The 106,092-nt window shown below is 44.1% G+C and overlaps 1 protein-coding gene across 2 annotated transcripts; it reads right to left on the reverse strand.

Moving 5' to 3' along the window:
* Positions 1-449: 449 nt before the first annotated feature.
* Positions 450-85,549, reverse strand: si:dkey-22o22.2 (neural-cadherin). 2 transcript variants are annotated; one of them, XM_058053294.1, is made up of 34 exons: positions 84,416-85,549; positions 41,302-41,490; positions 39,770-39,995; positions 37,854-38,058; positions 34,221-34,332; positions 33,407-33,656; positions 33,011-33,153; positions 31,136-31,308; positions 30,887-31,055; positions 30,648-30,818; positions 27,393-27,565; positions 24,901-25,068; positions 23,374-23,623; positions 21,790-21,917; positions 21,522-21,708; positions 21,303-21,446; positions 17,154-17,437; positions 14,026-14,655; positions 12,966-13,962; positions 12,351-12,444; positions 8,790-8,974; positions 8,360-8,595; positions 7,466-7,743; positions 7,174-7,388; positions 6,059-6,186; positions 4,990-5,117; positions 4,745-4,856; positions 3,990-4,170; positions 3,743-3,909; positions 3,379-3,643; positions 3,121-3,301; positions 2,761-3,011; positions 1,919-2,076; positions 450-1,841 (listed from the first exon to the last, which is right to left on the reverse strand). In XM_058053294.1, the coding sequence occupies exons 1-34, from the start codon at positions 85,323-85,325 to the stop codon at positions 1,269-1,271; spliced, it is 8,661 nt and encodes a 2,886-aa protein (XP_057909277.1). In that variant the 5' UTR covers positions 85,326-85,549; the 3' UTR covers positions 450-1,268. The 2 variants fall into 2 exon arrangements, with proteins under 2 accessions (XP_057909277.1, XP_057909279.1); XM_058053296.1 differs by lacking the exons at positions 450-1,841; positions 1,919-2,076; positions 3,121-3,301 and having other exon boundaries at positions 2,844-3,011.
* Positions 85,550-106,092: the final 20,543 nt, after the last annotated feature.

Genomic DNA, 106,092 nt, shown 5'->3' on the forward strand with positions numbered 1-106,092 from the left:
CGCAAACTGTCCACAAGGTGGCACTGTGGCTACAGCTTTATTAGCATCTTGATAAACTTGACGTAATAAAATAGCATTTTAAAGACCCCAAGTGCTACAGACTCGGTAAAATGATCAGCGATTTAGTTTAGTTAGATTTAGTTAAAATAATCACATTATGATAAACAAAAAATGTCTCTAGAGCACCACTCCAGAGTGTACCCCGCCTCTCGCCCAAAGACAGCTGGAATAGGCTCCAGCATATTATAGGATAAGGGGTATAGAAAATGGATGGAATGATGCTGTCTAAAGTACTGCATAGAGTTTAAAACAGGCTTTAAATAGCCCTTTTTGAAGAGGAATGTGGTGGAATGGTACAAGACAATGGTGCAGACAGTGCCAAGGGCCACGGGACACCCAGCCAACAAAGACGTCCAGTGCACCAAAACAAAATGAGGGGGTTGCATCAGGAAGGGCATCCAATGTGAATACAAAGCCAAATAAAACATGTAATGGACTCTGTGGAAGAAAGAAAATAAATCTGTGATATCAACAAAGTTGCAGTATGTGCATGTGATTTTCGGGGAAAAGCCATTTTTATTCAAATTCATATACAAAAGTTAGATCCCGTGTCAGGTTGTTAAAAAATATTCATATTTACATCATATCATACAACTGGAGACTTTCTGAAGTGAAAAAAACACACAAAACAATGATGAACGTTCTTTCAAATAGGTGCATAGCTTGGAGTCAAAAAAAAAAAAAAACAATCTTGAGAACCGGAACAATAAAATAAAGGTACGAACGTAATGATTTCAATGTCAATCACATGCTTCTGCAGGTGCTGGACATTGAACACGTCCCTGCCCTCACCACTAGAGGAGCACAGCAACGTGTGCCGTGGCAAGAAGGTTGTGTGAAAAGCATGGAGGAGACACCAGGAGATGATGTTGACGTTCATGTGTTGTTTGAGTCTGAGCAGTTCATCTCCTTGGCAAATACTCAAGCTAAGAATAATTCAATTGTTCTGTCTTGCTAACGTGGCGCCTGTGTGGTCGGCGGAGGAACCAAACCAACAAGTCACCGCACGTTGGCTTTTAAGTACATTCTTAAGGCAGCAGCGTAGAAACCTTCTGGTAGGTTCCAGCAAAGTGAGGCTTCACATTTGTGTTTCTTTTATTATTTGTGGAATAAAAAAATGACGCCATGATGAGGAGGTGTTGCTCGCCAATTCGAAAAATTGTCTTTTCTTACTGGACCAACACACCTGGGTGGCAGTGTGGCACCCCCTAGTGGTGTTGATGATGGCCGCTGGTGTGCATGTAAGCCAGCGCCTCGTCGTACGTCAGTGCCAGCTGGGGGCGGTCGTACATCTCGCTCAGCGTCTTGAATTTGGGCCCCCAGCGTGACAGCCTCTCATACGGCGTCCCTCCTCCGACGTCGTCCTCGCCGGGATGGTGCGACTCCAGCGAGCCCAGTGAGCTGAGGCTTCCTGCCGGCGTGCCTGAGCCCTCTACGCACCACACGTGGAAAACGTCCGGCGGGAGGGCGTCGCTGTCGTTGTCCGCCTCCCAGAGGATGCGCGCCACGTAGCTCTTAAAGTCCACGTGGGTGTGCGGCGTAGACTCGCTAGACTCCGCCTCCTTGCTGCCGTGCTGCTGCTGCGTGTGGTAGTGATGATGATGATGATGGTGATGCGGGATACTGAGGTAGGGGGCGCCGGAGCTGCAGGAGGAGCTGGACGGGTGCACCTCCTCCTGCGAGCCCGGCGAAGACTTGATGAGTGGCGCCGTGGTGCATGACGACGACTGTGACAGGCTGGAACACAGCGGACGCTTCAGCTCCGTGATGTCGTAGACATTCTGGAAGGAAAGGTCAAAGGTCAAAGCGGACATCATGTGATCGATGGGTGCACGTGATCAGCGCACATGGGCGTCACCTGGTCTTGCTCGCCACCTCCCTCCTCGTTGTAGTTGAGGATGTTCTCTCGGATGTCCTCCCAGCTCTCGTGTTCAGCTGGGATGTGGTAAACGCCTCGCTTCCGGAACTGGTTATGGCTGCCTTTCTGGTTCCACACCGTCACTGCCACCAGCACGGCTGCACGCACACACACACACACACACAAAGGACAAACAAGCATGGCTGTGTTAATCGCCGCTGGGACACGTTTGATTTCCTTCCTGAAGCGGCGGCTCATTAAAGACGCTCCGTGGAGCCATTTTGCAGCGGCTGACTCAGCACTTTGACACACATTACTTCCCTGAACACAAACAACGGACACAAAGTGCTGCTCTGTCAATAAAACAACAACGACTGGACAGTAAAAACATGAAATATTCATACGGATGCTTAAGGAGAGTTACGTCATTCAGGTGAGAAGCAATGATGGGAAATGAAGTCGTGTCATTTATCAGATCTTACATGGACGTGACAACACACACACACACACACACACACACACACACACAGCAGTGTAATCGGTCGGCCATGTTGTGCTCTGTGATGTTTGTCAATGCAAGATTGGAGCTAATGGACATCGTATTGATCCGTGACGCGGGACAAAAGGTCTTTTGAGGTGATCGCTGATGTAATTGTGTGTGTGTGTGTTCGATTAAATAATTGCATGAAGGCCACAAGGCATCTGTTGGATTATTGGAATTTCCAGAAGACGACAGCGCTTACTAAGCATCCAATCAGCTTACTCCGATGTCATCGCCATACTGCTCACTGTCACTAGGGGGCGTATGTGCATGAGTGCATGAGTGGCGCTGATGGACTCACCAAAGAAGACCAGCAGACACATGCTGATGGCCAGGATGGAGCTGGGGCTGAGGGTGGCCAAACGGTGACCTCTGACCTGGCCCAGCTCGCAGCGCCGACCCCTGAACCCCTCCAGACAGCGGCACCGGTAGCTGTCCGGCGAGAATGCCTGGCAGACGCCGCCGTTACGACAAGAGGCCGGACCGCAGGGCGACGGCACGCAGCGCTGCTCGCCCGACTCGTCCGTCAACGTCACCTGACCGCCGGGGCACCTGCGGGACGAGATGATGAGTGAGCAGCGCACTTGAAGAGTGTAGGGGCGTGTCTCTTATGATGAAATGTACATTGTGGCGTTAGAGTGACATCATTGTGTGTGTTGACCTGCACTGGTGTTTCCTCCACAGGTCGACGCATCGCAGAGGGCTTCGGCAGGGCTGCGCTCGGCAGGCGTTGCTGAGGCAGCCCTGAGTGACGCCCCGCCTCTCCAGCACGGTTACAAGGTCACCGTTTTGGCCATCCAGAGGGAGCGCCCGCCCGTTAAAGCGGATGTCCCGCATGCAACCTGGGGGTGGCGATGTTGGGTTTCAACCTGGCTCTTCCATCATGAGGGGCTTCAGTGTGATGGACATGGCTACTCACCCTGAAAGTCCGTGTCGTCTGCATCGTTGGGTCCGTTGCCCACCGTGATGCTGGCCGGGTCCACCACCAGCTCTCTGTGACTCCCCAGGCCCACCTGGACCTCCCTCGAGCCCCCGCCTTTCTCCAGCCGCAGGGAGAAGAGGTTGTCATGTCGTTGAAGGCTGACAAGGACCCACTGACCGATGTCCACACGCTGACTTGGGAGTCTCGCCGTGTGGGCGCCGTCGCCGAGATTGACCCGAGCTGCTAGGTGGCCGTCTGCGATCTGGAGGATGACAGCATCAGTTTCACTTTCCGTATTTGAACACACTTCTTATGTTCATATTTGTGTGTTTGTGTGTGTGTGTGGGGGGTGGGGGGTCACCTCCAGCACAATGTACTCGCTGGCCTCCCGGGACATCACGGAGAGCAAGGTACCCGAGGTGGAGCGGGTACGCAGGAGCAGCTGGATGTTGGTGCGGCGGTTGTTGCTGCCTCCTCGAAGGTGGAACCTCAGCACACTGTTTGAGTCCAAAGAGAACTCTGGAACCACTGAACGGACATGTGGCTTTAGTCAGGAGGCGGACAGCGTTATGGACTCGAAGTTCAAGACCATACACGCGCACACAAACCTGTGTCACACTTGTGTCCGCTGTATCCGGGGTGACATTCACAACTGAAGGCCCCCCAGTCGGCCAGGCAGGATGCGTGGACGCCGCAGGATGGGCCCGCTGCCGTCACACACACGCCGTCTGTCATCTTGCACCCCGGGGTGCTGTTCACGCTCTCGCCGGGTGACGCCAGGTCGTACACCTGAGAGTGAGGACACACAGATAATGATAATGGTTTAATATGAATTGAACATGCATCAGGTTACAATGGAATACATCACATTAATCAATTCATATGTCTAAAACGTATACACATACGTGTATATATGTGTGTATACACATACGTGTATATATGTGTGGACGTGTATATATGTGTGTATATGTATACGTATATGTGTCTATACACATACATGTATATATATGTGTGCATACACATACGTGTATATATGCGTATACGTGTATATATGTGTGTATACACATATGTGTATATATATGTGTGTATACACATACGTGTATATATGTGTATACGTGTATATATGTGTATACGTGTATATATATGTGTGTATACACATATGTGTATATATGTGTATACATGTATATACGTGTGTATACACATACATGTATATATGTGTGTATACACATACGTGTATATATGTGTGTATACACATACGTGTATATATGTGTGTATACACATACGTGTATATATGTGTGTATACACATACATGTATATACAGCAACAAAGCTCATCATCTTGTGTCAAATGGCGTCTTACTAACCTGACTGTCCACCACCAGGTTGCGGATGCAGCCGGAGAAATTTTGATAATGTCGCAGAGGAGAACCCTCCTTCATGCCGCCCAGCTGAAGAGGCTGATAGACGTTTAGATACCTTAGGAGGAGATAGAAGAAGAAGCTAAAGTGTTGCAATATCACATTGTTCCTTTTGAGGCAGCAGTGAGCCAACAGCGCTAAGTCAACCGCGTGTGACCTTATATCGCGTTGACAGCATTATGTTCCTATACCTCTCGTTCCCGGGGGTCTGTCCTGCAACTCTGCAGCTAGACTCGTCTGGTTCTGGAACATCTCCGCTGATGCCCTCCGGCTCGGTCACCGGCGCCCCCAAACACTGATCCAGGACCAGCTGCACAGCCTGGACACACACATTTGTGACTTATCCCATAAGGCATAAGTGCTCAGAGCTGCTTCAGCTTTTAGAAGGTGGTTTGCTGATGTTCTACCCTCCAATTCAAAGCATTCATTCATTTTCTACCGCTTTTTCCTCACGAGGGTCGCGGAGGGTGCTGGAGCCTATCCCAGCTGTCTTCGGGCATAAGGCGGGGTACACCCTGGACTGGTCGCCAGCCAATCACAGGGCACATATAGACAAACAACCATTCACACTCACATTCATACCTATGGACAATTTGGAGTCGCCAATTAACCTAGCATGTTTTTGGAATGTGGGAGGAAACCGGAGTACCCGGAGAAAACCCACGCATGCACGGGGAGAACATGCAAACTCCACACAGAGATGCCCGAGGGTGGAATTGAACCCTGGTCTCCTAGCTGTGAGGTCTGTGCGCTAACCCCTAGACCACCGCAATTCAAAGCAGAAACATCTAAAATAGTCAACATCGCATCATTCATTCATATTCTACCGCTTATCCTCACGGGAGTCGCAGGCGTTGCTGGAGCCTATCCCAGCTGTCTTCAGGCGAGAGGCGGGGTACACCCTGGACTGGTGGCCAGCCAATCACAGGGCACATATAGACAAACAACCATTCACACTCACATTCATACCTATGGACAATTTGGAGTCACCAATTAACCTAGCATGTTTTTGGAATGTGGGAGGAAACCGGAGTACCCGGAGAAAACCCACGCATGCACGGGGAGAACATGCAAACTCCACACAGAGATGGCCGAGGGTGGAATTGAACCCTGGTCTCCTAGCTGTGAGGTCTGCGTGCTAACCACTCGACCGCCGTGCAGCCTAACATTGCATCATTTGTGTCTTAATTAAATAAAAAATATATCCCAAAAGTGCCTCATTGGTAAAATAAGACCAATAAAGAAGTGAATTCACCTGACCTTGCCATCGCTGATGACATCAAGGCGATGCCAGCGGCGGTCGGCGACGTTGGACATAGGTGGCAGCTGCAGGGTCAATGTTCCAGAGCCATGGTTCACGTTCAGAACTGGAATGCCGTTCTTCAACTCTGGATGGAAAGATGCAGTTTGTTGCTTTCATTGGCCACTAGGGGACAATCATAAGTGTAACACTGATGGAGGAGCATGAGGCTGTCATATGGACGGAAGAGTTAGGAGACGTTCCAGATCAAGGAAGTGTGCTGTGTCTCCATACTTTTGTCCGTGGAGAAAAGAACTTCTTGGTAGAACTTTGCATGTACAGTACTTTGTGTGCTAATGGCTGTGCTAACAGTCCTTTTCGCTGCGGTAGCTGATAAATCCCAGGAAAAAGTGCATTAATGGTCAATTCTTGGGTGCAAACGTGCTTCCTTCAACATCCTCTCATCCGCCGTGCGTGTCGGATGCGGCGTTGTGTGCGTGGCCTCTGCCAATGCCATCGAACACATTAATGACAAAAGCTGGGTCGTGATCAATGATGCAGCCATCTTTGATTTTCCCCTCACTGGAACAACGCTACAGCAGTCGGCAGGCTCGATAATGATGTAACTTTAATGCCATGAGATTATGCAAGACGTGTCTGAAAGGCCACAGGCGGGCTAATCCTATAACGCCACATTAGGACCACCGGGAGCTGACATTAACGTCCCGTGATGCTCTTTGTCTGCTGACAGGCTGCATTGATTCGCTCGGATTGTCGGAGGGAACAAGAGGATCAGCATGTTGGTTCCTGGCATTTCAAACACAAATCAAAACTTTTAAGTAACTTCACCATGGAACGACGAGCCGTGTTTCCCAGGACTGTAATCTATGTGTGGCAATTGTGGGTTGGACACAGCGGACACAACTGCTTTCATGTCTCAGTCACCAAAAGTCTCTTCATTGGATTTGAGTTTTTTTTGTTGAAAAAAAGTATTAAGCGGCGTCTGTTTACTCGCTAAGTATTTCGATAATGTAGCTAAGTTGGCAAAACTTATACTGTGCCTCCTGCTATGTCTTCTTATTCTTTCTCTCTTTTACAAACCATGAAACAGGAAGTCAGGCGTTTCCAGACTCACCAATGGCAATGAAGTCGTCTGGCTCTCCGGGCTGAGCAAGGCCGAGTGGACCGTCGTAGAGAAGCAGCCCGTCAGGGGACTCTGTGAGGAACTCCAGCGATATATGGCTCTGGAAGCACGACATGATGGGAGGGAACCATGCGTAGCCCCGCCCACCAAAGCTGCGTTTGGTCTGCTGGCACTCGGGCCCGTCGAACATTGGAGGACACTTACAGCTGTCAGGTGGATATCAGCTTTAAGTGTTTATGCACGGGATCACTATTTAGCTAGCAAAACTAGCAGTTCCATCTACCTGTATCCCAGTGGCCCGTCCTGGCACGTGCCCCCGTTGAGGCAGGGGTTGGTCGAGTAGGCGGAGCAAGCTAGGTGGGTCGCCTCTCGACCCCGACAGCCACAACGCGCTGTCGCTCTGGCCGAGAGGGAAACCAGAGAGACGTTACCCGAGCTGAGAGGCTTTGGGTTCTGACCGAACGACACTTCAGTGGTGCAGCCGCCGGCGTGACTGCAGTCCGTGTGGGGACAGTTGTCAACGCCCACCTGGGAAATGGACACACCCAACACGGCTTCCAGCTGGAGGGGGAGAGAGATAAACATTCATGTTGCGTTAAAGCCAAACACTTGAATTAATCCTTTGACCATGAGCTCATCCTAAGAGACGTGCTTACTTCATTCTGGCAATACGCTGCCCCCTGTTGGCTTGGAGTTTGAAAAAAAAATGACCAACTGGCACGTTGGATTCATCATTAAAGTCTATTAAAAGCTAACATTTAAGAAGTGTTCTGTTTACTGCATTTATTTTGTACAGCATATTTGTGTATATGTACTATGTATGTACTATATCTATGCATACTGTATGCATATGAGGTTGCATGTCAGTGTAACTCTCACTTCTGTACATTGAGTTGGGGTCAAGCAAGCAGCTGCTTTCAGGCCTTTGAAGGCTTTTAAAGTATTCATGTCCATGTACTGCATATGTGGTTGTCACAAGAACATGCACTTACTGGCCTCACTTACACTTGACTTTGTGTGTGCAAGGGTTAAATGCTTTACATTATTGTGCTAAGTGCTACTAAAGTACATCTTTAAACCTTTGTGTTCATGTCTTCTACTTAAATCATGTGACTTTTAGCATGATATCTCCAGTATGTAAAAGCGCTTCTGTCGTTCTTATGAACGTTGTTCTCACCTTGGCTTTATTGGCGGCCACGTAGCCGTGCAGCCTCTCGGTCTTGTAGTACGGTGAGCCGTGAGCTGCGAGCCACACATCAAGCTCCTTTTCCTGCTCTCGGCTGGCGTCGCCCACGGAGAAGACGTACACGTTCTCCGGTGCCGTGTCCAGGAGTTGTGCCAGCGTCCGACTCAAACGGGAAAAGAGACTCTCTTCTCCTCCTGCAGAGGTGAAGAAGTCCTCCAGCGTCACGTCTGCCAGAGGAGAGAGATAAGACACATTCCTTACCCATCATGCTTGGCTGTCAGCTGCTGGTGATGAAGACCGAGTCAGCCGACTGACATCAAGTCAAGGCCCCTTGGGCACTTCGGGATGTGTCAATGCCTCTTCATGTTACCATGGCAACAACGGAGAGAGAACTTCTCTGGTTGTGCTGTCATCGACTTACTGCGAAGACGGATGGAGGCGGCGTTGTCCAAAGCGTCCTGCGGCAGCTCCACGATGTCCACCTGTGCCGTGGACGTGACATCCGGCCAGGTGGGGTCCGACACACGCACCTGGAGGTGGAATGAGCCGGGCGGTGCCCCCTCCCTGATGCTGAGCTGACCCGAGCTCTGATTGAGACCGAACAATCTGCGAAGGAATAATGAGCACATGTAAATGTTTGATTAACTGCAGCTCAGCTGAGCATCAAGGTAAAGCAAAGACAATGTTAGAGGATTTAAAACTACAGTATATTAATATTAACTGCAATTTCTCTAGGGTTGCGGGTATGCTGGAGCCTATCCCAGCTGATAGTCGAACCATACAGTAGATGCATCAAGGCTGGATGGATTCTATCCCCCCACAGAGGCCAGGCCACTTGTTGCTAGCCAGAATTCATAGGGCTTCACCAAAGGCCAATAAGTCACAAAATGGAACATTGTTTTTCGTTATGTCTCGGGTTTCATACAGCCAAACATTCATTCATTTTTTTACCGCTTATCCTCACAAGGGTTGCTGGAGTCTATCCCAGCTGTCGTTGGGCGAGAGGCGGCGTACACCCTGGACTGGTGGCCAGCCAATCACAGGGCACATATAGACAAACAACCATTCACACTCACATTCATACCTATGGACAATATGGAGTCGCCAATTAACCTAGCATGTTTTTGGAATGTGGGAAGAAACCGGAGTACCCGGAGAAAACCCACACGAGGAGAACATGCAAACTCCACACAGAGACGACCGAGGGTGGAATTGAACTCGGGTCTCCTAGCTGTGAGACCTGCACGCTAACCACTCGACCGCCGTGCAGCCCGACGGCCAAACAGTGCGACTCAAAAAATAGTCTAGTGTCCAGACTAAGCATCTACGCATTGGTGACTCAGTCTTTGTGAAGAATGGATAGCAGTTCCTTTAGTGTTCCCAGCCAGGGAATCCTTGAATCGTTTTTATGATGTGTGTGTGGGTGGTTTATGTGTTCATAGAATGCACACGGAACGATGAGCAACTTGTAACAGTCTCCTAATTCCTTCCTCCTTTCAAGCACCGTGCACTGCGCTGTTGAGGCATTCAAGTGCATATGAAACTATAATTATTCTCCATAAAATGTGTTTTGTGTTCATTTTTCTGGCTATCTGGTACGGTGTATTGCATTTACATGATTTCTTAGGAAACAAATGGATTCAGTCTGGTTTTTGTCGAACATTTTGGAACAAATGACAAAAACTAACACCGTCATCCCCTACCATGTTCGCACTTCAACTTTTAAGGCTTCACTAAAACTTTTTTCCCAAATATATTCATAAAAAAATAGTACAACTATTTCTTGCTGTTTTATGATGGAAGCCTATTGTTATTGATCATTTAAGCAATGTTTTTGGCTTCAATTAAGTATTTCCAAGCATAAAAATACAGAAATAAACTAAACACATATGTATATAAGACATTCAGAAGACACACTCTACTCACCCACTCAAAGGCCTGGGTACAAGATCATAACCACCAAACAAGTTGCAGTATTTTCACAGGTTAGTGTGTGTGTGTGTTTAAAAATGGCTTGTGTGTTTTTGGGTAATACGAGTGTAAGGTAACTATGGGGTGTTATTTCATGTAGTAAAGAGGTTTTCTATGATATGATTATGAATATATTCCATCCTCTTTCGTGGAAATTCACAAATCACGGTTGGGTCTGGAACTGATTATCAGCGATAAACGAGGGACAACTTTATATCTCCACCCTTGTTGAAGATGGTATGATCCTCTTCTGTACATTATAAACTAAACTTAGCTGGCTTCTGTCCAAAGCTAACAAACACATAATGAATGAGTTTATTTTAGCGACACAAATGTTTTTCTTCACAGTGCCTTGTCATCATCTCAGCTGCTAGGAAACCAGCAAGGACTTGGACGAGTTATGGCACTTTGCCCAGAAGTACTGTAGCTTTATGAAATATTAATTTGTCTGGGGTTTTTTTCCCTAAAATATACGATTATTGTGACAGTTATGGTGAGGCGAGTCAGCAGAGTGATGACGTTTGTGTCTGTGATGCTCATACATGTGTTCATGTACAGCATCTTATTAAAGGACTTTCCAGAGGGGATCTTTCACATGAAGATCAGAGCAGATGTGGTCCAACGCGGGTCCACAGAGGTGGGGGGGCGGGGGTTATATGATCTTGATGTGGAAAGCTTGGTGCTCACGCTCGGCTGCACTGGAGAGTCAACGTGGCCCGGATACAAACTTGGACGCGTGCCATCAGGCTCATGTAGCGTTAAACATCCGCACGCCGCCGCGCCCTTCAGAGCGCGCAGCAGATGGACTCATTAGCTGCGACTGAAACGTGGCCAAAATGTGTCCACGGTCGAACCACTGCTGCTACGCCTTCTCTGCATTTACACCTTTAAAGACTTACACATGCGGCGAAGTACGTTACCGATAGTCCAGTTGGAGGTTTAACTCCTGATGTGTCTTGTGTGTATAGGCGGGATCAGCTTCTGTATGTAAACAGTGACCTCACAGCGTGGTCCCATTTAAGTGACCATTCTTGAACTGTTTTATCCAGCTCAGCCCCTTTAGGTACCTTACCATTGTGTTTGGTACCCCATTAAAATGTGCCCCCAAGCGGTCTTGCTTGGACCTCTAATTGTGGTACCCTTCACAGTGTTTCTACACGCAACAAAAATAAAAACTAGCGGTGCTCTGATCAGGGTTTTATGCCCACATTCAACATTAGAGAAGCTCAAATGAAGTTCACCTGTAAAGATTATACAGTACTACATTTTAGGTTCATCCTGAAATGTATCTAAAATTTCCCTAACTTCCGTCTTTGCGTTCAGTTCATGAAAGATGGCAGCACAAACAAGTGTTGAGCATATAGTGAATGTATGAATGTCTATATTGTCAACAAGTGGTTATGATCTGCAGGGTGGATTTGTTGTTATTGTCCTTATAGCAGGTGATTGTGGCACAATCAAGCGCTCCTTTCAGTGCGTACACTTGAGGCCTCACCTGATTAAACAAAAGGAGCGCACCCTAGCAAGCACTTCGCCGGGAATATTCAATACATCTGCTTATAAAGTATTCATAGCTCAGATCTGTTTTTCCTGCGCTCGCCATCGCATGTTGCCGCGTCACCATGCCGCCATCTCTTTGTCACGACGCACCGCTGTGCTGAATCTCTGTGCGTCTAACTCTGGTTTAAATCTGTCACTTCCTCTTTTAGTTTGCCTTTTTTCTCCTCATTCAAGTCATGCTGCGCTTCACTTGTGACGAGAAAAACCTTTCTGCTCGCAAGCGTTTCATCCTCAAAACGCCTCACGCAAACTTCATTCATATAGCAAAACCTCAACAAATATGTAAACTAGGGGTGTCTAAAGTGCGGCCCGGGGAGCTATTTTTTCTTAAATTAACATTCTTCAGTTTTTCTGGATGTGGAAAAAGCTTGAACACCCCGGCATTCATAGGACGGTACTTTAGGTTACCCCTGCACAATGAAATCTAATTGTGCATATTCTCACATTGTACCTGGATGGTTTGCCTTCAAATCGGTATGTTTTCTCACTCCAGTCATCCAGGTCCGGGGACTGGACTTTACCCAGGACTGTTGTCGGGAGCATACCTGGTTGGAAAGAAAGAGTCAAAAACAACAGCTTCACTTTGGAAACACAATTAAGGTTCAAAGAGTGAAGGGGCGCTAAATAAAGAGTCACGTGGTCATAATCTGACAGCCTGGCAGGAAGTTGGAGCTGCTCACTGTCTGTTCTGTAATGTCTATTCTGCCTTTTAAAAACATCCTGTTTCTGCGATCAATCTTATTGCTCGATCATTGTGCGTTTTAGTGAGTTAATGTACGTTCATGTGGAAAAGCCCATCCAGTATGAATATCTAAGAGAAAACCTTAGTAATGGCAGTAAGTTACTGGGCCTGACAGCTGGTCTGAAACAATAAATAAGTCATGTGGACTGCAGCGAGACAGCGGAAGCACTCGACTGTGACAAAGACGTCTTATGAGCACAGAGATGGTGGCAGTGAGGGGTTACCCGTCAGAGAGTGCCCTGCCCAGATTGACTGGATATTGACAGCCACCATCTTAATCAAGGAGGCAAAGCAGTGGAGAACATTAGAGTCGATGGGACGCACCTTCATAACTGTAAACGAGGAAGTGGGTGTGTCCTGGAGAGTGCGGGTGATCGTTCCTGTCACCAATCACCACTGTCAGTGTGCTGGTGGAGCTCATCGCAGGAGATCCGCTGTCAATCATGAGAATGGGGAGGCGGTACTCCTTCTGGCGCTCGCGGTCAAACATGCGGAGAGCCGTGATGGCCGCACTCCCGTTACGGAAGTCGGTCAGATTAAAGTTGGAGGCGTCTGAGGTGAGCATGAGAAGACGTATGGAGAAGGGACCGCCGTTGGAGGAGGTGTCACGGTCAGTGGCGTGGAGGAGAAGCGAGGTGTCGTTCATGTGTACCGTCTGTGGGGCCGCCGTGTTCTCCCACACGACAGGCCTGTATGGGGCTTCGAACTCCGGCCCATTGTCATTGATGTCCAGTACCGTTACCATGACAATGGCGGTACCGGTCAGAGCCGGGCTCCCGGCGTCGGTGGCGAGGACCATTATCCTGTGCTGCGATATTTTCTCCCTGTCCAAAGGATGAGCCACCACAACCCAACCTGACTGGTCCACCAGGAACTGACTGTAAGGGTCCGACTCTTTGGCAATACTATAAGAAAAGCGGCCATTTTGTCCCGAGTCCAAATCTGTTGCTGTAACCTGAGCAACAATCGTCCCCACTGGAACATCCTCGGACATGGCCGGGGACTCGTAGAACTGAGGGAAGAAGACGGGGGCGTGGTCATTGGCGTCTTGGACCTGGATGAGACAGTTGGCCAGGCTGAAGAAGTCAGCGTCCTCGGCCTTCAGAGTCAGGTTGAAAGTCCTCTCCTGCGGCTTCTCAAAGTCCACCTTTTTCTTCAGCTTGATTAGGCCACGACGGTTCACCTTGTCCGTCTCCACAAAGAACTTCCTGTCTTCATCACCCCCAACGATGCTGAAAGTCACTACGGCATTCTCATCCTGGTCCCCATCGGTGGCGGACACGACAAGAACCTCGCTGTTGACCTCCAGGTCCTCAGTGACCTGACAAACACAGTAGGTATGGTCATCACCATGACAACGTTTGTTTGAGACAAGTAGACTCACCTGAGTGGTGTAGACCCTCTGAGAGAAAATGGGCGGGTGGTCATTGACGTCTGAAACCAAGATGGTGGCAGTCCCCGTCCCCGCCAACCCTCCTCCATCCCTGGCCTCCACTACCACCAGGTAGCGCTCCTCCACCTCCCGGTCCAGGGAGCGCAGAACCGTGTAAATGGTCCCCGTGGTGGCATTGATGGAGAACAGGTTGAGGTTGATCTCGTTACGAACGTTCTTGATGATGCTGTAGGTCAGCATTGCATTGGTGCCCTCATTGGGGTCGTCCAGATCCATGGCTCTCATCTCCATGACCAAGGTGTCAGCGGGGGAATTCTCTGGCACTTGGCCGACAAAACAGCCGTCGACTTCCAGTGCCGGGCACGGGAAAAAGGGTGCGTTGTCGTTGACATCACGGACCTCTAACAGCACGTCTGCAAACCCTGTGTGTCCCGCGCCTCCCTCATCTGTGGCCAGGACGAGGAATCTCCAAGCGGGACGCTCTTCCCGATCCAGGCGGCGCTGAGCGAAAACCCTTCCTGTGCGCTCATCGATGGTGAACTCGCTGCCGGCACCTTGTCCGTGGAGAGAGTAGCGGAGGGCGGTCTGGTCAGCGTCTTGGTCCGGATCGGTGGCTGAAACCTGTCAGGATAGGAAACACACTATCACTCCAGTCCTCCATGACCTTCACTGACGCTCTTCAAGATACTCGTCATGACTTCTTATTTCTGCTGAGCTGTCCTCTCTGTTCATGTACACTTCTGTCTACATTGTTTCATGAAGTAACATGAGTTTGGGAAAGCGATTTATACTACGTTGATACTGTGACCAAACGTCTTAAGGGGTGCTCTTCCTCTTCTCTTATCACAGTGCTTTTCATTAAGTAGAAATGTTGAGCCCAGCAGATAATGCACATGGAAGCGAGCTGTGCCACCACCCCCCCCCCCCGCCACTCGTTTGCATGCTTTTATCTCCCAGAGTGGCGCCCCGACTGTCACTGTATCCCACCATGCAATTAAAAGTTAATGTTTGCCACAAAAGAAAGGAAAATGACATTTTGAGCCTTTCGTCTCCATCTTGGGGTTGTTTACACAAACCTTTGATGTGATCCCCCCCTCCCTCTTGTGTGTGTTGCCTAGTGATGTGATGCAGGTAAACAATGCAGACGATACAGGTGAAGTGAAAACTATTCATTTCAAATAGGATTTTCCCATCTGTTGGCTAGTATGGATGGAGGGGAGGGGCCGGCCACCGGAACTATGGAGTGTGTTAGCGAAGGAGTGGGCGCACATCAAATCAATTCCAGCAGGCGAGCGGGAAGCGGGCCGGGCGGCGGACTGGGTGACACATCGGATTACTTCCCTGCCCTCTGTGGCGCACTTCCATCTTTATAATCTGATTGAGCTCGGCGGCACATTCACATTAGTGCTCGTTACGGCGGGGAGGTGTGACCAAAGGTGGGTGAACGGTGCAGGAGAAGGAGGTCGACTGACTTTGTGAGGAAACTTTTATGAGGACTTCTGCTTGACAGGATGTTTGTCAAATGATGCCACACATGTGATGTGTTACCATGCCGACATTGGATCCTAACTCTGGTGCTGCAGGGTGCAGCTGATATTATTAGTCTTGCATACAAGCTGACACATATTGTTCACATAAACAACATCTTCCACGGCTGAGGTGTTCTGAGGAGGTGAAATGTCCCGCTGTTGACATTTCAAGCAGTTTCATCAGAAATCATATCAGGTGTTATGGTTAGAACGTGTTTAGTGGAACAATTGGTCACTTGATCCAATGTGCACATGATCCATCTGCAGGGTCGCAGAGCGGCTAGATGCCATCCCAGAATGCAACCTTTACCTAACCAGCTTCTTTGTAGCCACTTTGACTGCCAGCAGTTAACATAAAGACTGGACTGTATTGAACACAGTAAATGTAGGGTGACCATATAGTGTAAGGCATTTAGAAGATGCATTCAATGACATTGTGACTATATGTAGTATTCCACATTGGTCACTAGTGTTTGGAGAGACACATACTCACCATACTTCAAAAACAGGCCTTTATTGCAAGTTTAAAACCCAATTAAACCTACTGTTGTGGCTGTAATCCACGTAAAGCTAAAAGTAAACTCTGACTTCCTTTCCACCCTCCGACTCAACTCCCCTAGCAGAAGAACAATTTTACAGCAACACACAAAAGCACAAGTCTTATTTAGGTCTCAAATGTGTTTTTTACTCTTACTATGTCTACTAAATACAAAGTAATACAAGTGTGAAGGTGACTATAGGGATGTTATTTCATGTCTAGAGGGCTCTGATAATAATAAATCTTGTATTTAGAAGGTGGCAAACAGGGTTTCTATGCTCTAACTATAAAAATGCTCAATTTATAAATAAGGAGTCCTACTTTGCAGAAATTTACTGACCCAAGTTCGATTCCACCCTCAGCCATCTCTGTGTGGAGTTTGCATGTTCTCCCCGTGCATGCGTGGGTTTTCTCCGGGTACTCCGGTTTCCTCCCACATTCCAAAAACATGCTAGGTTAATTGGTGACTCCAAATTGTCCATAGGTATGAATGGGAGTGTGAATGGTTGTTTGTCTATATGTGCCCTGTGATTGGCTGGCAACCAGTCCAGGGTGTACCCCGCCTCTCGCCTAAAGACAGCTGGGATAGGCTCCAGCACCCCCCACGACCCTTGTGAGGAAAAGTGGTAGAAAATGAATGAATGAATGAATGTCCTGTGATTTGCTGGCGACTAGTCCAGGGTGTACCCCGCCTCTTGCCTAAAGACAGCTGGGATAGGCTCCAGCACCCCGTGACACTTGTGAGGATAAGCGGTAGAAACTGAATGAATGGTCTGGGACCAATTAACTGCCATGAATGAGGCATTAGTGTATTTAAAGTACAGTATGTCTACTCTGTATGGATTGAAAATTGTTAGATTACAAAATATTATCGATAATCAAAGACACAAATTCCAAAGAAAGCACATTCAAAAGCCGGCACAAAAAAGATTTGCCTTTGACTGTCATAAGGTCACAAAGTCACATGCATCTTAGTGTCTGTGATGCTGGTTAATTTAATGACCCAATGAAAAACAATGAAAACCAGGACATGTTTAGTGCATCAATTGTACCTCCATGATGAAAACAGGAAGTTCCGTCAGCTCCTCTGTTACGACAGCGTGGTATTCCGTCTGACTGAAGACGGGCGCCTCGTCGTTGCGGTTGACAACCTGCACCACCACCAGTGTCTCGTTCTCCCACTTGCCGTCGGAGGCGACCAGCCGCAGCTCATAGCGCCGCTCCATCTCGTAGTCGAGCGGCTGGGCCACAAAGATGGTGCCCACCTCGGGTTCCACGTCAAAAGTGCCCATGGTGTTTCCCGCGGCAATCTGATAGCGTAGCTTGGCGTTGGCACCTGTGGGGAGGATAGACCACTTTGAGAGGTTGGGTCTAGACTTGGATGAAAAGTAACAATGAGGTACTGTCACTCTTCTAACCGGACACTGAATTAGGTACACACTTTGTAATATACACATCTATCTATAGTTTACATGGCATATCAATTCTTCCATGTGTGCATGTGACTTTAAATGTAAATGATCAGTCTCATGCATATCATAGCTATGGTCTTTAATATTATCTAAATAAACAAGACGACATGAGCATGTATGAAAAATTCAGCTTTGCCATAATCGTGCTCACTTTTGATGGATTCAAATCTGTTTCTCATAATTTGGTAATCCTAATCTTATTACTGGAAAGAATAAACCAGAAAAAAAAAATCAACAGAAGTCAAATGAGATCCTTCCATTTTTTCCTGGTGAAGCAGCAGAAATGTGTTCTGCACACTTAGCCTTGGTAAACATGCCCGTGTCGAAACATTCAAACACACACACACACACACACACACAGATGCATGATGGGAGCCCAGAGGCAGGTCCGTCTGGGTCGGGTTCGCACAACACTTACTGGCACCGAGGAGAATTTAACAGACTATCACCATCTGTGGAGACATGCAGGGCCTCCATCACCACACTGGATTGTGTGTGTGTGTGTGTGTGTGTAAAAGCAGAAGCTCACCGGCCCTTCACAGCCTTTGAACACGATGTGTCGTGACACTCTGCAAGTTGCTGAGTGTGTGTGTGTGTGTGTTGAAATGTGTGTAAGGGGAGTAGCTCCAGCGGTTCCTCGCCTGCAGCAGCCTCACTAATGATCAGCCAGGCCATATGGCAGTGCCCTCTTCTAACACACATAAACACACCCCTACACGCACACACACACAGATACACACACAAGGGGCTGATTTAATTTGTGGCCTAGCAGGAGGCTCTAAAATGAGATTAAGGTCAGAAGTGAGCTCCTTGTGAGGTAGACCTGAGGGGAAAGTTGTCCCTCAGCTGCGTCTGCAGGTCGACTCTCTAATGTCACCGCTGCTGAAAGTTTCATAGTATCATGATTAAAAAAAAATAGAGAAGGACTTTTCATGAAGCTTCATTACTTTTCATTTAATGAAACAGGTGACAGACACCAAATGTGGCGTTGATTACAGTCTAACCGCTACCAGCCCCATCCTCATACCCTGAGGTTGTACAATTTGGAATTTGACCAATCTGGGGAGAATACGGCGCTAACGTCTTCAGAACTTCCATTGCAAGACGTCAGCGTAGCTAAGTTCAGGAAGCACTAAAAGGTTAAGAAGAACATGGCGGTTATGTGACGTAAGATGACTCAAAATAAAAGCAGTAAGACTGGAGTATCACAATTAACAGTTTATGCTATTAACAGTTTCGCTTCTATTTACACTTGTATGACATTGAAGAATGTTCAAATATGATTTAAAACACTGCCTGTATTTCACTTTAGCCTGCAGTGTGTGTGTGTGTGTGTGTGAGAGCTCATCCATTGAGTGTATGTATCTGTGACTGTATCTATATGTGTGTTTATGAATGTGTTTATGTGTTTCAGTCTGTGTGTGTGTGTTTGTGCACTGAAGCTTCAGGCGACACAAACAGTCGACTCGGCAGAATTTTAAACAGCCTTTTGATCTCATTACCAGACGCACTTAGTTCGGCAAATTTTCCACTCGGGTGACAAAGAGCTGCGGAGCTTAATCAGCTTTAGAGAAGGGAGGAGTGGGGGGGTGGAGGGGAGGAGTGGGGGGGTTCATCCATGCTACACTCTGCCTTTTATTATCTCAACAAACTCTAAATCAAGATGAACATACAAAGTAAATATTACAAACAGCTCTTGGTATGACACAGTACACAATAATAACCATGTTGTTGAATTAACACCTCTCTGACAGTGTCAAATAAAAGTGAGCGTTATCCACTTGCATTGGGGCAAAATAATGGAGTTGGTGGAGATGGAGACATGGTGAAAAAATTACTTTGTGGCAGTTGGCGCCCACGTTTATTGTGCATTATAACCACCTTCAGGACAGAAGTGAAACAGCATTGTTCTGCACATAATGATTTTTTTAATGACCTGCCTCAGTAGGATATATTTAAATATTGTTGGACCTTGGCGCAATTCTTATTTGGTCTTTGTAAAGGTGCATCTTTTGATACAGTTCTTATCTCGGATTTATTGAGATTGTGTACCCTATGAAGACGCCAGAGAGTGAAGAAAAGTGTTTGCGTGTTTAGAGTGTGTTACTGCTTGGAGAGGCCCCTATTGATCATGAATATTGACACAAAGGCCGTACCAATATATCTCCTGATAGGCGGGGAATGAAAGTTGACGATGAAATTGTTTTACAATTAGATTTTTTGGGATAATGTTGAGTTTGTTGTACAGGATGCGGGGGTATGCTGGAGCTGACTTTGGCCGAGAGGTGGGGTACACCCTGGACTGGTGGCCAGCCAATCACAGGGCACATATAGACAAACAACCTTTCACACTCACATTCATACCAATTTGGAGACAATTTGGAGTTGCCAATTAACCTAGCATGTTTTTGGAATGGGGGAGGAAACCGGAGTACCTGGAGAAAACCCACACATGCACGGGGAGAACATGCAAACTTGAGATACCCAAGCGGAGATTCAAACCTAGGTCTTCCCGATCTCGTGACTGTGTGGCCAACAAGCTAACTACTCATCCAGCATGTGTGGAGGACAGGAAGTCAGAGCTTCAGATTTGAGGTTTAGCTTGTCGTGGGTTATGGCCCCAACAGCATCCCATGTTATTGTTATGATTATGCCAGTTCTGTTGATCACGTCTAGTACTTGTCTCACTGTACAATTACTGACACCTAGTGGCCATTGCAGAATAATACATTCACAAATTGTATGCCTTTTCTGCCTTGTTTTTGTATCATTAACCGGGAGTTTGTTCATTTATGCTTGACAATGTAATTGAAATGTTAATTTAGGCCAAGAATAAGTACAGTTTGCATATATGCATATGTGTTTTATTAATAAAGTGTGAGTGTGAATGGTTGTTTGTCTATATGTGCCCTGTGATTGGCTGGTGACCAGTCCAGGGTGTACCCCGCCTCTCGCCTGAAGACAGCTGGGATAGGCTCCAGCCCCCTCAGCGACCCTCGTGAGGAAAAAGCGGTAGAAAATGAATGAATGAATGAATGAATAAAGGCCGCATTCAACCACAAAACAGCAATCATTCATTCAAATTCATTCATTTTTGAAAACCGTTATAGAGTGAGGGCGCAATGTTTGAACTGTGATGTCTTGAGGAATGACTATTATATATATTATACATATTTTGGACAGTTGCTGATCTGATCTTTCCGCTGGTCTGTCCAAATGTGTGGTGTTGTGTTCACCTGTGTTTCTCATTTCGTACATCAAATGTCACTGTCTGACACTTGACGCTGTGAGTGAAAGTGAAAAGAAGACAAAAAAAGCGACGCTTGTTTTGTTTATTTGTCGCCTCCTGCCGCTCATTGGCAGAGAGCGGAGGAAGAAGAGAAGCGAGGGACAAACACAAAGAGGCAAACATCAAAACTATCGGGCTCAAGGGAGCGGTGACACACTCGCTAACGAGCAGCGACAACAACGTGGGGTGGGCACAAAAGCGGTGAAGGGCTGTGGGGGGGGTGACGGCTGCCGTGTGGTAACGTGTGTGTTAGAGAAAGTCGATAGAAACCAGAAAAATACTCAAAACTTGTTTATTAGTTAAATTTGAGCACCTATCCATAAAAAAGGTGCACAAAGATAAATGTTATTCTACTTTTATGAATATTGGCGAGCTGTTTTATGAATATTTTCAGCAATTGAGTCAAAATGAAATGTCCTACTGCGCTGTTAAGGACTGACCTTCATCTTCATCGTTGGCCGTGACGGTGATGAGCACGTAGCCCACCTCCTTGTCCTCCTCCACGCTCACCTCGTACACTGAGCGGGCGAACATCGGAGCATTGTCGTTGACGTCGGTGACGAAGATCCTGACGTAGGCCGTGTCTGAAGAGAGGACGCATTCATCGTCAAATATGCGACCTGCTTTGGACTGGTCCGTGTGGGTTCTGTGAGTGGTACCAGTGTTGGGCTGGCCCTGCTGTCCTGATCGTGCAGACTCTGACCCGTCGTGCGACTGCACTTCGATCAGGTAGGAGGCTTTCTGCTCGCGGTCGAAGGAAGCCCGGGTGGTGATGGCGCCGCTGCGTGAGTCGATGCTGAAGAGTTGCGAGTCGCCGCTCTCGTCCTTCAGGATAGTGTAGTGAACCTGGACAGGTGAGGGAAGACATGCTGGCAAGAAGAAGCAGCAAATGATAGTGATGATGAAGTTTCTCAGGGAGATTCTCACCATGCCGTGCAGGCCCGAGTCCAGGTCGATGGCCGATACCTGGGCCACGGACGTGCCGACCTCGGCTCCCTCTGGAACCGTGGCCTCGTACGTGGACGACAGGAAGAAAGGAACGTTGTCGTTCACGTCTGCGGAAAGGAGGTTTTATCATGAAAGTGTCACAATGACTCATGAAAAAACAACAAATAAATCTTTCAATCAGAATTCTTAGGTTTTTTTTTAATCCTGCAAAAAGCCTAAGGAATCCACAAAGCGACTCATCAGCTCAGCCAATTCCGTCCTCTGATGTTCTTTGTTGTTCAAAGCCGATCAAGCCTCTCCTCCACTCCCCCTCCATCCACCAGCGACAGATGCTGAGTGGCCCATGAGTCAGGGCCAGGAAGAGGCGGAATGGAGCCAACGCAGACCAACACAAATCCAAATTTCACTTCATGTCTGTTTTCGCCCTCATTATTTCCCAGCATTACATTACAGCTTGTTAGTTCAGCTTTCTGTTGTTTGACTGATGGATGATAGAAACGGTAACTATTTGCCAAAAACAACTAACAAGTTCTCAAAGAGTAAGAAGGGAAGCGCATGTAGCCTGGGTTAAACATTCAGACGCATTTCAAGTTGAAATATTTGCAGTTGTTTTGGCCCTAATGGAATTTGATGATATGATGTGTAGCTTCCTGATACACTTCCTTTCTTATAAGATGCTAGGCTGTTGGTGGAAAAAGCTGTTTGAAACGAACAGGGCAAGATTAAAATAATTAACATGGAAAACAAACAAATAATGAAACAAAATCAAATTTTACATTATATATTTTATATTCTCAGCCATCTCTGTGTGGAGTTTGCATGTTCTCCCCGTGCATGCGTAGGTTTTAGGTCTCAAATGTGTTTTTTACTCTTACTATGTCTACTAAAATGGGTAATACAAGTGTGAAGGTGACTATAGGGATGTTATTTCATGTCTAGAGGGCTCTGATAATATTAAATCCTGTATTTAGAAGGTGGTAAACAGGGTTTCTATGCTCTAACTATAAAAATACTCAATTTATAAATAAGGAGTCCTAATTTGCAGAAATGTACTGACCCAAGTTCGATTCCACCCTCAGCCATCTCTGTGTGGAGTTTGCATGTTCTCCCCGTGCATGCGTGGGTTTTCTCCGGGTACTCCGGTTTCCTCCCACATTCCAAAAACATGCTAGGTTAATTGGTGACTCCAAATTGTCCATAGGTATGAATGTGAGTGTGAATGGTTGTTTGTCTATATGTGCCCTGTGATTGGCTGGCAACCAGTCCAGGGTGTACCCTGCCTCATCCCAGAAGACAGCTGGGATAGGCTCCAGCACAACCCTCGTAAGGATAAGCGGTAGAAAATGAATGAATGAATGAATATTATATTTCGGCTGCACAGCAGTAGAGTGGTTAGCACGCAGGCCACACAGCTAGGAGACCCGAGTTTGATTCCACCCTCGGCCATCTCTGTGTGGAGTTCTCCCCACATTTAGGAAAAGATGAAGGAATTATTACACAAAGAGACTGACATTCATAGCAATAACGTCATTAAAAACTACAGCGTCAACATGGTGTCCTCACCTGTCACGTTGACGTAGACGGTGGTGAAGGAGGCTAGAGGCACGGCGGCGACGTTCTGCACTCGAACCCTGAGGGCGAAAAAACGCGTGGTCTCGTAGTCGAGGTTCTCCGCCACCAAGATGGAAGCTGAGCCGCCCGCCCGGTTGGGTTTGATGTAAAAGCGAACTGGCATATTGGTCTCGGGCACCTGGCCTTCCTCCAGGTTATAGGTGACCCTCGGGTCCCCCAGGGGGGACGTGGCCTTGACGGTCTGGGGAGGGTAAAGGAGGTAGTTAGTAGCAGTCATTTTTTTTCTAATTTAAGCTCCACGTACTACATCGTAAACACATATCAAGTATCAAGAGCTCCTCCTGGTTCGAACGCAACTTCTAGAGGTTGTTCATCTTCACAACGACACTGACAAAGTTCAGACACGCAGAGCGGGAGTGTTGCCATGGCGACGAGTGAATAAGATCCCCAGTGCTTGTCGCGTTTGAGTGTTACAGCCTGCAGATCGTTCCTTTTAAGGACATGAAGTGTTCACAAAGGAGAAAACTACACCAACGCTCAAAAGGGCAAACTTGTATTGGTGTTGCCACCAGATATTATTATTATTATATTATTATTATATACAACCACAGAAGCGCAAGAGCTGTTAGATAATCAACCGATCTAACACTTTATTATTGCATTGAAGCAGTCCACAGATAGTCCTTGTCTATTACATGACCCTCACAGAACCTCTCCAAAAAATGCTACCTTGGCCTGAGCCTAAAAAAAGCAATGTTTCCACTAAAGGTAGCATGTTTCCTGGCGGTGATGCAGGAGGACGCTGAGTGAGAAATGCTGTCAAAGCACTTAAAACATTGAAACACTCTCAGCCGGGCCATCAGCTGCGCCATCACGCCACTTACTACACACCGAACATGTGCACACAAGCTCCCATGATGGTGGCGAAAGAGGATGTGGCTGTGCAAGTATGGACATCTTGGGTGTTGGGACATCTCTTAAAAAGTGAATGAGGCAATGACTTGAGTCGTTCATTGTCCCTGAATCTTCATTCATCATCTTAGCACAGGGTTTTTTTTTACATTTTCGTGTTGTTGTAATATTATAACCTGGTGGATGAGTGGTTAGCATGTTGCGTGAGTCGGTTTTGTCCAGGTACTCCAGTTTCCTCCCACATTCCAAAAACATGCTAGGTTAATTGGTGACTCCAAATTGTCCATAGGTATGAATGTAAGTGTGAATGGTTGTTTGTCCTGTGGGTGTCCCAGTACTTGTTAAAAAGTTTTAATATAATCTTATTCTCACCACATATGAAGTAAAAAAAACTGACAGCACGTGCCCGCCTCTGCCTCGTTAGCGATGTAATTAACAGCCTGCTAAATTTAAAACTACTGTTCCTCCACCGTGTGATGAGCATAGCGGGGTAGACGCAGCCATGGAACTCATTAGTATGAACAGGTGTAATGAAGAGGCCACTGACTGCAACGACAACGCGAGTGGACCCACAGGAGCGAGAGGTGTGTGTTCCTGTCGGCTCACCACAATTTTGGCATCTCTCATGGTGTTCTCCGGCACTGTGACCCAGTACTCGGACTGCTGCCACTGCGGGGGCTGGTTGTGGACGTTAGTGATGATGACGGTGAGTTCCACAGAGGTGCTGCGGTTGCCGCCGTCCGACGCCACAATCTGCTGGTTGATTTTGGACGTCTGCGAGGAGGAGACACATACAACATCACAGCAGAAAATGAATGAATGAATGAAAAATGCTAATACTAATTCAATATATCTAAAAAAAACAGTCTAGTTCTTCCCCTATTTGGTGTGAGCCTAATTCTTCTCTGTAATGTTCTAATAGTAGCCATGTTTAATTTTATTGTTCGACTATGCCGTAGGCCACTTAACAACGAGCTGCGGGCCGAAATTTTGAACCGCTGATGTAGCATGTACTCATATGTAATGAAGTGGTCTGTGAGTGAAGGTTAAAAGGGTGGGCGAAGACATGTGAATTGCTAAATTTGGAAATGAGGCGTCCTTAAAAATAATACAGGTTCAAATATAAAAACGTGTATTTGAAGGACTCTTTATTCTATCTTTATCTTTGTGGGAGCTGTCAATGGTGGTCCTCACTAGAGTAATTCTTGAAAGCAGGGGTGTCCAAACCTTTACAGAGAGGGACAAAATTAAAGATGCTAAGATATTTGAACATTTTAGCTTTGTGTTATTGGTGACAAAGCAAATTAATGTAATTTCTAATCATATAGCTCAGTGATTTTCAACCACTGTGCTGCGGCACACCACTTTGCCGCGAGGAATTATCCAATATTTAAATTAACATTTATTAATCATTTTCTTGGGCTGCACGGCGGAGAGTGGTTAGTGCGCAGGCCACACAGCTAGGAGACCCGAGTTCGATTCCACCCTCGGCCATCTCTTTGTGGAGTTTGCATGTTCTCCCCGTGCATGCGTGGGTTTTCTACGGATACTCCGGTTTCCTCCCACATTCCAAAAACATGCTAGGTTAATTGGTGACTCCAATTTGTCCATAGGTATGAATGTGAGTGTGAATGGTTGTTTGTCTATATGTGCCCTGTGATAGGCTGGCGGCCAGTCCAGGGTGTACCCCGCTTCCGACCCAAAGACAGCTGGGATAGGCTCCAGCATGCCCGTGACCCTCGTGATGTGGTGAAGTGGTAAAAAATTAATGAATGAATGTTTCTCAAAATATATTAATAAATCATCACTGTTTTGTAGTTGCCTACAGCATATTACTAATAACAAATGTTAAATTGATGAGATAACAGCCATTGCAGGAAGTACTGTATAGAAACCAGAAGCAAAAAAGCACCAAAAACAAGCACTCTCCCAATGCGAACGTGTGAGTCTATCTTATGTCTTAGGTGTCGTATTTTTTTTAAGATCTCACGTAACGTGAGATTAAAACGTGACAAGATGTCTCGAAGGCACTATGCTGAGTAATCACATAATAACTTAATTTGATAATTTTGCCGGCCTCAATACATTGCCATGTGCATGTGTGTATATTTTGATAGTTTCCCGCCTCCAAACAGGCAAGAGGAGAGTTCACTTTGTGCAGCACCTTGGCATGTTTGCACCATAGAACAATGGTATGAACGGAGTGAGTCAGTCATACAGTAGCTTGCCTTGATGGGTAGAGGCAGGGCCGGTAGCATACACACAGAGTGCAGAAGAGTGTAAATTATATGAGTAGATTGCAACATATTGTCATGTATGGTTTATATTTTTTTTCATTGTACTTTTTCAAAATAGTAAAGTTAAAATATAATTGTTTTTCATTCTCGTATATCCAATTGCGTTTATCGTCAACTGAGTCTCTCATGACACCCCTAATGTCTACTCATTCATTCATTCATTTTCTACCGCTTTTTCCTCACGAGGGTCGCGGGGGTGCTGGAGCCTATCCCAGCTGTCTTTGGGCGAGAGGCGGGGTACACCCTGGACTGGTGGCCAGCCAATCACAGGGCACATATAGACAAACAACCATTCACACTCACATTCATACCTATGGACAATTTGGAGTGGCCAATTAACCCACGCATGCACGGGGAGTACATGCAAACTCCACACAGGGATGGCCAAGGGTGGAATTGAACCCTGGTCTCCTAGCTGTGAGGTCTGCGCGCTAACCACTAGACCGCCATGTTGCCCTAATGTCTACTATATTGTGTAATAAAAGCTTGAAAGGTAGGATTGTAGGGGTGTTATTTCATGTTGAAAGCTGAAATACTGCTAAAATCATATTTAGAAGATCATATGTAGGTTTTCTCTGCTCTAACTATGAAAATATAAAGATGACTGTATGCCGAGGGACAATAAAACAAAAGCTGCGAGGTGAAAATATGCCCCCGGGATGCAATTTGGAGACTTTAAATGAACTGAAAGTATGTCTTCATTCTGCAAGTTCATTTGAAAGACGCTTACATATATTGCAAAAAAAAAACGCAGACTAATCACTCCAGGACTCAGAGACTATCACAAATGCTTCATCCTACCTGCGAAATGGGCTGGTTGACGTAGATCCATCCTGTGCTGGGGTTGATATGCAGGTAAGACGGTTTCTGTTTGGATAGTGAGTAGGTGATGGCCGCGTTGCTGCCCTGGTCGTCATCGTGCGCCGCTGCTCGCAGGAAACTCGTCCCCACCGGTGTGTCCTCTCGAAGGAAGTCTGAGTGAGGTGATGACAATTCACATGGGTTACAATCAGGGGTGTTGATCTACATTTACCAGAGACAAGATCACAAAGTACAGATTGCAAACTGTGGCTGTATTAAATATTTGATGTGACCGAGGACAACATGGCTTTGTTGTCCTCTCAGCAGATATGTTAATAGCGCCCAGCGCAGCATTGTGTCACCTCACTTTGCTGTTTCCACGTCTCGGTCTGCAAAGTCAACAGATGCCATTTTCACTTTTATGGAAAACAAGCCCAGTTCCTGCTGACTGGGCCGTGTGTCATTGCTGATCACGCTACAAAAACATGCATCGGAGGCGAGAGAAGAGGAGGATGTTTGACTTCCTGATGCTGCGTTTCAAGCATCATGTCAGAGATAATGTCGTTTTTTTGGAGGGGGGGGGGGTGGTTTACGACTCGTGTCATGTTCTGCTGAGGCAGCCTAAAACTCCCATGATGCACCCTCTACAAAGATGATGGCCGGCAGAGGATGGTTAGTAAAAACATTTGTATCATTTGGTGTTTTGGATTTTTAATGTAACCATGATGGATCCCAACATTCATGCAACATGATTCAGGTACAGACAAACCTCGGTTTTTGGACGTCAAAAAATTTCACCCAAAATTTCACCCAATGCTGGTCAGAACAAAGTACCTGTACTGCATCATTCTGCACAATAGAGTGCCCAAACTATTTCAGTTTGCCTCTTCGCTCCTTGCCGTATTCAATAATGGCAGGAGTGATGTTAAATGTTCATTTATCCATTTAAGTTTGTATCCATTTGTAATTACGTCACGCTGATTTCTGCATGTAAAATTACAACTATTCTCTATTAAATGTATTTCTAATATAATATAATTGACATATATTATTTTGGGAATGGATTAATGGGATTTACATTATTTCCCACGGGAAAATTTGTTTCGGCTTTCACAGTTCTGCAGCGTTCTGGTCGGTTTATGGTGTGGAGGAAAGTAGTTCTAGCTAGTTGTTGGGGATACCTGAGGAAAGTATTTTGCTCCAGTCGTATCACGATGCGCTGCTGCGTATATGTTTCACAGTTGTTTATATGTGCGGATGACGACTGAGAACAAGAGTGGTATTCCCCCACCTCCAAAAAATGCTGGAGCCTATTCCAGCTGTCTTCGGGCGAAGGTACATGGGGTAGGCGGGGTACACCCTGGACTGGTCGCCAGCCAATCACAGGGCACATATAGACAAACAACCATTCACACTCACATTCATACCTATGGACAATTTGGAGTCACCAATTAACCTAGCATGTTTTTGGAATGTGGGCGGAAACCAGATTACCCGGAGAAAACCAATGCACGCACGGGGAGAACATGCAAACTCCACACAGAGATGGCCGAGGATGGAATTGAACCCTGGTCTCCTAGCTGTGAGGTCTGCATGCTAACCACTCGACCGCCGTGCAGTCCAACATTGCATCATTTGTGTCTTAATTAAATAAAAAATATAGAGAGATGCCCGGGCAGGGAATCGAACCAGGATCTCCTAGATGAAGTAAAAAAAAACCTTTTTAAATAACACTACAGACTACTACAGACAAGCATGTGCTTCAGATATGATTAGAATTTACATGTGTATATCAGTCATAATGTATGGTGATGAATGCTGGAATAAGACACTAAATGAATTCATGTCCCAGAAAGATTTCAATCTGGTTGTTAAATAGTTAATGAGGCACTCTCCTAATCTGACGAGGACGACTTGTGACGCGACGCTTATCAAAACACTTATTTGCACACATCATAAACAAACAGGCACTTGCGGGAGCCGCCGGCAAATATTTCATCAGCCTTAAGAGCTTCCCTGGATGACGAGGATGCGGAATGACGACTAGCAGCCGACTGACAAACTTCACCTGATCCCACCAGCACCCGACAGAAGGTTTGGCGGGCGGGAAGAGGGCGCGACGGTTGAAGGGAGGATGAAACTCTAAAAAGCCGAGTGCATCGCTGTCTGGTATCACACAAAGCAAATCTGAGGGAGGACAAGCTGAGCGACAGCTGAGAACATTCCCGAGTGTGAGCGCAGTTGATGAATATTAATGAGCAACAGCTGCGCTCGTAAGAACATGGAGCCCAAGAGGTGGGCCACCGGTACCAGTTAGCTCAAGTAAAGACTATGGCTGTGTCTCACATGGAATACTTACTTTAGTATACTTCAATATGTACACTATGTATATTGCCTCCATAGTTCCCGAGTGTTGTGATGTCCCAAATCCATTACTGTCATTGCACGCTTACCACAATGACAATCACAATATTTCTCTTTTTCTCTCCTTTCTCGTCGTGAATTGCAACCACTCCAGATCCAGACTACTGCACATGAACCGCGTTGAGTAAAGCATCCGAGTACGGACAGTGCACTGGTTTTTGTCGTACTTCTCAGTGTGAAGGAAAACTTATTATGCACAACAGAGTTTCAAAGCATTTCACGTGTTGATAAGTGGAGATAATGACCATTTGTTGAATTTGCAGCATAAAGTGGTCATATTTACTGAAAGCAAAAGCTATTTCAATCACTAACATTTTTACATGTTAACATCTATCCCTTTGATATAAGCTTCACAATTCTGTATGGATTTCTTGGCAAGATGTCAGAATAGCCTCCCTTGTGATCTGCCTCCCATCCTCATAGATTTTTCCTCAGCGATGCTCCACAGGTTCTCAATTGGGTTGAGGTCGGGGGAAAACAAAGGGGGGGCAAACCATCAGTTTCTCTCCTTTTATGCCCATAACAGCCAATAACAGAGAGGTCTTTGCATTTGCATTATGAAATGTTGCATGAAGGTAATGTTGCTACAAAAGGTATGGTTCTTCTGATTGTACCTTGGAAGAAAGTGAAAACTCTACATGCTTTACTGAGGTCATTTTCACACATGAAGGGCCTACCAGCTCTCCTCCAATTATTCCAATCCAAAACCGAATCGTTCGCACCAATAGCAAGTGTACAAGTTAAAATACAGCTTCATCACAATTGTAGCAGTGCCAGGAGCAGAAATAGTGAAGTAGTTAATGCTAAGGCTAACAATTAGCGAACTCTTACACTGGTAGCGGCTGTTCTCAAACTTGGGGTCATTGTCGTTCTGGTCGGCGATGAGGATTGTAATCTGACAGATGCCAATGAGCGGCTCCTCGGCTTGATCTGTAGCTGTCACCGACAGCGTGAACTCCCTCTGGCGTTCACGATCAAAGCTCACCGTGGAAGTGATGACACCTGCCAGACGACGCCATGAAAGACACGTCAGCGTCAGACAGATACCTGAAGTGAACTGTAGAACCTACCTGTGTCTGGATCAATGTCAAAACCAGACAACATTGCGTCTCTGTGCATGATGCCATATTTGACTTCTCCATTCACCCCCATGTCGGCATCATGGGCCTGGACCTTCAGCACAAATGTTCCCGGTGGCTGGTTCTCCAAGACCGCGGCGTTCAGACTGTAGTTCTGACACTGTGACGACAAATAAACAAAAACATCACATCTTTAAGTCGCTAAGCTGAAAGGAACCTTTGTGTTCCAAACTGGATCACCTCCTGGAAAACGGGCTTGTTGTTGTTGATGTCGTTGATCCCTACAATGACCTGAGCAGAGCTGCTGAGCGGGTAAGGACCACCAGACGCATTATCGTCGGTGGCGGTGATGGTGAGAACGTACTGAGGACCCCTCAGTCTGGGAGGAGGACTCCGACGTAGCTTAATGATGCCTAAAAGCAAACAAAAACACACTTGATAAAGCAGAAACTAAACAAAAGATGTTCTACAGACCGTCTAGATTCTAGGTTTCACAACACAACAGTGGATTTCTGGTTGTTGAACTGGTGCAAACAGTCCTATTGGAGTCCCATAACAAGTTCCATGGGGCTGTCCACTGGTCAGTCAGGATTTACTGATCTAAAGTAAACTAGAACGCTTGGTGGGAGGCTCAGCAGAAAGAGAAACAAACATGGCTGCCTTGCAGCAAGCTACAAGCTGACAAACAAGGCTACATGCTAACCTTACTATGTCTATTGCTACAGTGCTTTTTTTCCCATCTAGTCTCTTTAATAGGCTTCTTGTTCCGAGGTTATAATTTTAATATCCGAAATATGTGATCTGTGAGTCATAAATGACAAATGCACCCCATTAGATTTGTTATGCTGCTTCTTCTACTCCTGCTTCCTGTCAACCTAGCATAATGTGTAAAGTTTGAAGACAGCCTCGTGTGGTCAACGAAGGCACTGCAGTTATGACAACTTGGAGCGTGGGAGGTTTGTCACATTAATACAAGTGGTGTGTGTGTGTCTGAAAACAAATGTCATGTTTGCACGTACGGCATGAACACAACAGAGCCAAGCAGCACACAAACAAACAAAGTAACACATAAGCAGCTTTGCGAACAACATGAATGGAGGCTGCGAGGGAGCCGGCGTGTCTACATGAAAATACTTCCCAACACTTTGAAGTGACAAAGCTCAACATCCCAGTAAGCCAAAGGCCATCTGCCATGTGTGTGTGTGTGACAATAAAAGACTCTTATTCCATTTATATGCACACGTTTATCGCTTTGGAGGCGTGTGTGTGTGTGTGTGTGCAGTAAAGAGTGGAGTGCATGCTGGGTGATAAGGTGACAAACACACACACACACACACACACAAGATAAACACCACAGCTGAATATCAATAAATAATTATGTGTATATTCATGTTTTATATTCATGCACGCTTGTGTGTGTTGGGGGGCTGTTTGTTAATGCACCCCTGCTTTGTCCCCAAATACTGGTTACCATGGCAACAACCCTCATGTTGCATGTTGTTATGCTAATGCATGCTAACAAACAACATGGATTGTGCCCTACCCAGGGAGAAGGGACATTTTTTGTATTTCTCATTAAAAATTATAACTACGTGTTTACTAACGATGTGCACAAATAATCACATGAAGCAGTTTTTTAACAAATGACAAAATCACTATTTAATGTGGGCGTGGCTTAGAGAGGGAGGGAGTCACTTTTAATTTGTCACATTCACAAATTTGTTCAGCGGCCAAGTGGATTTAATATCAGAAAATTATAATGGTATTAATTTTACAAATGTATATTGCACTTATTTCCAATTTTGCGCATTTGGGTTTCTTTTTTTAGTTTTAATAATTATAATAATAATTTTTCATGAAAAATTATCCATTGACTCATATTAGACACTTTGAAATAGAAAACACCTCATAACTTCATCATAATTAAAGCAAGAGATATTATTTTTGTCCCAGGCTGACATCTGAAGTACTCTTACAAACAAAAAAAATTGAAAACTATCCGAATAAAACAGGGGCCTGTATTCTGTGCACAAAAAAATCCAGGGCCTAGTGTTATATAATTATAATGACTAATTATACAATCATAATTACTTTATTACATCATGTCTCTCTCACCCTTCTGGTTGTCCAGCAGGAAGTTGCTGTCCTCGTTGCCCCCGGTGATGGCGTAAGACACAGCATCCCCGTCGGGGTCGTTGGCGTGGACGATGGCGACCAGCGTGTCGGGCCCAGCGTCCTCGCTGAGGAAGGTCTTATAACTGCAAAGAAGTTAGAACTCGAGTTCAAGTGTGGATGCACACAGGTGGTGCAAAAAAGGTGCAAAGGTGGAAAAAAACAACAGGCAGGGGCGTGAAAAAGAAAAAAAATGTGTGGAGAAAGAAGAAGAAAAAGTAAAAAGAAGGTGCGAGATACAGATGAGAGCAGATGGAGGCGGGTTAAAAAAAGAATAATGAGAGCGGCCGGGTGAGAGACAAGGGACAAGCCACAGAAGAGAGTAAAAGTTGCTCGTACATGCTCTGTGAGAAAATGGGCGACTCGTCGTTGCTGTTGGCCACCCGGATGCGCACAGAGGCGGTGCCCGTGCGGGGCGGAGTCCCCGCATCCACGCCGACCACCAAGAACTCGTAGACATGATTGGGCCGCTCGTAGTCCAGGCGGCGGGCGGGGCTGACCACGCCCCCTGAAGTGATGTCAAAGTCGCTGCTGTGGACGAAGTAGGAGAGCTCCGAGTTGACGCCGGAGTCACAGTCCCGCGCCAGAACTGGGGAAGGAAGAGGATGAATGAGGAAGAGGCATTAAAGTGTAATGAGATTAAAAAAAAAGATGCACAGGGAAAAGAACAGACTTCATTATTTAATAACACCGTGTACACAGTGATTAGTCACTGGTATATCTGATGGTTAAATGTGTTATACTAGATCGATCCAGTGGATCCGGTTCTGGCTAGAATGGCATCCTGAGCGGATGTGACGCTGTGGCGTCACATTTTGCTTCCTGGAGAATGCCGCCCTGGGTAATTGCCCATATGGCTCCTAGCTAGAACCGCTACTGGGTCAATCCAAAATGTAAATAGAGCTCAAACCTAATAAAGTGGAACCTCAATTATAAGTACAATTATTGCCAAAACTATGTCTTGGTCTGAGTGTCCCTAAAAGTCAGTCGACACGCACAGTTGGGACACTATAGACAGATTCCACCCAGGCACTCCTTTGATAATCTTCATGATGAGAATGTGTGTGGTTTATCTGAACAACTCGTACTGTACACTATATGTCTCTTTCCTAAGCACAGTGTGATGTATGCTAATGGTTGAAAGTAAACTGACCTTGCAGCAGTGATGTTCCGGGTGCAACATTCTCAGGAATGTTGTCTCTGGTGTAGATGGAGTGAAGGAACTCAGGAGTGCAGTCGTTCTCATCTGTTATGTAGACAACAACCTGTAGGAATTTGCAGTATTTGAGTAATCCTTGTTATATATTTTTTTCAAAGACCTGATTTGTTTTGTGTATTTCATGACACTCACATATTTCCTTTGCATAACTTTAGTCAAATTCAGAAAGATTTGCAAGTGCTTTATTCATAGCCGATATACTTCATATGTGAGCGCAAACAAAATGAAGACAAGTGTGATTTCATTTCCAACCAGTAAACGTCTCTCTTAAACCTGCAAATCCTGACCCTCTCCGACGTTCTGACCCATTTCCCCCACTGTCCCGAGCCACTGGAGCTCAAACCATATGCCATTTTCCATTCCTATAATTTAACTGGAGAGGCTGCGCACCACCTGAGCACTGATTTTCTAGCCCTGAGCCTTGGACACGCTAAATGTCGGGTAATAGCGGCGAGGCGATGGAGGGAGGAGGTTTGGGATGCGCGACTGCTTTGGCAAATTGTTCCGCGATTTCAGGAGGAAGCTGCATAAAACTCGATTATTTTATATTTTGACCCAGCGGTTAAATATGTGAGTGCAATACGGACAAGGTGTTTCCTATTAAACAGATGTATTATTCATGTTGTTCGTGTGTCTTGTCGCAGTGTTACCCATACATTCATTTATTTATTTGTGGCAGCCCGCCACAAATCGACTTGGCACCTCATCAGGGTTGTGGCTGTGCTGGAGCCTATCCCAGCTGTCTTTGGACCAAAAGCGGGGCACACCCTGGACTGGTCGGCACAGGGCACATATAGACAAACAACCATTCCCACTCACATTCATACGTATGGACAATTTGGAGTCACCAATTAACCTAGCATGTTTTTGGAATGTGGGAGGAAACCGGAGTACCCGGAGAAAACCCACGCATGCACGGGGAGAACATGCAAACTCCACACAGAGATGGCTGAGGGTGGAATCGAACTCTGGTCAGTACAAATCTGCAAAAAGACTCCTTATTTATAAATTGAGTATTTTTATAGTTAGAGCATAGAAACCCTGTTTACCACCTTCTAAATACAGGATTTAATATTATCAGAGCCCTCTAGACATGAAATAACATCCCTATAGTCACCTTCACACTTGTATTACCCATTTTAGTAGACATAGTAAGAGTAAAAAACACATTTGAGACCTAAAACCCACGTATGCACGGGGAGAACATGCAAACTCCACACAGAGATGGCTGAGAATATAAAATATATAATATAAAATTAGATTTTGTTTCATTATTTGTTTGTTTTTTCATGTTAATTATTTTAATCTTGCCCTGTTTGTTTCAAACAGCTTTTTCCACCAACAGCCTAGCATCTTATAAGAAAGGAAGCTACACATCATTTAATCAAATTCCATTAGGGCCAAAACAACTGCAAATATGGACCATTTGGAGTCGCCAATTAACCTACCATGTTTTTGGAATGTGAGAGGAAACCGGGAGTACCCGGAGAAAACATGCAAACTCCACACAGAGATGTCCAAGCGGAGAATCAAACCCAGGTCTGTCCGATCTCCTGACTGTGTGGCCTACATGCTAACCACTCGGCCCCCATGCGGCTCTGCATAATCATTTAATACCAAATTGATACAACTTGAAATACACACAACTAGTCATAAAGACTCATTTTCATGAGAACACTCTTAACGCACCAAATAATCATCAAAGTTACTTATTTGTTCACATGACAAACATAGAGCAATTAACAACTTCATGCTCTATCTCCTTTCTGATCTTTTTAATTGTGAGCATCAGACACTAATTGTCATTAATTGTCATTTCTATTCACATGTATGACACAGAAAATTGACCGTTAGAAATTGTGTTCACAATTAAGCTCCTGGATGACATTTCTTCTAAATGTCCTTTCATGCTAAACGCAACAGACCCTGCAGATGCTTCCGTGAGGTTTCATGGTAACACATATGTGACACACGCTTATAGACACACGGACACACAGGGGCCCTTGTAGTGGATTCACCAGCCAATCTAATTGAGTAGCTGTGGCGTTTGGGGACTTGGTAGTTTATTAGTTATTCTAATGCTGTTAGCAAGATTTGGACAGCAAGAAGAGGTGCTAATGGACTCCTCCAGGTGTGTTAATGTAAAGAGCTGCAGCCATGAAATCTCCAGAGCTTCTTCCATGAGGAGTCAAAACCCTGCAAATAGCACTCCAATGTGTGCGTGGATGTGTGCGTGGATGCCATGGCGTCTGATCATTGAGCTAGTGAATGCAGCTTTGATGTGATGACTTTTCATCTGACGGACGGAAATGAGGTCAGCGGTAGCGCGTGCGTGGTGGCGTGCAGCGACTTGCATCACGGCGTCTGATTCAACAGCTGATCTTTTGCTCATTTGAAGGCTGAAGAGGATTCATTGGGTAGGGCAGTGGTAAACAAAATGCTAATTCACCTGCTTTTTAAACAAGTAAACAGTAAAAACACCATTCATGCTTTGCCAAAATATAACAGCCGTAGCGTAAAATTCTACTTTTACTAATACCAAATTATTAACTGTTTGTCTGGGATACAATACACGTCATTGTGAAGTGTATGTATACCATCCATCCATCCATCCATCTTCTATGCCGCTTATCCTCACTAGGGTCGCAAGTAAGCTGGAAAAAACCTATCCCAGCTGTCTTCGGGCAAGAGGTGGGGTACACCCTGGACTGGTAGCCAGCCAATCACAGAGCACATATAGACAAACAACCATTCACACTCACATTCATACCTATGGACAATTTGGAGTCACCAATTAACCTAGCATGTTTTTGGAATGTGGGAGGAAACCGGAGTACCTGGAGGAAACCCACGCACGCACGAGGAGAACATGCAAACTCCACACAGAGATGCCAAGCGGAGAATCAAACCCAGGTCTTCCCGATCTTCTGACGTATGTATATAATTTTAACACCAAATATAGCTCTATTTTTCCGAATAAAAGAGTAACAGTAGCTTGTAGCATGTTTGTATTGGCCTGCAGCACATTGTAAAAAACAATTAAACATGAAAACAACAGCAAAAATGTTAAAATTACCAAAAAGGCGTAAAAAATAAGAAATGTTGACAGATTCATGATAACACCTATCATACCAAGATTATTATTATTATTTTGCCTGTTAACAAAATGAAATGTTTCTCTAAGGTGGAAGAGGTTTTGACACACCTGCAATAACGGGTTGAAAAACTGCCTTTCAAGTAGCATCAATCATATGTGGGCATTATGACCTTTGTAAAGGCTGCAGTGTTTCCGATAGATTCAATTATTCATGGCGGCCTGCCACAAATACATTTGGACCGCCACAAAGAGATTATAAACACTCATGTAGTTTCTTATTTTAACTAGTAGACGGCATCGCAACGCTGCTTATTAACACACCTTACGCACCCTATATGCCAGTGAGTAAGAAGACGTAGCACAAGGGATTAGTGTTGCTCACAGTGTCCATAAAAATTACAAGCACATTCGTCATGGCTTCTTATGCAAACTAGACCGTAAAGTGACGTTTGTGTGCGTTGGCTGTGTACCTCGGTCACTCCGCTGAGGCCGGTGTCCGGTTCGGAGGCTCGGACCTGAAGAGTGTGCACATTGTGTCCGCTCTCGTAGTCAACAGCACGAGTGAGGCTGAGCGCTCCGCTCTCTTGATTGATGCTGAACAGATTCCCGGGATTCACCAGCAACATGTAGGCCAACGTCTTCTTCTGGAAGGAGACGGCCTGCACTGTTCCCACACTGCACACACACACACAAGTAGAAGATGCCGTCAGGATGAGTTCCAGACACACTGAAGTCACAAGTGTGTCAACGTAAGGACAGGATTAGCATTAAGACCATCATAATTGTTTATTACTTGAATTTTCACTTCACTGTCGTCAATGTGTGTGCGTGAGTGCATGTGTCCTCTCACTTTGACACAAACATCAATAACATTCCACTGCCTCTGATGCTGAGCGTGCAAATGACATCCCATCATATACATTACGTGTGTATTGCACATTTCCATGTCCAGCTCGTTGGCTTGACTTGTCATGTGATACATGAAAAGATGAGCGCTATGGAGGAAAACAAAAGAGGAGAGGAAGAAGAGAGTGATGGATGGAGGGAGGAGGATGGTGGATGGAGGGGGAGGGGGGGATGAAGGGGAGGACCCAGATGTAAGAGTGTGGCCCGAGGCTGAGAGTTTGAAAGTGTGGCAAATTCAAATATTTATTAAAAGCGAGGTCTGGATAAACATGAAGGGATGTGTGTGTGTGGATGTGTGTGTGTGTCCCTCTGGGCTTCTGGCGCAAAGCACATTGTGTTAATAATATCCGAGTGTCCATGCCACCCTGTGAGCAGTGCGTCTGCGGGCATGTGTGTGTGTGTGTTTTGAGTGCATCTATTAAGTCTATTTGATGTGTGGCATGTCCTCTAATCAGGTTGTGTGAGTGTTTTTTTTAAGAATTTCAGTCTCAACATAGACACACAACATCACAACATGTCAGCAGTGATGACTTCAACGCAAATACCTCTTAAAGCCTAGACTTACGAGAAGAAGATATAAAAGGTTTGGACACCCCTGATCATTTTCAATATTCATTCATTCATTCATCCATTTTGTACCGCTTATCCTCACAAGGGTCACGGGGGTGCTGGAGCCTATCCCAGCTGTCTTCGGACCCTGGACTGGTCGCCAGCCAATCACAGGGAACATATAGACAAACAACCATTCACACTCACATTCATACCTATGGACAATTTGGAGTCACCAATTAACCTAGCATGTTTTTGGAATGTGGGAGGAAACTGGAGTACCCGGAGAAAACCCACGTATGCATGGGGAGAACATGCGAACTCCACACAGAGATGGCCCAAGGTGGGATTGAACTCGGGTCTCAAGTCTCTGTGCGCTAACCACTCGACCGCCGTGCAGCCCCCATTTTCATATGTTCCTTTATAAATCACTGATTGTTTGGATTAGCAATTTCAGTTAAATATATCATATAGCAGACAAACACACTGATGTATGAGAAGTGAAATGAAGTTAGCATTTGCTAAACACTGCTAAATACTTTTCAATTAGCTCTCCAAAGACTTGTTATCAATTCCTAAAGTTAGGAAGCACTTTGGGCGTGTGACCAATCACAGTGGAGTGGGCGTACCCAGAGGTGGGCTGTGGGTGGAATAAATTACAATAGACAGTTTTGGCGGGAAGCACAAATCCACGGAAATACAGCAGGAATGGGTGCAGATTCTGGAAGATCTAAAATGTTTTCTTTGTGGGTTATTGTGTGTAGCTGCTCTATTGGAGTCCACAACTCAATACAAAGGGTCAAAAAAACGAGCATGGTAATGAGCAGGTAAGACACAAATGCATTGAACTGAACTGCAAATGTTGTGTATCGTTGCACCCCGAATTAACATAGCTTCAAGGTAAAATAATACAAAAGTCAGTTCGACTCACGGTTGGCCGACAGCCATGTTCTCCGCCACGTTCAGGCTGTACGAGGTGTTGGTGAACTGTGGCGGCCGATAGCCAGCCAGGATGGACACGGCGGCCGGCGGTCCTTTACGACCGTCAGCGTCCATCGCCTGCACTCGCAGCTGGTACTCCTTGCTGGGGGTAAGAGGTCGCCCCGTGGTTCTTATGTCGCCAGAACGACGGTCAATCTCAAAGCAGTCCTCCCCGCCTGAGAGGGAGGAATTCCAGGTCATTCTCAGTCATTTGTAGTAACAAGTACCCGGAAGTGTTTGCATTAGTAAATACAACAAATGCTACATTTTGCCATACCTTCAAAATTATTATGTTATGTTCGATAGTTTAATGAAAAACTAATGAAAAAATACAGTCCAAAGTGCATCTGGGATGTACTGCGGTTGTTGTCTACCAATTACAGTCAATTTTTACATTGAATTTTACATCCAGAGCTTTCGGAAAGAGTTGGCTGGATGGTTGGAAGGGGGGAAAAAGGCTGCAGAGTGATGATGATGATGATGATGAAGAGGTGGAGGAGAATGCCCAGCTGTTGACCAGAGGCTTCAACTGGTCACAGCTGCATCCCACCTGTCAATCATCTCCTCCTGCACCGCTGATGCTTCTCATTGGGATGCACTTATGATGAAGCTCGTTGCTTCTCATCTTCTCTATGATGTTTAGGATGATCTCTAGGATACATTAGACTGTGTGCTTGGTAAAGGGGTGCCTGGTCAAACATGTATGTGATGTAATTCCTCAAAGTGGCAGTTAATCTCACTAACTACGCATGCAAACATCTCCAACATTGGCAAGATATTTAAAAGCATTTTTAAAAGTCAATTAGTGGATTATTTGCGTGTACATGTTGTCACATTACGCCACGGGGATGTTAACGCATTAAAAAAATGAACTCTTAAAATATCTCTCCTTCCTCCTCCTCCTCCTCCTTCCTCCTCTTCCCTTCTACATAAAAAATATAATAATAAAAGAAATCCACAGCCACTGGCGCCCAAACGCCCCCACCCTCCCGCTTGCCGCCTCTCCAGAGACGCTCCTATTATTCCCGAATCTGGGAGCTCTCTTGGCCCCGGGGAGCGTTTAGCGGCACAGCTCCTTGCCGTTTACCAGCGTTCTTGCTGCCGCTTGACACTAATTGAAATTCAACAAGTCAAATTTTATTTATAAAATCTATGCTTTGAGCCAAGCGGGTTTGTCATAGTGCAAGAAATGCACATGGCAGGTAATACATATACATATACTAAATGTACATCTTATATGCATGCTTTGTGTGCAGGCCTTCCATTGTTATGTATGTGAGGGATAAAAATAACTTCACGTGAACCTGAACACAGGAGCAAATTTACATGATAATAATGATAATAATATATCTGAATGTAAAACATTGATTTACCGTAATGCTAAAGTCAGTATTTACATATAAAGTATGTTTTGTATGTTTGTATCCTAAATGCAAACAAAACACATGCTGGTTATTTCATGTTGGAGATCATCATCAATACCGTCCAATAACAGGAACTGCAGCTGCCCGAGGCTTCCGTCACGTTGCCGTGCCGACAGGCGGTACACCACAGAACCGGGCGCAGCATCCGGACCCACGGCGGCCAGGTAGGGGCAGGGAAACATGGTCCACTGGAGGTCAGCCTGACTGAGCGTGCTCAGAGTCAACCTGCACAGGTACCACTCATCACCTGCAGGAGACAAGATTGACATGATAAAGCACTAAAAACACAGCTATACATTCGTACCTTGTTTATCATGGATAATTAGTTCCAGACCCAAATTTCTGCAAAGTAGGATGCATGGCGGAGGAGTGGTTAGCATGCAGGCCACACAGTTAGGAGACCCAAATTTAATTCCAACCTCGGCCATCTCTGTGTGGAGTTTGCATGTTCTCCCTGTGCATGCGTGGGTTTTCTCCAGTTCCTCCCACATTCCAAAAACAGGCAACTCCAAATTGTCCATAGGTATGAATGTGAGTGTGAATGGTTGTTTGTCTATATGTGCCTTATGATTGGCTGGCAACCAGTCCAGGGTGTACCCCGCCTCTCGCCTGAAGGCAGCTGGGATAGGCTCCAGCACCCCCGTGACCCTCGTGACAATAAGCGGTAGAAAATGAATGACTGAATGAATCAATTTCATAGCTGGAGCATATAAAACCTGTTTATCACCTTCTAAATCCTCTTTTTGCCATTGGCATGTTGTTAAGGCTGGTGATGCCCCAAGATGCAGAGATGAGACCAGTAATAGAGATCCAGCACTTGACAGGCATAAAGCTGAAATAATGCACATTCAATGCACCAGCAACTCAAAGACGCCAAGGCTGAACTAAATAATAAAAATGAAATGAGATGCAGGTGCGGGAAAGCAATAGCGAATGTAAAGTCTACGGAACAGAAGAGGAAGTAAATACAGAGTAAGAGCATTGAACCGGAATTAATGCATAACAAGGGAAAATAAACAGACTGTCACGCAGACAATTACCCATGGGTGTGACAATTACAGCCCTCTAGACATGAAATAACACCCCTCTAGTCACCTTTACACTCGCATAACCCAATATAGTACACATAATAATAAAAAATAAGCCATCTTAGACATAAATAAGATAAGATAGACCCACACATTAGCACTGACTGTGTATTTCCTGGTGGCTATTGTCTCATCAATGTAAGCTTACTGATGCCTGGGGACCAGTATAGAATACCACGCTACTGCCAATGTTTGTGGTGAAGGAAGGGCTGATGTTTAACGCTCACAGTTCTAACGGAATATGTGTATGCTTTTGTCATTTTTAAAGTTTGATGTCAAGTCCTTTTTTGGAAAAGCAGCGGTTGTTGTGTTTTTTCCTTTTGTGTTAGTACGTAGTACGATGTTATCTATTGTTTTGCGTCCGCTGCATGAAAGCGAAGCCTCTCAGGACCCCAAGGGGACAAGATGACATTAGCAACCAAGATCCTTTCTCAGCTTTTATCTCCATCGTGTTCCCCGGGAACACACCAGCTAGTGAGAGGCAACTTTCAGACGCTCTGACTGGAAAAAATACAAAAAACCCCCACGATACAGTGTGTTTGTTTGCAGCACTGAGTCTCCTGTCTCTGTGTCGGTCTTTGCATCTTTGTCTCATTCGGGTCGTGTGCTTCTGAGTGGGGATTAGTTGGGTTTGAAGGTACGGCGCTGGCGTCTGTGTCGGAGAGGAGTTCACATCACAAAGGTGCCAGGAGGAGCGCGGAAGACGGGAAAACACAACAACATCTCTGCTTGTGTCAACTTTTTTTATGGCTCTCAACTTCTGTCAACAAGCTGTGTCGACCACGAATAGGAGGAGGAGGTGGTGAAGGAGGCGTCTTCCAGCTCAGCTCCTCTTCCGCGTGGACGGTCTTCACTCGTCACTTGTTAAATCCAGAATAATGGCATCTATTTCTGTCTGTGGTTTTACATATGCTGCACGGTGGGACGCACCTATAGTCCCATTACCACAATAAACATCAACACACCCTGACAGAAAACATCATTGCTTGCCCTTGGCGGAGGTCTGCGCTCCACTACACTGTGTGCACAATGATTAGTTAGAGTATATGATGATATTCCAGCATATTTTCCAAGTCAATGCCTGAGCCTAAGACATCTGCGCCTACATTAGGGGCCTGGACCACACTTTGGACAGCTCTGCCCTATAATCAACGTTCAATGGGCCTTGAGCCAGAAGTGATACCATGTTGGCTACAGAAATATCAGCCACCGAGTTGGCTTGCAAGACTGTGAACTGGGTGAAACCGTAGCAGAATCCCCAGGTTTAGGGAGACCAAGGGTGTGCTAACACTTGCCCAAGGTCTACAACCAGGATAGAGGAGGGAAGGAGGTGCCTTACTTCTCAATTCTAGACTGGGACCAAACAGGGTACAGGCACTGCCCTAGAAAATAGATACCCAAGTGGCGACAAAGATACACAGAAAGTCATGACATCAGTCTTGAACTTTGTTCACACTACACCAAACAAACAGTAGTATAGCAGAGCAAACAGAATACACTCCATGCACCATATCTGAATTGAATAGCTGGGCAATTTGGCCTTCAAACATGCCTCCGTGCTCGCCATCTTTCATACATCCCTTCGCTTTGAATGCCCTGTTTACACCAATGTCCAGCGGTTGCGCTTCATCCATAGTAAATACAATAATAAACATACAACAGAGCAACGATAGATAGATCTCATACACCACAAAGATGCAGAACACAATGCCAGTTCAAACGCTGTCAAAAAAAAATTCCGACTTGTACTTGAAAACCCGAGAAACAGTGAAAGATGAACCGCGAGGTTGTGAGAGAACACTGTATTTCAAATCCCAATGACAAAGTACAAGGAACTCACATGGAGTCTGCCACATTTTTCTGTACTCCTGGAAGAATTCGTCTGGGATCCTTGACCGCTCTATTATCACCACCATCTTGATGTCATCCATGCTTTAACATGGGTCCCCTTGATGACCCTCTTGAGCTTGGGAAAGAGGCCAAAAAAATCACACGCAGGGCATTGTGAGTAGGCGCTATCTTTGGTTGATCATCTGACCCTGTGGCAAGAACTCGCAGTGGATGACGCCTCTCGCACCCAAGACTGCCATGAACGTCAACAGTCCTGGAACTTTTCTGGCACCTTGTAAATCATGACTATGACCATGACCGTGTAGGATATATTGTTGGTAACGCCACATACTGTGATTGTTCTTTCTCATTGTTACCTTGACACGTTTACATGGAAATACAACAATGACATGACAAAGTTACATTGAAAAGTTTTTCAAGACACCGAGGAGAGCACCATGCGTGTAAACAGGACGCTTCAGAGCCCTGGAACAAAGCAGGAAGATGCTGACGGAACGTTAACTGACCACGGGGACGTCAGTGCGTTCAAGCATCACAAGACAAGACGATGAGCGTGAAAGCATGTCGGCCGCATTTGGACTCAGCTGCTGTCGCTCTTTTGTCAGTTTGTGTCTTCTGCATTTTTCATGCGCTGAGGTGATTGTGTAAAACGAACCTCGGGGCGAGTCTTGCTGCAGTTACCGATGCACGAAGAAGCTTATGAATACGAGCCGTGGCGCTCGTCTCCGTGACCGCAACCAGTGCGAGCGCGTGCCTCCGCTTGGGAGCTGCAGGGTCACTTCCTGTGGCTGATTAGATATCATTTCAGTCTGAGTGAACTCCACCACTGCTCCTTCTTCAGACTTTAATGCGAGCAGACTTCCCATAATGCTCACTTCATTATCCATGTGTGCACCTGAATGAACACAAGCCCGATTGTTGGCACGGTGACGTTGGCCGATGCTGAGGCGGCTGAGAGAAGCTTCTTTTTGAGATGAAGGCTTGTAAACTGATGATGGCTTCCTTTACCAGGTACATTTACACTACAGATGCTTGATATTGGCTTTCTTACAAATAGCCGCCATACTGTTACTGTCCAGCACTTCATTTCCAATATCGATATGAACCAATATATAGGCACAGCTCTTTCCTCAAACCAATGCAATGTAATGAACACATTATGCTGCTTTAACTGTGATGCCACTCAATGCATTTGACAAATAAACAGCTTGTACAAAATAAGACACATACTGCAATATGCAATATAAGTTATGGGAAAAGTCCCATTTTTATTTTGAACATTTTGGGCTCTATTTTCACAGACCAAGCCTGTGCTGCGCCTGCGCCGCACCAACAGGGTGTGGTCATCACACTTTGCAATTTTCCTGAGCAGCGAAGTCTGGTGCAGCGCCTCGCACCCACGCCTCCATCCCTCCCACCGGCGCAAGTTGCAAAGAGGGAGCATGGGCAGGGCCCACAGGACTGCGCATCAAAGGCCACAATGCGCGTCACCATGTAGACCACATCTGTTCCTGACAGTCACATTAAACGCAGCAGCAGGCTAATCCAGGCATCGTGCTTGTGATCATGCCCACTCCTGGAAGTGGGCCGTGGAACAAAATATAACAGACCGTTTTGGTGGGAAGCGTGAAATCCAAAGAAATACAACTGGAATAGGTGCAGATTCTGGAAGATTGTGTGTAGCTTCTCTATAGGAGTCCACAACTCAATAAAAAAGTCCGAACATGTGATACATTTATTCATTCATTTATTTTCTACCGCTTATCCTCGTGGGGGTGCTGGAGCCTATCCCAGCTGTTTTCGGGCGATTGGCTGGCTGTTTTCGCCAGCCAATCACAAGGCACATATAGACAAACAACCATTCACACTCACATTCATACCTATGGACAATTTGGAGTGGTTAATTAACCTAGCATGTTTTTGGAATGTGGGAGGAAACCGGAGTCCCCGGAGAAAACCCACACATGCAAGGGGAGAACATGCAAACTCCATACATAGATGGAGTGGAAGGGTGCGAGGGTGGAATTGAACTCGGGTCTCCTAGTTGTGAGGCTGGTGTGCTAACCCTGCAGCCCTTTAAGAATATTATGTGACTTTAAAAGACAGTCCACATTATTTTTAAACTTCTATGCCACTTAAGAATGTTAAAATGTGACTTAAAACGTAGACTGTATACTTTAATAAAGGTTTCTCTGTAGTGTCAAAACCTGGCAGGGCTGGCAGACATGAAAATGAACAACGTATTTGTGTTGTCTTTTAATTTGAGCATACATACGTATGTTTATGTCACCAAGAGGATGAAGACACAACCAGTGGAGCTATTTTTTGTAGGTGATGTATGCAGTGTGAAGATGCAGAAATAGCAAAGCTCCATCGTGGCTCACGAGCGCGTCAATTAGTAGAAGGAAAAGAAAACAAGATGCCTCTCAGGAAGGAAGGAGGGTTCGGGGCGGGGGTGTAGATGGTGGTGGAGGTGGAAGGCGGGTGCGTTGGGATGAGCGAAAGCGTAGCGGCGCCCACAGGTTGTCACGCCGCCGCCAATAAAAGGTGATTAAAGTCGCATTTATTTTTAACAAACAGGTTGAAGGGAGAAAAGGAGTCAAGCAGAAAAAAGTGGAAAGCAGGTGTCAGGCACAAGGACGGAATGAAAACACGCACCCATAACCGTGACATGACCCCCACAAACACGCCTCGTTAGTTTTGATGCTTTTACGTTTACGTCGGCTGCGACTTGCCTTGAGTTGAAAGGACTTAGCGGAACACCACCAGGCTGAACTGCGTTATTTTATCTTTTACTGTACATCAAGACTATTATTTCCTATTTTCCTTGAAAGTTCGTCTCTCATGCAAATAAAAAAAACATTGTGCAAATGCTTCCTGACCGTGTATTGACTGTGTGATTGACAAGCTGGGATGCATCCCCATGGTAACCCGCAGAGTGCAGGTGTCCCCACGGGGAGGTTGCCAGGGTAACATCAAGTTCCTGTGACATGTGAGACAGTGTCTGTCTCAGTCTCATGCATGTGCTTGTGTGTGTGTGTGTGTGTTATTGAGACATGCGTGTCTATTTGTCTTTGGGAATCAATTCACTTAATGTCAGTAGAAAAGAAATGAGAAAACATCTTTACTAACGAAGGTTGCAGAATGGATTATACAATATATGGTTTTAGAACATTTGAGTACAGTAAGGTCACATTAAGGTCGGAGGGTGAGAGAGGAGTGGGTCAACATGAAGACGAAAAGTCTCGACGAACAAACCCGCCTCTGTCGGTGGTGAAGCGGGACCTCCATCTGGTCCTTGGGAGCCAGCGGACAGAGGCCTGCTGCATTCTAATTAGCCACCGTATAGACTGGCCTACTTTACACACACACACAGAGGCAAAGTCCTGCAGGCACACAGTTAATTACGCCTCATTCTCACTGCTACCGATGATGAACAGCGATGCATACACGAGGCAGCAAGAGAAGAAAGAATACAAAGTGCGACATGCGCTCATTAGCTTTAAATATTGTTATGCTCAGTGTCCACACGCCACTGGCTGTTCGCCCTCGCTCATAAACATGATATAATGGGACTGTCAATGTAACTGCACTTCCTAACACACCTCATATGCATCCGGTCTGATGTAACACAATCGATCAGCATTGGCAACTTCTAGTAAAGAGATTTTTGAAGACTAAAATGGAGAGGGACTGAAAAGGCTGATCTTTTTAATTCATTTTTAATTTCTCACAATTTTTAATTTGGAATTATTAATATGTGTACATTAAAGTTAAAGTGGCTTTATTAAGCTATGGCAGTGTCGGAGAAAGATACACATATAACTGTGGTGCATTCAAGGACCGCCAAAGCAAACAAAAGGAAGAAGCTCTCAAAGGAGTGAGATTTCACCATGGGTGTCAAAATATGTATTGCTAGTTAGCTCATTTTCTTGTGCTAGAATGCACAAAAAAATCCAACAAAGTGCAGTTCCCCTTAAAGCATGGGATCATTTTCCCAGAGTTTTGTTTTTTGAGTCCACAGTACTCTGTTCAGCATCCATTACAATTCCATACAATTGCATACAATGACGTCATGAGTGTATGTCGTCAACCCTCCAAATAGATTGCAGTCCTGTGGTATTGTTGTTGCTAACAGGAGTCAAATTAGCAAACACATTGAAATGTACTATATGATGACTATATGATGAAAAGAGGATGGAGGTTGTCCCACAGTGATGCATGCAGGAAGCTATATAAGGTGTGGGGACAAAAGTCATCTTCCATTGCTGTGTTATTCTTTGTTCAATGGTTGCAACATACTGTATGCGTGTGTCTGAATGCGTGTGTGTGTGTCGGTGCTCCCTGGCCGCCAGCCCTAAGTCTATAAGAGTCCTGATGGAAGACATGAAGGACTCTCAGGAGCGTGTAGGCCAAGTGAAGAGCAACATGAAAACTCACTTAGGGCTGCAGTTTGTGGTTAGGTTGGAGAAAAAGCGATGGAAGAGATGGAAAAACACAAAGGGGGGAAAAGATGCAGGAAAGAGCAGCTTGGAAGACCGCATCATATTGACATATTTTTAATTTGCCTTTGGTGAGGTTAAATAAGGTGATTGCAATATATCCATCCATCTATCCATTGATCCATTTTCTATGCCGGTTATCCTCATTAGGGTCGCGGGTATGCTGGAGCCTATCCCAGCTGTCTTTGGGCTTGAGGTGGGGTACAACCTGGACTGGTCGCCAGCCAATCACAGGGCACATATAGACAAACAACCATTCACACTCACATTCATACCTATGGACAATTTGGAGTCGCCAATTAACCTAGCATGTTTTTGGAATGTGGGAGGAAACCGGAGTACCTGCATTTTTCCCAAAGAAATCCGTGCTCCGCAGCAACCAGGAAGTGAAGAAGGTTACGCATTGAAGACAAATTTTAAAGCATGCACACACGCGTGCAAACACATACACCAAACCTGATTTTGCCTTACATATTGTCAAACAGATGAGCTGAATTGCGTTTGGCCTAAATTGCGTTCCAAAGAAAACAAGACCACATTTCACAGAAATAACAAAAGGCTTGACTGTGCAAATAATGAATGAACACAAGAGGCTTATTTATAAGTTAAATAAAAGTACTATCTGAAGAAAAATAATTAAATAATAATTGAATAAGTGTCTCTTTCACAGAAAAGCTGCAAAAGTACATTGTTTACCTTTCAGTAAGATCCCTCAAGCAGAAGAACTCCGCAGCTCTCCCATTAGCGAAAGAGGTTTTTTTGCTCCAGTATCCAGGATATAAGTTCCAGGAAGACTTATTTGCATGATGCTGTGCTGTAAACGAATGTGCTATGATGCTTGTAGATTTTTTATACTGGGCTTTAAACGTTCATATATGCCCTTTGGCACTGGACTCTGGAAGAATGAACATTATGGTCCGTCCTTTCACTTTGAAATATTCGCTTTTCTTGATCATCTTACTTTTGAGTAAGCCATGGTTCTACTTGAAGATTAGCAGCAAAAAAATAGATGGATGGGTGGTTCCTGGCAGTAAACAAACAATTTCATTGGCTCATAATAACTGACATCACAGTGTTTGTTGTCATGTTAACCGTAAAATGTAAATAATTACGCTTGTAAACTGTCACTACGATCGGTTTCAGATAATGAGGTTTGCACATTTGTAAGTGAGCCCTGAAAGAAGTTTGGGATGGCTCAAAACGGAGGGTGTTGCTAAACTGTTCTTTTGTGATGTCACAGAGGAGCTGGCTTCTTTGTGGGCGTGGCTGTAGGCCAGATCTCTGCCCTAACCCAAGCTCTGCTTCTGTGTTTACGTTGCTAGCAAGCACTCGCAAAAATTTTTTCTTTGGGTGTAAGGCAAAGCCATATTGGTTTACAATTCCTAAAGACGCCACCATCAGGCACAAGTGGTTGGCGTTCCTGATTCCCTACCAGCAAAATAAATGCATTTTAATCTGTCAATGGCATTTCACACTGGACTGTTTTGTGAATATGAATCGGTATGCAGCTGGACTAGCCGACAAACTTGCTGAAGCCCTACGCCTTTCCAACGTTACTTCGTCCTATGGAAGAGTCAGAAGAGCAAGCAGTAGGTAACAATTCAGTGTCTGTAGTTTGTGTAAGTCATGGAGCAAAAGCGGTTGTCTTTCTAGAGTAGCATTATAGAGTGTGCACACAGGAAGCAGGGTTGCTAATAGCCGTTTCCCACCACAATTAGTGGCTCTACCTGACTTTCTTAAACACTCTTAGTCCCAGAAAAAAACATTATATATTACCGATGCTGTAGAAAACGATGCCGTGGGTGGAATACATTAAAACACACCATTTTCGCGGGAAGCAATACAGAAATACAGCTGAATAGGTGCAGATTCTGGAAGATCGAGAAAGCTTTCTGTGCTCGTTATCGTGTGTAGCTGCTCAGCTCAATACAAAGGGCCAAAAAGTGAGCATAATAGGTCTCCTTTAATATGATTTCAGTCCACATTGGGGGAGCAGGTCGGGGGAGCAGTCCTGTGCTGAATAATGAGACTTTGGACAAGAACATCAATGAAATACTGTACATCTACTGAGTAAAATGATGAAGTGATTGCATCAGCTTTGTGGTCGTTGTTCAATCTCCAGCGAACTTAGGCACTTTCCCATGAAGGAGAAGAACCCCATAGCTAATGGTAATGATGATGATGCTCAGGAGCCTCGGAGGCCCTCAACTTGAATCCATGCAGACAAGTTGCAGCTTCACAGGCCTGATTGCTATCGACACCTGCGCAGACAATCAATGGCGGCGCCGCCGTGAGAGAGCATGAGATACAGTAACATCAAGAACATCAAGGCGGAAGGCACAAAGAGGAACTATTGGAGCGGTGAAAACGAACAAAACAAACCATGAAGGGAAGATGAGAAAAGAATAAAATCAAAGCAGAAATATCAGCCATTAAAAATGGAAGGTGGTCTACTGCATGGGAACGGCATCATGGGAAGTGGGGCAAGCGGACGGGTCGAACGGGATTTAATGATGATTCGTAGTATTTGTTTTAATCACCTTTGAGATACCGGCGGGTGGAGACTGTCTCTGCAGAGGCCAGTTTGAGATGTGTGTGTCTGTGTGTGTGTGTGTGTGATAGGTTCTGCAAGAGTTACACCAGAAGATGAAACATCCAAAAGATGCTGGAACCACAACGGGAAGTAGGAATACTTCCTGACTTTTTTGTTGTTTCCAGCCCAGTTTTGAAGGTGTTATAAATCCTAATATCTATTGTGTGTGTGTTATGGCGGCCATCTTCTTCTTGCTTTCTGTCACCATTCTCCGTCCACCCATCGACACACTGCACTCTTTAGCAACCACTGTTCTTGGTATCTCAACTTAGGGGTGCCAAAAAGTAGCAGAGCAGGTCGGTAAGGCAACTCGCAAATGTTTTTTTGTTTGGATCGTGCTTAAAAGGGACGCCTGGGAGGAGGAGAAGGGTGTGCGGTTTGTGTGCCGAGTGGTCACGGCGCCCGAGGAGGAAGAAGAAGAATCCAGTGTGATGCGAGACGGGCACGCCGCTGGTCTGAATTATGAATATCTAAGGACTTTTGTCGGCCATTAAAAAATAAAGCGCTGAATGTTTAATGCGGCGCTTCGTTGATTATTGATGGCGGAGCGCTGACAAGTGTGCGACGTGCATGAGTGTGTGTCGCTGTGTTTTACACGCGTGTTCTCCTGCGAGATGTTCTAATCATCTGTGTGTACATTACCCGCACACACTTTTTTTTCCCACTTCTTAATAAATGACACAGGTGGGCAGGAGGGGCGAGGTCACAGGTGGGGTGGTGGGCGTGGCCAGCGGGTGTCTCCAGAGTGATTGACAGCTATGTGGAAACTGGTGGAGAGCAGCTGTTGAGCTGCTAGCTGCACGTATGTATGTTGAAGTGTCGATCTTTGTCTCTTTATGTGTGTGTGTGTGTGTGTGTGTGTGTGTGTGTGTGTGTGTGGCGAGCACGTCTGATGTGTGAGCTTTCAACTCGGGATGGGATTTCCTCTCTGTGACTCAAATGGAATTATCTGCGGCCGTCATCTGTAGTGACAAAGATGGATCAACGCCAGCCGAGAGCTCCACTGAGCGCTCTTTGATGTGGTGTGTGTTTTTTTTTTTTCTTTTGCCTGTGTGCACTCCGGCATATTGTGTATTTTTCTGTGTGTGTGTCATATTCACTGTGGGAGAAAGTAGTCTGATTACTTTGACAACTCTCTTAATGACTGCATAATGCAGTAGAAAAAAGGCTATATTTGACAAATGTGACAATTCATTTAAATTAATTCATTTACATGAATAGTTGTGAGGTATTTATAGAGTCAGGTCATGGTTTCGTATGCCCTAGCCGTCGTACAATATTGTTGTTGACTCACTGCCAAATCACCCACCATGGTGAAAAAAAGGTGAGAAATCCTATCTCACCAGGATGTACGGGTAGTCGGTATCAACAATAAGTTCCAACTATTCCTCATTTATAATGATTTTGTATTGTCTTCTGCATGTAACTATAATTATTGTCTAAGAAATGTATTTTTGTTATTTTTAGAAAAAAATAATAATGAAAACCAAGGTAACATGGTATAAATTAGCAAAGATGATGGGGCCTCATTTTTTGACTGCAAAAATGATTTGGAATGCATGAGAAAGTGAAAAGGACTCTCTTTGACCACTTTCACTTCCACCAATGTTGTGATTGAAAGGAGCCAACTAGGAGAACTACTAAGTTGATTGTAAACAACAGCACGGCAAGTGTAACACACACAACTCCACCACACACACCAACAGCTGAGTAGCAGCATTTTAAAGGCACGCAGAGGTACATGGAGCCGCTGGATACTGACCATAAAAAACTGTGACAGCCATAGCTGTCAATGCCAGTGTTTTTTGAACAACATTGAAAACACTTTCACTGTCTATTCAGTTTGAAAATAAAGTGTAAAGGAGGGGTCTCCAACTCAATTTACTTGGGGGGCACTGGAGCTAGGGTCTGGGTGAGACTGGGCCACATCAGGTTTTCCAAAAAAACAACAACAAAAAACTGCATTTATTAAAACCAGAAAAATATACAAACTTTTTCAGTGCTTTGGTTCCGATTTTCTACAAGAAAAGCTCTGATAAAACATTCCACTGTTCTCAAATATCTTACTTTTTACTTTTCTGTACAAAATAAGATGAAAAATAAATAAACAAGAGTAAAGAAAATCAATCAATTAGTAATAAATAAATATAATAATAAAACAGTAAATAATAAAAACTTAAGAAACCACATATAGTTGGTGGGTAGACAAATTATTTTTTTCAGATTAAAATGAACAAAGCATTATTAGAGCCCTGTAGACATGACAAAACACGACTATAGTCACATTTATACTCTTTTTATTTACAACATATTGTGCAACTGCAGGGTCTTGAGACACATGCTAACTCGCAAACTATAGAGATCTAGCGACCTAAACGGTAGCCTCCAAGTTATTTCCTTTAAACTTAAAAAAACCAAAAACTTACCACTTCCACACGGATAGGGAGGATAACTATTAACAGTTATTTAACCTTTAACGTGAACATTAATCAAACGTAATAATTTTTTCTGGGTATATGATACCATACAGCATCCATATCAAACTTGCGCGGGCCACACTAACATTAAACTTTCATATCAAGGCGGGGGCCTCAAACTAGTGTCCTGCGGGACAAATTTGGCCCACGGGCCGCGTGTTTGAGACCCCTGGTGTAAAGTGTTAAATATATAGTGTTTTGGGGGGGGGGGGGGATTTCTCACTTCCAGTGGTGTGATAACAAAGATCACAACAGCATTATAAAACACACACAATGTACACAACGTGGGATTCATGCATGCACACAAACACAAATATAGAAGCACACACAAACACTTTGCTGAATGGAATTAAGCCTCACTAAGTCTGTGATCAACTTTTATACACTTGTGAATATCACACACACACACACACACACACAGACTTGCTGCACACACAGCCACACAGCAGCACGCAAAGATCCACACACACACACACATTAAGCCAATTTGGTTCAATCTTATAAAGCTGCTGAGTGTGTATGAGCGTGTGTCTCGTGAGCCCTGTCATGGTTTAAGTCCATTGTAGTCGGCGATTGTCGAGTTCACCACAAAGCAGATTGTTGAGCCTCAAATCGTCTGTGAAGCTTTTTTTTTTTTTGCCAGTGTCGAAATGTGCTGAAATACGATCCAATCAATGGAACGAGTACAAGTGTTGTAAAAGTGATGGCTTCCAGGAGCAATCTCAACGTGACAATAAAGACAATAAACTATCAGCTGTCCTCTTAAGATGGCTGTTTAAGTTTAACATCTGAGATCTTTGTACAATATTGGATAATATACTGTAACTGTGTGGTGCCCTTACATACAACTACAGCTTATTAAGGAGCCTTTCAGACCTTCCAGTTTTCTAACACAGTACTGATCCAAGCTATTGTTTTAACGTCAGGTGACTTATATATACTGTAAGTCACATACTAAACACATATGCTGACGTAGGAATTAGCCTGGCTACACAGCCCTGCTAAAAAACAGCATAGACCAGCTGACCAATATATGTTGTGCTTCAAGGTGGTCTGAGCAGCATATGGGCATACCAGCATACGTTGTGTTTCCGTCCTCCAGATCAGCATAGACCAGCTACCAGTACGAAAACACCATGTATGCTGGTCTATGCTGGTAGTTGGTCTATGCTGGTTTTTCCAGCAGGGAGAATTTAAGCAGGTTACACAGAAGTTAGCAAGGTTACCAGGACGTTAGCCAGACTACACAGAAGTTAGCAAGGTTACCAGGAAGTTAGCCAGGCTACATGTAAATTAGCCAGGTTACCTGTAAGTTAGCAAGGTTACCAGGAAGTTAGCCAGGCTACATGTAAATTAGCCAGGTTACCTGGAAGTTAGCAAGGTTACCAGGGAGTTAGCCAGGCTACACATTAGTTAGCCATTTTACCTGGAAGTTAGCAAGATTACCAGGGAGTTAGCCAGGCTACACATAAGTTAGCCGGGTTACCTGGAAGTTAGCAAGATTACCAGGGAGTTAGCCAGGCTACACAGAAGTTAGGCAGGTTACTTGGAAGTTAGCAAAGTTACCAGGAAGTTAGCTAGACTACACGTAAGTGAGCCAGGTTACCTGGAAGTTAGCATGGTTACCAGAAAGTAAGTCAGACTACAAGGAAGTTAGCAAGGTTACCAGGAAGTTAGCCAGGCTACACGTAAATTAGCCAGATTACCTGGAAGTTAGTCAGGTTACTTGGAAATTAGCAAGGCTATAAGGATGTTAGTCAGGCTAACAGGAAGTTAGCCAGGCAATCCGGAGTTTTCCCCGTTGGTGTTTGTGTGTTTGGATATTTTTTGTCTTTGAAGGGTTTTTTAATGTAAATGATATATATATTTTTAATTAAATAATATTAAATGCGGGCGAGTGGTTAGCCCGCAGACCTCACAGCTAGGATACCCGAGTTCAATCCCACCCTCGGCCATCTCTGTGTGGAGTTTGCATGTTCTCCCTGTGCATGGGTTTTCTCCGGGTACTCCGGTTTCCTCCCACATTCCAAAAACATGCTGGGTTAATTGGTGACTCCAAATTGTCCATAGGTATGAATGTGAGTGTGAATGGTTGTTTGTCTATATGTGCCTCTCGCCCGAAGACAGTTGGGATAGGCACCAGCACCCCCCGCGACCCTCGTCAGGATAAGCGGTAGAAAACTAACTAATGAATGAATAAATGCCTGCTGGACGCCTCCCTGATGATGTGTTCTGGGCATGACCATTTGGGAGAAGACCCCGTGGCAGACCAAGGACACGCTGGAGGGACTATGTCTCACAGCCGGCCTGAAAATGCCTTTGGTTCCTTGCGGTGGAACTAGAAGAGGTGGCCAGGAATTAGGAAATCTACCCCCATGACCCAGACCCAAAAACCAGAAAGAAAAAAGCAGTTGTTGTCTAAGTCACATGACAACATACAGTCACATGAGGCCAGTGACTATTGATGTCATTTGTCTTGTCACTTTGTCAATCTGACAAAGTTTGCTGCTGGCAACAAGTGGAGACAAACATGAGCTCGGAGCAACGTGGCGGCCTGTTCCCTCGGGAGAAAACATCCTCAAGTGAAAACATCACAAGTGACCAACGTTTTGTTTTTGAGGGTTTTTTTTCACTTTGACGACGAGTGTTCTCATTATGTCTCACTTCATCCACTTCTCAGAGTGAAGGTGACTCACATTCCACAGACAGTCAAGGAAATGTTAACGCCTGACTCATCTGCACTGATGGGACACACACACACACACACACACACACTTACAAATTCACCCCATTGCTTCCACCATAAGGAGGTCATGTTGCCACTGGTGAGCCTTTGTTCATTTGTTAGTTTATTTGTGTGTGTGTGGAATTCCTGCCTCACATGTTTGACCCAAGACGAGACTTTGAATCTATTCTTTCATGTTTGGTGCCATTAAATATCGGTAACAATCCACACAAGTTCAATCAGATCATTTTGATGTAGAATTCTGGAGGAGAGGAGAAGGGAAAAATGAAGGAGTAGATGAGTGGAGGAGGACAAATTTAAGAAGATGAGGAGAGGAAGAGAAGGAATCAAGAGAACATGGAAGAGAGGAGAGGATGAGGAGGTGAAGAAAAGAAAAATGAGTTGAAACATCAAATGTTGCAAAGCCTCCTGTGAACTGGAAGAGACACACACACACACGCGCACGTACACGCACACACCCACTGCGGGGTGTTTAAATGTGTGTGTGTGATGCAAGCCTGCCGGGCCTTGCTGTAATCGAGGCCGGATGGACATCAGGGCTAAAAGTTGCAGCAACCCTGCAGGCTGCACACACACACACACACACACACACACACACACACACACACACACACACACACACACACACACACACACACACACAGCATCATTATTTTCTGGATGTTGATGTAATTTCATTCTTCATCTCCAATTTTTTTCTTCTTCTTCTATTGCTTTCTCTCTTTTTGTCTAGTTTCCTCCTTCACTACAGCCTCTGTCACACTGGTCGAGTTTTCACACAGCAACACTGTAGGCCATTGGCCATGATGCATCTGCATGTCATTCTTATGACTGCCATGACAGACCAAAAAACACGAGAAGCAAAACAGATGTTTGGAAATACAAATAAGGTGTCGTTTTTTAGAAAGACACAAGCAAGACGGAGCCGCCCTTGAGTGCTTTCAGACTGAGAAGAGCAATACGTGCTTTCATGAGTCCCCAGAAGTGTCCAATAAGACCAAAAAATGCTAGTTGGTAGTTGTTGTTGAATGTGGAGGGCTTTCAATAGAACGTGGCTAAACTGGCAGCACAGGTCACCCCTGCGACGTCATCTTATTGTCTGGCAGACCAGATGCGTACACTGTAACGAATCTTTGTGATTTCCACAGTATAGTACTGTATTATTGACAGTGCATTACTGTCATCTATGTTTACAATAAAGTAGTGTCATTCTATTCTGGACTATTGTAGTATTGACACTAATTTACTGGAAATGTTTTCACATTAGAGGACTGTAAATTACACACACTTTCACAGTAAGTCCATAAATAATAAGTAATTTGCTGTGAATCGAATTACAATATTTGACTGCACTTTAACAATAGTTACTGTATTACTGTATTGATGTTTACAGTTATACACTGTTTTGTATTAACTACAGTAACATACATATTTTGAGTACTTTTTATTACTGTAAATTACATCACAGGAAACATACTGTGAAATATATTTATTTTTTTTTAATTAAATTTAATTTACAGTCCCAGTTTTTGTACTGTAAAATAAAACACAGTAAACATACTGTGAAATATATTACAGTAATTTACTGGCATCGTGCTGCCAGTAAATTACTGTAAATGTAATTTACAGTACTATTTTTATTACTGTAAAATAAATCACAGTAATTATACTGTGAAATATATTACAGTAATTTACTGGCATCATGCTGCCAGTAAATTAATGTAAATTTACAGGAAATTATTTTACAGTGTATGAGGAAGTTATGTCACGATGCCATTACTGTACTGACAGTCACATTATAATGTGTTGACATGCAAGGGCAAACAGGTAGCGCCAAATCTATTTGTAGCAGCCCAAATTCATTAGTGGCCACAAATAAATGCATGAAGGGGAAAGACTGCTTTCACCCAGGTGCTGCCCTGCCCTTGTTACTGCTGTGATACCATCAACACCAGCATCAGTGATGTTCACAGAAAACTGCCAGACTCACACAACATTCCCTCCTCCTCCTCCTTCTCCTCCTTCTCCACCTGCTGTGTTGGAGGCCTCAGGTGAGAGCGATGCTTGACGGGAAACATCTTCATTTGGACCGCATCAACATTAAAATAAATAAATGAAGCTCCATAAGGAATGTTCCCAGCATCCTTCTCATTAATTTGCTCTCCTCGCTCTTGGCTAATTAGCGCCGCCTTTGATCTGTCCGTTAAAACGGCCCCCACCCCAGCCCTCCACCCCTCCCTTCGCTGTTAAAGCTTCAATTAGTCAGCAGCCATTCAGGTGAGGATTGATCCCAGCACACAAGACTTTTAATGGATTTAATTAAACTCTACGTGTGTGTGTGTGTGTGTGTGTGAGGGTGGGGTGGTTGGGTTTGCAACAAGGGGGTTGCCATGGAGACCGTGCCACAATCTGGTGCTCTGTTACAGCCTCGGCCTAAACGGAGCAGGTCGGGAAAAAAAACCCACAAACTCCAAAATAGCATGTGTGTAAATTATGAAGGAGTGCGTCGGCTCTGCTTTTCCGCTCGATGCCGCAGGAAGTGATTGTTCCGTTTGTTGTGACAAGACAACAGCAAGGAGCGGCGAGCTGAGATTTGACACACAAGGCAAAACAAAACATCACCTGCTGGTCGACAGCTGTCACTCACACCGCCCTGGTACACACTGGGCTCTGTTATAGGTCAGAGAGCGGCCCAAGCCTTGTCAATCAACTCGCATAAGGGCATCACAGAGCATAGAAACATGACCCGCACAAGCGTGGAGGTCAGAGGACAACTGCTTTCACATCAACAATGACATACTGCCATAGTAGCGTGTGTTTTTTCTTTTCTTTACTTATTTTAAATTATGTCACAATTTGAATTATGGAAGAATAAAACCCGGTTTTCCTGATCTCCTGACTGTTTTTGCATTTTGTTTGCATAACAGTTTAGTGTTAAATATAATACAAAATGAAAAAAACAAAAAACAAAAATACAATTTCACTATGTTTAGCTTTATACACATATGGTGGAACATGCACAACTTCATTCATTCATTTTCTACTGCTTATTATGCGAGGGTCGCGGGGGTGCTGGAGCCTATCCCAGCTGTCTTTGGGCGAGAGGCGGGGTACACCCTGGACTGGTCACCAGCCAATCACAGGGCACATATAGACAAACAACCATTCACACTCACATTCATACCTATGGACAATTTGGAGTCGCCAATTAACCTAGCATGTTTTTGGAATGTGGGAGGAAACCGGAGTACCCGGAGACAAGCACCTAGCTTGTGGTGCAAGTGCAATTTTGCTGCATAATTTATTTAAGAAAAAAACACTAAAATGAGCCTGAACCATGAAGGGTTAAACATGTCCTCCATCCAACTCATCATCATAATGAGTTAGAATATATCAAATATCTGAAGGGCATGAAAAGATGAGAAATGCATCAATTCAACAACATGAAGCAACCAGCCATGATGAAGCTACTGTGTGCGTGCGTGTGTGAGTGTGTGTGTTGATGCTGAAAAGACAATGAGGCGTATTGAGGACATGAAGGCCATGACAAACATAGAGTTGATGCCCCCTGTCATGTCAATAATGACTCACACACACACACACATACACACACACACACCTCCTCAGTCAGAGTAAGTGCCGCCCGCTGCGAGCCGTCACCCGCAGGACCCCCTGCGCCCTCCCCTCTTTGCCCATTGTGTCGCCAATGTTATTTCCCACCTCGGAGGTCCCGCCCCCTCTCATGTGTGATTGGCAGGCGAGGTTAAAGGACAGAGCTGTTGTGTGAAAACATTGATGAAAGCCAACAAAGACAACATGGCAGAGTCTTAATACGTGTGCGCTCCATCACTGGACCACTCATTAGGTATGCCAGCTGATGTGAGCCAATCCAAAAATGTAGCTTCTACAAAGGTGATAAAGTTCCCATTTAATGGACACCATTAGTGAGGTATTCATTTATCTGTTTCATACAAAGACGTGTTTCTAATATTTGCAGCATGAGGGGTCAAAATATTATAAGCAGTAATCCTCTTAAAAGCTGCTTGATTAAAGCAAACAGTGATGCCGTTTTATATTTATCCGAAAAGTCACATCAAGGGCAAACGTAATGTACGCACACATCTTCCCACTTCTGCTTCATTTAATAATTACCACAATCACAGTTCTGGATTATGACGTTATGTGACAGCTGCTGTTGACTTTAACAACAATAATCCTGCTTACAGGAGGAACACAGGCGCCGTGTTTCCTCTACTCGTTTTTTTATTTGCCGGACTGAAATAACGTCAGAATTAACGATTAACCATCTGCCGTGGGATGCTGTCAGGTCTCCTAAAAAGCTTGTCGGCATTCCGCAGGGCTCCGCGCCAGGTCCCCTGCCGAATTAGCAGAACATGCATCTGGTCGGGTTTAAAGGCCCGCGGAGACGGGGAAGTTTGATCTGGCCGTTGAGCTACTACATGAGCAAATAAACCAAGAGGATGATTGCTTTTAAGCAAATTGGCCGTTGGGGGTGGAGGAAAAAAAAACAATGCAGTTAAAAGGGAAATTTAACTGTTGGTCTGCTTTGAATTTTAAAAGTGGAAATTGTAAACAGCAGGCAGCTTTGATAGCTACAGAATCAACTAAATGTTATTGTGAGAAAACTCCCACTTTCGAAGTGCAACTGATGCTGGTCACCCATTATTTTTTATTTTCATTACTTCCTATGGGAAAAATGGATACTGTAGTACAATGTTTGAGTTATTAGCTCAAAGGCGAAATTAGAGTGGACGTTTTCTCAAGTACCAGTATGACCATACAGCTCTTTCGCATGAAAGCCATCATGTGTGAAAGCAGCAAACATGAACCTTTGCACCACTTTTGTGTTTAAATGTCTGTGGTGGTCCCTGCATGCTGCACGGGCCAATTAAGTCCCTAGGAAGGACTAAAGAGCTCCACAATGAGTCCATTCAGTGGACCCTGACGGGCGCCTTCCACACGAAGTCTCTCTGCCTGGTCTGATCTGAACACGTTTGCTGGTGTTGTGGGTCCTCAGAGGCGAGCGGGAGCACAGCCTTTGTGTTTGTTTGCACCTTTGATTGACAGCATTTATGAACGGGCTCACAGGAGGCCATTGCCTTGAGTGTGGGCGTGCAATACAACCATGTGTGTTCACTAACATGCAATTAACGCAATTCATTTGAATTTAAAATAATGATGTATGGTGGGAAGTTTCTCATGAGTACTGGGAGCCAATAAAATGTCAGAAATAGAAAATAACAATGCATATATGCATGAATAATGAGTCTGGAGTAGGTACTGTCATTTCAGGAAAGTTACTCCATGGACTTGAAGGGAATTTGCCTGCATGCCTGTTACACGCTCCCTCAATACTTGTGCTGTGTGATAAAACTGCACATTTTATTCTGGCTGGAATATGAATTATGAATGCTCACTGACATAGACGCTGACAAATTTGTGAAGAGTATTTCAACAATATGACAGAAAAGTTTTAAATATTTGAGTTGAGTTTGGGAAATATGGGTGCAAAAACAAATGTGTTGAGTGTATATATTTTTTGTATATATACATTCAAACATATACATAACCATCAATAAAATGTATCTATGTTGCGGTTGGGTGTGGCCCGAGGTGGCTGTGGAGTTATGGTATGGGCAGTTAAACTGCACTTTTTGGAGTGGCCTTTTATTGTGGCCAGCCCAAGGCACACATGTACAATAATAACGTTGTCTAATCAGCATCTTGATACTGCACGCCACACTTGCAATAAGTGGTATTGAAAATAGATGGATGGATGGATGAACGGATGGATGGATGGGTGGATGGATGGATGGATGGATGGATGGGTGGATGGATGGATACAACACTGCCCCTGATGGTTGAACACACCATCTGACTTAGAACCACAGCTATGAGAGATCCAGTAATTCCTCACCACTTTGCATTTAAGATTTGCTTCATCCGATAACGGTTTTTCAAAAATATATAAATTAATAAATCATGCTGTTTTGTGGTTGTATGTGGCTTATAAGTAAGAAAAAAATGCATATTTAAGCAAATCTGGCATATTTTTTGGCTAAATTATTAATTTTCCAGCACAAAAATGGCCAAATCAAGTAAAACACAAATATTCAGAAGACACATTACACGAGTAAAGACGTCAAGTCTCAAATCCATGAGTCCGAAGTCACAGGTTTGAGTCCTTACAAGGCATCAGCATAAACGAATGAATGAATGAATGAATGAAAGAATGAATGAAATTCTCCTCTGCAGTATGTTTACACATCCTGGTGTTAATCATTGCCACTCTCCACCAGCTTGGTTCTCACAGAAGTGTAAGGTTGTTGTTTGTTCTTAAACGTAATTGGATGTTAATTGGTGTATTTAATGAGGCAGATTCTATGGGGAAATTCAAAAGTCTTGCCGGGAAAATTACGTAACAGTCACGCTAGTTGGATACTGACAGTGAGGACACATCTGAAGTATTTTCAAGTCTGAGTCAATTCCCGAGTCATTGATGTCAAAGTCCGAGTCTTTGATGATATCAAGTCGTGTCAAGTTGCGTGACTTGTTCATACGTTCATACGTCATACCTCTAACACGGACCACTGTTGCAACCAAAACCCATGCCAAGCTAAAACTCAACATTAAACCCCAACATCACTTCCTGTTCACTCACCAACTTACCTCCCCAGCACCGGAACACTTCTACAGCAACAAACACAGGATCATGTCTTATTTATGTTTTGAATGAATTATTGTCTCTTATTTTATCTCCTGTATTGGCTGATACGAGTGTGAAGGGGACTATAGGGGTGCTACTTCATGTCTAGAGGGCTCTAAAAGATGTATTTAGAAGGTCAAAAACAGGTTATCTATGTTCTAACTATGAAAATATTAAATTTAACAAAAAAGGCATCGTACTTTGTGGAGATACACTTACCACTGTCATAACTGCCATAAACGAGGGATTACTGCAGTCGTAAAGTCGTAAAATCCAAGCGAAATGGTTGATTTGGATGACTTGATTTTGCATTCTTTATCATAGCAAGTCATTACAGAGGAGAAGCTAATGTTATTAGCCAAGATGTTCTCCCGATGCGCTAGGAAGGACGCTGGCGGAACGCTGAGGTCAGAGTCAGGGAAAAAGCAGAGCGGGAGACAAGTGGCAGGACTTGTGGCCCTCTAATGAGGCGTGGAGTCGTTATCAGTGACAGGACTAATTATGTCCTCTGTTTCGTTAAGACACTGCGCTAATCCTGTTAGCATGGAAGCAAGAGGTGGGAGGAGAGAGGCATGCGAGAGCGGTGGGAGGATGAGAAAAGGTCACAACACTTGGGAGGGTGAAAAGGAATGAGTGATGAGAGAAACACTGACGGCTGGAGGACAAAAATACTGGATGACTTGAACTTGGAAGATGAGGGAGAAGACAAGTGGAAGGATGGAATAGGAAGAGATGGAGGGAAATGGAAGACAGTGAAGAGGAGATGGTAGGATGAAGGGTTGAAGGAATGAGACGTGAAGGCAGACTATATCTTTTGATGCTCCCTTCTCCCCTCACTCTTTTATTTTCCAATTAGTGGAGCAGGAAGTCGTTAGTGGCACCACAGCGACGCTTCCTGTTCTGCTGATTAGCAGCAAATCTGCATTTTTTTTTTAAATTCACAATCTGCTCCACTTCCTCTCATCTTTGAGCTTTATGGAGACAAATTGGGTGTTAGCAAAGTCTGTCGACACACACACACACACACACACGATTCAACAGTATTATGACCTAATAAAACCTTATTCAATTAAAACAGCAGCACCCCGTGGACTTTTTCATTTTTGTAAATTGAGACTTGCTGGTGATGGTGTGTGCAAATGGCAATGTAAAAAAAAAAAAGACCTCATGGAGTAACAAGTATCTTATTATCTAACCAAGACACAAAGATACTGTTTATATTCAGTAGCATCACTCATGCAGTACATAACAGCGGACATTTCCTTCTGCATGTACTGTGTGATACATCATGTGACATGTCATGTGACACACTAATTAACTGAGAAGGTCACTTGTTATGATTTCCTCCATCTTGTTGAGTTTCTTCCTCTGCAAAACAACTTGAGCAAACACTTTCTTGTCTTTCTAGCCTGAACGACTGAACTGATCCGTGCTGATGTGCGTGTGTGTGTGTGTGTGTGTGTGTGTGTGTGTGTGTGAGTGCGAACACTTGAAAACATGCTCTATATGTGAGTGTGTGTGTGCGTGTGTGTGGCCGGTCTCTTATCAGTCCCAGTCGCAAGGCTCTGGAGCCCTCCAGTACATTCCACCAGCTCTGAACGCAATGCCAGCTGGCACACACAGACACACAGTCGCCTCAACCAACCCTGTTTTTGGCCCTCAAACATCTGAGGAGGCACCCGAGGCAGCGGAGAGAGCGAGGAAGATGAAAGAGGAGGAGAGAAGGAACAAAGATGAGGAAGAGTGTCAAACATGTTGAATGTGTTTGATCAAAGCCACCTTTGAATACCGACCTTTGACCTCAGCCCCGCAACCCCCAGACATTAGGAGGGTGTATATGTGTGTGAGGAGGATGTGGCGGCAGCGTGGTATGGAAGGGCTGTAATGCGAAGGAGGCTGGATGGAAAAGAGGATGAAAGGATCCGCTGTCGAAGTAAAGGAGGAAGAAACCACAAAGGAGGTGAAGAGAGGATGTGGAGCTGATAAGGTCTACCTAAATATTGTAAATGGAAGTAATATGAGGAATAAGTGGCAAAGGTGCAAGAAAGATTCAAAAGAAGGCGATGTGATGGTGGCACAAGAGGAAAGGACGGAGGAGGAAGTCCACTGCAGGAGAAAGGAGGAGGAGTTGGTGGGGTTTGTGTCTCCAGGCTGTATGTTCAGCTTTACTCCATCAGGCTTGTTTTGGGCTCAAATAAGAACCACGCTGAGTCAGGTGTGTGTAAATGTGTGTATGTGTGCGCGTGTGTGTGACTTCGGGATGACAGGAAGAAAGATCCAAAGGGAAAAAAGGAAGAAGATAAAGATGAAGGACGGCGCTCACAGTTTGGAGCCTGATGGTCCAAATAGTCATGTCAAAGGTTGAACCCTGGCGATGACCTTGTGATAGCACACATGTTGCCTGCAGCTGTTAGTCTGCTCATTAACAAAAATGTGTTAATTAGGCTAAAATAAAGCACATGTCAGCATGTTCTCAGGGCAAAATCAGAGATGCAAAAAGGAGTGAAAAGAGTGCAACGTGCAGACCAACTTGGTCAACTTGGTTATACTTTAGAGTAGTCAGTGTACAGCTTGTACAGCAGTATATATTTACGATCCACTGAAAATGAGTTAACACACAGCCATGCATCCATTTTCTACACCGCTTAATCTCACGAGGGTCGCGGGTATGCTGGAGCCTATCCCAGCTGTTTTTGGGTGAGAGGCAGGGTACACCTGGAACACACAGCCATTACTGTACTCATGTACATGAGTATAGCAAGATGTACAATGTCAAGTGTACAATGTCAATCCATCAATCAAGCATGGGGCTGTGTGAGTGCTGCCTGTATTCGGGTGCTGTGGTTCATTGAGAAGAAACACATTCTACAGATTCACATTTACATTCTGAAGGCACATGGCAGTTTCCCAAGTGAGGAAAGTCTTTAGACCTGAACCCAATTGAGCACCTGTGGGGCATCCTCAAGCAAAACGAGGGATGGTGGAGAAGTGCAATGTGTGGAACATCTGCCAAGTCCATCAATAGCCACGTATACATGGACCCAAATATTACAATTCCATTCGAGTTATTTGCTCAAACGGAAAGAATTTAACCTTTATATACACCTCATTCCGAAAGAAAAGTGCCAATCCGAATGAACATATAATCGGATTCACATGGGTGGAATAATCTTTTCCCCAATCCGATTGAGGTATCTTGTACCCACTCAACCGGAAAGTTGTCAGGTTGCGTTCTTCTTTGTTGTGTTTTTCTTCTTCTGTTGTTTATTGGCGGTTGGCAAGCAGCTTTCGTGTGCATTACCGCCATCTGTGGAACAGAATCTAAACCCTTCTATACGCCATTCACAAGTACAGTTTTATTAAAAAAGAAAATATATATCTGTATAAAACATGTGCCGAATTTAATTATAAAATATTAGCAAGATTGAATTTGATCTTTTCCTGTTCCCGGGTGCGTTCTTTCAATGAATGCTGAGATATGACGTAAGATGCAGCTCCCAAACGTTCTTCGATTTAAAAAAATGGAGGCGAGCAATCGGCACTGGACTGCTGCGGAAAGTTTGTTTATGATTCAAACAAAATTTCAAGACTGGACGAACGAAAAACTGGCAATACGGAGTTATTCCAACAAGTGAAAGAAAAACTTGAGGAAGTCGGTATCACGTGATGTTGATGTTTACGATTTACTACGCATGCCCCATTGACTATTCTGGTTGATTATAGCGGCGCATGTAGACAGGAGATTGGAATATTCCTTTCCATGTATACCATTGCTTTCGGAAAGGTCATTCGGAAAGATTCCATTCGGAAAGAGAAAAACTCCTCATTTACGTGGCTATTGATGTCATCATGGAGTGGAAGTCGTTTCCATTGCTTCACAGCGTCACAGCACATATTGCAATTCATCTTTCTCCTTAGTGACCACCAGCTCCCCAGTGTCGGCAGCACTCATGCAGCCACAGACCCTAAGCACTACCACCACCATGTTTGACTTTGGGAAAACACAAATAGCCACTTGTGTGGACTATAATGTGTAAGGTTTTCCCGTGAAGGGAAGAGGCCACGTTGTGACATTCCGCTCTCCCGTCTCCTCGCTAACCTGCCCCAGCGTGCCCACGCCACCGCTGTCATCTCCTTGCGGTGCTGCCATCCATTACGTGTCGGCGTCTGTCATCACCCCTTAACCTCCCCCACATCTCCCCTGCCACTCGGGACATCACTTCTCTGTGCAGCGTTCCTCTCGGATGTCCGACACACAGAGCATGGCGTTTTGACAAGATGACTTCAATCGGGTAGAATATTGTTTTTTGTTAGTTCAATGGTCATCCATTCATTATTGTGTACTGCATCACACTTCGAGCTGTTTGCAATATTTTAACCTGAATTTGTGATACTGCCCCTGTATCGGATCTGCTGTGCTCAGTGATGTGGGCTGTGAGTGACTGCTTTTTTAAAGAGGTGATGGTATTTCAACTGAGGGGCCCTAACATGGCATCTGTCATCAACACAGCTGCAAGACGACCCCCAAGACAGCACGTCAACACACTTGCACTACACACACAACCCCACCTCTTCATGTCTCATTGAGCAAAGTGAGGCAGGGGTCCCAACATCCGCTGTGACGATTGATGACCAAAGCTGGCTTCACCAACACACTATAGTTGACACAAATAGCTGACTTTTAGCAAGAAATAACACAAGGAAACTCATTGGTAAGGTACTGTACGTGAATGATTGATTACTGAGAAGCTGCAGAGCCAAGTCAGTTCAGTCGTAAACAGAAATAAGCTTTACTTTGTCATAGCTTTGTCGTATAATTTGACAAGTACACCAACAAGACACTTTGGGATTGTGTGTGTGTGTGTGTGTGTGTGTGTGTGTGTGTGTGTGTGTGTGTGTGTGTGTGTGTGTGTGTGTGTGTGTGTGAAGCCTGGAAGACTAACTGAAATACAGCGAGAAAATGTCCCCACATATCTTCAATGAAACACTCACTGGCCTGGAAGCCACTTTCAAATGCTCCTCCTCCTCTTCATCCTGCTGCCTCAACTTCACAGAGAAAATACCAACAAGCTCCAGAGGGGTGAAATTAAATATATCAACACTTACTGGCTTTCTGTGATTTGTTCAACATTTCTATGGAACTCAAACGTGCATTTAGATTTGCCAGTTTACATCAGAAAGTCAGACGACCGGCAGATATAAACAGATATAAACATCACATGTGTAAAAACTGAAGTCACTCTTCAGAAAATAGCCTTTTCATTTATTTAAATTTGTATTATCTTATTTTTTTTAATAAAATAAAACAATTACGGCTGTCAAACATAGCGGTAACTAATTTCTTTCATTAATGACTTTACATTTTGTGTGTAATCAACACATACGCTTCTCTGTTATGATGACAGACGGCAGCACAGTGTCGCTCCCCACAGAGTGACGCTCTTTGATAACTTTATTCTCACCTTAACACATCAACAGCAGTGCAATTCCAACACCAGGTATGTATCTTCAAATCTAAACAAACACATCTCATCATCAATGCAGTGACACATCATCACTGACATTAAACAAGAAGTCAGCTTGTGACCCTATTGTAATGAGCACAAGCGTACTTATGAATCAGTTAAGACTATATAAGTATGTATAAAATGAGATGAAATAAAAATGCTATAACTAATTATTGTAGCATTTTTATTTTATTGCGACAATTGCAACAATATGACACCTTTGCTGGGTCCTCTGCCAAAGGCAAATGCTGTATTTGTGTGAAAGTAGCTAAACGGTGATCTTATTAAACACAACATTAAAAGGATACTTCAGATTTGTTGACATGACGTCCCCGTAAGCAGTGAAGTCCGTCAACAGCGACTCACTCACCGAGTTCTGCCATATATCTGCCATATTGTTGCAATTGTGGGTGCTTCCAGATAAATATATGGCATCACTGCTCGCACCTGTTGGAACATGTACAAATTGTTGATAAGTGAGCAGGGCTCGACAATAACGATGTACCGATGGCCCGGGGCAAGTTAAGACAAAATTTGGGCAAGTAAATCCAATCAGTGATATTCCCGTCGGGCAAGTGCACTTTGGCATGCCATACTGCCAAGAGTTTTTTTTTAAAGCGGTTCTTGTTGGGTGTTGGTAAAACACGGACTGCGTAATTCCGGTGGTAATTTGCAAACCAATCCTTGCAAATCTTGAAATGGACCAATCAGAATAGTTTATTTAGACCGCGGTCCGCAGTCTACAGTCCGCGTTTTACCCACACCCGTTCTTGTTGGCGATCAACCAATCAGCAATGGTTTGACTAGGAAAACATCTATCATGGCGTCCCTGCCAACATGGTCTAATACTTCAACAACTTGTGAAGGAAAACACCTGATGAAACTTTAAAACTTTAAACTTGAAACTTTAAAAAACTTGAAATTTTACATGGGGCAAGTTCGGGCAAGTAGTTCTCATCTTAAGGATTCCCCATGGGCAAGTCATTTTTGTTTTTAATGTAGAGCCCTGGTGAGGCTCGGATTTTCAGTTTCACCCCAATCCCATGGCTTTCCGAGATTTCCTTTCACAGAGACGGCCTCCCGCCTCTGTCTTAGACAACCTGGAAGACGGGAAAAACTGCCATGCTGACTTTGTCCACCCATAAAACCATGGCAACCTCTGATGCAAAACACAACATAGCATACACACATAGTACACAAGCATCCGAGCATGCCACACAACATTGTGCTTTATGGTGATGAGCACCATCAGTGACACACACTAAAATAAAACACACACACACAAGGTTCAGTTAAGGTGTGACAACACTGCTGAGGCTCGACCGCTTGGCACGGTACCCTTTACACACATCCTCACACACACATCCTCACACACACACACATGTTCACGCGCACCTCTTCAGGGCCGTGCTGGTAATCCAATATGAAGCAGGTTTGTGTTTGCGACACTGCAGCTTTAAATCAGCTCTGACAGGACGACCACTGCTCGCACCCTTACACCCTCAGGCGTGTGTGTGTGTGTGTGTGTGTGTACCCTGAAGAGCTATGCGACTCCTGAATAAAGTTTAGATCTTTATTATCAGTGAAATGTGTGTGAGTGGGCGCATGTGTGTGAACGCACAGGTTCATTGTCATAATACATATACCTCTTTGTGCATGCTAGCGTTTACGATATGTTTGTGTGTCTGTCTATTTTTGTGAATTAAAATGTGAACCTTACAACACGCCTCTCACCCCTGGCCGACGCCATCACTTCATAACATTATCACACCTTTCAGGACATCATTAAAGAGCGAACATGGAAACTCATCACACATCATCGGCGTGCTAGTATTTGTGTATTTGACATGTTTGTAAAGCGGGTCCATGTGGTGATAAAGCATATGGGTCAGGCATCCAGGGACTGCTGGCAGCTGGCTGAGTGTGTGTGTGTGTGTGTGATGCCATGATTGAAGTAATTACGACAACATTGCTGCTGCCTCCCTCTTGTATTTGTGTAATTTAATTAACAATAATTAGACCTGAAGTCATTTGGTAACCTAGCAACAATACAAACAAAACAGAATGCAACACTTGACAGAACACCACGGATGTTCAGAAGTATAATATTTGTTCATGTGTTCCTGGAGCACAAAGATGAGGTTCCTCAAACTGAAGTGAAGTTTTCCAACAGTTCTTGAATTCCAAATGAGCCAGGTTCCCCCGGAGACAATGACGAGTGTCTCAGTTGGGAGCAGATAAGCTGCAGGGCGGAGGTCACTTTGCCTTCTTTCACCCTGCAAAGGAACTCCCCGAGGGGGGTTACCATGAGGGGTTTGGGAAGGATTGGACCCCCTTGAGGCAGATAGATATGAGAAGGAGCGCATGGTGGAGACTGACAGGACAGGCTGACTGTGAAGATGAAAAGCTTTTAAAACAGGATTCTCCACACGGCACGGATCAGAGAAGGTCGACATGTTGAAAATGACTCTAATAAAGTCTACTGCTCGCTTCGACTTTAAAAGTCAGAGGACGAACTCAAACAAGTAGCTGATATTATTGTTTAAATTGACGATTTAACCAGACGTGTCCAAAGTACAGTGCGGTGGCCATTTGTGGCACGCGAGCTGCTCAGCTAATCATAATAATCTGTCATGGCAATATTTATCAACAAATTATCCATCCATCAATTTTTCTATGCTGCTTATCCTCATTAGGGTCACGGGTATGCTGGAGCCTATCCTAGCTGTCTTTGGGCGAGGGGTGGGGTACACCCTGGACTGGTTGCCAGCCAATCACAGGGAATCAACAAATGATAGATAAAAATAATTATGTACAATTTATAAGTATTGCTATATTTATCATTCATTCATTTTCTACCGCTTTTTCCTCACGAGGGTCACGGGTATGCTGGAGCCTATCCCAGCTGTCTTTGGGCAAGGGGTGGGGTACACCCTGGACTGGTTGCCAGCCAATCACAGGGAATCGACAAATGATGGATAAAAATAATTATGTACAATTTATAAGTATAAGCTATATTTATCATAATAATATAATAATAATTATTATTATTTGTAGTATTTTATTTTAATAACAAATTATGCAAATAATAGTTTTATTTTAATACATAGTTAATATTATAGTTAATATATAGTTAATTAATATAGTTTTATTTTATTTTGATTACTAGTAGTAGCCAGTGGCACCACACCGGAAGTCCTTCTAAGCACTCTGGAGTTTGACCAATCACAGCGGATTGGGTGGGTGTGCCTGGAGGAGGGGCCATCACGGGAACCGCGAAATCTAAAAAAATACAGCTGAGTTGGTGCAGATTATGAAAGAAAATAGTTTTCTGTGCTGGTTATTGTGTGTAGCTGCTTTATAGGAGTCCACAACTCAATATATTGCTGTTAGGATATTAATAAAATGTCACGCTACTACACATTTATCAACAAATTCTAAATATATAAAAAAAATGCTACAACTATCATATTTATATTTATAGATAAATAGATATATACATAGAAATAAATTTAAATAATAATTCATTCTCATCATTGGTATTTCAAATGTAATTTTTATTTCAAAATCAACCAATTATTTATAATGCATTCATTAATAAAATAAAAACTAATTAAATGTCATAATTAGGATTAGTTTACATTTTGTTTTCATATTCATGTAGTGTATAGGTATCTGGACGTTTAAACAAATGTGAAATAACTGTGTCCAAAGTGTAGGACGGGGTCCATTTGTGGCCCACAGCTCATTTTCCATTAGCCCACAGCACGGCCAATTTATCATCATGATGGAGGGATGGTTCTGATGAGTGATGTCACATGATCACCACCATATGAAGCTGATGAAAGAGGGATGAGTACAATTCTTTAGCTTCCAAATTGCATCAAAATATGGAGACACTTAACAAGCGCGTGTGCACCATGCTGTGTAAGTGTGTGCGCTTGCCTCGCAGGAGGCCACCAGGGAGGGAGGGAGGGAGGAGGGGACGCAAACATGCATACAACACATGTGCAACATCTAACACGTCTAACAAGCAGCAAGCCGCAGCTGGGCTCCTCGTTTGTATGTTAATTGTTGAGGGCATGCTGGAGGGGAGGGGCGGTGTCTGCGATGACCTGAGTGGCGTAATGTTTTTACAGTATGTGTGTGTGTGTGTTTGTGTGTTTTTTGAGGAGAACATGACACAGTCAACAGTCCAAAAGTCCAACCAACAATACACAACAAACTTGATTCTTTTTTATGCTTTTCAAGTTATTTTGCCAGATTGGCGTTTCCATGGTTACTGTGCTGTTTGCCTTGCTGAATGATGGCCGCTGATGGTCGTGACGGGACGACCTTGTCCTACTTGGTGAGCAGCCTCGCCCCAGGCTGCAGTTGGTTGGTCATCAATAAGCCATTAGAACATTTCAGAGAGGCCGAAGTAAACACAGGAAATGTACGGGCAGACTGAGCACCGGACGCTGGATAGCACCCCCTTTGGGACTGTGACACTCATGACAGGCGAGTCAAGCGCTTGAAAACAGGAGAAAAATGTCACCGATGTTGCTGCTGCCTGGCTTTAAATGTGCTTTGTTCATGTCGACAAAATAAAACCAGTGTATTTCTTTGCACCTTTTACTAATAAATGTTGTCATGCAAAAATGACATTTTAATAATATTACAGTAATGTGTCTCTAGAGCACCAAACATGAGCAAATCTATCATTTCTCTCAGACACGCTTTTTTAAGGGGACTTAAACTCATAACCTCCTTTGCCTCGGATATGATCCATCTCTAGCTGGATGGAACCTGGAAAAAAGTAGGATTTTATCTTATTAATGTTTTAATAAAATTTTATTCTTAGAACAAAATGTTGCAAATGTAGGATAAGGCACTTTAAAGGGGACGCATTGGCCTCATTTTTCAGCCCTTTGTATTGAGATGTGGACTCCTATAGAGCAGCTACACACGATAACCAGCACAGAAAGCTTTCTAGTTCTTCCACAATCTGCACCTATTCATCTGTATTTCTTTGGATTTCGTGGTTCCCGTGAAAATGGTCTGTTTTAATGTATTCCACCCATGTCCCGCCTCCTAGCACACCCATTCCGCGGTGGTTGGTCACACTCCCGAGTCATAGAAAGAGTTCCAGTTTGATTTATCTTTTAAAATGTCTGCTTTTAACATGCAGCCATGTGTGTTGGATCCCGAATCCAACATGGCATCTTTTGGAATTGTAAACAAATGTGGCTTTCCCTCACGAGCCATTGCAAGGAACGTAAACAGAGAAGCAGAGCTTGGGGGAAGGCGGGGGAAGCAGAGTTTGGGGGAAGGTTGAGAGCGTATCTGGCCTACAGCCATGACCATCAGGAAGCCTGCTCCTCTGTGACATCACAAAAGAACAGTTTTGCAATGCCCTCTGAAACCGAGCGTTTTGAGCCACCCCAAACGTCTTCCAGAGCTCACTTCCAAATGCGCAAACGTCATTATCTGAAACTCTAACACAAGAACACATCATTCTAACTACATTTATAGGTCAGAAAAATGGAAAAAGCATAATAGGTCCCCTTTAAGCAAAGTTGAGTGATTTAACTAACATTTACATGACACGTGATGCATATGGATGATTATTTTATGTGTGTTGCTGCTTTGTTCTCTTTTAAAAGGTCATTGTGGGAGAACGTCAGCATGTGGCCACCATCATTTGTCCTGCGGCACTTTGCACACACTCGCAAACAAGAGCAAAAAAAAATGTGCCTATCGAGAGAGCTGTGATCAATGTTTGTGACAATGACAGACACACAAATACAGTCGCTGTGAAGCTCGGCAGCCTCCAGGACACACACACACATGCAGAGCGGTGGCAGGTTGCTTCGCGCCCGCAGCAAAATACACAAATAAAGACAATATCGAATAAACAGCAGCGACAAACCTCCCGCATTACCTCGGGGGCCTGCCGACTACGCAAAAGCTGCGACACAGTGCGTCTTCATGCATGTGTGACTGTAAATATTAGCCGCTTAATCGGGGACACTGCAATCACTGTGTGGACAACTACAGCCTTTCATTGCAATGTGCAGATAATGAACATATTTTATTATGCAGGCAACCACTATCACTGTCTACATTGTCATACAAAAAGACTATATTGTACTCTGAATAAGGAAAAGCCAGTGTGCCATGACTTTGTAACACAATTACTGCAGCTTTCCAGGCTTTCTGTATATTGATACTGGGCAGACAGTTATCATTAATAACTGGCAGGGCATAACAATTGCTTTCATTATATGACTTGTTTCGCATGTGCTCGGTATGAGCGAGCAGAATGTGAGTCGTGAGTTTGTGGATTATTTGAAATCGCTGTGTGCACGTTGAAGGTTATCATTCATAACTGGTAGGAGGAAGGCTTTGTATTAATTATATGACTTGACTATGTCACGCATGTGCTCATGCAGTGTTTTCCATACATTCATATGTTTGTGGTGGGTGGCTACAAATAGGCGAGAATAAGGGGCACCGTCTTGTGACGAGGGATGTCCGACTTTGTTTTTCTTACAGAAAGCCGATATGCCGATATTGTCCAACTCTTAATTTCCAATATTTATATCAGCCGATACCAATACTGCTATGTGTCACATGACATGTCTCCTGTGGTGGAATGAACACATATGTGTTGTATAAAGCATTTCTTTAACATGATTGGGAAAAAGCAAAATCTGAATTTTTCATCTGCTATCGGCCCGATATCAGCATCCCTACTTGAGATGAAACCAAAAACACAAAAATAGTGTTTATTTGTCAACATACTTGTGGTGCTTTTCGTGATGTTGACTCACTTTTTGCTAATATGTCACGGCCAATGAGAATGACATCATTACACCCCTACCACTCAAACCCACCTCCACCACACAAAGATGGCGGTCCTGTGGAAAACACTGTCACGCCTGAGCGAACTGAATGTGGGTTTTGATTTGGTGGCTTATCTACTAATTATCTGTTTATTTCTCTTATGCAGGTGGGTGTCATCATTAATAACTGGCTGAAGGCACGGTCGCATTAATTATATGATTTGAATACGTACATTGGGCATGCGCTCATGAATGATTGATCTTAATCGGGGCTTAAATATTCAGTTTGTCTGTCTTGCATTTATTTTATGCAAGGTGGAGGTTATCATAAATAACCGGCGGGAGGAGTGGACGCATTAAATATATCCATCTATGCATCCATGCATGAGCGATCTTAAAGTGGCTTTCACTTTTGTTGATTATTTGTCTATTTCTGTTATACAGGGTATTGGTCATAATTAATAACTAGCAGTAGGAGGGGTTGCATTAATTATGGGACTTGAATGTGTGCTCTCATGCATGTGCATGGGTTTTGATTTTCTGGATTAGTTTGTTTCTGTTTATTTTATGCAAGGTGGCAGTTATTAATAACTGGCAGGAGGAGCCGTCACATACATTCTGCGCCTCTTTATGGATTATTTGGAGTCTTTCTATTGTTAGGGTTAGGGTTAGGATATAATTAATATCTAGCAGCAGAAAGGATGATATGAATTATACGATAGGAGGACATTCAGCCTAATGTAGGCTTTGATTTACTGGATTATTTTGACTCTCATTGGTCAAGGTGGTGGTTATTATATCATTAATAATTGGCAGGAGGAAGAATCACATGAACCCGTCTACATTGTGCTTGCATGTGCTCATGCACAGAGAATTGTAACAGCTTCTTCCAAGCCATCATGATGAAATATGGAACAAGCTAACAGCAGACATGATAGCCAGAGGCTGACGTGCGGTTCCTGTCAATCAAAAGTGATCATTCCAATCTTGGTGAAGGCAGAAACTTTGAATATTGGCTGTCATCCCAACGCTGAGCAGCAGTCAGAGGGTGAAAAACACTTCTTGTTGTTGGTGTGAGGAGTTGTGTGTGAAATAATAATCAAAGTGAGCCTCTTTCCCTGCTCCATTAAACATCAATATGAGCTATGTTTTCTGGCTGTGTTTTCTCCAATTCAGCTCATTAGACGCCTTTTTGTCTCAGCGCCGCACTGATCTTTATTTGGCTGAAATAAGCCGCTCTGGAGAGAGAAAGAATAACTTTGCTGGATTATAAATGACTACATTTGTCTCTGTGATCAAATCCTTTTTTTATCTGTGAGAAGGCTGCAACAAAACAAGCCAGGATTCTTTTCTCTTTCTGTTGTTGATCTCAAAGTGGAGGCGCATTAGCGTCAATGAGGGAGCGGAACAGCATGATTTAACATTCTTCATCATGTATGACCATACAAGATATTGATTATGATCTATTTCAGGTGTGTCTACAATTACATACAGTTAAACCAAAGGATGGAGGCGGGCACTTTGATATACTTTACAACACTGAAACCAATCAAACATAGATCAAAATATGCTAAATATTCATTCATTCATTCATTTTCTACCGCTTTTTCTGTGCTGGAGCCTATCCCAGCTGTCTTGGGGCGAGAGGCGGGATACACCCTGGACTGGTCGCCAGCCAATCACAGGGCACATATAGACAAACAACCATTCACACTCACATTCATACCTATGGACAATTTGGAGTCACCAATTAACCTAGCATGTTTTTGGAATGTGGGAGGAAACCGGAGTACCCGGAGAAAACCCACGCATGCACAGGGAGAACATGCAAACTCCACACAGAAATGGCCGAAGGTGGAATTGAACCCTGGTCTCCTAGCTGTGAGTACCACTTGACTGCCGTGCAACCTATGCTAAATATACTAAGCTAAAATATTGACACCATGTGTTGTACAGTGACACCTCGGTTAGCGTCCGTCTGGGTTAGAGTGGTTTTCAGTCAAAAGTTCTTAATACACTGCATGAGTCCAATGTATTTTTATCACAAAACATCCTTCTTACAAAGAAGTTAGCTTGCTAACTGTCCATCTATGAAGTCATCTCTGGTTGACTCTCATAAATGTTAATAGAATAACACAATTCTAAATGCATATGCATACATGACACATGAAAGGGATAAATGAACATTAAAGGTTACTTTTACCTGCACTGTAGATGTGATTCTTGATGTGAATGTTCCCAAAGACTTACCTTAAACCTTAAAAGTTCAGTTCGCCATTTCAGTCATCATTATTATTATATTAGTATTAGTTATTATTACATTACATCATTTATATGCATTTAGAATTCCTGCTATCCACATGGAAACGTTTTCGGGAAGTATTTTGGCGTTTTAACATCTCATCCTCCCTGGAACGGTGTTCTGATTGACCCAAAACAGTAAATTCTTTTCCCACATTGGGAAAATCTGAAAACTCTGGCGTAATACGAGTCTAAAGGTGACTATAGGGGTGTTATTTCATGTCTAGAGGGCTCTAAAAATGTACAAAAAAACGTATTTAGACGGTTTTAAATAGGTTTTCAATGGTCTAACTACAAAAATATTCAATTTATAAATAAGGAATCATACTTAGTTGGTTATCATTACATTGAGTTGGAGTTGAAAAGCACCGCAACTGTGGCAGGAAGATGCGGGATTGTTTCTCTTCCTCATCCTCCATGCTTCTTCGCATGCCAACAACTGTGAGCACTGTATCCCGTTCTCATCCCCCTTCCAGTTTCTTCTAGTACAGTCTCAGTATTTTATTTTTTTTACCGATGTTTGTATCTTACATGCGGCGGCACGCCAGTCTAGTGGTTAGCGCGCAGACCTCACAGCTAAGAGACCAGGGTTCAATTCCACCCTCGGCCATCTCTGTGTGGAGTTTGCATGTTCTCCCCGTGCATGCGTGGTTTTTTTCTGGGGACTCCGGTTTCCTCCCACATTCCAAAAACATGCTAGGTTAATTGGTGACTCCAAATTGTCCATAGGTATGAATGTGAGTGTGAATGGTTGTTTGCCTATATGTGCCCTGTGATTGACTGGCGACCAGTCCAGTCCGCCTCTCACCCAAAGACAGCTGGAATAGGCTCCAGCACCCCCGCGACCCTCGTGAGGAAAAAGCGGTAGAAAATGAATGAATGAATGTATCTTACATTAAGCTTAACTCTCCGTCCAATTCCTCGTCTTCCTGCCTTTCTTGTTGCTCCTCCCCTGGTCTGCTTTTCCCTTAGTTATTAGGTGTTTGTCGTTACTGTGACTACTTGATTTTTGTATTTAGCCTGTGGACTGTTGCGCTCTACATGAGCAAAGATTGCATTTGACGACTCTTCTTCTGTCTCCGCATCCCGATGTCTAATCCTACACGCAAAATGTTACCATGGGAGGGCAAGTGAGGACTAGAACACTGCGGTCAAGAGGGTGACCAATCACACGTGGTGACACATCCGCCCTGGTTCCCACTAACAAAATCCCAAGTGACAAAAAGCAGAGTGCCTCAATCAGCGCTCCGGTTTACATCACGGCCAGCGCCGTGTCGGACAAATCACAAAAAGACGCAGCAAGCGCAGCCGTCTGCTCTAACCCAAATAAAGCTTCCTGTCGGGGGGCCCGGGGAGGACGGAGAGGGAGGGGGTGTCCCGTTTAAGCGCCTGTGAGATGTCCAGGTGAGCAAACACGACTAATTTGTGCAAATAAACAGCAGGGATGCAGCGTGCTCGCACTGATTGAACAAATGTGACCTGGATGCTGGCCGCCATCGTCACATGTGCCAGTCGACTCTTTGCCTAAACATTTACTTTGGTGGTGGCGGCTTGGGGGCGGGGTGTTAGTGTTCTTTTTTTGAGGGGAGGTGGGGGGGGGGGGTCACAGCAACATCTGGATGTCGTTTCATCTTGTCAAACACTGACGTTGACGCCAGACTCAACTTTTTAAACACTTTTTCTTTGAAAGATTTCAGATGAAGATGAAGACCGCCTCAATGACCAAGCGCAAATGGGATTGTTTGATCTTTAAAGATCTTTTCCACTAAAATGGAAAAATTCATGCATCAATTCATCTCGTGTGAAAAAAATACATGCATGCATACATCATATATTACAATTCACAATTCCACATGTCCAAAAAGGAGTAGGAAGAAACACAAATAAATCACTGTTATGATAATATATTTTTTTTAATTATACTGAGAGTACATATCTTTACAAATCTTTGTGCTTTTATTGGTTATTAATATCAACATTCACTTTTTCGAGTGACGGAGAACAGATGTGCATTGCACGGCGGTACAAAGGTGACGGTCACTCCCGCGTGTCTGCTTAGTGGATACTTTTTGATGATGGATTGCATTAATTACCGAATAAATGCATGACGCAAAAAACACTTAAATGTGCACTCTTACTGGCTAAATATAGCGACCATGTCTTCTATGTGTGAGGTGTGTTATGAAATGGAACAGGCGATCGCGGCTGCTTCAATGTTGGGGTTGAACCACATGCAAGGAGCATCAATAGAATCGCTTGGTGCTTCTGCTTGGACATCAACAAGTAGCAAGCAGCTATTTAACTCAGATGGAAAACAACAGCCACATCATAGAAATCAGTCGTAATCCCTCATTTGTCACCGTTAATTGGTTCCAGACTCGACCATGATAAGTGACTTTATGTAACCTAGGCTTTGTTATTTCATTCATTCATTTTCTACCTGGAGCCTAGTAGTGCTGGATAGTGCTGGAGCCTATCCCAGCTATCTTCGAGCGAGAGGCGGCGTACATCCTGGACTGGTCGCCAGCCAATCACAGGACACATATAGACAAACAACCATTCACACTCACATTCATTCATTCATTCATTCATTTTCTACCGCTTTTTCCTCACGAGGGTGGCGGGGGTGCTGGAGCCTATCCCAGCTATCTTCGAGCGAGAGGCGGCGTACATCCTGGACTGGTCGCCAGCCAATCACAGGGCACATATAGACAAACAACCATTCACACTCACATTCATACCTATGGACAATTTGGAGTCACCAATTAACCTAGCATGTTTTTGGAATGTGGGAGGAAACCGGAGTACCCGGAGAAAACCCACGCATGCACAGGGAGAACATGCAAACTCCACACAGAGATGGCCGAGTGTGGAATTGAACTCGGCTCTCCTAGCTGTGAGGCCTGAACACAAACCACTCGTCTGCCATGCAGCCCGTGCTTTGTTATTTATAAATGGAACATTTTCATAGTTACAGCATTGAAAATCAACCTTCTAAATACAGTCTTTTTTTTTTATGTTGTAGAGCCCTCTGGAAATGAAATAACACCCCTATAGCCACCTTAACATTTTACAGTTTACTCAATATGATAGATATAATACGGGAAAATAAGTCCTTTGGGTCATAAGTAAGACTTGTGGTCATGTGTTTTGCTGTAAATGTGTTCCGGTGCTGGGAGAGAGTGTGGGGCAGACAGGAAGTACCATCAGGGGTTCAGAAGTTCAGGGTTGAGTTTCAGTTTGAGATTATTGTGTCTGTTGTGAGATAATTTAAACCCGCAATAAAAGCCTGTTGTTCTGGTGATCAAGTCTGGTCAAGTCTGGTCAAGTCTGGTGCTTGTGTGTCTCAACCAACAGTACAGTAACTTAAGTCTTTGAATTTGTCTTGCGAATGCCTTATATTTGTATTTTAGTTCATTTAGCCATTTCTGACATTCTGTGAAGCCGCTAAATTCAAAGCGCAAAGTGGAGCGGGACGACTATTCCTTAAGGGAAGCGTAAAATGGCATTTTTTCAGGTTTCTGATTTGACAAAATATGCATGACAGCTGGTGAAATGTGTTTTATGTGGTGCTAAAAAGGTATCCTAGTTTAGAGTGGGAAAGCTATAGACTGTGTTCAAGTTGTGTTGTGTTCAAGAACACAACAGTTTGTCTTCTATTTGGAGGATTTATTAAGCTGTGGCAGTGTCAGAGAAAGGTGTGTATATGTTTCACTTGTTTGTGTCTTATAGCATATAGAGTAGCTTGAGGTGCGTTCAAGGACTAAAATCAAAATGCTTGACGTAAAACATTATCAATGAAACAATGAAACCTATGGCTTTTCTCAACAAGCAGCGGGTGCCACTGTTGGCCCCGCCCCCATCTTAAAGCAGTTTATAATACAGTGAAGAAAATAAGTATTTGAACACCCTGCTATTTTGCTATTTCTCCCACTTAGAAATCATGGAGGGGTCTGAAATTTTCATCGTAGGTGCATGTCCACTGTGAGAGAGATAAACTAAAAAGAAAAATCCAGAAATCACAATGCATGATTTTTTTAACAATTTATTTGTGTGATACAGCTGCTAATAAGTATTTGAACACCTGAGAAAATGAATGTTAATATTTGGTACAGTAGCCTTTGTTTGCTATTACAGAGGTCAAACGTTTCCTGTAGTTTTTCACCAGGTTTGCACACACTGCAGGAGGGATCTTGGCCCACTCCTCCACACAGATCTTCTCTAGATCAGTCAGGTTTCTGGGCTGTCGCTGAGAAACACGGAGTTTGAGCTCCCTCCAAAGATTTTCGATTGGGTTCAGGTCTGGAGACTGGCTGGGCCATGCTAGAACCTTGATATGCTTCTTACGGAGCCACTCCTTGGTTTTCCTGGCTGTGTGCTTCGGGTCGTTGTCGTGTTGGAAGACCCAGCCACGACCCATCTTCAATGCTCTGACAGAGGGAAGGAGGTTGTTCCCCAAAATCTCACAATACACGGCCCCAGTCATCCTCTCTTTAATGCAGTGCACTCGTCCTGTCCCATGTGCAGAAAAACACCCCCAAAGCATGATGCTACCACCCCCATGCTTCACAGTAGGGATGGTGTTCTTCGGATTGTACTCTTCATTCTTCTTCCTCCAAACACGCTTATTGGAATTATGACCAAAAAGTTCTATTTTGGTCTCATCTGACCATAAAACTTTCTCCCATGACTCCTCTGTATCATCCAAATGGTCATATGCAAACTTAAGACGGGCCTTGACATGTGCTGGTTTAAGCAGGGGAACCTTTCGTGCCATGCATGATTTCACATCATGACGTCTTAGTGTATTACCTACAGTAACCTTGGAAACGGTGGTCCCAGCTCTTTTCAGGTCATTGACCAAGTCCTGTCGTGTAGTTCTGGGCTGATTCCTCACCTTTCTTAGAATCATTGAGACCCCACGAGGTGATATCTTGCATGGGGCTCCACTCCGATTGAGATTGACCGTCATGTTTAGCTTCTTCCATTTTCTAATGATAGCTCCAACAGTGGACCTTTTTTCACCAAGCTGCTTGGTAATTGCTCCGTAGCCCTTTCCAGCCTTGTGGAGGTGTACAATTTTGTCTCTGGTGTCTTTGGACAGCTCTTTGGTCTTCGCCATGTTACAAGTTAAAGTCTTACTGATTGTATGGGGTGGACAGGTGTCTTTATGCAGCTAACGACCTCAAACAGGTGCATCTGATTCAGGATGATACATGGAGTGCAGGTGGACTTCTAATGGGCAGACTAACAGGTCTTTCAGGGTCAGAATTCTAGATGATACACAGGTGTTCAAATACTTATTTGCAGCTGTATCACACAAATAAATTGTTAAAAAATCATGCATTGTGATTTCTGGATTTTTCTTTTTAGTTTATCTCTCTCACAGTGGACATGCACCTACGATGAAAATTTCAGACCCCTCCATGATTTCTAAGTGGGAGAAATAGCAAAATAGCAGGGTGTTCAAATACTTATTTTCTTCACTGTAACTCTAAACATATTTATTGGGCTTTTCCTGTTTTTACCCACTTTTTGTCTCCCACAACGTTATTTCTCTTTTCCATATCATCCTTCACAATAACACACAAATGCATCAAATTAGACGACGATGTTACAAATTAGGCTGCACGGTGAATGAGTGGTTAGCACACAGGCCACACAGCGAGGAGACCCGAGTTCAATTCCACCCTCGGCCATCGCTGTGTGGAGTTTGCATGTTCTCCCCGTGCATGTGTGGGTTTTCTCCGGGTACTCCGGTTTCCTCCCACATTCCAAAAACATGCTAGGTTAATTGGCGACTCCAAATTGTCCATAGGTATGAATGTGAGTGTGAATGGTTGGTGTCTATATGTGCCCTGTGATTGGCTGGCCACCAGCTGAGATAAGCGGTAGAAAATGAATGAATGAACGTTACAAATTATTCTTTAGTGGGGTTTTTTTTTGCGAAAAAGACGGAATTTGACATCAAAAGTCAAATTAAAAAGTAGTGATTAGGCAGTGATGTCATCATGAAGCTTTTCTCTCTTGCTGTGCCGCTCACAACCACTAGAGGGCATCTTTGCTAGGTGCCTAGACATTGCTACTTGTATGATATGCTGTGATGTATTATGGTTATTATTTCTTAGTTGTGTAAGATTACAATACACATTTTTTTTCACATGAGTAATGATACATGTTTTAGTTAGGTATTATCTACGATATAAACAATGTGTGTTTCATGAAAGTGACAATAGTTTGTGTCTATTTGCTAACATTCTAGTGACAAACAACATGGAATAAGCCATAGAACAAACAAGAACACACACTCTACACCGCAACAGTGTGTGAAGTGTGCTGAGGTGTGTTTGTTTGATCACACACACACACACACACACACACACAGAGAGAACAACCGTAAAAAACAGCAGCAGCAGGAAAGCAGAACCTCAGAACCAGAGAAATGCTGATATTAAAGTCTGTTGAAATGTAACATAATAATTATGATCTATAATGCAGAAGAACCAACTTCTGACCCTACCATTCTCATTGAAAAGAAGTCAGGTGTTCTTACCTCTGTGTTTTTGGACCTTGACCAGAACCTCCGTGGGCTCCTGCAGGCTGCTCGCCAGGTACACTCGACCAGAGTCCCTCTCGATCTGGACCGGCGAGTCCCCCTCTGATATCACCTCGAACCACCGCTGCTCGAACTTCTGGTCCGGTACCGTGAAGACAAGGTCTCCGATCCCGGCCTGGTCGGGGACTGTGACACTGTACGCCATCTCCTCAGACAGGGTTCGCTTGCTTCTCCTGGACCGGCGGAGGACCACGACGTGCAGGAAGACCGGGCCACCCACCAGCGGCTCGTCCCCGCCGTCCCTCACGTAGAGCCGGGCTGTCACTGTGCTGACCCCCCTCAGGGAGCCCACCAGCCTCACCTGGCCGGTTCCGGGGACCACGTGGAGCAGGTGGGACGTGGGCTGGGTGTAAAAAGTGACGCGGCCGTTTCTGTCCGCGTCTCCGTCCTTTGCATGGAAGTGGGCCACTTCGGTACCGAGCATCGTGAGTTCGTCCACTTCCACAGACTGGTTCCCTCCGGTGAAGCGGGGAGCGTTGTCGTTCATGTCCGACACCTCCACCTGGACTTGAACCGGACCCCGGAAACACCGAGGATTAAGGTCCACTTTGAGCTCATACATGGCGATGAACTCCCGGTCCAGAGATTTGGATGAGACCAGAACCAGGTGGTCTCCGTGCCCGAGGACGAGCCGGAAGTCCTCGGCGTAGTTCCCCCTGAGGGTGGCTTTGAGCAAGTCCTCACCGGGACAGACACCGGCTAGGACCGGCACTGCCACCCCGTTCACTGGAGTCCCAGCTGGGGAGTTCTCCAGGATTCGTCCAAAAAAGTGTCCATGACGAGCTGAGACAGGACGAAAAAGAAGAAGAAGGACGTTGAGGAGGACAAGTGAGGCTTTTTTGGCCATGTTGCCATCAAAAACAACAAAAAAATAACATCCAAGTTAAAAATAATAATAAATACGTGCAAAAGTGACTATTTAGTCTCTCATTTAACTCCTAAATCTTCAGTGAAGATCTCAAAGTCCATCCTGTGAACAACACCTCACCGAGATGATTAGACTATAAACCTATAAAAGTCTTCCATTCAATAAAAGCTGCTGAATTTGGGAGTAGGTCCAGTGGTTTCTCCTGGAAGGAGGATGGAGGAGAGTGAAACTACACCCCCAGCAGCCTCCATGTGCATCACAGGCACCGCCCACCTACTGCAGGTGGACCAATCAGGGCGCATCAGCAGGCCCGAGTGACAGGGAGTCCGCTGATGCAAAGAGAGAGAGGAAAGAGTTCATTTTCAAAGTGCAGCTAATAATATTAATAAGACGAATGATGTCACAAGATGTCATCGCGTGGCAATTCCAAATGTAAAAAAATGCCATTTATATTACTCCTTTTATTTTTCACACATTCTAAATAAGTTCCACAAGAGTGTACTGGAAATGTCTTGTCCAAAATCTTGTCTTGATGCTGGAATTTAGAAACAAAAAACGCAAACCAACCAAAGAATCCACTGGGACGGAACAAGGCTTGAAAATGCAGCGTGAATAGATCAGTCTTATAACACTTCCCAGCCCACCTTGGTCGCCACCTCAACAAACTTCAACTTTTTCCAACTACTGAAGCTCCCCTTATATTGCATTTGACATAAATCCAAATTTACACAATTAAAAAAAGAAATGAACAGATTCTGCAAAAAATCTATTTACTAATGCTTAGCACTCACCAAATACTCATTGGGTTAGCAAAGGCAGACGAGATATTCATGTCCCAAACTTGATCAAACGTCACATCACGTGATGTGGATGAAACCAAGTAAGTTTTGTGGGGGCAAGGGGCTGCTGCATGGACGTCAGCCTTCAGCTTACTTAAGGTAAAAAAATTGAACATCCAACTGTAATTGCTCAAAAATAAACCACATTTCATTGTTAATATTATATCATATTTCTTCGTTTCTATCATTCTTTGTTAGGAAGCACTTTGGGTGTGTGACCATCATTAAAACAGACCGTTTTGGCGGGAAATTCATTCATTCATTCATTTTCTACCACTAGGGTCGCGGGTATGCTGGAGCCTATCCCAGCTGTCTTCGGGCAAGAGGCCGCAGGAAACGCAAATCCAAGGAAATACAGCTGAATAGGTGTAGATTCTGGAAGATCTAGAAAGCGTTCTGTTCTGGTTATTGTGTGTAGCTGCTCTATAGGAGTCCACAACTCAATACAAAGAGTCGAAAAAGGAGCATAATAGATCCCCTTTAACAAACACTGCTTCACCTTTTTTCCACTTGTGTGACAATGCTAAAATATGACTTAAAACAGAGTTAACATTTGATATTATTAGCACTGCTTCACTTCTTTTTGCACTTTTTACACAGTTCCGAATGTTTAAATGTGATTTAAAACAGTGCCTGTACACTTAATAAAGTATCTAACAAAGTGGCCACATTAGTCTCGCTCATGAGTTAGCAGTCCAGAATGTTCTTTCTGCTGGTTAATATGTAAAAGCGGTCATTAGGTAAAATATGGCAGCAGTGCATCCAAGACAATGCAAATTTGTTGCATGGATACACACAGACAGCTGCCATCGGTCAACACTGATTGCTTCACTCCATTACTGGCCTGTCGGAAAGCCGGTTGACCTTTCACCGCCATCAGCCATCCACAGAGGCCATGCATGATATTGTTCACTCCACTTGTTTGTAGGTTTTTGTCTTCAGTGCTATTATGTCATCACTCATTTGTGTGTGCTGTCACAAACCTCAGCGTGAAGTGGTGATCAATAGTTGTGCACGTGTGTATGTGTGTATGTGTGTATGTGTGTGCGCAGTAATGACAGCAGCCTGCAGTGCCCATCTATCAAGCAAAAAGATGTCTTCAATAAAAGAACAATTTGCAAAGATCAATGTGTTTTTTTCCCCCTCCTTGTGGATGGAAAAGCCCGTTTAAAAGTGACAGCTCAAACTGTGTTTGGATAAGGAACCCCCCCCCCCCCCCCCACCGCCACCCCATGCTTCCTCCCCCGCTCTGAGGCGCACTAAAACTTCAGTCTAAACGTCAAAATTATCTCCACGTGTCGGAGAGCGCAGCTCGCGATAAAAGCCAAACGTGAGTGAGTCCCCGCCACGCTTTGATCGCTGGAGGAGGAAGAGGCAAGAGGCAGGCGTGGCGTGATGGGAAGATGACAAGAAGGATGAATGAAGACACTTTCATGTGAAGAAAGACTGGATTGAAATCAACAACTTACACGCTGTCTTTGTTTGCTTACTGTTGTGCTATCTTTAGTCATCTTCAACAGGCACTCTTCTGGTGTCAACATGATGACGAGATTAGCTTCATTTTTATTGGACTTTCATTGAAATTTAAACAGCTGAATCCAGTTTTCAAATAGTTTGTGCTAAAATGTGTCCAGTATTGCACTTAACAAACTAGTCTTTTTGCCCTGTACTGTATCGTCCTGTAAAATCAAGTGTCCAAACAAAGCCCTTTCCCATTGTTGACTCACTGTCTGGGCATTTTTTTATTGATTGGGACTGCTAAATAATCCACCATTTGCAATTTGATAAAGAAGGTGAGAAACACAATTGAATTCCATCATACGTATGGGAAGTCCGTGTCAACAATAAGTTCCATCCATACATTTATTTTCTGTAGCGCTTGTCCTCATTATGGTCACAGGCGTATTTTGGAGCCTATCCCAGCAGACTTTGGGTACAACCTGGACAGGTGGAGTTCCATTCATTCCTCATTTATAATTATTTCACACGGTTTTCTACAGTTTTCTGACTGTACTGTCATTCCGCTGCACTTTGCAGCTTCACTATATGACAGTATTTCAAATAAATAAATAGATAAATATCGTTTTTTGGCTGAATGCGGCCCGTTATTATTCAAAATTGAATTTTAAGCAAATTTGATGTATTTGTTCTATGCATTAAGTATTTCCAAGCATGTCTAAATGAACTAAAATGCACATTTAAGGCATTCAGAAGATGCATTCTAAGATGTTATGCTATGTAGGCCACACTGGTCACTAGGTGTCAGTAATATTACATTGATGATACAATGGTAAGTGCTGCACAAAAAACTGGAAGCTAAAAAAGAACAACAAATAACTCTCTCAATGCTAACACATGTGAGTCTGTCTTATTCTTTCTTATTTTCTCTTATTATCTCTACTATATTGGGTAATAAGAGTGTCAAGGTGAGTATAGGGGTGTTATTTCCTGTTTAGAGGGCTCTATGTAAAAAAAAAAAACATACGTATTTAGAAGGTCCTAAACATGTTTTCTATGTTCTAACCATGAAAATATTTAATTTATACATGAGGAATCGTATTTTGCGGAAATTTGCTTATGGCCCTCAGGCCACAATAAACAAGGGATTACTGTAGAACTATAATTATTCTCTATGCAATTTATTTTATGTTCATATGGATTTACTTGCCTTGTGTTTCCTAGCAAATTAATAACAAAAACCTGAATAGTAGGGCTATTTTCTTGCTTAGAAATGAAGTTGAGAATCTCTGTGATTAATTTTTTTCACACACACACTGTGTTAAATAAATCATCACAAATCCTAAATGTTTGTTTTATTATTACAGTCTTGTTCTGCTTTTGGTTTCTGGTGCAGCCCTGTTTAGCATATCTTGACTTAAGTGCATTTATAAAAAGAAACAAATCAAGAAAAGCGACGATTAAAGTGGAAAAAAAAAAGTTTGCATGTGCATGTTATTCAAAAATGGAGAATGCATGATGGGAACTCTCCAAAAACTAGAGGAGCTTTTCATGTCCTCTCCTTCCTGATGTGCAGAGTTGAAAGACAAAGCGAGCGAGCGTTGATGAAGGAGTGGCCTGACTGATGCTGACAGGAAATTCAGCACCGTCGACGGCTGCAATTTAGACTCAGACATCTGCCACACTCACACAGCGAGGAGGAGGAGGAGGCATGGGAGGATGAAGGCTGCTGCGCTACAGGTGGAACGTGTGGCAATTTCACAATATGGTCATTATTGTGCTTGTACAAGTGCAATGCATCATGGCGAGTTTCTAATATTTTGGACACATGAAGTAGCGTATTGAGCTCTACAGTTGTGCATACAGCACCCCATAAGCACAATAAAAAAACATACCTCTCTGACAGCGTCTATCAGCGTTACGTGGTACAGGTGGTCAGGTGGATGCCTACGTACGTACTCCCATGAAATATTGATACTGTACAAAAAAGAGAAATAGTTACATAAACACTGAGGAATACATAATAGTTATACATACATAATTTTCGTGACAATTTTTTTAATCCCAAAAATGAGGCAGACTCTTCCGGTGGCAACGTGTCAAAGAAAAGGAAAGTGAAATTACACATTGTGAAATACTCAGAATCCCGAGAAAATAACATTAGCTGCATGCCCAGTATAACCTATTATAACTATTATGATGAATAAAGAGGCGGCACGGCGGTCTAGTGGTTAGCCCGCAGACCTCACAGCTAGGAGACCAGGGTTCAATTCCACCCTCGGCCATCTCTGTCTGGAGTTTGCATGTTCTCCCCGTGCATGCGTGGGTTTTCTCCGGGTACTCCGGTTTCCTCCCACATTCCAAAAACATGCTAGGTTAATTGGTGACTCCAAATTGTCCATAGGTATGAATGTGAGTGTGAATGGTTGTTTGTCTATATGTGCCCTGTGATTGGCTGGCCACCAGTCCAGGGTGTACCCCGCCTCACGCCCGAAGACAGCTGGGACAGGCTCCAGCACCCCTGCGACCCTCGTGAGGAAAAGCGGTAGAATGAATGAATGAATGAAGAATAAAGATCTGCTCTGATGAAATGGACGGTGATAACTAAGCAGAGTAGTGGTCTTGTTATTGAGTATCTCCACCTTGTGTAAAACTGAACTTTTACCTTTTTTTCCCTTCATTATGTCTCCCAGACTCTTTTGATTGTAGCGTGTCTAAGAAAAGGCATGTGAAAAGTGGAATTCCACATTGTGAAACACCCAGAGTGGAGTCTGCATACCCAGTCCAAGCTGCTCAAAGAATAGAAATACTATTCTTGAGTCATGTGACAGGATCTTCTTATATGAAATGGGCAGTGGTAAATAACTAGGCAGTGTAGTGCTCTCATTATTGAGAAATTCAATCTGTTTTTAATGTCTAACTTTGTATATCTGACTGCTGTGCCCCACCCCGCTTTTACTCATGTTTTTACTGTGTATTAACAAATGAATGTTGTATTTTGGTGTGTCTTCTATTCTGTTTACTTGCTTTATTCAACTCCATTCTTCTGTAAAGTGTCTTTGAGTATTTTGAAAAGCGCTATACAAATAAAATGTATTATTATTATTATTATTAGTATTATTCTCCTCCCAATAGACCTTGGGGCCAAGTGGGGGCAGTGTCCCACCATGTCCTGCATATGGACCAGTATTACATCTTAGTCGATTGTGTACTTAATCAGATATTAAGATAGTAGTATTACAATATATGGAAACATTTGAAAAACACAGCCAATGTTGCATATTGCCAGTCACATGACCACACCATTTTGTCAAGAGTGGCCTAAGTCACTCACAGACAGGTGTTTTGAATCAAAATGTCTTCTTTCCCCCCCCTTTCCCCCCCATCTGTCCAGAATGTCACACAGCAATCTGAGAACCATCAACCTGCCATACAATTGTACACTGTGTGTCTGTGTGTGTGTCTGTGTGTGTGTGTGTGTGTGTGTGTGTGTGCAGCAGATGGATAACAGCCGCCAAATCGCCAAATGACACTTTAAATTGTGCAGCATTTCCCTCACAGGTGACTGACAGGCAAAGTGTGTGATTATCTTCTACCACACACACACACACACACACACACACACACACACGTAATGACCGGTAACTGAAATTATAATGAGGGTTGACAAACTAATCAAGAATTGTAGTGGATAATAAAATATGTGATGGCTGCTGGGCTCTTCAGGGCTGGAGGAGAGCCACATACACACACACACACACACACACACACGGTGGGTGTTTGAAGCTATTTCCTTCCACTCTGCCTCTAATAATGGTGTTTTCAAAGAGCTGCCAATCACGTGGCGCCGCACTCAGATCCAAGCAGTATGGGGTGTGATGTCTCCATGTTGGCTTCCACAGCAAAACAACTGTGCAAAGATGAAGATGCACAATTAAGGATCTGGAGAGCATGAAGGTAAGCTGCTGCCCAGAGTTCAACTATCCTGGAATGTTGACCACCTGCTGTTCCGGATGGTTCCACTCCAGACGTAGTGAGACCCATCAGGCTCCACATGGAGCATGTCCAAACACAGGAAGTGCTCCAACATTTTTTTTTAAATAGCTCAGAAGGCTTTGCTGCGAGCTGTGTTTGTGTTTAAGGTGGAAAAAGTGACACAGTCAGTACATTTTAAATTAGGGTCTCAACTGCAAGCCATCTTCATGTTGCCAAGAGATCTTTTTTTTAAGTCTATATCATCATTTTTCTTTAAGTGTGAGGCAAATACAGCAGCTTCATGTCTCAGTAATCACTTTTTAAAAGCACACATTTACTTTGTAGTGGCGTGTGGAGCCGCTGGGCCTGGCAAGAAGCTTCAAGCTCAACTTGGAAGACGGTGGACGGTGCCAGTGGGACGAATTGAGAATTGGGAGAGGTGAGCGCCACAAGGCTGAGGGAGGCAGGGTGGCGAGCAAACTATACACACGACACACTCTAATGTCCACGAATAATAAAACAGCTTGTTTTCTTTCAGGTAAGAGTAGAAGACCACTCATGAGAAATCATTCTTTTAGGGATCATTCATTCATTCATTCATTTTCTACCGCTTTTCCTCACAAGGGTCGCAGGGGGTGCTGGAGCCTATCCCAGCTGTCTTCGGGCGAGAGGCGGGGTACACCCTGGACTGGTTGCCAGCCAATCACAGAGCACATATAGACAAACAACCATTCACACTCACATTCATACTTATGGGCAATTTGGAGTCACCAATTAACCTAGCATGTTTTTGGAATGTGGGAGGAAACCGGAGTATCTGGAGAAAACCCACGCATGCACGGGGAGAACATGCAAACTCCACACAGAGATGGCCGAGGGTGGAATTGAACCCTGGTCTCCTAGCTGTGAGTACCACTTGACTGCCGTGCAACCTGCGCGCTAACCACTGGAAGGTCTGATGAAAACCAAAACGTACAAAAATCAATGCAACGATGCAATTTTTCCCATTGGAAATAATGTAGTAAATCCCATTACTCTATTTCAAACACCAAGAAAATATAAGCAAAATAATATTTTTTTTAAATAAAGAATAATGATACATATAGATATTACATACAGAAATCAATGCAAAACAATTAGAAATGACAAATGTGTGGACTTCATTGTTGATGCGAGATTTCCCATAGATCCTGGTGAAAACTAAATTCAATAGAGTTTCAAAGCTTCTTTATCAAGGTCCTAAAGGCACTTGCAACTTTCTTTGGCCCCGTGGTGGGTTATTTACCAGTCACACTTAATAAAAAACGCACAGACAATCTTCTTCTTTTTTCTTTCTCTTTGGGATTTTCCCTTCAGGGGTCGCCACAGCAAATCAATCTCTCCTCCAACCCTGTCTTCTGCATCTGTCTCTCTCACACCAACTACCCTCATGTCCTCCTTCACTACATCCATAAACCTCCTCTTTGGTCTTCCTCTACGCCTCCTACCTGGCAGCTCTAAACGCAGCATCCTTCTACCAATATATTCACTATCTCTCCTCTGGACATGTCCCAACCATCTCAGTCATCTCCAAGGCCTCTAACATGTAATGTCCCTCTGATGTATTCCTTCCTGATCCTATCCATCCTGGTCACTCCCAATGAGAACCTCAGCATCCCCATCTCTGCTACCTCCAGTTCTGCTTCCTGTCTTTTCTTCAGTGTCTCTGGACCAAACAACATGGCTGGTCTCACCACAGTTTTGTATCCCTTTCCTTTCATTTTAGCTGAAACTCTTCTATCACACATCACGCTTGAGCACCAAAAAAAAATCACATCATTGACTCATAGCGAGCATATAAACCTAACTTCATTCATTTTGATCATCAGGTGATTGTACACCAAATACAGGTGCCAGTAACTCATACAGTGGTTTGTACAGATAAATAAATAGTTTTATGTTCTCTAGTACTGTATTTCAATTCAGCAGGGGGCCCGTCCCCTACGGTGGGCATGACAAAATAATTGAGAAGCACTGCAATAGAGGCCTGAAAGGCAGCTTGTGTGTGCGCATGTGAACAAAACAAATTATGATTTTGAGAGCCGCCTGCCTGATTTGATGTAAAAATAAATGGAATGTCCTCAATCTGCAGCTGCTGCAACAACAACATTAATTACATGTTGTAAAAGGATTACATGTGCAGCGTAAAGGGATTAAACATTATATTTCATGCTGGATGTTTTCATCACATGATTCGAGTTGGGTTGGTAAGTGGACGGACCGTTAATGTGATTCTCTAAATTGGGTTAGAATAAACAGTAAACAGGCAGCGGGTGAAAGATGAGCACAACTTGGGGGTGAAAAACTCTGAAACAACAATCACCCTAATTTTAGCTGTTAGCGGCTAATGCTAATATAGCAATGCTAGTATCCACAGGTGAAAAAGTAGGATAATGTTGGGAAATTTTTGTCTTAGGGTCAATTATTCTGTTTTTATTGTTTACTTAACATGCTTACTTTAATTGCATTAAAACTAAGTTGTAATTGTCAAGGTGCACTCATTTCTTTTCTGCTAATATTTTATATCTTTTCACTGGACTTTTTATGGCACCTCTTGTAGACGAGGTTCGACTAATGGTCGTACACTTCTCTCCAGCACCTTGGAATATACTTTCCCAGGGAGGCTGAGGAGTGTGATTCCCCTATAGTTGGAACACACCCGCCAGTCACACTTCTTGGACCACCCCAGTCTTCCAATCCAAAGATATAGACCCGACTTCCATACAATGTTGAAGAGACAGTCCCTCAACATCCAGAGCCTTGAGGAATTTAGGGCGAAAAGTTGTGTTCCATGGCCTCACCGACCTCCTCCCACAGTTTTTCGTCGACCAACGCCAAAGCTGCATGCCGCTTGGCCAGACGGTACCTGTCAGCTGCTTCAGGAGCACCATCAGGTCCAGGGCCTGCCACTGCGCCTGGCACCGACCACCTTCCGGTTGCAGCTTCAATCGGCTGCCTCAGCAAGCCCAGTCTTCCCCTGGGATCCAGGCAAAGCTCTACTGGAAGTGACAATTGAATACTCAACGAATGGAAGACGTGTTCAGCACAACTTCCCTATACGTTTGGAATTCTCGGGTCTGTCCGGCACCCTACCCCACCATCCAGTTCAACTGATCACCAAGTGGTGAACATCCCCTCTCTTCCCCCGTATGTCCAGAACATGCAGACGCAGGTCTGATGATACGACTACAAAGTCGATCATAGACCTGCGAACCACAGTTTTTTTAATGGATAAGCTGTGGTTTGCACAGAAATCCAATAACATTCCACCTCATGAGTCCAGATCGGGGAAGCGGTTCCTCCCAATCACGCCCCTCCAGGTCACACAGTCATTGCCCACACGTGTGTTGAAGTCTCCTAGTAGAACATTGCTGAATTTGACTTCAAAGTACATGTTATGTAATTTTATGTGACTTATCTGTCTTATTTTTCTTATAGGAGCTATATCCCATGCCCCACTGTCCTAAATATAATATATTCATGCTAAGTTCTGAGGAGCAGTGTGTTCAAATAGTTTTCAGCAAGGTTCCGTCATGTGGAATTACAGGAAATGTGCTTTGAATTGCGGCAACTTCCCGTCTGTTCCATATCTTCCCAAGTGAGCACCATTATTGTTATTATAAAGAAGACAGCACGTCAGCCCCCCTGTGCTCGGAAAGTGACGTCAAAGAAAACGTCTATGAGGGTTGTGACCCAAACACAGACTCCATATTGTCTGTGCGTGCAACACATGCATGCAATACTCGCGCGTCTGCACTCACATCTTCATATGCGTGTTTAAACACACAGGAAATGGCCGTCAAGTCACTCTTCAGAAAGTGAATGATCAACATGTGTGCTAGCAGTTTGACTGTCAGACAATTATTCCTTCAACTCTTCCCGTCATCCGTGAAGTCGTATTGATGTCAGCACTAGAGTGACAGGGCCTGTTTTTATTGAACATTCCAAATGTTGCAATATGGGTATGGTTTTAGGAAAAGAGAAAAAATAGCTTTTAACTCTTTGGAGACCAGGGTAGAACTTTGTGGTTGTACCATATGTACTTAAGTGTTTACCGGCATATTTCACCTTGAAAACAGTTTGTCTCTCCTCAGTAGGTTTCCCTTTTTTCCAGTGCAACGTCACATGTGTGACTGTATTATGAACATGCTAGATTAGTGGATCATGCCAGATTCTGCCGCACGGTGACTGAGTGGTTAACATGTGGACGACCATGAGGAGATCAGGAGATCGTGAAGACCCGGGTTCGACAGGTTTTCTCCGGGTACTCCGGTTTCCTCCCACATTCCAAAAACATGCTAGGTTAATTGGTGACTCCAAATTGTCCATAGGTATGAATGTGAGTGTGAATGGTTGTTTGTCTATATGTGCCCTGTGATTGGCTGGCAACCAGTACCCCACCTCTCACCTGAAGTCACCTGCGATCCTAGTGAGGATAAGCGGTAAAACGAATGGATCAGTGGTTCTCAAACTTTTTACAGTCACGTACCCCTTCTGATATTTAACCTGAATCCATGTACTCCCAACTCCTGCACACGTATTAAGTTAATTAACTTGAAATATTGATAATAATTCATTGGATCGTCCTGTGATTGGTTGGCGACCAGTCCAGGGTGTACCCCGCCTCTCGCCCGAAGACAGCTGGGATAGGCTCCAGCACCCCCCGCGACCCTCGTGAGGAAAAAGCGGTAGAAAATGAATGAATGAATGAATTCATTGGATCATTCATTTATAATGAGTAATTCCGTGTGAAAAATGTGTATTTTGCATGGTGGCATTAGAATAAAGTTTGACACGAGCACTGATAAATAGATTAATTATCATCGCAATTTCTAAAAAATTCATAGCAATTTGAAGGGAAAAGCTTAACGATCATGATAAAGCAGAATCTGTCCAAAGGTTTGTTCAATTCTACGTAGACTGAGGTAAGGGTGTACATGCTGGGTAAAGACGGCAGCATACTTAAAAGATGGCAAGTGACGGCCCAGCGTGGCCTGGGGGATGCCTAGCGAGGGATGATACTGTAAGACGGATGAAGGGATGCTGCGAGTAAAAAGCACTTTGTCGGAGGAGGGAAGGCACCAGAGAAGCTGGAGGCCAAACGGGATGTGGCAGGAAGTCCCAGCAGACGCACGAGGGGATGATGTGACTACTGAGCGCTGAAGAATCAAAACAAGTAAGAGATTTATTTCACTTTCTTTCTCCTGACTCTCTTTTTGTCTTGACTTCCTTTGTCTCCGATCTCCTTTATTATGCGTAACTGCCGTCTAATGAAGAGCATCCATCAGAATGTGGAGAAGGCCTGAATATTCAAGTCGTTCTCCTCTTGTCATCGAGGAGAAAGTCGAAACAGTCATCCATGAGCGTAGAATCCCACCGCCTGATCCGCCGTCACGGCTGATTGCAACACGCGTGCTAATACGCTGTAATACGTCCACCGCCATGCTGCCTAGCTTTGAAGATGATGCAAGGCGACGGGGCAGCTGAGACGCTTCCCGAGTGGCCGACTTCATCGAGACTTGAGAGCTGAGGAGGAAGAGTCCCAGACGACATCCATGCTGGGAAGCGCTGAACGAGATTGGGAACGTTTCCGACTCAAAAAGCTGCACTGCAAACAGCCACCAAATGTAAACTCAGATGTTAGCATTGCAGGACACTTTGTGAACTGAGTTACATAACTGAGTCATAATTTTGGTACTGTTTTGGTTGGTTTCGTCTGTTCCAAAAAAAAACACACAACCAACTGACACTAAGTTTTAAGTAAAGGTGTCAAAGACAAATGGTCATTATGTATTCACTCTTCACGCTCTGTGATTGGCCGGTCACACCGGTCAGCCATGCCTCATTCATGTACACGGTGTAATTGGCAAGGTAAAAACGGCTCATTGTTGGTCACACTGCCTCTGCTTTATTAGATTTTCTTCAGCTCGCCTCTATTTCAGTTTGTTTCTAAAGTTGGTAAACTTGTCTCGTAACGTACGCAGGCTTCAAGTCATCAAAAAACAGGTGTACTACTTACAATACAAGAATTCTGTTCATTTTTCAGTTGGCAGTACACAGACAGTGGTAACAGTAAGCGATTGACTGCCGCATTGACTGGCCAGAACAGTTAAGTAGCAGCATCGAACACTATGTATGTATGGCTATGGTCAAATATTACACTCCTCTCAATATGCTGCAGTATGCATGTTATAATCTTGTTTTTTACACTGCGCGTTTCACAAGAGAGCTGTATACGCTTTGGTAATTGCCGGTGTCTTTTTGTTATTCTGGTCTAATTTGGCTGGTGAGATTAAGTCACTTGGAAAACTTTGCTTCAAGTACTGAACACTATGTTTTTTGAGAAAAATACAGTGAACAAGGCTGATAGATTATTTTCCCATTTGCCATTATTGCATATGTGCATGGCTCATCAACTTTGCACAAAAAAATAATCAAACAATAAGACAGATCACTTACACACATACACATATAGCGGGATAATAATAAATATAGCAACTTCTGATCAACCCATGTCCATTTCAGACTTAAAATAATGTACGGATGTAAGCCGTGGTTAAACCATGCCCACTTCCTGTTTATGACCCGCCCACTCCGAGTACAGATACAGATGCAGATAATTTAGATGAGTGAACAGATCAGATATACAATATTAGTATATGGAATATTTTTAGGACTGTTTATGACCTTCTAAAAACGTTTTGTAACATTATTAGAGCCCTGTATGCATTAAATAACACCCCTACAGTCACCTTTATACTCGTATTGACAAATAGACTAGACATGATAAACAATAATAAGACATAATAACTTTTATTTATAAGTTGGCATCAAAACAGCGCGTTGAGCACAAACAGATTATAGCATGCCTCGCCCTTCTCTCTTCCGCCTTCCTTACTCCGCCCGTGGGGTATGACACAATGATACGTCATATTCTTGTAAATTTACGACTTTATTCTCGTAATCTTACAACCTTTTTCCTCATAAATTTATTACTTTATTCTTATCGATTTTTTATTATTTTATTTATACATGTAAAATTATGATGTTTTTTCTCGTAAATGTACAACATTTTTGTAGTGATATTATGATATTTTTTCTCAAAGAATTAAAAAAAAAATTCTTGTAAATGTACAACTTTTTTCCATACAGAGTTATGACTTTATTCTTGAAATCTCAGATGATTTTTTTTCAATGTGGCCCTAATACTCCATCATAAGGACTTGATGTGTTGTTCGACGTACAACGGGTTGTTGACATAGTAAGGTACTTCGCCTCTATGTTTGTCATTTCTAGCCTCTTTAGGCAGTCAATTGAAGGTGTCTGAATAAATTAAATATATTAGCTGACCAACTTACCATACAGAGACAGAAGGAAGCGAAATTTGAAGAGAAATTCTGGCCTTTTGGTGATGATCCAGAAGTAAACTTGCTAGATGAACCACATCAAACTGAGGTCAGGTGATTTGTGAGTGAGGCCGTTACGGACGTCGGTGCATTTTCTTACTACAGGTAACATTTTTCTTGCATCACGGTCTTCCCTCAACTTCAACTTGGAGGCTTTCATAAACGCTTGACAACACTACGACTGGTGTTGCCTCGATGCGTGCAAATTAAAAATACGCCGTATTGTTCCGAGGGAGTCAAGCGGAAGTGCGGAGGAGTTTCTTCGCGTTACGAAGGGTCGCAGGGTGACGGGGCTGATGTGATGGGAGAGACAGGCAGGACACCGGCTCAGGGCCTCGTTACTCGAGCTCCATTTAGCCGCATGCTTAAATTACAGCTTAATACCTGTTGTCACGGCCATTCCACCAGACTGCGGGCATTTAAGCGGGCCACGGGGCATTCAAACCGCCCACTTGCCCTCATTACGAGCTCGCCGCCACCAGTATGCATCAACACAACACGCCACGCTCTGCATTAGCTAGCTACATGCACGCAGACACGTTGACTTCATGCATCACACAATCCCATGGAGGCAGCGGTGATAATTACAGCGTCAGTGTTGGAAGTATGGCAGCTGAAGAGCCGAGGGGGACGCTGCAGGAAAGTGCATCAGGTCAGTGAAGTGTAAAGGCTGCTCCTCCAGCGCTGTGTGTAACGAGATCGGTACATTTTAACGCGTCCGCGGGGCGACGCTGAATAATTAGCTGGCTTCCTCCGCTCGGCGTGAATATTCATGAGAGCGTAATGTCACATAGCCGCCGGATGTTTCACCGCAGGTTAGCTAGTATGTTACTTATTTTACATTTTAAGAAAAAAAATGGACTTAAGTTGATGCTCTTTGGAAAAAGAACTAACATAAATTGGAGTACACACACACACATAATCTTCATAGTCTTCATAATAGTGAACGCTATTTTCTTTTGAACTAAAATACTTTATTGATCCCAAAGGAAATTCCGGTAGTATTTGAGTGATGTAGTGTGTGTGTGTGTGTGTGTGTGTGTGTTTCAAGGGCTTACATTCTTTCATCTCCTCACTGAGCCTGAAAGCAGCAGACAGACGGCAGTGACGACGACACCCAGAGGTCCCTGAACACGCCACCAGCCGTCCTCCGCAATTCAGCACCGAACTCATGAAATCTCCCGACACTGTGACACCTGTCGTACACACACACACACATACCTGATCGCACCACAGAAGACATCCTGTCTCATCAGATCATTTCCTCCCTAAAGGAGACAAAATTATGACAGTGTTTTTTTTTTTTTATCTTGTCATTTTGACCTCTCATTTACACAACCACTGCTTTTTGTGAGCCAAAATGTGTTTAAAAGTGAAAGACTTAATAATGCTTCCCAGTGTATGGTTGCTAAACCTTACTTCCTGACACCTTCAGAGTTTGGGTTGAAGGCCTGGACTTTTAGCTCAATGGCTAGCGTGGTTCGAGCCAGGCTGGAACGCTTGTACAAACATGCTTAAAGAACGGACACGTGAAGTCCACCCAGTCCAGTAAACAACAATGGAGGACACTAGTGACCATTCTTCGTCCACCAATCAACACATTGCTCTGTGTCTAGCTCTGTCCCTTTAGCCATCCTAGCACCGCTGTTGGTGCACCAACAAAAGGTTTATAAAAACACAAATATTAGCTTTAGTGTCCCAAAGTGAGGATAGGGGCATTGGAGGGCTCAGCTTGAGAGTCACCTGACTGCTCTGCAGGCGAGCCAGCATTAGGTGTGTGTGTGTGTTTGTGGGGGACAGAGTGGGCTCGTAAATTGGGTCGCAGAGTGTGGCGCGTGCCTGAGGGCCGCTCGGCTGACAACCCCTCCTCTAAATGGTCATGCCGGTGCACGACTGCAGCAGGGGAGAAGAGGGGAGAAAAAAAAAAGAACGGCGAAAGACGTGCTTCCCAGTTTGGGATGAGATGAGTGCGCTGGAGCCGAGCCAGTTGGCGCCGCTTCAAAGAGGCGGACTCTGTCAAACGCTTCACACCGAGATGTGCTTTCATTTTCTATTTTAATTAAATAAACCAGCTGACTCCCTCACTGCCATGTTTGGACGCTGTGTGATGACAGGAAGGAGGAAGTCTGTCACGTCTTGTGGTGAAACGTTACCCCATAATGCAAAAACATGGTGGCTGGTTGGTTCAATAAAGTCTTTCATAAACAAAAAACAAGCTCACACCATGCGGCATGGCACATATAAAGGCTAATGACGAAGAAAGCGAGGAGGTACAGATGAGGCAACCATGCAAGGTTGAAACAACCCAACCAAGTCCAACTATTATGCAGAACATGACATAGTTGACGAGTGGTTAGTGCACAGACCTCACAGCTAGGAGACCAGGATTCAATTCCACCCTCAGCCATCTCTGTGTGGAGTTTGCATGTTCTCCCCGTGCATGCGTGGGTTTTCTCCGGGTTTCCCCCCACATTCCAAAAACATGCTAGGTTAATTGACGACTCCAAATTGTGTATAGGTATGAATGTGAGTGTGAATGGTTGTTTGTCTATATGTGCCCTGTGATTGGCTGGCGACCAGTCCAGGGTGTACCCCGCCTCTCGCCCCAAGACAGCTGGGATAGGCTCCAGCACCCCCCGCGACCCTCGTGAGGAAAAAGCGGTAGAAAATGAATGAATGAACGAATGAATGAATGGTATTTTTGTCAAATTTAAAACACAAAAATGTGATTTTAAGAAATAATAGTTAATGAATTTTGAAAAAAACAATGTGCATGTGCTGGTGCACCCTGCTGCAGGTAGAGACTGAATGTGCAATTTGACCAATTTCACGCATGTTTTGTTTTTGCTCCCAACACTGAATAGGTAGGTGTGTGTGTGTGTGTGTGTGTGTGTGTGCTGAAAATGAGGTCAGCTGTGATGCTTCCAACACACTCCTTTCCGTCTCTCTAACCTTTAGAGAATCCTGCCGACACTCAGATTAACTCTCAGTGAGGCTAAATCCTGGACGACAGCTCATGAGCACACACACACACACACGCACACACACACACACACACACACACAGGCCCCCCATTTCTCAATCTCTGAAAGATGCACAAACATACGCTTAAAAGTCTCCATAAAGTAAAACCTCAAACGCCACACAAGCTCTCAATCTGTCTTTAACTCTCTAGTATGCACACACACACACACACACACACAAACACACACACACACACACACACACAGACGTGGGGAACTTTTGGGATGTGCGCCTAAAAAGCTGACTTGATGTGACAGGGAGGTGTGCCGACTCGGCAGAACCGAGCTTCTGACGTGAACCTGCAGAAGCTGTCAGGAAGAAGAGACAAGCTTTTTAGTACACAAGCCCCGCCCCTTTGCGCCACCCTACAGGAAATACAGTCTAGAGTGCTGAGATACTGCAGGATTTCTCTGCGACCAGTTTCTTCAGCAGGTGATTTAATGTTGATCATTAAAATCACCTCCTATAGTGACGGACTGGAGAGAAAACCATTACCCGACTTTGACACCCCCAGTCAAGACAAAAGTGTTTGGACACACTGAGTGAATGAATGGGTCATTGGACTACACTGGATCTTCATTCATCATCTTTGCAAGACATTCTGGACAATTGTAAACTTTGTGAAGAGGCTTTTCATGTTCCAGGTGCACACATGCAGGTGAACAGTCTATGCAAGCATAAATACTGCAAATATGTGCACATACACATATAATTTAGTAGAGCTGTATATACTATTGGGCTGCACGGTGATAGAGTGGTTAAGACGCAGGCCTCACAGCTCGAAGATCGGGTTTCCTCCCACATTCCAAAAACATGCTAGGTTAATTGGTGGTATGAATGTGAGTGTGAATGGTTGTTTGTCAATATGTGCCGAAGACAGCTGGGATAGGCTCCAGCACCCCCCGCGACCCTCGAAAGGATAAGCGGTAGAAAATGAATGAATGAATGAATGAATATAATATTAGTATAGACAGTATAGTAAATACTGTATACACTGTAGTTTATATGAGGGTTGTCTGAACATTCCATTTTTGCTGTTGTTTTTTCTTTCCAAATATTTCAACACTCTTCCTCAGTAATCTTTGTAAATTTCCTTCTTGTAATATTTAGACAGATATATATTCTCATGATATTATATCTTTATCTATATCTCCTTAACCTGATTTTCCAGAAATAACTTCATTTTGTTTTGTTTATTTCTTATTCATTCATTCATTCATTTTCTACCGCTTTTCTTCACGAGGGTCACGGGGGCACTGGAGCCCATCCCAGCTGTCTTTGGGCAAGAGGCGGGGTACACCCTGGACTGGTGGCCAGCCAATCACAGGGCACATATAGACAAACAACCATTCACACTCACATTCATACCTATGGACAATTTGGAGTCACCAATTAACCTAGCATGTTTTTGGAATGTGGGAGGAAACCGGAGTACCCGGAGAAAACCCACGCATGCACGGGGAGAACATGCAAACTACACATAGAGATGGCCGAGGGTGGAATTGAACCCTGGTCTCCAAGCTGTGAGGCCTGCGTGCTAACCACTAGACCGCCGTGCAGCCACAATACAATACAAGGGGAGGAATGATTAAACGATTACGTGACTGTAAAACGGTTAAACGATGCCAAAGTTTCAGATAATGAGGTTTGCGCATATGGAGGTGAGCCCTGAAAGACGTTTGGGATGGCTCTAACTCCTCGGTTTCAAAAGGCGTGGTAAAACTGCCCCTTTGTGATGTCACAGAACAACGGACTTCCTTCTAAACTCCCTGCCCTCCCTCTGTTCCCCCGTCCACCACCAAGCACAGCTCCACTGTTTAGGTTGCTAGCAATGCCTCGAAAGGGAAAGGCACATTTGTTTACAATACCTAAAGACGCCACCATCAGGCACAAGTGGTTGGAGTTCCTGATTCCCTACCAGCAAAAGAAATGCATTTGAATCTGGTTACGGCATTTCACACTGGACTGTTTTGTGAACATGGGCCACTATGCAGCTGGACTAGCCGACAAACTTACTGAAGCTCTACGCCTTTCCAATATTACTTGGTCGTGTGGAAGGGTCGGAAGGGCAAGCAGTAAGTAACAATTTATCAGTGTCCTAACTGTGTTTATTTTGTGTAAGTCATGGAACAAAAGCGCTTGTCCGTGTAGCATTATAGCATAGAATAACAGAATAGCCTTTTCCCACCACATTAGTGGCTCTACCTGAGTTTTTCACAAACTACATTTTGCTGTTTATTTGGGGTTTTTTTTGGTTTTTGGTTTTTTTTAGAATGTGCTGCAGGCCAATAAAAAACAGGAAATTGGCCCTGGGCCGCACTTTGGACACCCTTGGTATATACATATAGTAGTAGTTCAGCAAAGTGTCCCTTTAAGATGGATGCAGCAAACACACAACACACACACTCTTGAGGATTATTATTATCACATACTCTCACACTCATGGGCAGGATATTTCAAGATTTTTTTCTTTAAAAAGTACACACATAACACACACATAGCGACACACATACACACACACACACACACACGCAGTATAGCATAGAGCGTAATCTCAGGAAGAGGGGTGCAGACTGAGATGCTAAGGCAGTGAAGAAGATGAGGATTTACAGCATCATGTTGCTCCCCTTCCTCACCCCCTTTACAACACACACACACACACACACACACACACACACACACACATAAGCCTGCATGAAATAAGGCCCCTCTGGAGCATAAATCTCCAAAATGTCAACGTTAGTGAAACTGATCACTCAGCTGAGCTCTGATTGGCTGATATACAGGAAGTCATGCTTGCAAACGAAACATTTCTGTCACTTTCAATGCGAGTACACAACATATTCTGTGTAGTTACTGTTGTACTTCCTAATGTGACTAAATTTAGATTCCAAATTGTTTTTTGGGTGGAGGGGCTGGGGGTCAGCATGTTGACTGTAAACCGAGACGACTACAGAAAGGCCAAATGGAAAAAAAAACTAAATTTTTTAAAACATTGCATTTATTGTAGTGGAAACAAATAAGTCTCAGTGCATGCGTGCGGGCGTATTGTCTACCGCTCGCCATCCGAAGCCGTCACAGGACCGACCTGGCGACGGCGATGCAGCCGAGCGGAAGAGGCGGCCATGTTGAAGATAATGCAATGCGACGGACGAGGAAGACGTGGTTTTTAAAAGAACCCAATCTTATTTTTTTTTGTTCAAAGTTAGCTACGCATCACATAAAGAGGATAAGTAGACACAATGTAAATATTACACACTTGATTTTATTATTATTGTCATGAAGTGGGACAAACAATGAAAACAATTTGGCCTGTGACTGAAATGCCACGGGTTCAATTCCCATCATAGCCATAGCACATGAGGTACCCATGTGCATGTTTTAATGTCTTTCATTGCAACCCAATTCAATTCTATCAAACATTACTGACATCAGCCACAAGGTGGTGCTGTAACAACACTCAAAGGAAATATAGATAATCAGTAACAGGGTCAAGACGTGGCCGTGATGAACAATGCGGCACATTTTAATATTTTTACCTGTCATACATGTATAAAACAAAGTGTTGATAGGATCAAATTTGAACCTTGTTTTTATGTCACATTTTAACATTCTTAAGTTTCACACAAGCGTAAAAAGAAGTGAAGCCATTTTAATTGGAGATGCTCCGATCAGCGTTTTATGCTGTCGATTCCGTTCACCCAGAAGTGAGATCAGTCAATACCGATACCGATCACATGGATAGATTTTACAATTTATTTGCCGATATCCTAAAAAAAATGATTCCAGACCAATGTGGTTAGATGTCAGGAATATAAATTGATACATCGACATCGTGAATGAATCGCTACACCCCTAGCCGCAATGTAGGGTTTGATAATAATGATCGATCAATCGGAGCTTCCCTCGTTTTAATAATATAAGAGTCTTATTATTATATTATAGTTATTTTAAAGCACATTTTAACATAACAAATGTCAATGCTGGAGTCATTGAATGTTTTTC

The sequence above is a fragment of the Doryrhamphus excisus genome, chromosome 17 (assembly GCF_030265055.1).
Source record: "Doryrhamphus excisus isolate RoL2022-K1 chromosome 17, RoL_Dexc_1.0, whole genome shotgun sequence".
Lineage (NCBI taxonomy): Eukaryota > Metazoa > Chordata > Actinopteri > Syngnathiformes > Syngnathidae > Doryrhamphus > Doryrhamphus excisus.

Coding starts and splice junctions, on each gene's coding strand:
- si:dkey-22o22.2 (XM_058053294.1), bottom strand. CDS start 85,325: ATGGCCAAAAAAGCCTCACTTGTCCTCCTCAACGTCCTTCTTCTTCTT. Junction 27,566..30,647: donor TGAGAACAGCCGCTACCAGT/GTAAGAGTTCGC, acceptor CACCTCACTCAG/ACTTCCTTCGAGAGGACACA. Junction 3,012..3,120: donor TGGAGGAAACACCAGTGCAG/GTCAACACACAC, acceptor CTCGTCCCGCAG/GTGCCCCGGCGGTCAGGTGA.